This window comes from Monodon monoceros, unplaced genomic scaffold (assembly GCF_005190385.1).
Source record: "Monodon monoceros isolate NGI ecotype Baffin Bay Population unplaced genomic scaffold, NGI_Narwhal_1 Super_Scaffold_13, whole genome shotgun sequence".
NCBI lineage: Eukaryota > Metazoa > Chordata > Mammalia > Artiodactyla > Monodontidae > Monodon > Monodon monoceros.
The window spans coordinates 70908760-71018971 of NW_021703769.1; the positions used below are offsets into that span (position 1 = coordinate 70908760).

At 48.7% G+C, this 110212-nt stretch overlaps 4 protein-coding genes, 1 long non-coding RNA gene and 1 other non-coding gene across 10 annotated transcripts; 3 read left to right on the forward strand and 3 right to left on the reverse strand.

The window, feature by feature from the left end:
- Nucleotides 1-2876: 2876 nt before the first annotated feature.
- On the reverse strand, nt 2877-9194 carry ZNF629 (zinc finger protein 629). Its single transcript, XM_029219492.1, has 2 exons — nt 9042-9194; nt 2877-8887 (listed from the first exon to the last, which is right to left on the reverse strand). Exons 1-2 carry the CDS (start codon nt 9112-9114, stop codon nt 6354-6356), a joined length of 2607 nt encoding a protein of 868 aa, XP_029075325.1. The 5' UTR covers nt 9115-9194; the 3' UTR covers nt 2877-6353.
- Nucleotides 9195-23028: 13834 nt separating this feature from the next.
- Nucleotides 23029-33280, forward strand: LOC114893771. Of its 2 annotated transcripts, none has more exons than XR_003793010.1 (3): nt 23029-23189; nt 24562-24638; nt 32911-33280. It is a non-coding gene; the product is annotated as an uncharacterized LOC114893771 (long non-coding RNA). The 2 variants fall into 2 exon arrangements; XR_003793009.1 differs by lacking the exon at nt 32911-33280 and adding an exon at nt 25739-26746.
- A 9884-nt stretch (nt 33281-43164) lies between these two features.
- BCL7C (BAF chromatin remodeling complex subunit BCL7C) lies at nt 43165-76824 on the reverse strand. 2 transcript variants are annotated; one of them, XM_029219513.1, is made up of 6 exons: nt 76376-76824; nt 75750-75828; nt 75308-75416; nt 75053-75214; nt 73511-73596; nt 43165-44768 (listed from the first exon to the last, which is right to left on the reverse strand). In XM_029219513.1, exons 1-6 carry the CDS (start codon nt 76465-76467, stop codon nt 44568-44570), a joined length of 729 nt encoding a protein of 242 aa, XP_029075346.1. In that variant the 5' UTR covers nt 76468-76824; the 3' UTR covers nt 43165-44567. The 2 variants fall into 2 exon arrangements, with proteins under 2 accessions (XP_029075346.1, XP_029075345.1); XM_029219512.1 differs by lacking the exon at nt 43165-44768 and adding an exon at nt 72762-72957.
- Nucleotides 59602-59674, forward strand: TRNAK-UUU. Its single transcript has one exon. It is a non-coding gene; the product is annotated as a tRNA-Lys (tRNA).
- Nucleotides 76825-79693: 2869 nt separating the features above from the next.
- Nucleotides 79694-83225, forward strand: CTF1 (cardiotrophin 1). Of its 3 annotated transcripts, XM_029219511.1 has the most exons (3): nt 79694-79761; nt 80943-81061; nt 82709-83225. In XM_029219511.1, exons 1-3 carry the CDS (start codon nt 79737-79739, stop codon nt 83165-83167), a joined length of 603 nt encoding a protein of 200 aa, XP_029075344.1. In that variant the 5' UTR covers nt 79694-79736; the 3' UTR covers nt 83168-83225. The 3 variants fall into 3 exon arrangements, with proteins under 3 accessions (XP_029075344.1, XP_029075342.1, XP_029075343.1); XM_029219509.1 differs by lacking the exon at nt 79694-79761 and having other exon boundaries at nt 79776-81061; nt 82709-83192; XM_029219510.1 differs by lacking the exon at nt 79694-79761 and having other exon boundaries at nt 79776-81061; nt 82715-83192.
- A 1400-nt stretch (nt 83226-84625) lies between these two features.
- LOC114893769 (cardiotrophin-2) lies at nt 84626-87791 on the reverse strand (the record flags this gene model as incomplete). Its single annotated transcript, XM_029219516.1, has 2 exons — nt 84626-85098; nt 87642-87791. Coding segments are annotated over 2 exons (609 nt in total), but the record flags the coding sequence as incomplete, so codon positions are not given.
- Nucleotides 87792-110212: the final 22421 nt, after the last annotated feature.

The following is a 110212-nucleotide window of genomic DNA, read 5'->3' on the forward strand; positions in this document are numbered from 1 at the left end:
TCTAGGCAAGATCCTCGGAGGGGAGAGCCGGGTCCCCGGTTGTGCTGGCCAGAGGCGGGCCTGGACCCAGTCTGTGGGCCGTTTTTCCCCAGTGGCTTCACCCGCCTTTCCCCGTCGGACGGACAAGCAGGACGCCTCAGCAGGTGACTTATTTCATTGCGACCTGCACTGGCCACTGGCCTTGTTCTCGGGAACCGTGTGTCCGGCGGCGCCTGTGGGTTCAATGTGCTGTCGAGTCCGCGGCCAGAGCCTTCACCGAGGCTGCACTGGGGCTCGCGCTTGGGTGGGTGTTGACCGGGCTTGGTGCCGGAGCTGGTGCTGGAGCCATGGCCACGGGAGCGGCCGCCAACTTGTCAGCAGTCACGCCCTTGCGCGAAGCTGCGGCTTTAGCAGAGGTCTCACCTTTGCTGGGGCTCGCGGCCTTGTCCGCCTTCGGGCTCCACATGGTGCCCACGGTTTCGGCGGGGCCGCAGCAGTTGGACCAGGTCGGACCGGAGACGGAGACGCGGGCTACAGTGACTTCCGGCTCAGGGCTGGCGGCAGTGGGCGCGCTCGCCGAGGCGCTCGCCGTGGCGAGGGATGGCATCGGGCCGTCGAGGAGGTGTCCGTGGCTCGCGGCAGTGGTGGCCAAGGTGGGAAAAAATGCAGCACATTGCATCATAGAGATGCCGTCTGGCTCTGAAAGGAGCGCTGCGCCCTGGAGCGGGCCGGGGTCCGCCAATCTTCTGTGAGCACTACCCTCTTTCCCAGGAGTCACCTCCACGTGAGCTCCTTAACAAATGCCAGTGACTGCGACACCTCCCCAAATATCTCTCCTGGGCTAGTCTCCATATCCAGTAGGGCTAAAATCTCTTGAGTCCTCATGCTTAATAAAGTATGCCCAAACCACTTTCTCAAGCTCCAGACCAAGGGAGTGGGATAAAAATCCCAGAATTTGTGGGAGGAGCAAGCACTGATGCTGCAGGAAGAACAGAGTAAACTCACCGTAAACGTTGGTTTGCAATGAGCCTGCCCAGTGCTGGGAGGATCTGCCTTAGGGGCTGGTCAGCCCCTTCCACTCAGGATGTTTGATCCCTTACAACCCCCAGTAACCTCAGTGGCTGTGTGATACCCTGGGCCCTTGGGATGGGCAGGCCAAAGCTCCTCCTGAACCAATCTTGACCCTGGCTGGCCTCGGAGGGTAAGCAGATGTTGGCCTCAGTGGCAAAGTTACGTGTTTTAGCCAGAATTAAGGCTGCTGTCTGTGATTGGCCACAGGGTCCAGGTGAGCATTTAACATTAACCACTCTCTTTAAAACTTCCCTTGGGCCCTGTGGTGCTGCACTCTCCTGCTTTTCCTCATACTTACTATCTTCTCATGGTCCTCCTCCTCTACCTATAAGCTAGACCCTCTCCTTTCTACTCTACTGCTCTCCCTGGGTGTGTTTATCCAGGACCATGGCTACAGCTAGGCTGCTAAGGCCCAACTCCTCCAACCCAGTTCTTTCCTGAGCTCCAGACCTGGTAAATCACCATCATTCGTGGCCAGGGTTGAGTGAGGGGGATAAGATCACATCACTCTCCTTAACCCCCTCTCCCCCAGTGGTGCCCTTATTCCAAAGTTACTCAAACAGGATGCTCTACACTCCAGGCTCTGCTCTCTCCCTTTTCTCAATTTCTACTCCACTATGCTCTAAGCCTACACCTAACTGTTATGCACCTTCTATCCCCCACCACACCCCTGGCCCCTACACTTACTATTTCCTGTTCCTGCAGCCCTCAACCTTCAGGTCACTTCCTCTGCCAGTTTCCTGACCCTCTGCTGTGGCAGGTACCACGTCTGGATACACAGCCCCTTCTGCTAAGTATGAACCAATGTGCTCCAGTGTCTGTTCTTCCCCTGTAGTCCTCTCACTTTGCTGAGGATCCTCCTGTGCTGAGGTACCTCAGTGTCCCCAGGGAATATAGAATAGCCTTCATTACTCGCTTCTACGTGAAACGCAATTCCCTCCTCTCTTTCCCCCTTCCCCACCGTCCCCCACCCCTTGCTTTCCAGATGGAAAAGGGGAAGGAGAGACAATTGAGTCTGCCTTGGGAGTCTGGGTCAGAGAAGCACAGGGAAGGTGGGGAGACAGCTTCCTGGCTGGGGCAGGGGCCCCCGGCATACTGGGGCAGAGGCAGGCAACGGGTTAGAGCAAGTATTGACCTCAAGCAGCCACTCGGGCCATGGCCAGGTCTAGGTTCAGGAGATAGCGCTGAGGCAAGCCTGCAAGGCGGATTCAGCGGAGCAACCCCTGCCTGGCCCAGACAGTGTGGGGCCCAGGCCAGGCCCAGGCAGGCCCAGCGGTGGGGGAGGAGAGGCTTGGTTGGGTGCAGAGCTTGCTCCTGGCCATTCTGGTTTCCCTCGCATCTTAGGCAAATGGCTGCCTCCTGTTAGCCTCAGCCTCTCCACACGTTGGGGGCTCACGGGCTACATCCTGAGAGTGAGATGACAAGCCAGGTCACCACCCACCTCTCCTCGGGGGCTAGGAGGCTCTGGTCCAGAGGAAGAGCTGGGCCAGGGCCAGGACCCAGGCGAACCAGGGGAGGTAGGTGCCGGCTTCTGGAACTAGAATCTTAGGCACTTTGCCTTGTGGCCATCTGGGGAGGGTGCAGGTGTTGGGGCCCAAGAGGCCTCCCTGGGGCAGCACAGCTGGACCCGAGCCAGCGAGTGCCAGTCACCAGGCTGCCACCCAGAAGTCGGCATGTCGTGCTGCTTGGCTCTGCCGCCTTCTCAACACATTTCTGCCCCTGTCTCCCAAGGGGGCAGATTTTAAAATTCCATAAACCCTCAGGCTCCCACCAGCAAGCTCTGGAAGGGGATTTTAGGCCTCTGGGAAGAGGGCTGCAAGGGCGGCCTGGGGCTGGACTGAGCTTTTGAGGTTACACATGGAAGCTGCCCTGGGAGAGGACGGGCTCTCTCAGCTTGCTCTAGGCTTGAAAGAGAAGACAGAAACCACCTGGGAAATCTTATTCCCTTTATTCTCTTCAACTATTCAACATGACCACCAGTGACACAACACTGTTATTGACACACAACACTCAAAAGTGGGGCCTCTCTTCACTCCAGGGGGGACAAGTCAGGTGAGTGGGGCTTCCCTCACGGGGGCACAGGAGTCGGGGCTGCTCACCTGAGGGGCGGGTGCCATGGAACCCACCTCTTGGTTGTGATGGTTTCGAGTTGCCCCACCATTCAGGATTCATGCCCATGCTCCCTTCTGACCTCCATATCCATAGCAGTTTCAAGTTTCAGCCTAAGCTCAGATCAGTTTCTATTCTCCCCTCTGCTTTCACCAATGACGCTGTGACCCTGTGTCGCACTCCTCCACGAGGGCACTTCTTAAGAGTCAGGCTTGCGTGGAGTTGAACGAGAGGGTTTGGCTACGCTCTGCCTTCCAGACCCAGTTCTGGTGGGAAAGTGCCACGACCCCTGGGCCTTGGCCTGAGCTGGTCAGAGGGACTCTGGACACTGCCACCGCCCCCAGCCTGTTCCCTGTTTAGTTCCTCCCAAGATGTAGCTTGCTCTGGGAGGAAAGTACCCAGCTAAAAGAGTTTGGGGAGGTGGGCAACAGAGAACAGGTGATGCCCCAAAGGTCTCTGACTCTGCCCCCTTTCTTGCTATGAAACCCCAGACCCCAACTAATCGTGTCCACATCATCCATTCAGTACCGGAGCCAAGACCTCTGGCCCTCACCCTACAACATGCGAGCACCCTACTACATATGCTACACTCTAGTCCTCAGTTGGCCTTCAGTCGGCCTTTGACCACACTGACCATCTTCCCCTGGACTGACCCTGGAGCCCCAAGGGCTCTCCAGGACCCTTCTGGAGACAGATTCCTCAGACCTGTTTCTGAGAGGATCTGCTTCCAGCTTTACAAGGGGTTTGTCTCTACAACTGAAGTTTCTTTCTGCTGCCATCTTACAGGGAAAAAAACCTGCTTGGAGAATCGTCTCCTCTTCCTCAGTCTCAGAGGGACACCCCCTTGGTCCATGCTGTCAGTAGAGGCAGGCAGCCTTCTTCTCCCCTCTTGGTGGTGCTCTCTGACCTGGCACTTGGGTGGGGCGGGGCTTTATGCAGATGTTAACAAGGGTCTCCCCGTAGTCATCCAAGGCCTGCCTTTTCCTTCTCCCCAGCAGGCCTCGCTTCTTCCTCCTACAGCGTTCTATGACTTCGATCTTTGAATTTGAGGGTCATCCCTTTGGGAACAGGATAGACGAAGGGTGAAGGACTTTCACCTTTTGAACTTTTAGGTAGTGGAATCAGAGGTCTCTTCCACAAGTTTGTAGGAAGCTGGGTCACCCTCTCCAGGGATGTGACTCCTCACCTGGCATCTCAGTCCTCTTACTTCAGGACCACAGTGCGTTACAGGGGCCAGCGTGGGGTCAGTGGGCACTTCCATTGAACCCAGCACTGGACGGAGTCCTCTCCTTCTTTAAGGGTCTCTAGGGTTAGGGGATGGGGTTCTTGTTACAGATGTTTCAAGAGTTTTCTCTCTCCAACCATTTTAGAAGAAAACAGTCTGTTTCCCCTGCCACACACTCCCAGTCATGTGAGCGGGTTTGGCTGGGTTAATGAAAGTATGTCACTGTGTGTGGTGTGTGAGGACTGGAGACAAGCCTGGCCAGGGAGTGCGTTTCTCATCCTTCCATTTCCCTCTGAAGGTTTCTGGCTAAGGAGGAAAGGAGCCAAGTGGGTGGAATCTGTCCCTTTGCAAGCCCACAGTCGGGCTGGGTTGTTAACAACCTCAGAGGGCTCCAGGTACCAGGGTGAGGTGGTCAGGTGGTCAGGTCTCCATATATACTCTTCAGGGACCCACGGTCCAGTCTGTGGGGCGTTTGGACACCCATCACAGTGTGCGGGCTGGCTTGTCCTGCTAGCAGCCTTGCTAACAGCTCAGATGAAAGAGTGAGGTTTAAAATCAGGTTGCTGGCTAATCAAAGCTCTCTATTCTGTCAACTTGCTGTCCCTCGTTGCCACAGAGAGCCCACACATAGCTCTCTTGACTTGGAGAAGTCTGGGGAGGATTTAACCACACACAGGCCTTGAGTCTCTGAAGGGCTTTATTCTTTGGAGGTCGACTAGCAGCGGTTCTCCCTCTCTGACTGAGGACAGAATCTGAGGAAATGGGCTGCCACTGCAGCAGGACTGGTGGCAGTTAGATTTCAGGAGAAGCCTCCTGACAGTGAGACCTGAGAACGTGGCAGGAGGGACCCTCCATCCCTGGAGGCCTCTGAGAGTAGACGTCCCCAGCTGGGCTGGGGAGAGGGGAGTCCTACCTGCTTTGGGGGTGGGGGGAACCCTCATGGCCTGAGCTGGGATCTGCTTGTACTTGTAGTTTAACAAGCTCCTGGAGACGGGAAGACTGGGCAGCCTGGAGTTTGTTGGGTTCCATCGGAACAGTTTCTCCACCTTGGTCTGCTTTCCTCAAAGCACTATAACCAACCCCCTACTCTTCCTCCCTAATTTTTGTGGTCTCCTTATACTTAAAGCTTTTATGCACCCCAAACTTCAGCCTTTAAAAAGGCTGGATTTTTTTTTCCTTCCCCATTTTTGGGTTCTTTCTGATCAGGAATTCCATGGGCCTCTTCCTTTCACACACGCAATCATCTAAGACTGCCCTCGTACCCCAAGAAACCCCCAGTGTCCTGAGCTACACCTTCTTTTCCTAGTTCCTGGGTCATTTCTCCTCTGTGGATCTGAGGGCTCCTCATCACTTATTTTTCTCCTCTGTTTTCTTCCTTTTCTGGTTCCACCCCATTCCCGCGCTCCTCCCCAGACGAGCAGTTTCCTCAGTGTAATTGTCCACGGCTCTGGGAGAGAGGTTCCCTCCCATACTCCAAGGGGAGAGAATGCAAGTTCATGGGAGGAGCAAGTTCATGGGAGGTTCTTCTACACCTTCTAAGGGTCACTCCTCCCAAGTCAACGCCATTGTCATATTCCCTGCACTTCCCTGACCCTATAGTTTCACAAGGATTTCAATACAGTTTTATAGAGTTGTCTAGAGACATATTGGGACCTCTTCCTACAATTAATAGGGCTTTTATCCACTATGGTTTATAGGGTTTTTCTGCTACAGACTTAAAGGGCTTTTTTTTCCTACGTATTTATAGGGTTTCTAACCCAACAGTTTTTCTCTACTGCCTTATAAGTGGTTCCCACCAACAATTTTAAAGGGTTTCTCATCACTGATGTAAAAGCACTTTTTTTACCCACCATTCTTTGTCCTCTGCCTCGCTACAATCTGAAAGAGTTTTCCTCCTTTCCCCACATAATTTTTGGGGAGATCCAGTGTTCCTCTCAGGAGAGAGAGGCCCCTGGTCTCCAGACCCATTTCACAGGGTGACCCCTGGGTGGCAGCTCCTATGGAGGAGGAGGGCTGCGACTTCTGTGAAGCCGTCTCCACACTCGGGGCACAAATAGGGCTTTTCTTCCGAAAGGGTTTTGGGGCTTCCCCCTTCCACGTGGCTGCTGCTCTCTGTGGGGATGGGGGCTTCCTCCTCATTTTCCTGGCCTGTGGACAGGGTGGCTGGCTCTGGGTGGGGGTCCTCAGGTTTGGGGGACTTTTCTTGGGTATGGGTCTCCTGGTGCCGGATGAGGGCTAGGCGATCGAGGAAGGAGGCCCCACAATCTGAGCAGCTGTAGGGTCTGGCCCCCAGTGGGCTCCTGAGGTGCTCCAGGAGGACCGAAGAGCTCTTCCCCAGCTCCGGACTCTTCTGGGGTTTCCCACCGGCGTGGACTTTCTGGTGCAGCAGCAGCTCGGAGCTGAGGCCAAAGCTTTTTTTGCATTCGGGGCATTTAAAGGGCTTTCCACTTAGGAAGGGACTGGGCCCTGCCCCTTCCCCTAGGCCAATCCTATAATCAGGAAAGAGAAAGGGCTTTTCATTGCCGTGGGTGAGCTGATGTTGAAGGAGGACAGCGCGATCCAAAAAGCTTTCTCCACAGTGGGAACAGATGTAGGACTTGGAGGACAGCAGACCCAGCCTTTGGCTGAAGCTCTCCTGCCCATCAGGCATTTTAAAGGGCTGTCCTGGGGGGTCAGCTCTGCCCTCCGCTGCACCTGGATAGGAATTTCCTCCAAAAGGGAGCCTGGGGGGTCGAAACTGAGGCGGCTTGGGGGTGGAGTGTGCAGGGAGGCCATCTGAATTTTTGTAGGGGTTTTCTCCAATATGGATCCTCTGATGCTGCATGAAAATGCCCTCGTCATTGAACCCCTTTCCGCAGACGAGACACTTGTGTGGTTTGGCTCCAGGGGGTGGGGTCAGCAGGGCAGGGTCCCCGAGCCCCAGGAGGCTGTCGCCCTGAGCTCTTCGGGCGGGGGTCTTGCCCCTTTCATGGATCACTCGATGCTGCTCCAGCTCGTGCGCCTCCAAGAAGGCCTTCCCGCAGTCGGAGCACACGAAGAGGTTCTCATCCATGTGGGTGCGCACGTGCGTAATGAGGTTCGAGCTCTGGCTGAAGCTCTTGCCGCACTCGGGGCACTTGTAGGGCTTCTCGCCCGTGTGCGTGCGCCGGTGCTGGATGAGGTGGGAGCTGCGGATGAAGCTCTTGCCGCAATCGGAGCACTTGTAGGGCTTCTCGCCGGTGTGGATGCGCTGGTGGCGGATGAGGGTGGAGCTCATGATGAAGCTCTTGCCGCAGTCGGCACAGATGTAGGGCCGCTCGCCGCGGTGGATGCGCTGGTGATTGATGAGGTTGGAGCTGACGCTGAAGCTCTTGCCGCACTCGGGGCACTTGTAGGGCCGCTCGCCCGTGTGTGTGCGCTGGTGCCGCAGCAGCGTGGCGCTCAGCGTGAAGGTCTTGCCGCACACCGGGCACTTGAACGGGTCCTCGCGCAGGTGAGTCCGCTGGTGCTTGATGAGGGTGGAGCTGTGGCCGAAGCTCTTGCCGCACTCCAGGCACTCGTAGGGCTTCTCTCCGGTGTGCGTGCGCTGGTGCTGGGTCAGCTCCGAGCTCTGGATGAAGCTCTTGCCGCACTCGGTGCAGCGGTACGGCTTCTCGCCGGCGTGGATCTTCTGGTGCTTGAGGAGGTTGTGGTTCTGGCCGAAGCGCTTGCCGCACTCGGGGCACTTGTAGGGCTTCTCGCCCGTGTGGGTGGCCTGGTGCTGGATGAGGTCCGAGCTGCGGTAGAAAGCCCGCCGGCACTCGCCGCACTTGTACGGCTTCTCGCCCGTGTGAGAGCGCTGGTGCTTGATGAGGTTGGTGCTCTGGGTGAAGGCCTTCTCACACTCGGTGCACTTGTAGGGCTTCTCGCCCGTGTGCGTGCGCTGGTGCTGCACCAGGTTGGAGCTCCAGCTGAAGCACTTGCCGCAGTCGGGGCACTTGTAGGGCTTCTCGCCCGTGTGCGTGCGCTGGTGCTGCACCAGGTGTGAGCTCTGCGTGAAGCTCTTGCCGCACTCGGAGCAGGTGTTGGGCCGCTCGCCTGTGTGGATGCGCTGGTGCCGCAGCAGCTTGGACCACTGGCTGAAGCTCTTGCCGCACTCGTTGCAGATGTAGGGCTTCTCGGCCCCGGAAGGGCGGCCTTGCACCAGCTCCCGCAGGCTGGGCTCGTTGGCCGGGACCACCGGGGGGCTGTTCCAGGTGGTCAGAGTCCCCCACTGCCAACTGGCCTCACAGGCCTTGGTCCAGTCAGACGGGGTCGGGACTACCTCGGGGGTTGGGGGGTCCAGAGGGGTCTGGTGGTCTGAGGGGCTGGAGTGACCCAGCGGGGCCGGGGGGTCCTGTGGGACTGAGGGATCCTGGGAGGGTGTCTCCAGGGGCATCTCTGGTGGGTCCTTGAATTCTGGACTCTGAGTTGGATCTCCCAAGATGACCTCCTCCCCAGAACTTTCCTGCTGAGGGCTCTCCTCTTCGTTCCCACTGTCGGCACCTACAGAGAGAAAGGGAGTCTCCAGCCCCCATTTCCTTTCAGAACACGGGCCGAGCATCACTTCCCTCCCCTGGGTTTCCCCCAGAGTCTGCGCCCCTCCCTGAACTGGGGCTACTGTCTTGTCAGGACCGCAGTCCCTTCTTGTGTCCCTCACCTCGATGAGCATCGTCGGGGCTCAGCTCAGGACCCTGCAGATCAGGGCCCCACAGCGCTGCCTCGGGCTCCATCCCAGAACTCAGGACTGCCCAGTGCTCCAGGGACCCTGGGGAGGGGAGGGGAGGGGAGAGAGCACACCATGGGAGCTGACCTCCTGCCTTCCTTTACTCCCCCAGCCCCACTCCCCCACCTGCCCACCCCCCAGCCCCTATTTCTCCTGATCTGAACTGCAGTCTCCTACCTCCCCATTTTTCTGGGCATCAGTTCTCACCGCGCCCACCCCCCTCCCCCCAACCCGCCCCCGCAGGCCAGATTCCTGCTCCAGATCTTAAGATCACAACTAAGCAAGTAGGTGAATTTAAGAGTGTAATTAAAAGCTCATCAGTCATAACCCTTTGAACCCACACTGGGGGCTGGAGAGGTATTATCTGACACCCACAGGGGAAGCAGGCTCTCACCCTACCCCTCTGATGCCCAGAGGCTGGGAAACCTGTTATTTTGCTAATCAGAGGAAGTTCATTAAAGACTCTAATTTTCCTCCTTAATGGGGCTGCTAATTGGGACCAATAAACTTTCCTTATGAACCCCATAGACAACCAAGACTGCCTGGAACACTTAAAGAGTTAAAAAAAGAAAGTAACCACCCTGATTTCCCTGAGGGGACAGGGCCCTCCAAAAGACTGGGGCACTTTCCCCTTATCCAAGCACAGAAAGACGGTCGAAGCTCGGGCCAGAGGTAGGGAGAGGGGGCAGTTTAAAGCCATCGGGGGCTTCTGCAGGAACTACCTTGGAGGGAATTGGAAAGGAAAAGAGAGGCGGGATGAGTGTGTGGAGATCACCTGGCAGCTGACAGCTAGCTGACACAGTGCCCGCTGTGCTGTCCTCATTGTCGCACCCCATCCTCCCCACAGTCCTGTGAGGAGACCCAGGAATCAGGCTGTCCATTTTCCAGATTAGGAAATCAATGCCCAGGGAGATTTCTCCAAGGTCACAGGCTGGGAAGTGGCAGAGCTAAGACCAGATATGCAAAGCTCTGTGTCTGGCTTGTCCCAGCCTCTAAGAGAGGGAAGTGACCTTGAAAGTCATGTGAAACTCATAAACGTGGGCAGCTGGGGAAAGAAGCTCAGACAGAGCCTGCTGGCCATGGGAACCGGATGGAGAAATTCCTGGGATCAAGAGGTTTCCCTGGCTGTAAAAGGAGAGGTTGGATCCCGACAATCTGTAGCTGTGAACTCGAAACAGAGTACTCCCCACTGAAGGCTTCCACTACCACTCCCATCCTGGTACCCCTTCCTCTAATCCATCTTCTCTTTCGTTACTGCTGTATCCCATCCCTAACACGTAATAGGTGCTCAATAAATTTTGAATGAACGAAAGATGAATGAATGAGATGCCCCTTGCTCCTAGAAAACCTGTTTGGTCCAATGCCTTTAAAGGGGATGGCAGCAGAGGAGCAGGAGTTCAGAGTAAAACACAGGCAGCTGTCACTCCAGAGACAGTCATATGATTCCATGATGAGGGAACAGGGCCACAGGAGCTAAGTGCTAGGAGGAGAACTCCCAAGAGAGACCCTGGGGAGGGCCTGGGCTTTGAGTGGCCATGTGGGATGACCACTGTGTGTATGGGGGCGGTGGTGCAAGGACTTGTGAGAAGGCAGCAGGGTGGTGACCAAAGTGAAGCAGGAGCTAGCTGAAGCCTGCCAAACAGCAGTAGGAGAGAGAGGACTTTGATGTTAGGAAGTAAATGAACTTCTTCATCTCCGCAGCTCCTTAGGCTATGAGAATCCCCCACCCCCATCTGTAAGTGTCTTTGGGAAGGTGGAAGCAGGGACTTCTGCCAAGCTGGGGGCTGCCTGACTATGTTGAAGAGGCCTGCTGTGTTTGCTGAGGACAGGTAAGAATTTATGTACCATGATCGTCTCTCGAGAAATTCAAACTCAGCGATCCAGGGTAGAAGGGAAGGGGTTAATGACAAGGCCGACATGGAGTATCAAAGTGGGGAGAACGAGGGAGGCAAGAAGTGCTTGGGCCTGCAGCGGCCTCGACCTCAGGCCAGCCCCACTGCGGAGGGAGGGAGGGAGGGAAGGAGAGGAGGAGGCTGCCTCACAGAGAGGTGTGGAGAGCGGCCCAGGGTGACCCTGACATGGAGGCAGCCGCGGGAATACAGCCACCCTGGCCCCGGCCCCCCGACGCCCACACCAGCCCGGACCCTGGACTTCTGCTCCAGCCGGTCCCCACGGCCCTCCTTCTGGCTCCCAACCCCGAGCCTGGCATCCTCCCCTCCTCCGCCCGGGGCACCCAGGATTCCCGGCTCTCCCGCGGCGCCCCGGCCCCCGGCCCGGCCCGCCAGGCCGAATTCCCTCTTCCCAGAATGCTCACGCCCTCCCCTCCCCCACAGCCAGACCCTCGCGCTCTTCCCAGAATCCTCGGCCCTCACGGCCCCTTCCCGGCCCCCACCCCTAACCCGGGCGGCCCGGGGGCGGGGGAGGGGGCTCAGTCCCGCGCCCGGCCCCTGCCTCTCGCGCCCCATTGTTCCCCGGCGGCCGTCCCGGGCCCTCCGGGCCAACCCCCCGGGAACCCAGGCGCCCCCAACTCACGGCTCTGGGGTCTGGGAAAGGCCGGAAGGCAGAATCCAGCCCCAGGGGACTTAACCCCTTGAATGCCCTGCCTCGGGGGGCGGGCTAGATGCCGAGGACTCTGGGGTCCTTCTCAAGGGGTGATCCCAGGCTGAGGACCCGGGGACCAGTTCAGGGTGACTGGGACGGAGCAGGAAGTGACCCCAGCTTCCCGGGCCCCTCTAGCCTGGAGTCAGAGCATCAGCTCTATGGGATTTAACCCTTTGCCTCCCACAGCCTGGGAGAAAAAGAGGACGGGAAGCAGGGAGGTGGCTGAGACGACGCCCCTCTCTCCGTCTCCAGTGGAAGCCAGTTCTCGGGGGAACCCAGATACCAGTGAGGGCCTCCGGATTTATGGCCACCCTCCATTTCACAGGGGCTCCGCCTGCCGCTCCCAGAAAGCCCTATCTCAGATTTGTTGGCTGCTGGTCTCCGGGGCCTGCCTTTGTTGGGACTCAGACCCAGGCATGGGTCCTGGATGCCTGGATTGTGGGGTGGGAGCCAGGGCTGGCAGGACAGACCTGGAGACGGAACATCCTACAGACCAAAAATGGCTTAGGTGAAATAAGTAGTCACAGCAACAAGCATTTGGGCTGAGGGGACCAGCGCAGCCACGAGAGATTTGTGGCAGCCTGTGTCCCTAGCCCCAGCCTCACTGGGAAGTGTGTGCTGGCCCCTCTTCCCCAGTTAGCTCCCCTCAGAGGAGGAAACTGAGGCCCCGTGGTGGCAGGAGGGAGGAGGGCAAGAATGTTTCCCAGTAGCTCCAGGGGCACCCAACTCAGAGCAAGAGAAAAACCCTGGTGGCCTCAAGTCCAGGTTATCTAGGCCCCCAATTTTTATAGCCTTTTTCTCTTTTCCTCCTCATCACAATCAGTGATTATCCCCATTTTACAGGAGAGGAAACTAAGGTGTGAGAAGTGAGGGAACGTGCTTAAGCCATGCCATTATTTCAGTTTAACACATTGGTATATGAAAGCCTATTATTTCTGGGCACTGTGGGGAACATAACGGCAGGGAGACCTCGGAGCTGAACAAAAATTGGGCTTTCTACCCTCAAGAACTCAAGAGGTTTGATTGTGTGTGTTTGTGTGTGTGTGATAAACACAAAGGAATTACACATCACATTCACAAAGAGAATGTGAAAAGGGCTATCTGTCCAGAGATGTGAGGGAGTGAGGGGAGGAACAAGCTGTCAGAAATTGCTAAGGGGAGGCAACTCCTCTGGGCCTACATATGCGGTTTAGAGAGTGTGACCAGCAGAAGAGGCCCTGCTGGCCCTGCCTCTGCTCCTTATCAGAGCTGTCTCCTTCCACCTTCCCTAGCAGGCATATCTCCATCTTATCCTTGGCTTCTGTCACCTTTGACACCTCAGTCAAGCCTCAGGGCCTTTGCTCCTCCTGGCCCCCCTTCCCCTGCTCTGTTTCTCGAAGCACGCATCACCTCTGGCACTGCCCTCCCCTCCCGCACACACAGGGGTTAAGATCTGCTCCATCAGGGCAGGGGCCTGGCCTCTTGTAATCACTGCTGTCTCCACTGCACCTAGAACAGTAATGGCAGGTAGTAGGTGCTCAGTGTGTGGAATGAAGTCATCCTTCTGCCTCTCCCATCTGTTTCTGGATTAATCCCTAGGCTGGACAGATGGGGTAGAGTTGGGCAGAGCCTCCACTGCACAATCACATTCATTCCCAGACATCCCCACTCTCCCCTTTGCTCTGAGGGACAGGTGAGAAGGAGGCCGACTTGGGATCAGAGAGGCTTGTGGGCAGATCCGGCCCTCAAGGCTCTCTTCTGCCCTCCCAGGGCTGCAAAAGCCTGACCTGGCCGTGGGGCAGTAAGTCGACAGGAAAGCTGTACCCTGGAGGCTCACAGAAGAGTTGAATTTGGCCTACAAGGTTTTGGGGTTTTTTAAAAACTGAATTAATTGCCACATTTAAAAATTGGTACATTTCACATAATTCAAATTTTGGAAAATCCAAAGATGTGGCAACATCACCCAAATTTTCACATGGCAACAACTGGCTGGGCGGTAGCTTCCTTCTTTAGAGGGGCACGGGCTTTCCAGTTTGTCACAATCCTTGTCACTCCTCTTGTATTCCCCAACCGTGAGGCTGAAAGGTGGTTTCAGTATGTTAATCATCTTTCACTGTTGATGCTCCAGCACCCACTTAACTGTAGCTATTGATTCTGTACCCCTTGATCTGTGTCTACCAGGTTCAGAGTAATAAATAGGATGATGTCTGCTGACGTAGTTCCTTTGATTACTCACTACATGCTGGGCACTGTTCCAAGGGTTTACATGTAGTAACTCCATGAACCTTCAAAACAACTCATGAAACCAATATTATTATTATTTGAGGATAGAGTAAGTCACTTGTACACAGCTTACTAGTGACAGAGATGGATTCAAACCCAGGCATGCTGACTTCAGAACCATCAGGGCTCAGGTTGGCTGCGTGTGTGTGTGTGTGTGTGTGTGTGTGTGTGTGTGTGTGTGCGTGTGTTTCTGGGACCACAGGGTAAGCCTCTCAGCCCCGCCATTCTCTCCTCATCTTGCTCCACAAGCTGGAGAGAGGAATTGGGAAGGGCAGGGCACTCCGGATGGGCCAAGCCATTTTCCAGAAAGTTTCCTGTCCTGCTTCTAGGGCGGCAAAGGGCGCTCTGACTATAGACGACAGTGTGCTGTCCTGTTGCCTATAGTCAGCTGGCACAGTGGCCGTGAAAGAGACCCTCCTGGCAGGGGAATTCCTGGAAGGATGAGGATTGGATTGACTCCCTGCCTTTCATGGACAACCCACCGCCATGTTCTTCTTGGTCACAGCTCACGAGCCTCCCACATGGCCCCTTAATACAGGGCCTTGTGCCCCGAGGCCCAGGTTGCTTTGAGAGCAGTGAGGTCCTGGAGGTAGATCCTGATCCAAACCCTGCTCCATCCTCACTGCCAGTATGATCTTGGGCAAGTCACTTTGCCTCTTGGAGATTTAACTTCCTCTTCTTTGGAAAGAGGATGAGCCTTGGTTTCCAAGGGACAGGAGGGTTAAATGAGATGATGCAAGAATTTGGAGCTGACCAACTCTAGCCACGTCTGCCTCAGTCTTCCTCATCAGAGGGCACAGCCCTCAGCCTGGTGGGCAGGAGAGCCAGGAGTCTGGAAATCTGGGTAATGTCCTGAGTAATCTGGGAGGACTTGGGGCCACGACTAGACACTCCAATCCCCCGCTGTATGGATGGGGACGTTCTCAGGGCAGGATGCAAGGACTGGGAAGGTGAAGCTGGAGGAAGCCACTCACCTCACCACCCCAAGCACCTTGTCACCAGGACAGCTGTCTAACCACAGGCAGAAAGGCTGCCAGATGCTGCCACCAGGAACGGATGGGGCCTTCTTCCGCGGAGATGTGCATGCCCACAGGGAACATTGGGAGCTGCTATTCAGGAACGTGGTTCACAAATGCGGGACAAGAGCTGGGTCTGGGGACCTGGAGGTCCCTTCCACCTCTGAGAGTCTGAGATTCCAGACTCAGGAACTGCTCAAGTGCCAACGGTGGCTCCTAAGGCTTTGTCACAACAAGTCCTTCCCTCCTGGTGCCTCCTGACCACCGTGTCCCCTGAGCTCAGAACCAAGTCCTTCCTTTACATTCTCTTCCTCAGAAATCTCCTGTTGCATGTGGTCAGTTCCAAATCCTTAGCTGTTAGCTGCCCAGCTCTGCCCCATCCTCAAAGCCTTAGCTCTTTCTCTCCATCTGCCGAACAGACCCGTCCACTTCGCCCTCATCCCAGATTCACCGGCTCCTTTTCCCTACACGATACCAAGCCTGGGGGGGTCCATCTTCTGTACCCCTTAGCCAGTAGGTCCTCAGGCCTATGGCACCCCTGCTGAGTCCATCCAGCTCTTCCATCCGCCTGCCCCAGGCCACTGCAGCCCCCTGGTTCTCATTCCTGAATTACCACAGTGACTTTCCAGCCAGCTGTCCTGCTTCCAGTGTCCTTTACTTCTCCCCACCCATCTGGTGCCCATGGGTCTCCCCAAAGGCACTGCAGTGTTTGCCCTCAGAATGACTCCATGGTCCTCATCCTCAACAGAGATGGTTTGTTTGTTTTTTTAATTTTTGGAAATTACGGAACTTTTCTATTTTTATAAAGTTAAAATAACTTTGATTAAGCTACTGAAGACCACATATATCATTGTATAAATAAAATTAACTTATATATTAAGTAAATGTGTATATTATATATATATGTGTATATTATATATATATAATACAAATGAAGAGAAATGAAATCTTTGTATACTGTTTTGAAACCAAATATTTGCATTAAGGTATGATCTGAACTAACTCTAGTCGCTAAGCTTTCAGGGCCTCAGTTACCACCTCTGCAAAATGACATGGTCGCTCAGATGTTCTCCAACCGCAAGAGTCCGACTCTGTGAATAACTTTTGTGTATATCTTGACTATTCTGGGGAGTTTGCATAAGTACCTGGAAAGAGTTACTTCTGGGGAGAAGAAGTGAGAATCTGAAGTAAGAGCAAGACTTACCTTTGTAATCTTTTGTTCTGTTTGATGATTTCCAATTTAGAGAAAAAAAAAACCAACCACTTTTTTTTTTTTTCTTTTGTGGTACGCGGGCCTCTCACTGTTGTGGCCTCTCCCGTTGCGGAAGAGCGCAGGCTCCGGACGCGCAGGCCCAGTGGCCATGGCTCACGGGCCCAGCCGCTCCACGGCACGTGAGATCCCCCCGGACCGGGGCACGAACCCGCGTCCCCTGCATCGGCAGGCGGACTCCCAACCACTGCGCCACCAGGGAAGCCCACAGCCACTTTTTAAATGGAAGGTTAGGAGTGGAGATTGCGGGATTAAAAAAAAAGTTGATTTCCTTTTCAGGTTTGTACTAATCCGAGTCAAATTAGGTCGATTCAACTGATTTCCTATCCACATGTGACACATGGACTAACCTTCTGGAGAGGTTCCCATCAGCCCTGGGAACAAATGCTCTACTGGGGCCTAAGCAAGGGAAAGAAGGTTGAAGACAGATGGAGGAGAGTATTATATTGTCACACACATTAAAATTCTTTTTTAAAAATCGGGAAGCTCTCAAAAGTTTGAAGCCTGATTCCACCATTGACATCCCCCAAGGAGCCTAGAACTGTGCCTGTAGAACAGTGAAGTTCAAACCCCCGAAGGGCCTGGCCCTATCTGAACGCAGCCTTTCTGCCTCCCTCACAGGTAATCCCCACCCTCCCACGTACCAAGGGCTCCACCCCACCCATCCCCTGACCGAGTAAGGGCTGTCCTGCTTCTGGGCCTTTCACCAAACCCTGACTCCCTCCCTCTGCTCTAAAGCACTTCCCCTCCTCCTGTCCACGTAGCTGAGTCTGGTCTGTCTGCAGGGTCCTGATCAAATACCAGCCAATGTAAATCTAGGCCCTGACAGTAGCTCACATTGAGTAAGCATTTTACAACTTATACTTTCATTCACATGAAGGCATTTGTTTCTACCTTTGAGAGGCAAGTATTATCATCCTCTTTTTACTCACAAGGGAATGGGACTTCAAACAAGTCAGATAACATGTTGTAGGCCACAGATCAACTGTGAAGTCTTGGATTTCCCAGCTTTAAGACTGGAGCTTCTCTCCTTCGAAATCCAGCTAAATCCTTCCTCTTCCTTCCCTGACTACAGTGTCTCCTAGATAACTGCCCTCACCTTTGTCTGGCGGTCTGACCTCAGGGATTCCTAAGTTCTACTTAACACCTTTGCCACATCTGGGTACCCACTGTACTATTATTTATTTTATATGTTTCCTTCAATTTGACTCATTTTTCTTTTTCTTTTTTTGGCCACAGTGAGCAGCTTGCGGGATCTTAGCTCCCTGACCAGGGTTCAAACCCAGGCCCCCTGCCGTGGAAGCACAGAGTCCTAACCACTGGACCACCAGGGAATTCCCTGACTGATGCCTTCTGACTGCTGAGAGGTTCTTGTTTTGCTTTGTAGGTCTGTTTATTTCCAAATACAGCTTCATAAGCAGAAGTATGAAGTCAGAGATATGCAGCCTTTCTCTAAGATTTATGTCCTCAGATATTAAAACGACCCCTTTAAGTTGGTACCATAAGGGAGATGAGGGAACCTGGCAGTTGTGTTTGTTTCTTTATTTGTACCTTGCTTGGTTTCAACAAAGACTTGAAGCATTGCAACAGGTGCCTGGCATCTAGTAAGCCTCACAGCCGCTAAAACGCTGGCCATAATTACTGACAGTAGCAGTAGTAGGGTATCATGATCAAGATAAAAAATAAAATGGCAAAGGGAAAATAAGGGGTGAAATGATAACATGGATCCAGGGTTGGTATACAATACATATGTATAAAGCTCTGTTTATAACTACTAAAAGCGGGTTACAGATTTGCTGTGCTTTCTAGAGGCTGAAGCAAAGATTGGTTACAAAACTCACGTGAGGTTTGGGAGAAAGTTCTCCGGTGAGTCCTCAACAAGATGACATTTTGAGATGCCGAGGGCCATGTCTTCAACCCATCCCCTAATTCTGGATCCAGTCCAACACAGAGACAGATGGCAAACACAGCTCCGACGGGGCATGATAAGCAGCATGGCTGCCATAAATGCAGCCGGGTTTAAAGACACTATTACAAATTACGCATCCCGCTCATAATCCCAATAAGGGGATTAACTACAACATGCATCTTTGGGCTTTTTTGGGGGGTTGACAGATTAGATACACAGTACCTCTTCCTTGTCGTCTCCAGGGGCCATTCACAAAGAATGAAACATTGGTGGCCCTAGAAATACCCAACTGATAAGAAGATGGTTTTGTTTCAAGCTTTAAGGGGGATAGTATTTGGAGGTTTTGTTTGTCTGGTTTTTCACCCTTGAGATTTGATCACTAGATTTGGACTTCTACTCAGGCTTCAAACTTTTGAGAGCTTCCCGATTTTTTAAAAAGAATTTTAATGTGTGTGACAATATAATACTCTCCTCCATCTGTCTTCAACCTTCTTTCCCTTGCTTAGGCCCCAGTAGAGCATTTGTTCCCAGGGCTGATGGGAACTTTTTACAGGGGCAATCAAGCTGCTCTGGCTTACAGCTGTTCTATCTCCAGATCATCTGTCCAGCTTTCTTCCCCTTTTCTCAGATGTCTAGGGCCTATAACCTCAGAGGGCTCAGGTTTGACCTCCTTCCTTCCACTTTAACTAATATCTTTTTTTTTTTTTTCCAGCCACACTGTGCAGCTTGTGGGATCTTAGTTCCTGGACCAGAGATTGAACCCAGGCCCACGGCAGTGAAAGCCCCAAGTCCTAATCACTGGACCGCCAGGGAACTCCCACTGATATCTTTTGTGCCAAGCATTTTCCATGAGTTATTTTAGTTTTTGCCATAACTCTGGCCCATGGCTATTACTGCCCCTATTTTATGCTGACGAAGTGGAAGTTCAGAGATATATGAAGTAGCTTGCCCAAGGTCACCCTGTTAGGTAAAAGCTGTGATTATTGCAGTCTGATAGGACTCAGTGTCCTTCCTCTTCCCTACACCATGCCATTGTACTCAAAAATCATCTATTTGATGGTCTGGTTTAGAATTCTAGCTGAGTTAAACATCAAGATTCCTGGCCGTTGGTTTGTGTTACTGATATCTTTCCCCTCTTTTGAAAATTGGGATTTCATTTGTCTGTCTTTTGTACCTCTTCTCCAAGGAGTCAGGTGGCTTAGAGCTCATTGGCAAATTTTCTCATTTTCTTCGTCCAAGTCAGATCAGACGTGACTTAGTTCAAAGCAGCATGATGCTTTCTTAAAATCTCACACCTCCGATATCAGGTTTCAATTTTCTCTCACCAGTGTTGGTTATAAAACAAACCTCAGGGACTTTCCTGGTGGCACAGTGGTTAAGAATCCGCCTGCCAATGCAGAGGACATAGGTTCGATCCCTGGTCCGGGAAGATCCTACATGCCACAGAGCAACTAAGCCTGTGAGCCACAACTACTGAGCCTGCGTGCCACAACTACTCAAGCCTGCTCACCTAGAGCCCGTGCTCCGCAACAAGAGAAGCCACCACAATGAGAAGCACGTGCACCGCAACGAAGACTAGACCCCACTCGCCGCAACTAGAGAAAGCCCGCGTGCAGCAACAAAGGCCCAACGCAGCCAGAAATAAATAAATACAATAAATAAATTTATAAAAGAAAAAAACCTCGTAATGCAAATAAAAACAACCATGAAACACTGTTCTTAACCTAAGAAGTTATCAAATGTAAATAGTCTGATTATATACTTTGTGGAGAAACAGACACTCTCAAACATGATTAATAAGAGGATACATCTGCACTGCCTCTTTGGAGGAAGGAGAAATTTGCTACACTGATCAAAATTCAAAATGCCCACACCCTTTGACCCAACAATTCCATTTCTAGATCCTACAGGCTTGGTGACACGTGCACACAAAGACGTATGCACAATCATACGCACTGAAATGTTGTTTTTATAGCAAAAGACTGTGAATAATCTACATGTCCACCAATAGGGGAACTGATTAAATAAATTATGGCATATCCATATAATGCTATACTCAGCAGCTGTGAAAATAAATGAACTAGTTATGTACAAACTGACTCGAAACATTCTCCGAAATATGTTGCTATGTGAGGGCTTCTTGGTGGCGCAGTGGTTGAGAATCCGCCTACCGGTGCAGGGGACACGGGTTTGATCCCTGGTCCAGGAAGATCCCGTATGCTGCAAAGCAGCTAAGCCCATGCGCCACAACTACTGAGCCCATGTGCCATAACTACTGAAGCCCACACGCCTAGAGCCTGTGCTCCGCAACAAGAGAAGCCACCACAATGAGAAGCCCACGAACCGCAACGAAGAGTAGCCCCTACTCGCCACAACCAGAGAAAAAAGCCCGCGCGCAGCAACGAAGACTCAATGCAGCCAGAAACAATAAATAAATAAAATTTTAAAATTTATTTTAAAAAAATGTTGCTATGTGAAAAAAGCCAGGGGAAAAGAAAGTATCTACAGTGTGCTATCATTTTTATGTTTTTCTAAAAGGAGATGCTTGCATATGCGTAAAGTATCTCTAGAAAGATACATAAGAAATTGGTAACACGCTCACCTCAGTAGGTGTTGATAGGGGATGGGGCAGCCAGAGGCAGGAGGCTGGCTGGCTTTGCACTTTTATCTTTTTATACCATTTGAATTTTTTTTTCAAACTATGAAAAGAAGTGAGGGCTTCCCTGGTGGCGCAGTGGTTGACAGTCCGCCTGCCGATGCAGGGGACGCGGGTTCATGCCCCGGTCTGGGAAGATCCCACATGTCACGGAGCAGCTGGGCCCGTGAGCCATGGCCGCTGAGCCTGCGCGTCCGGAGCCTGTGCTCCACAACGGGAGAGGCCATAAGAGTGAGAGGCCCACGTACCGCAAAAAAAAAAAAGAAAAAAAGAAGTGAAAAGGAAAAATTATTAGAAAACATCTCCCCTGTATTGTATGGACATGGTTTTCCTTACTGGAGAAAGTGTGTATGGTCTTTGAACCAGTGTGGCCTCATGCTCCTTTTCCTGCCTTGGGTACATTAAATGAGGTATTCATGTCCTAAGCAGTCCTGACTAAACCATTAACTTGTGGAGTGATCCTGGGAAAGCCCCACTCTTTCTTGCAGAAGCGACAAGATGGACAATGTCTAGCCCTCTCAAAGCTTCAACCAGGCAGAGGGAGCGGCGTGCCTAAGGACATGGGGAGGAGGAGGGGAAGAAAGTTGGTGCCCACCAACTCCAGTTCCTCATCTCCCATTGCCTCTCACCCCTTTCACTCACAGCTTCCAGGCCCACCCTCTCCTGGGCTGCTCTCCTGCATGCCTGTCTAGTTGCTAAATCCCTAGAGAATGAAAGGAAGAAAGAACAGCCGCCCACGTCCTCCAGGCTTCCACACACTCTAAGGACCTTTAGTAGTACTAAGTGCTAGAGCCCAGTGAAAACTGCCCAGAGGGACCCTGAGGAGTTGAAGCAGGAAGAAACGGCCAGTCAAACTGGCCCCTGAGGTTTCCACAGGGTGTGTGAAAGGGCGGGCTGGATGGTAATTGTTTTTGCACATAAAAACATGGTTTTAATTTATCCTTAAAACGTATGCTCAACGCCTTTCTCTCTTTGGACGTCTACAACTTGCTTTTTTTTCCTCCTATTTTTTGGCCGCACCACATGGCATGCGGGATCTTAGTTCCGGCACCAGGAATCGTACCCACTGCAGTGGACCTCCAGGGGAATCTGCGCAACTTGCTCCTTTTTAAGGTCACAAGATCCTTTTCTTTAGGCAAGGATGGTGTCCATCCCGGGGCAGTTCCCTTCATTATTGACTTTTGTCCCGTTGGAGGAATTAGGTGATTTTGCACAGCCTCCTCAGCTCTGGACTAACTAGACATCCATGTCTGTTTTGATGCTTTAGTTTGGAATTCCCAGAAAAAGTTTTCAATATCAGAGACGCAGTGTGGAGGAGAAGAAGAGCATGTGCCCTGGAACCAGAGGGATCTGAGTTCAAATCAGACTCTGACATACACTCAGTTACCTATAAAATGGGACAAAGAATAATACTCCCTTCACAGAATTGCCCTAAGGCCATAGAGATAAGGTCTGTAAGTAACCTAGCAAGAAGGTCCTCAATCAATAGCAGCCCTTACTATTGTCTCTACCGTGTTCCTTATTCTTGTGTCACAAAACTGACCCTCTACCGACAGACCTTTTAAAAAAGACAGCAGTAATAATAGTAATAATAATGACGTTGGCTAGCATTTATTGAGCACTTATTATGTGTCAAGCACACTTTTAAGTGCTTACATGTATTAATTCATTGAATCCTTACAGCAAGCCTTTGAGCTAGCTTGGTTATGTTTGCAGGTAAGAAGCACGTGCCAAGGCTCAGAGAGGTGAAATGACCTCAGCCGAGCTGGGAGAGAAACCGAGGCAGTTGGGCTTCGCCCTCCTGATCTAGGCACCAGAATCATCAAAACGTCCCCCGGAGTGAGCACCAGGCAACTCAACCCTTCTCAGGGAGCAAGTGTACCAATTCCTCCAGAAGCCGATTTCACTTGCCGGGGCCGAAGGGGTTATTCCCACTGAGAAGCCGGCACCCCGGGTTCCTAGAGCGGCCGCGCTGGGGGCGGGAGGAAAATGCGCTTCCGGCCGTGTCGGGACTCGGGAATCAGGCGGGCTGGCTGCGGGCTGCGGCGCTCGGACCCCGCCTCGGCCTGGGCCTCCCCGCGGGGTGGATGAGCTGCGGACGGGAGGAGGGGCAGGGCTCCAGAAAACGGGGACTGAGCTGCGGAGGGGAGGGCCGGCCCGCGCAGACCAGGGGCCCACCGGGGTGCGGGGAGTGGGGGGTGGTGCCACTGAACTTGGCCGCCCCGGAGGCTTGTGGTCTTTCCACCGCAGGCTGGTCCGGGGAGGCGCGGGGCGGGCGGCTGTTTCTCCTGCAAGGGCCAGCAGCCCGGTCGCCCGCCGGGGCCCTCGCCGGCCCCTCCCCGAAACCTCGAACGTTCCAGAGCCCGGGGTAAGACTGCGCTCGCTCGTTCCTCCCCGCTCCCAATTGCGGCCCCGTCCGCCTCCTGCTTAACGCCCACAACCTACCTGAGAAGCCGGCGGCATCACCCCCATTTTGTAGGCAACTGATTTATAAAGTCAATTTATAAACGGGCTTGTCCCAGACCCTCAGGGGGCCAGGAGCGGAGCCAGGACCGCGCCGCGGTGCTCTGGCCCGCGGACTCATTACCGGCTCAGCATTCGGGTGGTGGGTTAGCATCAGGCTAACTTCTTTCAACTCAGCAGGCCTGAAACCAAGCTGGTTGGCCTTTTCTCTTTGCGAGAGAGCTGGTTCATTCCAAGTCGAGTTGGAACTCCCAGTTATCTTTTCTCCTGCCACCCCCTCTGCTTCCCCCATCTTTTCCTTATCATCTTGTTAGTCTTTGTCTTTTTTTTTCCCCCAACCTATCTTTCCAGTCCCACTGCCACCATCTTTCAGCTTTCATTGCTGCAGACCTGCGTTGTTGCAGTAACCTTCAATCCTGACTGCTTCCCCTGTTATTTCATATGCCACACCTCCCCACTTTACTCCAGTTGCCCCCAGACCCTTGCATCAAGCCACTCCCCTGTTCAAACAACCCTTTTAGTCTATCAAACTGAAGTTGTCTATAGGCTCAAGTCAGACCTCTCTAAGCATGGCATTCAAGGCCATTTGAAACTTCACTTCAGCCCATCTTTCTAACCTCATCTCTCTTGGTTCCCTAAATAGAGGTTATAGACTGATAGCTACAGTTGGAAAATGTGTTTCAATGGTCGCAGAGTTTCTTTTCAAAATTCAAGTTGGGACTTCCCTGGCGGTCCAGTAGTTAAGACTCCGTGCTTCCAATGCAGGGGGCACAGTTTCCATCCCTGGCTGGGGAACTAGGATCCCATGTGCCACGTGGCACGGCCAAAAAAAAATAAAATTAACAAAATTTGAGTTGATATTTAACATTGGGAGATTCCATTAAAGAAAAAACCAAACAGGTTTCCAGCTTTCGATCCATCAAAAGAGCTGGAAACAGCAGGCCGAGGTTCTTGCCTCCAGCATCTAGTTTGAACCGAGCAGTGGCTGCCCCCTTTTAGATAGGGCTGTGTTTCCCAGTTCACCCTAGTCCCGTCCACTCCAGAATCCTCCCTGTCTCTGAGCCTGAGGATCAGCTGTTGTGCTTGCACTGACGTTTTTCCTAGAATAGAGAAGTAGGTTTTGGCTCCTGGGTTTCTATCAAAAGGACTCAAATGGAAAGTAAACCCAGAGGGACCTTTGTGTAAAGACAACAGAGAGTAAGCTCCCAGCATCCTTCATGCTTTTCCTTTTCTTTCTTGGACCCCATTTCCATTTGAATTTTCCACTTGCCCTACAGGAACCCTCACATCAGCTAGATTGCCTCACAGCCTCTCAGATGAACCGGAGGACCATGTCTTTGCAGTATCTTCTCCAGTGAGTAGATTCTATTCAGCAGTGTCCTCGACTTGTTCTCCTATTCTGTGAAAGCTTCCCTGACAACCAAACATCCAACCAACCCCATCCGTCTCATCAGCATTTCTGGAAGCCAGGCACTAGGTTAGATGAGTATGACTAAACCACCATCATTTCTCCCTCCCCTGGATTTCTATGGCCGTGCCTGAATCAATGTCTTATACAGCATCTTGCACATGGTAGGCAGTCAATAAATAATTATCAGCTTGATAAATGGCCCAGTCACACATGTCTTATCCTCGTGGTTGAACTGTAAGATCTTCGAGGATGGGGTCCAAATTGGATCTATCTTTGCACTGCCCTAGCAACCATTACAGTGCCCGGCACATAGCAGACACATGGGAATGGCTAAGGAGATAGGTGCCGTAAGGAGGTGCCCCAGACAAGCAATAAATACCGAGTTTCAGTGCAGTCCCATGGCTGGAAGCAGCACCCCTTGCTCCCCCAAGCCCCAGAGGAATGGAGAGGCAGCCCCGGAGAAGAGAGAGCAGAGGCTTACTCAGTCCTGAAAGCCAGGAGCACGTCACAGACCCCTCAACCTGGAGGCTCTGCTCAGGATTCAGCTAAAGCTACATCTAGGACCGAGCTGTATCCATGTGACCTTGTGAGTGAAACCCAACCTGATTCTGATTCTGAATTCCAAGCTCTAGAATAACAACAATGGTTCACATGTACTGAGGCTCCCTCTGAGCCAAGCACTGCCCCTTGCTACACACCCATGGCCTTCCAGCCTCTCCAGGGCCATGGCGTCAATACTGTGAGTATCTCCTCTTCACAGAGAGAAGGCCGAGAATCTAATGCCTGAGTAACTCACTTAAGGCCACATAGTAACAGGCTGGCCAGGAGCTAAGTCCACGTGGGTTGATTCCAGGGCTTCTGAGCTTAGCACTGTGCTCCTTCCAAACATCTGAGGCTCTATTTAATACCAAAGAACTGCACATTTCAGAATGGTTAAGATGGTAAATTTTAGGTTGTGTGTATTTTAACTCAATTTTTTTTTCTTTCTTTCTTTCTTCTTTTTCTTCTTTTTTTTGGCTGCACCACGGCATGTTGGATCTTAGTTCCCCAACCAGGGATTGAACCCGTGCCCCCTGCATTGGAAGCGTGGAGTCTTAACCACTGGACCGCCAGGGAAGTCCCTTAGCTCAATTTTTTAAAAGAAAAAAAAAAAAAATCTGAGACTGAGGAGGACATTGGGCCAGACCCAGGGACTCAAACAGATTAAAAAAAAGTCCTGCCCTCACAGAGGTTAAATTTTAAGGAAGACAGAAAAGCAAAATAACAAATTGGGAAGGGGGCTAGGAAGTGTCAGGGTCAGGGAAGTTGTTGTAGTTTTGGAGGAGGCTGGGCGGGGACTTCTTTAAGAAGGTGAGCTCTCATGTGAAAGACTGACAGGAAGCAGATGTGTAACAACTGCCTGTCTGCTGCTTCCTTCAAGAACTCGAGAAAGAAGACAACCTAGACCAAGGAAAGCAATTCAGGTGCCATCTGCTATCCTTGAAGTATTCCAGGAAGGGGAAAAGAAAACACAAAAAGTGAAGTTGATTCTTTTCCTTCTCAACATTCCCTTTCGTTTCTTCTCATTTTGCCCTAGATCGTTTCTCACTTCTCCAATCTCCTGCAAGACTCACCTCTATTCTGCCTTGTCTGTCCTTCCTTTCTTTAGCCCAGCGCCATCCAGAGTGGCCAAGAAATGAGGTGGCAGAGGAGGGGGTGAGCAGGCGGGCAGGGGAACTAGCATGCTTCCTTCTATTACGTGGAGCCTTGCAGAATGTGAAGGGGTGGCAAGAGCAGGAGGCAGGCAACCCTGGAGGTGACACATTTTGGAGATTCAGGAAACATCTGCAGGGCCAGATGGCCCAGATCCCCTAAGAGTGAGGATTAAACACGCAGAACCTAGGGAAGAAGCAAAGGCACACGTTGGTTGGTTTTAGTTTTGCTTTTTGTATGCCCCTTTTGTTTTAACAGCTTAGTTGAGGTAGAATTCACACACTGTATATACTTAAAGGGGACAATTCTGGGAATTTTAGTCCAATCACAGGGTTGTGCAACCATCGCCATAATTTTAGAACATTTCATCACTCCCCAAATAAACATCCTATCTATCGGGAGTCACTTCTTGTCCGCCCCCTTCCCAATCTCCCCCCTGCCCTTTCACTCCCACCCCTCCCACCTCCCACCCCCTCCACTCTAGGCAACCACTAATGTACTTTCTGTCTCTGTAGATTTGCCTAGGCTGGACATTCTGTATAAATGGCCCACTTTGGTTTTGGTTTTAGTTGGCTTTTTTTTTTTTCCCCCTTGTTTTTGGAAGGGGGGTGGGTGACCACTGAAGAGTCTTACAAAGGTGGGTTTGGAACATTAGAAGTTGAGAAGCTCTTCCAAGGAGACAAAGGTGACAGGAAAAGCAGAAGAGGGAAATAACTTGCTTCTGTTTTATTGCTCTATTTCTTCTTTGTTAGTCACCCCAAATGTCAGGAGGAGAGGAATCCTAAGTAAATGGAAGTGGGAAGTGCTCCAGATTACATTGTCTGCTTTTATTTCTGTGAACAATTTTTTAAACCTGTTTTAACACAGTTATGCCTTCTCTTTGCCAGCACTGTAAAGTGTAAAGGGACCGATCATGGAGTCAATTCAGGAAACCCGGTTCTTCCCCTTAGCAGCCTGACTCAGCTCTTCTCAAAGCTTTTTCCTCCTGGGCTTCCCTGGTGGCGCAGTGGTTGGGAGTCCGCCTGCTAGATGCTAGGGGATGCGGGTTCGTGTCCCGATCTGGGAGGATTCCGATATGCCGCGTGAGCGGCTGGGCCTGTGAGCCATGGCCGCTGAGCCTGCACGTCTGGATGACTGTGCTCTGCAACTGGAGAGGCCACAACGGTGAGAGGCCCGCGTACCGCAAAAAAAAAAAAAAAAAAAAAGTTTTTTCTTCTGTAAAATGAGGGGGTTAAAGATTATTCCACCTCCTCTCCAGCATCATCTCCTGAGTGGCAGGCAGTCAGCCTTTTCCGTATCTGTTGACAGTCCGTATTTCATTTTTAGGTGCCACCCTAGACTCTTTCTCCGTTCCTGGAACTCCTGGGTACAGAAAGTAAGGAGGATGAGAAGATAGCGTCGTAAATTGCTTACAATTTATATAACGGGTCAAATATTTATGAAGAACTTTTATACATGTTACCTGGGCTGTTTCATAGCTAGGAAGGAATAACTAGAAGGGACCTTGGGGAACATCTAGTCCAGTCCCTTCATGCCAGGATGAGGAAATAGGCCCAGAAATAGGATATAACTTGTCTAAGGCCAAACAGCAAGTGAGTGCCATAGCGGGGCACTATTCATTTACACTTGAGGAAGCCGGAGCCCAGAGACTTCCATGAAGAATAGGGCCTGTCAGTCGGGGAAGGCTCCTTGGAGGTCATCTAGAATCCAAAACCTCTTTTAACAGCGGTTTAGAAGAGGTGTCGGCCCCGGCCAGGTTTCTCGGAATTTACTGGACCTGGATCCAGACCTACGGTCTCGCACTGTAGCATGAATGAATGTGATCTTAGGGGTCCCTGCCGGCAGAGGCACCTCTACTTGCGTCGGGCCGGAGCGATTACTCGGGGCGGGGTTCAGGTGTCCTGGCTTTTGAAGTCCCCTTCCCAGGGAGGAGCCTTCAGGATCTCCTCGTAACCCGGCCCGGAGCAGCGGACCGCTTGGGGCGCGGCGCGAGGCCGGGTTGGGGGCGTGGCCCGCAAGCTGCGAACCAATACCAAGCCAGATCGTGAATAATGGTGGGGTGTACTCGCTCCGCCCATTTTTCCTCAGCTTCCGGAAAGCCGGGCGGTGACCTAGGCAACCGCCCTAGAGTAAAACCTCCCCTTGCCAAAATTGCTTCGTCCTGTCCCTCTTGGCACAACCAATCGGAAAGTGAAGTCATTTACTGGGGCAAGAGAAAAAAAAGAACGGCGATTTTTGATTGGTTGGTTGATGAGTCGGGTACAATCACTGGCGTGACCCTGGGGCTGGGGAGTGGGACCTCGCCCAGGTTGGAAACCGTGAGCCTGGGACATACACTTTCGAGAAGCTGAGCAGAGAAAGAGCTTTGGTGAACTGAAAATTCCGTGTTTCCAATTCCAAGTAGCTGCTCTTCTAGGTGTGGGCGAAGGTAGTGGGAGACCAAAAACCACCCGATATTGTTATACTTCTCGGTGGTAGTAGTATTGCGAGGAATACAAGCATTTAATGTTTAAATTGAACATTTATTGAGCGCCTGCTGGGTGCCAGACACTGGTCTAGGTGCTTGGGCTCAGTGAGCAAACCTGATTATTGCCTTCTTGGAGGTTGTATTCTAACGAGGGGAGATCATACCTTACGTAGTGTGTTAGAAGATGGGACAAGGCTGTGGGGAAAAAAAAATGTAGAGCAAGGGGGGGACTTCCCTGGCGGTCTAGTGGTTAATAAGACTCCGCGCTGCCAACACAGAGGGTGCGGGTTTGATCCCTGGTCGGGGAACTAAGATCCCACGTGCTGCCCGGCCAAAAAAAAAAAATTTTTTTTTTAAAAAAGTGAAAAGACAGCCTACAGAATGGGATAAAATGTTTGGAACTCATATATCTGAAGGGACTTGGAGTCAATAATGAACTCTTACAATTTAACAATAAAAAGATGAATAACACCCCCCCCCCCAAAAAAAAAAAAAAAAAAAGGTAGAGCAAGGTAAGGTGGAGCAGGTTGCATCATTAACGAGGTGGCCAGGTTGGACACCAGTGCAAAAGTGAGATCTGAACAAAGAACTGAAGGAGGCAAGACGGTTTGCCAGTGGGCTATCTGGGAGAGTATCCAAGGCAAGAGGGAACATCTGACTGGTATTAGTGAAAAACGGCGAGGAGAAAACTGTGGCTGGAGCGTGTGAGTGAAGGGAGAGTGGTGGGAAACGACTGAGGGGACAGGGAGTACAGATCTTACAGGGTCTTGTATGCTTGGCTTTTGCTTTGAAATAGGGAGCCATTGCAGGGTTTCTGGCAGAAGAGTGACATTATGTGACATATTTAAAATAACCCTTCTGGCTGCTGTGTTGGTAATCAATCAAACATGCAAGGATGGAAGCAAGGAAGTCTGCTAAAAGGTAATTGCAATAATGCATGTTAGGGAATTTCCTGGTGGTCCAGTTGTTAGGACTCCACACTCCTCGGGCTGCCAGGGGCCCAGGTTCATCCCTGGTCAGGGGAAATAAGATCCTGCGAGCTGAGCGGCATGGCCAAAAATAAAATAAGGGAATTCCCTGGTGGTCCAGTGGTTAAGACTCCGTGCTCCCAATGCAGGGGGCTAGGTTCCATCCCTGGTCAGGGAACTAGATCCTGCATGCCGCAACTAAAGATCCTGCATGCTGCACCTAAGACCCTGTGCAGCCAAATAAATAGATAGACATTAAAATAAAATAAAAGCAGCTTGGTTAAAAAAAAAAAAAGCGTGCTAGTGTATAAGAGATGAGGGTAGTTTGGACCAGGGTGGTGGCGGTGTAAGTGGTGAAAAGTGGTCAGATTCTGGATACATTTTGAAGGTAGAGCCCAAAAGGTTTCCCCCCAAATTGGAAATGGGATATGAAATAAAGATAGGAATTAAGAATCACTCTAAGGATTGTGGCCTGAACAACGGAAGGAATCGCCATCAATTGACATAGAAAAGGCGGGGGGTGGACCAGACTTGGGGTCTTGGGAAAATCAATATTTACAGGTGGAGTTTTTCAATCAGAGAAACACAGGGGTGACCAGAGCACATAACAGGGTTCAGTTAACTTAGTTGAGAGTCAAGAAAGCTTCCTCTCACCTATGTAAGCTACCCCAGTGATTCTCTAATTAATGATGAGGTCATATCAGAATCGCTTGGGAAATCTTTTCAATCTAAACCACGGAGGCAATCTTCATTCCCCCAAATCTTGATTATGGTGAGGGGCGGGGGAAGGAGTGGTGCGAGCAGTGGTGTGTGCATTCACTCCAGCAAGGAAGACTGAGGCTGATAAAACAGAGGGAGGGAAGGGTATCTACTCTCTAGTAAAGGGCTCATCTTGTGGAACAACTATTTCCTTCCCCCAAGTTGAAATTTAGCCATCAGATGACAGGACCAGAGAGAAGCATCCCGTCCAACCTCTAGAATTTTATTATTTTATTTGCAAAAATGATATAACAATGACGTTAATGGGAGACTTCTGGTTAAATATGGTGGTCTGTAAGCACTTTATCTCTGACTTTTCTTAAAACCCCTTTAAAATGAAAGTAAAGACCTTTTCAACAGGTTGAAGTACACAAGACAAAGAGAACTAGAGAGGAAATGAAAGAAGATAAGAGATAAACAATATTTTTTGAAGCTTGAAAGCATAGAACGCTTTCTGGTAAATATGGCAGGCTATTCAGAGCAATCTATTCACTGAAAACGATAAAAATGTGGAATAATAATAATAAATTTTCTTAAAAGTACTGAAGGACAAAGAAGGAATTATCAGACTAAAATTTAGCTGAAAGTGTGAACCCACAGAGGAACTTGAACACAAACTGCTTTTACCCTGAAAGCATTTGCCAAACTAGATGAACTTTAGCATGCTTCACGGAACAGAAATTCAAGCCCTGCGTCTGCCCAGTGCTTACGGAGAGACACCCCCTGCCGTGATCGAACAGGAGTAAACCAGGAGCTGGGAGAAGAAACTACTTCTGAGAAGTTGTGATGACAAGCCAGCCCTGGGGTGGATATGTAGCTCCAAATCACCTCACTTGTGTGGTCAAAAGCAAAAACATCAAGCTATAAATTTAAATTGGCTGTCGATTGCCTGTGTTTGGGCACTGGCAGAAGCAAATACAAATTCCCCCAAATAAGTTTTCAAGGAGAATATACAGATAGAAATATCCAGGGATACAGAGAAATAACCAGAAGAAGAAACCAACCTGCAAACATTTCCTATATTGGAATTATCACACCCAAATTATAAAATACCTCTGATTATTATGTTTAAAGAAATAAAACATAGACTTAAAATATCTGCCAGGGAGCAGGAAATAACGCCACCAAATGACCAAGCAGACTTGAAAAGAATCAAATAGAACTTTTAAAAATTAAAAGTACAATAACTGAAATTAAAAACTCTTAACCACTTCCCTGGTGGCACAGTGGTTAAGAATCTGCCTGCCAATTCAGGGGACATGGGTTCGAGCCCTGGTCCGGGAAGATCCCATAGGCTGCAGAGCAACTAAGCCCGTGCGCCACAACTACTGAGCCCTTGCGCCACAACTACTGAAGCCCGTGTGCCGCAACTACTGAACCCACGTGCCACAACTACTGAAGCCCGTGCCTAGAGCCCATGCTCCGCAACAAGAGAAGCCACGACAGTGAGAAGCCCACACACTGCAATGAAGAGTGGCCCCCACTCGCTGCAACTAGAGAAAGCCCGTGCACAGCAATGAAGACCCAACGCAGCCAAAAATAAATAAACATAAATAAGTAAATAAATACCCTGTTTTAAAAAAACATTAATATATAATGTCCTTATTTGTCTCTTATTACCTTTTTTTGATTTAAAGTCTATGTTTTCTAATAATAATACAGCAAATCCAGCGCTGTTTTGGTTACTACTTGCATGGAATATCTTTTTTTCCATTCTTTTACTTTCATCTAAAGTGAGTCCTTATTTCTAAAGGACTCTGTGTTCTTATATCTAAAGTGAGTCTCTTGTAGAGAGCATATAGATGGATCCTTAGGGGGTTTTGTTTGTTTGTTTGTTTGTTTAACCCAAGCTACTGATCTGTATTTATTTATACATTTATTTATTTATCTTTGGCTGCGTTGGGTCTTCGTTGCTGAGCGCGGGCTTTCTCTAGTTGCCGTGAGCAGGGGCTACTCTTGATTGCGGTGCGCCGGCTTCTCATTGCGGTGGCTTCTCTTGTTGTGGAGCATGGGCTTTTGGCGTGTGGGCTTCAGTAGTTGCGGCACGTGGGCTCAGTAGTTGTGGCTCACGGGCTCTAGAGCACAAGGCTCAGTAGTTGTGGTGTACGGGCTTCGTTGCTTCGTGGCATGTGGGATCTTCCCGGACCAGGGCTCGAATCTGTGTCCCCTGCATTGGCAGGCAGATGCCACTGCGCCACCAGGGAAGTCCTGATCTGTGTTTTAATAGAAGGGTTTACATTTAGTGTGATTGCTGGTAAAGAATTTACTTCTGTTATTTAGCTATTTGTTTTATGTGTGTCATATATTTTTTGTTCCTTGATTCTTCCAGAGTCGGACTGGAACTTACACCATCAGCTCTCCTGGGTCTGGACTCCTCAGCCTCTATAACTGCACGAGCCAATTCCATATAATAAGTCTCTTTATATATATCTCTATCCTACTGGTTCAGTTTCTGGAGAACCCTGCCTAACACCTCATTTTAACCCTTTTGAAGTGCACAATTCATTAGCATGAAATATATTCACACAATCTTTTGCAACCATCACCGCTATCCATTTTGAAACTTCTTTTTTATCACCCCAAACAGAAATTCTGTCCTCATTAAACAATAACTCCCTATGCCCCTTCCCACTATCCCCTGGTAACCTTTATTCTACTTTTTACCTCTATGAATTTGCCTATTCTAGGTACTTCATATAAATGGAATCATAACAAATATTTGTCCTTTTGTGTCTCACTTCATTAGCCTAATGTTTTCAAGGTTCTTTCATGTTGTAGCATGTATCAGAATTTCCTTCCTTTTTAAGGCTGAATAATATTCCATTGTATGTATATACAACATTTTGTTTATTCATTCATCTGTTGATGGACATTTGAGTTGTTTTCACCTTTTGGTTTGTGACTAGTGCTGCTGTGAACATGGGTATACAAGTAAGCCATGCATTTTTAACTTCATTCTTCATCAAAAGAACTGTGTGGTGGGCATCTAGTTTTTTGGTTTTGTTTTTTGTCCAGCACCCCTCCTTCCTTCTGGTCACAGCCCCTCTTTCACTAGGAATAGAAGAGATTCATGGGGACTAGGTGACTCCTTATCCCCAATTGTGGCCGTTTGGTACCATGCTGGACAAACCAGGGGCAGAGCTGAGGAAAGTGAGGTGGAGATGCTCTTTGCAGCCTCATTTCCAGCTATTTGGAACTACAACTCTCAGGGAATAAAGCAGACATGAGTAAAAGCATAAGTAAAGTTGGAGAAAGGGGAATTTCCTGGTCCAGTGGTTAGGGCTCCACACTTTCACTGCTAAGGGCACGGGTTCAATCCCTGGTCAGGGAACTAAGTTTCCGCAGGCCACGTGGCGTGGCCAAAAAGAAAAAATATGTTGGGTAGAGAGTGTCCTGATTCCAGATGCTTCTAATGGCCCAGGTGTACTCATTTCCTCCTTGTGATTACTTAAGATATCCCAGCATCCTTCTAACCACTCCCCCTTTTTTCTAAGCTAGTACCTTTGGGGTTTATGTCCCTTGCAACCAAAGGGACAAAAACTGACTACTATATTCTCTCCACATCTGAATTCCTCCTGTTAGGAGGGAGCAAAGCAGTTTATCTAAGGTTAGATTCTCCCGGAAGCTTAACCTGGGCCAAGGATTAAAGTACAAGTGATGGGGGCTTCCCTGGTGGTGCAGTCGTTGAGAATCTGCTTGCCAGTGCAGGGAACATGGGTTCGATCCCTGGTCTGGGACGATCCCCCATGCAGCGGAGCAACTAGGCCCGTGCACCACAACTACTGAGCCTGTGCTCTAGAGCCCGTGAGCCACAGCTACTGAGCCCATGTGCCACAAGTACTGAGCCCACATACCACAAGTACTGAAGCCCACGTACCTAGAGCCCATGCTGCGCTACAAGAGAAGCCACCACAATGAGAAGCCTGCACACCGCAGCAAAGTGTAGCCCCCACTCGATGCAACTAAAGAAAGCCCGCGTGCAGCAACGAAGACCCAACGCAGCCAACATAAATAAATAAAGTACAAGTGATGTATTAAGGAAGTGTTCCCAGGAAAAACCAGTAAGGGAGTGAGGTAGGCAGGTTAGCAAGTGTGTTAGCAGCTCTGGGATATAAATAACACCTTAGAGTTTGTCCTACTTCAGGCCAAGGAGCTGGGCTTTTGTACTTCACACCAGTCTTTGGCTATAAGCCCCCTTGGGGGAGGGAGGGCATGGTGACATGCAAGTTCCCATGGGGAAAGTGGCTCCAGCATTGAGGGCAAGCATCTGAAGGTTGCAGGTGGAAGCTATTGACAGGAATCCTACAGCGTTCTGGCTCACAGCACTGGTGGAAGGGATGTGAGGCTCTGAGGGCTGGACAGTAGTGTTCAATACAATATCCAGGGAAGGCTGGGTCCTCCCCCTCTTCTCCCGTCCTACCTGCCCTCCCCACCCCCACATTAGTGGCAGCAGCCCACTGACACTCACCCAGTGATCCCACCATCAAAGCCAAAGTGTGTCACTGCATTTGCATGCTGGGAAGTTGTCAGCTTTTTTTTTTTCTTCCTGTTTTCCACAATGCCTCCCGGCTGCATGGCACAGCTTGCAGGATCTTAGTTTCCCCCACCAGGGATTGAATACTCGCCCCTTGGCAGTGAAAGCGTGGAGTCATAACCACTGGACCGCCAGGGAACTCCCCACAATGTCTTCTAAAGTTCTGCACGAAGAAGCATTCTGTTTACCAAATGTTTACTGGATGGAGAAAAAGAGGTTCCTAGAGACCTTTTCTCCACAACAGAGGCCTCGAATGCCAGGAATGGTCAGCCAGGCAACATAACAGTGATTGTAGCAGTGAATTCTGGCTTTATTGAGCACTTACCTTGTGCCAAGCAGCATTCTAAATGCTTTCTATTCATCATCTCATTTAATCCAACAACTATACAAGGGACAAGGGAAATACCTTTTTTTTTTAAATTGCAGGGCCAAGCAAAGAGAAGAGACAGCTTGTGCTTAAAAAACCCAAACTTGGAAATACCATTACTAGCTCCATTTTGCAGATAAGGAATCTAAGCTGAGAGATGGTGGAGCTGGGGTGTGAGTCCAGGCTGTCTTGAGTGCAGAATGCGAGCTCTTGACCTCACTCTCTAAAGGTATACTTGCACAACATTGTAACTCAACTGTACTTCAATAAAAAGTAAAATCAAATTAAAAAAATAAAAGGTATACTTCACAGTGAAGGGGTTTAATTCTTATGTGTTAAATAACAACAAAGATCCATGCAATCAAATACTTCATAATACAAGAAGAAACATGAGAAACACTTTTATTGGAAATATCCTAACACGTTTTCCAAACAAATAATCAAAAAATAAATAACGACATAAAAGATATGAACATATAAATTTTTGACCCTGAAAACAGTGTACCTTCATTTCAAGTTTCATGGACAGTGATAAAATTCAATAAATATTAAGCTACAGAGAATATTTTGGTAAATTTTGAAAAGTGGGAATTCTAGAAGTCAGTCTCGGATCAAAATGCAGTAGAACTAACAATAACATAAAACACACCACTCAGAAATTGAAAAACATAAATAACATCTCAAAGTACCCTTAGGACAAGAAGTAAATCAAGGATAAAAAGCAACCTATTTAGAAAATAATAATAATTTTTAAAAAAGGATACAGTCAGAGCTATCTGCAGAGGCATAATTAATAGCATTAAATACTTTTAGTGTCAAAAAGAGAAAAATAAAACAAATGAATTAAGCATGCAAGTTGAGATTTTGGAAAAGAGTATAAAACACTCCCCCACCCCCAAAATGGGAAAGGAAATATTTGAAATAGAAAACAGAAAAAATGAATATGCCCAGAAGCCTGAGTAGGAGAGATGTGCCTCCTGACCTGTGGACAGAGAAGTATGTTGCTGTGCTCCACGTGAACTTGGTCCTCTGACGTGTGTCCTCAGACCTCCCCTGCTTCTCGCTGTCCCACTCTGCCTGATATACTCATCTGCTCCCGAGGCCTCAGCTCCCTTCAGCCCCTTTCTCTGTGTCAGCACGCTTCTTGTACGCGCTGTGCCTCTACGGCAGCATCTACCCGTTCCCTACAATAAATTTTCTCCACTTGTGGCTCCCTTTCTAGCAGAGGTGACGTCTTCAGAACAGGAACCATGTCCTCCTCATCGTCGTCGTAGCCTCGGGCCTGGGATGTGGTGGGTCTTGCTGAATGGAAGAATGAGTGGGTGGGCTCAAGCACTGATTCCTGAGTTGCATTTGGTCCCAAGTTGCTTCTGTCCCCAGTGCCCAGCCCCAAGCCCCAAGCCAATGTCACGAGGCCTGGTATGAATTATTCCAACAGTCAGAGAACTAACAACGGAGGATCTGCCTAACAGGATGTTTATGCAACCAATAACGACTGTGTTGACAATGTCAATAAAATATGAGGACGCAGGTCTTTGATTTTTTTTTATTTCCTCTTTTCCACAGACTAATCCTCTACACTCAAGGCCTGATTCAAATGCCACCTTCTCAGGGGACCTTTCCTGATTTCTCCAACTAGAAACAATCTTGCCTTTCCTGGGCTTCCAGAGCATCTGCCGCTCCCTCTGGCCTCTTAAAATGTCCACTTTTGGTTGTTTGTGTCTCCATCCAAACAGGTGCCAACACCCTTTGGGCAGAACTGCAGGTCCCCTGCACAGCACCACCCCTGCTAAGGAGAGGATGCACTGAGATGTTCTTTCAGACGCGACCCACCTCCCCCTGCATGTGTGGGTGTGGGGAGGGGACGACATACAGGTTTAAATGGGCAGTTGCCCGGGGGACAGAGACCACGCTAAACTCAAAGCAGGCCGGGTCAGAGGATCACGGTCCCTAAACAGACTCTCACAAACCTCAGAGACCATCACCTGCACACCTACACTTTGCCTGGCTCAAAAGGTTCAAACCCCCCGCCCCCCCCCAAAATAGCCTCCAGCCAAAATGAGGCAAGGAGATGGGGGTTTGCTTCACATTACCTGGGACTGATACGTGCAGCTGGGACAGATGTTCGGTTCATCTTTTTTTGTGCCCAGATGGACAAGGAGAGGGCATTTAGGTGCAGGTGGCCATCTGAGCAAGTTCCAGTGGCAAAAGAGAAACCGATTTATTTTAGAAAGAATCGTAGCATTAGCTACTGTAATGACCTTCCAAATCATCCCCGCTTGGCTCTCAGAACGATCTTTCTAAAACTCAAATCATTCCCTGTCACTCACTTCCCTACTCAGAACCCTTCAATGCTTTCCCAGAGCCTTCAGGATTTGGCCTGACATTCCAGGCTCCATGGGATCTGACCCCACAGACCCGTCCATTGCCATCTCCTGCCGCGCACCTCCAGACCTCTAAACTCCCTCAGGATTCCCCTGCCTGATCCCTCTCTCTCCTCTACACTTCCCTCTCACAGCATTTCATCCAGGACCATGGATTCAGAAATCATCCATCTGTGGCAGTCCTAAATTTTCTTCTGGTTAGGACTTCTCTCATCAGCTCCAGAACAATATATCCAATTGTCTACTTGACTCCTTCGCTCAGATGTCAAAGACATCTCAAACTCAACTGTCTAAAATACCCATCCCACCCGACCCCCTCACTCTGCTTGTCTTTCCCACGTCAGTAAACGACTCCACCATCCCTGCAGCCACTTCGGTCACTCCTGACTTCTCCCTCTCTGACTTCTCACACGTCCACCCCCCATCTGCACCCACTAAGTCCTGCTGATTCTACCACCAAAGTTCCTCCAGCGTCCATCCATTCTCTCCATCCAATATGTCACCGCCCCAGTCTAAGCCACGTTTCCCTCCTGAACTACACAAGAGCTTCCCATCAGGTCTCTCTACGTCTGTGCCCCTGCGACACACTGTCACACAATAAAAGGTGGTCATATTTGCAAACAGAATCATGCTACTCCACTGAAGTGGGGATAAAAACCAGGCTTCTAGTTTTAAGGGGCTCCCATTGCCCAAATCTGGAGCAATTTGAGCACCAAAATAAGTACGGTTAATAACTATAAAACTATTGGAAAATAATATAAATCTCAAAGTCCCTACTAATAATAAATATTAAATAAGTAGGCAGAAGAATGTCAAGTGGAGGGAGTCCTGGAGTTGAAGTCATCATTTTGTAACCATCGTAATAAAGACTGATCTGATTCAGGCAAGAATCATGAAGAGATAGTCAATCTCATCTACTTAATAATCTATGGAATAGGGTAGCTGCATGGTTGTAATGTATCTCCCTGACGGCTTATCAGTTATGAGGGAAAAATTTTAACTAGAGATTGGAGAAATCAGAGAAAATCACTAAGGAGTAGACAGACATTGTGTGCCTCTTGCTGTCACACTGAGAAGGATATGACAACATTTATGCAGTCTTCCGGCCGGGAATTCTTAACCCATATATGATAATGAAGAAACAGTAGACAAAGCTCAAATGAGGAACATTCTATTAAAGGGGAAGACGGCATTTTTCTACGATGTCAATGTCATAAAAGACAAAGGCTAACTATTCCAGATTAAAGGAGACTAAAGAGAAATGACAATTTAATGCAATACATCGTTTCTAGCCTGGATTCTGGACTAGAGGGGAAAATACTACATCAAGGATATTATTGAGACAATTGACAAAGTGAATGGTAAATTAGGTACCATATTGCATCAATGTTAAATTTAGTGAAGTGGATAACTGTACTGCACTGGGGCAGGAAATTCTAAGAATTTAAGGGTAAGAGAACAAGATGTATGCAGCTTATTCTCAAATAGGTCAGAATAAAAGTCACATGTATATACTACATATAGAGGGAGAACAAGTAATTTTTAACAGATGAGTTTGGAGTAGAGGACATACGGATGCCCTTCGTATTTTTCTGTAACTTCAAAATTATTTCCAAATAAAAAGTTAAACCAAAAAAATCCAGGCTCCTTACCATGGCCCACAAGGCACCTGCCACCGTCCCCAGCCAACCAGGCCAGTCTTGTCTTGCCCACATGCCCCAGCATACTCAGAGCCATAGACACGAGTTGCCTTTCAGTTTTCCCAACACACCGCATTCTTGTCCACCTCTGGGTCTTTGTGTGTGTACCTACGGTTGCTTCTATGTGGAATTCTCTTCCCTCAACTCAGTTCTCAGGAATATAGTAATTGTCACTTTCTCCAAATGGTCTTTGACCCCCTCCCCCCACCCAATATAGATTTACCACGTTCTTTCATAGCACCTTGAACGTTTCCTTCATGATACTTGTCACAGTTTGTAAGAGCTGGTATTTGGGGAGGATTGCTTGAGGTCCGTCTTCTCTAGTGGCCTGAAAGCTCCCTGAAGCCAGGGATCCTGTCTGTTTCATTCATGATTGTGTCCTCCACCCCTGCTATTAGACCAGGCCCGCTGCCGGGCACTTAGCAGACAGCTGATTAAACGATGCATTCTACCCTCCAAGTTCACCGCCAAACCCATGGCAGCTCTCAAAGCACACACCCCACAGTCCCTCTCCAGCCCCAAGAACTGACTCAAGAGGCTTTATCTAGGAAGACTTCTAGGGTTCCTCACCACTACACCAGTATTTGAAACTAGGAGGCCATGGTAAGGAGGAAGGGGAACTCAGGAGGCGAGGCATGTTAAGGGGGAGAGGATGAATTTGGTTGGGAGGCTGGAACGTCAGAGGGGATGTCAAGGAGGCAGTTGGCTGGATTGAGCTGGTGCTCAGAGGGGCAGTCTGGATTAGAAGGAGAGACGGGGAATTCCCTGGCGGTCCAGTGGTTAGGACTCTGCGCTTTCACTGCCGAGGGCCCAGGTTCGATCCCTGGTCAGGGAACTAAGATCCCACAAATCGCATGATGCAGCCAAAGAATTAAAAAAATATAATAAAAAAATAAAAAATAGGAGAGATGACTGGCAGCTGAAACTGTGGACATAAAGATCTCTCATAGTCCTGTACAAAAGAAAAGAGTCCAAGGATGGAGCCCAGAAAACCTGGACTTAAGGGCTAAGCAGAGAAAAACATCCCTGGAAGCAAAGAAACAGTGTCCAGAAAAGTAGGCATAGTATGGGGAGAGAGAGTTGTTACAGAAGGCAAGAGAGGAGGCCACTTGAGGCACTAAATCCTATACGTCTGTGTTTCCTTCTTCCTTGTTCAAGCTCAGCATCTGGCACCCGCTGAGTTGAGGAAGCCTGGCGGAGGCTAAGGGTTTGGACTTGGTCTGAATCTTGACTCCACAACATATAGGCTACGTGACTTTGGGCGATGGACTTAACTTTCCCAGACTCCAAGCCCTCAGCTACAGAACGGGAGTAATGCTAGTATTTACTTTATGGGGCTGCTGTCAGGATTACACAAGATCATCTCTGGAGAGCCCTTTGATTCATGTTTTGTCCACAGTCTAAGAATGAATGAGCATCATAAGTGCACACATGGCAGGAGCAGGATGCACTGGTTCCGGCTTATAGAATTGTTTCCTAAGTTCAGCCAATAAGAGGGCTTCAGACAACAGTCAAACAGCCCCTCACCACCTTCTATTACACGCCCCCTTCTCTTGATTTGATCCCTATTAAACAAACCTATGGTGGGCAGGCTCTGTTAAATATTGTTCTTTCTCCAAAGCTTCCTTCTGAAAACTGGCTTTCCCCAAAGTGTGCCCACAGTCAGGTGATGCTGGAGTTTGCCTACCTGATTGCAATTAAACCTTCTTTCCCAGGTAACCATGGTGACACTGCCTCCTCAACACAGCTACCTTCTGTGGGTACAGGTAGGTATTCTTGGGCTCCTTACTGGGAGAAACCACCGATGTCTGCCAGGAGCTTCTGGCCATCTCATCTCTGAAGGAAAGGGAAGTGTGTGGATGACCATTTCACAGCTTAGAAAGCACTTCCACAATATAACCTCCCTTTCATCCTCACAACTGCCCTGTGAGGTAGTAGATACAGCAGATAATAGCTATACTGGTCCACACGCATCAAGGATTCACAATGTACCATGCTCTGTGTTAAGTGTTTTTATAGGTGATCTCATTTGAACTCACCAAAATCCTATGAAATGGGTTCAATCAGTTTTTCCATTTTACAGAAGAGAAAAAAATGGGGCTCAGAGTGGTTAGACCTTGCCCCAGATCAAAGAGGTAGTAAGCAGTGGATTCAAACCTCAGACTGTCTGACTCCAAAGCCACACTTTTAACCCTTCTTCAGTACCGCCTCACAAAGCAAGCATGTTATTTCGCAGGTAGCATTCTATCCATTAGATTGAAGCTCAGAGAGGTAAAGTGACTTGCCCAAGGTCTCACAACCAGGAACTGGCAGAGCTGGAATCCATAATTGGATCTTCTGACTCTGAGGTTCCTGAAACCATGAAACTTCAGTGACTGGGCTTTATGCTATACAGGAGAATTATTTCTGCAGCATATTTGCCTTGCCAACCCTACTCAGCTCAGAAGAGTATTTTGATGCAGGAAGTCCTTCCCGACCATTTTCAGGAAATTTGTGTTTTTTGTTTTTGGCCGCACCACGCAGCATGCAAAACTTCCAGGGAAGTCCTGAAATTTGTGTTTTTCTGAATCCCAAAAACAATCAGTCAAGAAATTGGGGGCTTCTCTGGTGGCGCAGTGGTTGGGAGTCCGCCTGCTGATGCAGGGGACACGGGTTCCTGCCCCGGTCCGGGAAGATCCCACATGCTGCGGAGCGGCGGGGCCCGTGAGCCATGACCGCTGAGCCTGCGCGTCCGGAGCCTGTGCTCCGCAACGGGAGAGGCCACAGCAGTGAGAGGCTCGCGTACCGCAAAAAAAAAAAAAAAAAAAAAAATTGGGAACACAGGAAAAACTATTATAATTCTCCTGTGAGAACGAATGCTTAACAATAAACATCGAGGAATTCCTGGTTTGAAGTAATACACGGATGTCAAGTAAAAAGCACGGCACAAGAATGAAACGCTGACAGAGTCCAAGGTTAAGGTAGACATTTCTGGAACTTGGGACTGAAGTACATAGGAGATAAGTGATCACAACTAATCAGTCATTTTTTTTTGTAGCTGTTGCCATGTAAAAAACGTATTCGTGGGAATTCCCTGGTGGTCCAGTGATTAGGACCCCACGCTTTCACTGCTGAGGGCCTGGGTTCAATCCCTGGTCGGGGAACTAGGATCCCACAAGCCACCACAAACAAACAAAAAAACGTATTCGTGGCCCTACTTGTTGTTAACAGTGAGTCATTCTCACAGATTAAAATATTAACCTGTTTACATGTATTGTATATCTTATACAAATCCTATGAATGATGTTCTGAGAAGTCAAAAGTTTTAGAAACAAGTCCTTAAATTGGCAATTTCAACACATGGCTCTGTGTAGTGTAGTTGATCCTGTTGAAGGTTTAAACATTTTGTTATCCAAATACTACCCAGTAATGTTCTCTGGTATTTTCCTGGTTTTGAATATTTGCTATAGCCTACAGTTCTTTGTAACTACTACTAAATGTTTATTTATTTATTAAAAAAATATAGAAAGTTATGAAAAATACAGAATAACATGACTTCAGGAATTCCTAAGAATTCCAATTTTTCAATCCCCAATCCTAGATTGATATGTGTTGGGAATTTAGAAACCTTAGCCCAGAGAAACTCGATGACCTTCCTAAGCAATTCAGTGGGATGGCAAACTGGGGAGAGGCCATCTTTCTTGGCCTCCAGGAAGGTTCCACACAGAAGCTGGCCCTGCAGCAGAGCTTCCCTGGTCAACATCCCTCCAAAGGCAGAGGTCTGAGAATAGGTCGGTTCAGGGAGTCGGGGGCTGAGCCTGAAGCCTTGACCTTGGCATATGGAATATCTCCGGCGTCTCAAGTTGCATTTCAATCTTGGCACAAATATTCACTTTCATTCCTGGGAGTAGCTGCTCACTTTAGTATAAAAAGTGTTTTATGTAATTATCACGAGAAAAATGAATGCTTCATAAGTAGATGACCTGTCAAACCTGCACCCTTCACTCGTGTACCGGCAGGAGAAGCAGTGCCGTGGGGCGGTCTGTGGAGTCAGGCAGGCAGACCTGGGTCTGAATGCTGGTTCTGCCACATACTGGCTGTGTGACTTTGGGCCGGTCCCTTAACCTCTCTGAGACTTAGTTTCTCCTTCTGTAAAATGCTGATAATGAGAACCCCAATGGCACAGGAGTGTGGTGAGGATTGAATGAGGTCATTCCCATAAATCACAAAGCCTGGCACGGAGTAAGCCCTCAACCAATGGGAGACGTGATTATTTCGTAGTACGACGGGCCCAGCAGTGGAGTGGGCAAGCAAGAACTCGGTGACGTCCACTGGAACCGCGCAAAGGGCTCACTTGCCCCGGGCCTTCTCCAGGTGGGGTCTGCTGGGGGCGGCTCAGAAGCTTCGTGAGCTCCCCGCCAGCCAGCCCAGGCCACTTTCCGCATCCCCACGTGGGCGAGGCGGGCGCCTGGGCGGGAAGGCTTCCGGCCCCGTGGGCTCCCGGGGAACTGGCGAGGCTGGCCCCGCCAGGAGGTCTTGCTGCAGGTCCTCCAGGGATCAGCGGAACCCACCCGCAGGTGGGGCATCCGTAGGCCTTCGGGGAGGCAGTAGGGAGGGGGTGGAGAGATGGGCGTGTGACGCAGGGTCTCTGCGCTTGTGCTGCCTCCCCGGGCCCGGGTGCTTCCCGCGCAGCCCCTCCCGGGGTGGAGGCCGGGCGCGCATCCAGCACTCCGGACCCTCTGGCTGCGATGCGTCCTCAGGCGCTCGATGTGGTACGATTGTGCCCGAAGCCCTTCCCACACTTGGGGTGTCGTCGAACCCGCTCTGAGCCGGTGTCAGTGGCGAGCCAGATGGGTGCTATGGCCTTAGGTTCGGGTCAGGCTGGGGCCACTCGCCCCCGATGATCCCGCGGTGGCTGTGGAGCTGGGAAGCTCTCTGCACCCTCGGGGGGCACGGGTGGGTGGCTGGATCTTGGGGCGGCCAAGGGAAGCCTAAGGGCCTCGCCTTGCCTGGGGAGCCAGCTCACCTCCCCTTCCCCTGCGGGGTCGTCCTCGGTGCCCTCGGGGCCTTGCTTCCTCCCACGGGAGCTCTGGGGTCCTGAGGCACCGCAGAACTGGGCCGGGCGTTTGTCCGGAGGCCCCTCCTGGGAAGGAGCCGCCTGAGGGGCTCTGTTTTCAGGCCTTTCTCGTGGAGGGCTCTCCTGGTCATCCTCACTCCTGAATCCTGCAGTGAAGAAAGAAGAAGCTGTAGTGTTTTCTCTTCTCCTCAACCCAGCCAAGACCAGGAAGACCCTGCCTTGGGAGTTCTAAATGGGGCAACTTGGTGGAAAGTCTTTGTAAACGATGTATTTCTGACAGCGGGCAGAGGGGGAGGCTGGGCCCTGTGGGAGCTCAGTTTCTGAGATTTAATAGAGCCAGGCAGCTCTACACTTATTTGCAGTGTGATTTCAGGCAAGTTACATAACCTCTTACAAAGTCTTAGTTTGTTCAGCTATCGGGTGGGGATAATAGTAAGGGCAGCATCATGGTAGCTACAGACTGTCAGGAAGGCAGGGCATAGCAGCAATATGTTAAATTGGAAAGATCAATATAAACCTGTAATGGGGACTTCCCTGGCGGTCCAGTGACTAGCACTCCACACTTTCACTGCCGAAGGCCCCGGTTAGTCCTTGGTTGGGGAACTAAGATCCCACAAGCTGCCCCGCACAGCAAAAAACAAAAAACAAAACAAACAAAAACCAAAAAACCTGTACCTGAAAGAACACTTCTTTCTACCAGGTGAGGTCCAGTACCCCGCTACTAACTCTCATGTATACCCCTAATGCCCAGATGTTGGTGTCATATTATTTACCATGAAAATAACCAGGAGTCCTAGGAGGGTAGTGGATTCCATTTCTTGATACAAGAAAAATCAGGATGGGTCTACAAGCAACCTGTTGAGGCCAGAAAGCAAGGATGTTTTCAAGGATGTCAGGGGTAGTGTTACAAAGAGAAAGACACTAAGTAAATGGATGGCCATTGTCCAACCTGTAACGATTTGAGCACCCTAAAAAATATGACGATCGTTATGCTTAAGGGAAATATCTGGGAAAGGCTGTGAGACCCTAAGCTACCCCAAAGTATAGTTAATATCAAGTCTTCAAAAATGTAGTTGTACTACCTTTCTTAGATAAAGAAAGGTGATGAGAATAGATATGTATAATCTTGATGCTTTTTATAAGTAGGAGAGTGTTAATATACGGAAATTTTGTTTCTTCTATTCTTCCTCTATTTATAAGGCATAAATATGAACTCATTTCTATCTGTGCAAGGAGAAAAGAATAGACCCAGGGAACTGTGAGTCCAGTGACCCTGGAAGAACAGGGTTACCATGACTGGACAGCACTGATGGATACATATAGTAACCAGGTAGGAAATTTCAACGCTCTATTCCTATAGGATGATATACCCATTTGTCCTGATGAGAACTAACTTAAACACACTGTCTCATTTCCTAAGAGAGGACACGCGAAGGAGCTTTAAAAAATACCGATCTACAGGTCTCATCAAAAAGATCCCTGGATTCTATGATAAGCGATTAACATTCAGGCTATATAAAGAACTCCCACAATATAAAAACAATAAAACAAACAACCCGACTGAAAAATGGGCAAAAAACTTGAAAAGACACTTCTCGAAAGAACATACACAAACTGACCAGCAAGCATATGAAAAGATGCTCAACATCACTAATTATTAGTAAAATGCAAATCAAAACCACGAGATGCCACCTCACACTCATTAGGATGGCTACTATTAAAAAAAAAAACAACAGAAAATAAATGTTGGTGAGGATGTGGAGAAACTGAAACCCTTGTTCACTGTTGGTGGAAATGTAAAATGGTGCCACTGCTATGGAAAATAGTATGGTGGGCCCTCAAAAAAGATCCAGCAATTCCACTGCTACTGGGTATATATCCAAAAGAATTGAAAGCAGAGTCTCAAAAAAAATATTTGAACACCCATGTTTATAGCAGCATTATTCACAATAGTCAAGGGATAGAAACAACAGATGGATGGATAAACAAAATGTGGTATATACATGCAGTGGAATATAATTCAGCCTTGAAAAGGAAGGAAATCTTATCTGACACATGAATTAGCATAGGTCCGTACTTCTGGCCATTTCTCATGCCGGACATAGTCAACAGCCAAAACGCACTGCTCGACGTTCTGTCCACCGTGAGGACTTTTCTTCACCACTGTCCTCCAGGTTCACCCAGCTGGCGGGCGGGGGCTGTAGCTGTCCACTGTCAGGTCATAACGGCCTATCAGCCAGACCCATCTGTAAACAGGCTTGAGTCTTCATCAGTCAGCTGGGTGTAAGGGACACCCCAGAAAGTCATAGCCAGTGATTGAGGGAGAGAAGACCATGCAACAGGAGCCACCTGGTCCTGTAAATGGCTCGCACCTTCTGGACCTTTCCAAGCCTGGTCTCTTATATCAAGTTATGATAGATTGCTGCTGTGCACACCCAACCTCGTGGTTGGGCTGGTCAGACAACACCCCATTCATGATGAGAAGCTCAGGTTGCATGGTCACCTGATGTTACCTCGTTAGGTGGTCGGTTCCTACCAAGTCCCAACAGCAAGCCAGAGACTGTTGCTGAAAAGCAGAAGAGTTATCTATAGAGAAGAGCCTACACTTATCAAAAGTCCTATGAGTCTGTGCTTTGATTCTGCTTTTGGTGCTTGCTGGAGTATCACTGGCTCTGGGGGATCATAAATACCAAGAGATAGGGCAGCTGTAATGCAGCCTGAACATGTCACAGAGCCTCCTCTTGCTCTTGTCCCTACTCAAAACTGGCACCTCCCAGGTGACTCTATCGATGAGATACACTGCCTCCAAAATCCAAATAGGCCTACCAAGCACTGGGCCTCTTTTAGGGGGAGTAGGTTGTATGAGGAGCAACTTGTCTTTCACCTTGGAGGAGATACCTTTTCATACTCTAGGCCACTGCATCTCCAGAAACTTCACGGAATCTTTAGTGGGGCTTATCTCCCACTTTCTAGTTTGCATATGTCTTATTAGGGCAATTAAAGTACTTGTTACTTGCTGCCCATCAGATCCAGTAATGTTGTCAATATAGTGGACCAGTGTGGTGTTTTGTGGGATGTTAATGATTAAGATCTTTGCAGACTCTATTACGGCAGAGCCCTGAGGCCACCTGAAGTTACATGGTGGCCTTGCCAGCTAAAAACGAAACTGCTCTGGTGGACCTTGCATACTGGTATGGAAGAAAAACCAAGTTGATAGCTGCATACCAAATACCAAGGGAAAGGTACTAAATTTGGGACAGCAGCTGCAATTGGAAGTGTCACCTCATTAAGTTCATAAAGGTCCACCGTCATTTTCCATCTGACTCCTGCACAGGAGAGACTGGTGGGTTAAATGGGTATGTGATAGGTCTCACTACCCCTGCTTCTTTCAATTCTTTGGCATGAATCTCTGCACTTCTCCCAGGGATGTGGTATTTTTACTGGTTTGCTGTCTTTGTAGGAAGTGGGACTTTCATTTAGCCCTCCTTGCCATATTGGTCCCCAGTCTGTGGGTCAGAGACCCTATGTGGGGATTCTGCCACTAAGACGGTTTTCAATTTATTGCCTCTCAGCTCCAAATTCAGGCTCTAGTATCTGCTCTGAGATACTGGACTGGACTGTTTATGCGTTTCTCCTGGCAGTTAAGCTTTGTCAGTAGAGGGCGCTAGAGGGACATTGAAAGAGGAAGGGGATGCTTTTCCTGGCTCTGGTCCTGTCGAGGTTTGGTTTTTTTCTTGCGCTTGCTGCAGAGTTTTGCAGGGGCACATCCAGTGGTTCCCTGGCTTAGATGTGTGTGAGTGAGGAGTCCTTTGAGGAGCTCGCAGCCCCCAACTTGCAACCACCTTGCCGCACCCTCTCTACTCCCACGTGGTCACCACAGACCCCAGACCACAAGCTGACTTTGCAGTGAGTGGACTCTTGACGCTTCAGACTTCTTTTGCACCTCACGAGGCTTTCTCTAGCACTGATCTCCGGCAGAGCAAGCTTTCTCCAGCACTTGACTTTGGTAGCAGTCTGGTTTTCTCCAGCACTCTGCTCTTACCGAGTGCACCTTCTCTAACGACAACAGTGCTTGATTCTTGGTGCGGCTTTCTCCAGCACTGGGCTCTCCCTGATTATACATCTGGCTCTTGACTGCACAATGGTATGACTTTATACAGTGCTTGATCCCTGTACTGGCAAAGCTCTCTCCAGCACTGGGTTCCTGTACAGAACACTTCCTACAATCTTGGTTCCAGCAGTGCTGGAACCCCATGAGGGCAAATTTCATGCATGACATGAAATTTCATGCATGACACCCCAGAGGGCAAATTTCCAGGAAGTCCCATTGGTGAGGCAGTCAGCGACTTCTCTGCCATGCCCTTTCAAGTGAAGTCTGGATCTCAGCCTGGTGGGAGAGGACTCTTCCTTGGGCTCTCTATCTCAGTCCTAGAGAGAGTAGCTGATCTTAACACCTCTGTTTCTGTATTCTTTAGAATTGTCTTTAGCTCTAATTAGCCAATTCCCTATTATTCCAATCCCCTGTTAATAATTGTTTATGTTAAACTTTCCCATTGTGGCTTCTCTCTCCTGGTTAGACCTTGATTGATATAATATTTGGTACTGGGATGGTCCCAGGAGAAAGACTCACAAAGATGGGATTTTGCAATGATATGGTCATACCCTTGAGTTTGAGCACAGTGCTGAGCTCCTAACCGATGGGAAATGGGATGCTAGCAATCCACGGTATGCAGTGGCATCACAGTTAATCAAACTGTTGCCTGTGGTTGATTGTGATGAGATGCCAACTGAAGCTCATGCCTTGGGAGCCCAACTGGCTGCTGCCCTTGACTCCTACAGCAGTAGTAATGACTCAGACCTGTGGTGTAAGATGGATTCTTTGCAGTGCACTTGGGTGATTACAGAGAGAAAATGACAAACTCGGGTCTCTTCACTTCCAGCACAAGTCACAATCTGAGAACCAGGATACTTACATGACAGTCCTAAAACTATCTTTCAATTATGTAGACCCGGGGCTGATATTGCTAAAAGTCAAACACAGAATTTAATTGTGTAAGTTGATGATTTATAAGGACAGTTGAATTCACACTCTTATCAAATCTGTCATGGGAAAACTAGGGTATCAATCAGGAAAGAACAAGGTCCAGAAATTCGCAAGGGTGCATCTGGCTGGAATCAGGTGAAGCAGACAATATTGAACTCCCAAGTCATTCTGAGTCTCCTCTGCCGGTGGAAGTAGCTTGCTCTGCTGTGTCTGATGAGACTAGCTGTTCTCTGTCTGAAAACCCTGTGAAAACCTCACCTGGGGCAAATGCCTTGAAAGGGGGTGCTCATTCCACTCAAAATTCACCACAACTACCCTGTTGCCTCTAAGCCTTTAACAAGGGTCAAGTCTCAACACATTTCAGGAAGACAGGTACACACCATGATCCAGGAAGAAACAGCTTACACATCAAAAGAATAGCAATACATTGGCAGAAACCTAAGGGGTGTGTGAGAATGGATTCTAAGGGTGTTAGACCAATGAGGGTAGAATATAACACTAGATAGGGCCACATTCACTTATATGGGTGTATTTACTAAAGATCCCAGATTATTTAATGTGCTAGCTCACACACCTGAAGTTGGCACTGAGAAGTTATTTGGTTAGCTGACTGAAATTTAGTGAAGTTGAGATACTAGAGTTCTCCTGGCATCACATAGAAGAGAGAATCCAAAGGCTTGGGTGATAGACTGATTTATCATGTGTAATCTGTCCACTGTAGTCAGTGAGAGGACCCAGAGACAATTCCTTTGCTAAAACACTGAAGGGAGCATCTCCATGCTTGAAAAGCTCTCTGGTTATTCTTCTTTGTAGGCCAGGTATGACTGTAGGGGGTGTCACCATTTATTTGGACTCCCTGCTATCGGTGGGTATCATGGGATCCAGATAAGGTGGACACATTAACTGTAAAGGGCAGCAGGGACCACCAGGCAATCTGATTTCTTGGCTAGCAGAGATCTTTGGCAATGGTATTTGTTCACTGTCCCTAGCAATGAAATAAATGGGAAACCTACTCCACAATTGTTGGATTTATTTCCTTCTTGCCCTTCTATCCAGTTATTTCATCCATTATTGAAAGTACAGTATTAAAGTCTCCAACTATTATTGTTGAATTGTCTATTTCTCCCCTCAATTATGTCAGGTTTTGTTTCATGTATTTTGGGGTTCTGTTTTTAGGTACTTATATGTTTATAATTATTATGTCTTCCTGAGGGATCAACCTTTTTATCATTATAAAATGTCTTTTGTCTCTAGTAACAAGTTTTGTTTTAAATTCTGTTTTGTCTGGTAATTAGTATAGCCACTCCACATCTCTTATAGTTGCTTTTGCATAGCATATCTTTTTTTATCCTTTTACTTTCAACCTATTGATGTCATTGATTATAAAGACAGCATATAGTTGGATCATGTTGGGTTTTTAAAATCTGTTCTGCCAATCTCTATCTTTTGACTGCAGTGTTTAGTCCATTTACATTTAATGCAATTGCTAATAGATAGGATTTATATCTGTCATTTGGCTATTTGTTATTTATAATTCTTTTCTTTTTTGTTCCTTTGTTTCTCCACTACCACTTTCTTTTTGTGTTAAATATTTTCTAGTATTCCATTTTAATTCCCTTGTTGTTTTATTCTGTTCTTTTGAGTTATTTTTTAGTGGTTTCCCTGGGAATTACAATTAACATCTTTACTTAAAACAACCTAGTTGGGCTTCTCTGGTGGTGCAGTGGTTAGGAATCCGCCTGCCAATGCAGGGGACACAGGTTTGAGCCCTGGTCTGGGAGGATCCCACATGCCGCAGAGCAACTAAGCCCACACACTACAACTACTGAGCCTGTGCTCTAGAGCCTGCGAGCCACAACTACTGAGCCCACGTGCCACAACTACTGAAGCCCATGTGCCTAGAGCCCACGCTCTGCAACAAGAGAAGCCACCGTGATGAGAAGACTGCACGCCACAATGAAGAGTAGTCCCCACTCACTGCAACTAGAGAAAGCCCACACGCAGCAACGAAGACCCAATGCAGCCAAAAATAAATAAATAAAATAAATTTATTAAAAAGGAAACAATCTAGTTCATGTTAATGCCAACTTAATTTCAGTAGTATATAAAAACTTGCTCCTATATAGCTCCCTTCTCTCACTCTTCCTTTGTGCTATTATTTTTACTTTTAAATTTATTTATTTATTTATCTTTGGCTGCTTTAGGTCTTCATTGCTGAGCGTGGGCTTTCTCTAGTTGCGGTGAGCAGGGGTTACTCTTCGTTGTGGTGCGTGGGCTTCTCATTGTGTTGACTTCTCTTGTTGCGGAGCATGGGCTCTCAGTGCGCGGGCTTCTGTAGTTGTGGCTCACAGGCCTCTGTAGTTCTGGCTCGCAGGCTCTAGAGCACAGACTCAGTAGCTGTGACGAACGGGCTTAGTTGCTGTGCAGCATGTGGGATCTTCCCGGACCAGGGGTCACACTCGTGACCCCTGCATTGGCAAGCGGATTCTTAACCACTGCACCACTAGGGAAGTCCCCTTTGTGCTATTATTGTCATACACGTTACATCTTTATTTATTATAAGCCCATAAACACAGTTTTACAATTATTGCTTTTTGCAGTTGTCTTTTTTTTTAATTACCTTTTTTTTTATTTTATTGGGGTATATTGTTTTACAATGTTTGCAGTTGTCTTTAAAATATAAAAATTATAAACAAAATATATTTATACTGTCTTTTCTATGTACTTATATAGTTTCCGTTATTGATGTTCTTTATTTCCTCATGTGGATTTGAGTTACTGTCTAGTCCTTTCATTTCAGCCTGAAGGAGTCCCTCTGAATTTCTTGTAAGGTAGGAACAAATTTGCTAGGAACAAATTCTCTCCATTTTTGTTTCTCTGGGAATGTCTTAATTTCTCCTTTATTTTTTTGAAGGATTGTTTTGCTGGGTATAGATTTCTTGGTTGACAGTTTTGTTCTTTCAGCACTTTGCATATGTTATCTCACTGTCTTCTGGCCTCCATAGCTTCTGATAAGAAGTTAGCTGTTGATCTTATGGAAGATCCCTTGTACATGACGATTTGTTTTTTCTCTTGCTGCTTTCAGTATTCTCTCTGTCTTTCAACAGTTTGATTATGATATGTCTAGATGTGAATCTCTCAGTTTATCCTACTTTGAGCTTCTTGGCTGTGTAGATTAATTTTTTAATTAATTAATTTAATTTATTTATTTTTGGCTGTGTTGGGTCTTTGTTGCTGCGCATGGGTTTTCTCTAGTTGTGGCAAGCGGGGGCTACTCTTTGTTGCGGTACACGGGCTTCTCATTGCAGTGGCTTCTCTTGTTGTGGAGCATGGGCTCTAGATGTGCAGGCTTCAGTAGTTATGTCGTGTGAGCTCAGTAGTTGTGGCTCGTGGGCTGTAGAGCGCAGGCTCAGCAGTTGTGGTGCACAGCTTAGTTGCTCTGTGGCATGTGGGATCTTCCCGACCAGGGCTTGAACCTGCGTCCCCTAGGTTGGCAGGTGGATTCTTAACCACTGCACCACCAGGGAAGCCCCGATTAATTTTTTAAAAAATCAAATTGAGGGAAATTATTTCTTCAAATACTTTTTTTCTTTTGGCTGCGTTTGGGTCTTGGTTGCTGCATGTGGGCTTTCTCTAGTTGCAGTGAGCAGGGGCTACTCGTAGTTGTGGTGCGTGGGCTTCTCATTGTGGTGGCTTCTCATTGCAGAGCATGGGCTCTAGGTGCGAGGACTTCAGTAGTTGCAGCACGTGGGCTCAGGAGTTGCAGCACGCGGGCCCTAGAGCGCACAAGCTTCAGTAGTTGTGGCTTGTGGGCTCTGAGCGCAGGCTCAGTAGTTGTGGTGTGCAGGCTTAGTTGTTCCGTGGCATATGGGATCTCCCTGGGGCAGGGCTCAAACCCGTGTCCCCTGCATTGGCAGGCAGATTCTTAACCACTGCACCACCAGGGAAGTCCCCAAATACTCTTTCTGCCCCTTTCTCTTCTCTCCATCTGGGACTCTCATTATATGTATATTAGTACATCTGATGGTATCCCACAGGTGTCTGGGGGCTCCATTCCTTTTTCTTCATTCTTTTTTCTTTCTATTCCTCAGACTGAGTAATCGCAATTGACCTGTCTTCAAGTGTGTTGATTCTTTCTTCTGCCAAGTCAAATCCTCTATTGAGCCCTGTTAGTGAATCTTTCAATTGTACTTTTGTACTGTTGAGCTCCAGAATTTCTATTTCTATTTGAGATATATATATATGTATGCATGTGTATACACATACATACCTGCACATTTTTAATATAAATATAATCTTTCTATATGCTTATTAATAGTCTCTGTTTGGTGAGACATCATTCCCGCACTTCCTTTTGATTCTTTAGGCATGGTTTCCTTTAGTTCTTTGAATATATTTATAATAGCTGATTTAAAGACTTTGTCTGATAACTTCCTCAGGGACAGTTTCTTTTGACTCCTTTTTTTCCTTTGTATGGGCCATACTTTCCTGTTTCTTTGCATGTCTCGTAATTTTTTTTATTGACAGTGACATCTTAAATATTATAAGGTGGCAACTCCAAAAATCTGATTCCACCCCTCCTCAGGCTTTGTTGTTGTTGTTGCTGCTGTTTACGAACTTGCCTAGATGAATTCTGTAAAGACTGCATTCTTTGTGCATGGCGACTGAAGCCTGTGCTCGATTAGCTTGCTTAGTGGTCAGCTAACGATTGGACAGAGATTTCCTCTAATGCCTTCAACCAATAAATTTCCTAGCCTTTTCTGAGGGGCTCTGTGTGTGTGTGTGTGCGCACAACACTGCTTTAACTTCCACTTCCTGCTTGCACAGAGCATCAAGGTCAGCGAGAGGTAAGAGCTTAGGGTCTTCTCAGGTCTTTCCTGAGTGCATACAGCCCTACTCATGCTTGTGACCTTATAGGGATTCCCAGGAATGTGTCACGGCTTTTCAAAGCCCTCTATGGATATTTCATTCCCTAGTTTTTCCTTTTAAGTTTTTTTGTGTTTTTTTTGGTCCAGCCTTTTTTTTTTTTTTTTTTTTTAATTTTTTTTTTTTTAGTTGGTTGCACCGGGTCTTAGTTGCAGTAGGTAGGCTCCTTAGGGAGTTGCGGCATGTGGGCTCCTTAGTTGTGGCACACGAACTCTTAGTTGCAGCATGCACGTGGGATCTAGTTCCCTGACCAGGGATGGAACCTGGGCCCCCTGCATTGGGAACGCAGAGCCTTAACCACTGTGCCACCAGGGAAGTCACTAGTCTCTTTTTTTTTTTAAGTTTTTATTTTTTAATTTTTTGGCTGTGCTGCACAGTTTGTGGGATCTTAGTTCCCCAACCAGGGATTGAGGTCCAGCCTCTCGTTACCCCAAAACTGGTATCACCATCTCAGGCTGCTGTGATATTAAACAGTGGCCACTGATTGTTTTAAACTAGGGATGTTTCAACATATCCCTAGGGATATGGCTGTAGCACAGGGAGAGTTCTGAGTCGGGTCAAATAAAGACAAACTCTGAGAATAGAGCTTTTCAGAGAGCTACCAAACAGAGATACTTCTCTGGGAATGGAGCTGTTATGAAGATTCAAACCTGTTCCCCCTCCTGTGGCTACTAAGCACTGGTTTTCACAATTCCTTTAGTTGTGAGGCTTTTAGTTTTCAAGGTTTCTGTGAACCTGTGAAGAGGAGAATGGGACTAAGGCAAGTTAAAACTGCACAAAGTTCACTGTTCTCACTAGGGCACAGCTGTTTTTCTGGAGTAAATGCTCCTTGGGTTGTAGCTAGGCTTTGGTTAATTTTCAGAGTTCTGAAAAAGCTTATTTTGACCATTTTAGCCAGAGTTCTTCTTGTCTTTGTGAAGGAGTGAATTTTCAGAGGTCCTCACTCCACCATTCTGGAAGTGTTTCTCTTCTGCTTGATCTACAGGAGAAACCCTAGGTCTGGTAGCCAAAGTTCTGATTTGAGTTGTCACAGTGGAGAATCATAGCCTGTCACTAGTTCGCAGACCCAAGTCAATCACAGACCTAGAGCCGCTTATCTGAGGGTGGTGCTAAGTCTCCTTGAGGAAGGACCTTGTACCATCGCTGCAAGTATTCATCGTAAGTCTTTCCCTAAGCCTTCCCCAAAGGGACCTGTGGCCGTTTTACTAGGGTGTGCACTGGGTAAAAGGAACTATCCAGACCCTTCATGGGTTATTAGACATTGGCTCTAATGGACACATTCCTAGGGACCCAAAATGCCACTGTGATCCACCAGTCAAAGTAAATGCTTACAGCAGCCAGGCGATAGATGGAATCTTAACTCCAGGCCAATTCAGTGGGCCTAGGTGGCCCATAGACCCATTCTGTGGTTATTTCTTCAATGCCTGAATTTATCATTAAAATAGACATACTTGGTAATTGGCACAGTCAGTAATGAGAGACTCAAAGATACTGGAAGAAATCTTACAACACATCAAAAATACAAGGGAAAAGAAATCATACCATTAAATGTAAATTTGAAGGACAGATCCAGAAGACTTAACACACAAATAATAGGAGTCCCCAAAGGAGAGAAAAGTAACAGGTGGAGAGGGAAATGTGAGTCTGAAGATTAAAGGGCTGACATGAATGAAGATAAACATCTAGACATATCCTGATGAAATTCCTAAATTCCAGAGGTAGAAAACAACAACAACAACCACTACAATTTGCAAGCTTCCAGATAGAAAGACTAGGTTACTTATAACCTAGTCAGACTAGTTTAAGACCACCCATCTGCAATCCTATGAGCTAGGAGACAGTAGAATACAGACTGCTAAGAGAAAAGGAATGTAACCCAAAAATCAAAGCAAGTCATCGTGTCACTTCTCAACCAGGGCAAAAGAAAGACATCTGCTAGCCTACAAGATTCAGTGCATGGATCATGTGCATGCCTATCTGAGGGAAGTGCTCAAGAAATTCTCTCAAGAGTGATTGAGAGCTCATGATAATGCAAGAGGAAGAGATGGGGTAGCAGAGGTGAGCAACGAACCTTGCGATATATATAGTTCGGTTTAAATGGTAGGAGATAGACTGGGAATTTGTGCTTTAGGTGTTAAGTAAGGATTCTTTTGCAGAAGTCATGAACTTTAATGGAAAACCTAATAATAGATTAGAACAAAAAAAAAAAAACCCTGTAAACTATCTTAGTAAAACTCCAGGAGTAGGGAGAGTGGGGAAGTCAACAGCATTCTAAAGGTATCATCTTTCAGGAGATTGTGTGGGAATGGGCAAGTAAAACATTTTGGTGAAGGAGTAGGATTATTACCATGTACTGATACAACAATTTAAGAATAATTGTGATTGCTAGGAAAGAAAAGATAAACACTAGCGGCTTAATAAAGGGCAGGGTGGATGGCAATAAATAGAAACTTGACCAAGTCAACAAAAGTTAAAAAAAAAAAGCAAACAGGAAAACATTAATGAAAAATAAATAGTAAATGTAAAATAAGGTAGAAAGAAAAAAGTATATTGTTTATTACAATAAATATGAACAGACTGATTAACCTATTATAAGGCAGAAACTAAATGACTTTAAAATCTAGCTATAAGCAATTTATAGGAAACACATAAAGTGACAAAAATGTTTCAGATAAATGGACAAAAATTTTCAGGCAAATGCAACCAAAACAACAAGATTGAGGGAAGAGTTCTTGCCAAGATTCTGGCAATGTTTATTTCTGGTTCTGGGTGGTGGTTATGAGGGTATTTTGTTCTATAATATCATGTTAAGCTATTTCTCTATGAATGTCTATTTATGATATTTCATAACTGTGATAGGGAGAATAATGGCCTTTGTCTAATGTCCTAAAATGTCCACATCCTAATCCCCAGAACCTCTGAATCTGTTACTTTACATGGCAGAAGGGACTCTGCAGATGTGATTAAACTGAAGTCCTTGAGACAGGGACATTATCCGGGATAATCCAGGTGGCCAGTGTAATCATACGAGTCCTTAAAATTGGAAAACCTTTTCTGGTTATGGTCAGAGGGAGACGTAACTGTGGAAGAATGGTCAGAGAGATGCAACATTGCTGCTCTGAAGAAGGGGGAAGGGGACCACAAGCCAAGGACTATGGAGTTCCTCCGGAAGCAGGAAAAGGTGAGGAAACGGATCCTCCTCTAGAGCCTTGGAAGGAACACAGCACTCCCTACCCCTTGATTTTAGCCCAGTGAGACCCATGTTGGACTTCTGACCTCCAACACTGTAAGATAATAAATCTATGTTATTTTAAGCCACCAAATATGTGGTAATTTGCTACAACAATAGAATACTGATACAACAACAAAAAAAAAGCCTTAAGATGTTTGCCTTCCTGTTATGACCTCTACTTCATCTTCCTTTTCTTTTCAGCTTCACTCTTTTTAAAATTTTATCTTATATATATTTTTGGCCACATTGCGTGCCTTGCGTGGTTCTTAGTTCCCGGACCAGAGATTGAACCCAGGCCCTCGGCACTGAAAGTGCAGAGTCCTAACTACTGGATTGCCAGGGAATTCCCCCAGCTTCACTCTTAAGCCAAACTTCCTCCTTGCCCATAGCTTTGTGAGTCAACAGTCATGGGGAGAGAACGAATGGAAAGAGCACTGAGCTTCAAGATAAGGAAGCAAAGTTGTAGTTCTAGCTTTGCACTAACTTGCTGTGTGACTCTAAGCCAATTGCTTTCCCTCTCTGAGCCTATAACGTTAATTATTTTAATTAACAAAAATTATATATTGAACAAAATATTTAGCTAGGTGTTGTTCAGGGGTATAATACTTCCCCAGTCACAAAGTCTACTTATCCAAACACTTAAATATGTGAATTTACTTCTTTCTGTTCAACTTATAGGCAACTCTGAGGATTTCAGATCCAGTTCATACAAATTTCAAATCATTCCTTGTTATGACCTCGGGAACTGGAGCTGTAAAAATTAAAAAGGCAACAAACATTCCATAGAAGAATATCCCTCTCAGAGGGCATGCTACCTATCCCAAAATAACCCACAGAAAGAATGAATCCTAAAACATTTCAAGAAAATAAGGAAGGGTATATAGAATATCCATTAATAGAGGAAGTAGTTTAAAAATATTTAAAATGCCACTCTATGCCTATTCAATAACTTTCAGTAAAAGAAAAAAATGTGTAGGATTTTTCATAGGTTTATATATCCCATGTAGCTGCTGAGCATTTATGGTGGAGCCTCACAGACACCTGGGACATTGGTCATGCCCTTTGAGACCCACGGAAGTCATGGGGTCCCTGGAACGTCCTTGTTCCTTAGAAGTGGCACATTCACTCCCAGCACAGTGACCCCACCAGACTCCTGGTATGGGCTCTCATGGCCCCTGCTGTTTCAGTTCACTGTTTCTGGGTCTGGCTTTCAAACTTCCCAAGAGGTTACATCTGATCAGCTGGGTAGGCATGATCCAGTCGGGCAGTATTTCCAGGCCCAAACACCCCCCAGGCCACCAGGCCAGCCTACAGGAGTCCACTGGCGTTCTGGGCATGACCTTTGCTGTGGACGCTGCCTGGTGAGTTACAGGATGACCACTGTCCCTCGGCCCTGCTAACTGCATGCCTGTAGCGGCCTCAGAAATTATGACAATCAAATCTGCCCTATGCTTTTCTGAATGCTCAGGCCCCACTGAGAATCACTGTTATGGAAAATTGGGTTCAGATGCCAATTCCTGGGCCCATTGGGGATTTGAGAGGAGGAAAGTGAAGTGTCATGACATTTGCTCAGATGGGATTGCAGCTGCAGCTGCCATGTGAATTAGGAGGACACCTCTCTAGTACAAGGTCTTGAATTCCTTAACTGGAATTTCTCCCACCATGGGGTTTTGAGGTGTGTAATCATTTAAACTGGAGAAAGAGTACGGTACATGTAGGGGCATAATGGGGGGGGAACTTATTTTTATTTTATTATGAAAAAGAAAATACAGGGAATTCCCTGGTGGTCCAGTGGTTAGGACTCTGCACTTTTACTGCCGAGGGCCCAGGTTCGATCCCTGGTCAGGGAACTAAGATCCCACAAGCCACACGGCATGGCCAAGAAAGAAAGAAAGAAAGTACAGAAATACAGATAAGAAAAAATAAGAGTAACACTATATTCCTACCACCCAGAGATTCCTATTGCTAACACCTTGAATTGTTCTTTTCTGTCTTTCCTAAGAGCTCAGCATGGGGCCCAGCATAGAACAGAACTTCCATGGCTGTTGAGGAATGAACCGAAATGATTCCTCACCTATAAATTAGGAGGTATGAAGTGATCTCTAAAAAAACTCCCCTCTAAAAATCTAGAAGTGTAGAGTAGGGCGGTGGATAAAAACTTGACCTCTAGTGTGTGTCTCATGTAAACATACACATTACATATACCCATCTATCTAGCACTTAACCTAGGGCCTGGCATGTTAGGAAGACCCAGTCAATGGGAGCCACTGTTATCATCATGTCCTTGCTCCCCACAAGGTTCAAGGATCCCCATCTCCTTTCCCCCAAACTCCAAGCCCCTCAGCCCACTTGCTGCTCTGAAAGCCGTGGCAGAAAATGTCTCCTTAGAGCAGACTGTGAGACTCCTTTCTTTACAGGAACACTCTCTTTACAGTGGTCTTTGAGTTTAATTTTGAAATTGAAAAAAAAAAGGAAAAAAAAAAAAAAACCAGCCTGCTTTCGTACTTCCCTGGTGGCGCAGTGGTTAAAAATCCACCTGCCAGTGCAGGGGTCGTGGGTTCGAGCCCTGGTCTGGGAAGATCCCACATGCTGCGGAGCAACTACGCCCATGCGCCACAACTACTGAGCCCGCGTGCCACAACTACTGAAGCCTGCGCGCCTAGAGCCCGTGCTCTGCAACAAGAGAAGCCACCGCAGTGAGAATCCCGTGCACTGCAACCAAGAGTAGCCCCCGCTCACCGCAACTAGAGAAAGCCCGTGCAAAGCAACGAAGACCCAACGCAGCCAAAAATAAATAAAGAAAAATTAAAAAAAGGAAAAAGCCTGCTTTCATTAGAAAGTTGCGAAGAATAGGGAACACTAAAATTTTGCTGTAGATGATGGAGGAAATAGTCTGACTTCAGAGTCTGTGCTCTGTGTTCAAGATCACACGCTCTCCAATCAGACTACATGGACTCACATCTGCCTCTACTATTTACTGACTGGGGGACCTTAGACAAGTGACTTAACTTCTCCGTGCCTCAGTTTTCCCATCTGTAAAATGGACACAATAATAATACTTATCTCACAGAGTTGTTGAAATGATTTTTGTGAGGTTATGCATGTAGTTTCTTAGAGTATTACCTGGCTCAGGGTTAGCTATTTGGTTCTATATGGCCCCAAATTATTCTTAGATCTAAACTGCTTGGAGTGAGGGTTGAGATTCTCACTCAAGTTGAGTAACAATGGACCCTAATTGCCTTTGAAGGAGGATAGGTGTGATTAACTTCAAGTTTGGGTCCAAGCTGAATTGCACAGCTATGTGAGGGGAGGACCAAGTATGTTTGTCTTCTGTATGCTACATTTTTAAAGTTAAGATTTAAAAATTAAGCTCCCTCCTTTCTTTGCCCTCGAGGAAAAGAAAACTAGTTTAAATGGAAATGGGCTCTGAGTTTAATGTGCTATTAAAGCCAACAGTGAAAGAATATGAAGTGTATTAAGAAGGGTAGGAGGGTGGGAGGCAGAGGGTCTTGGGGGAGGTGATGACAAGGGATGGAAAAGTCCCCAGGCCTGGAAGGGGAGAGAGGGAGTCCTGGCACATGCCCCAAGGCTGTGCTCCATGAAACTAGCCAGTCCTAGGAGTAGGTGGCTGCCTGATATTCCAGGAATCATGGGATCCTACATACAAGGAGCCTCAGGCAGCCCTAGATTCCGGTGCCTTGCATGTGGTATGGGGCAGAAGCCATGGACTTTAAAGGACCACTGTCCCTTGGACAGCGATGCCAACAGCAGCCAAGATGAACAAGGGATTAGACCCTCCCTGGCACCAACACACACACACATACACACACCCCTAGTTATCCAGGCAACACTTCTTGGATTCTGGTGTGCCCTTGAGAGAGGAAGAAAGCCCCAACAGTGCCTGAGATGGAATCTCTGCTTAGAGTCACAAATTGCATTGTTTTTAAAAAAAATATTTGATTATTTGTTTGAAGGGATACCCAAAACAACCAGCCTGGTTCCCACATGTTTTGGTCAAACTTGGTTAATAGGTAGTCTTTGGAATTAAAGAGACCTTAGGTTAAGTCTAGGTTCCGTCACTAGCTGTGTGACCTTGGACAAGTTACCATAGTTAACTTTTCTATACCTGTTCCTTTTTCTTTTTTTTTTTTAAATTTATTTGGTTGCGCTGGGTCTTAGTTGCGGCAGGTGGCCTCCTTAGTTGCAGCTCACAGGGTCCTTAGTTGTGACTTGAGGGATCCTTAGTTGTGGCATGTGGGCTCCTTATAGTTGCAGCAGGTGGGCTCCTCAGTTGCGGCTCGCAGGATCCTTAGTTGTGGCTCGCTGGCTCCTTAGTTGCAGTACGCAGGCTTCTTAGTTGTGGTATGCGAACTCTTAGTTGCAGCATGCATGTGGAATCTAGTTCCCTGACCATGGATTGAACCCAGGGCCCCTGCATTGGGAGTGCAGAGTCTTAACCACTGCACCACCAGCAAAGTCCCTATACCTGTGTCTTCATCAGTAAAATGATGCACTTCCTCTTACGAACTGTTAGGAGATTGAATTGGAATAATAGGGTGGTTTTCCAACTATGTCCTGTAAAGCCTCAAATCAGACAACCTAGTGTTTTCAAAACTTCATTCACATCCCATGTTCCCAGCCTTCAGACACCTGTACACCATCTCTACTATTTGCTTAATCTTGTCCTTTAAAAATATCAACTTTTAAAATGGAAAAACATTTATTCAAGAAGGAAACTTTATATCACTACCATAAACAGGAAGTACCTATCACTTACCCTAGAATGGTAAAAAATAAATACAACAAAATCAAAACGATGGTATTCAATTCTCGCTTGCGACGGTTATAGGCCAAAGCTCTGAGCTCAAGGCCTGGACTTTGTTTAAAAGAGATTATCTCAGTCATAAAAGGCCACTTATGGCTGTATATGAAATGTCCAGAATAGGCAAGTCTACAGAGACAGAAAGTAGATTAGTGATAGTCTAGGGCTGGAGGAGAATGGGGATGACTGCTAATGGGTATGGTTTGAGGGTGATGAAAATGTTCTAAAGTTGACTGTGGTGATAGCTGCACAACTCTTTGAATATACTTAAAGAACCACTAGATTGTACACGTTAAATGGGTGAATTGTACGGTATATGAATGATCTCTCAATAAAAGTTGTTAGTAAAAAGAGAAAACGGTTAAATCTTATTTTTTTTCTCCTTGAGGTAAATGAAAGGATGCAAAGATACCTGAACCAGGACCACTATTATTTAACTTAACCAGGTCGGTGAGCATCCCCCGCTCCCCATCATCTCCCTGTGGTAAGCTTTTGCCCCCTTATGAAAGGATTCAGTCATAAGCACTCAATGTTAGCTAATATTCCCCCAAGCAGACCTGCCAGTCAAGTCGCACAAACCTGGTTTGTAACCCTCGCTACTCACCCACTGTCCTGCATCATGACTGTGGAGAAAATCGCCCTGAACCTCACTTTTCTTACTTGCAAAATGTGGACATCTCCCGAGGTATGTATGCACCACTCCTGACACAGAGTAAGCTCTCAATAGTGGCTCTCATCATAAATGTCCTTAAACTCTCGGAGCAGCAGCGCTAGGAATCAAGGGATGTGGTTTTGAACTGTGCCTCTGTCCGGACTAGATACACTGGTGGGAAAGCTTGTCTTTGCCATTCCAAAGTCACATTCTCTTGCTGGGCCTCGGTTTCCTGGACTGTATAATGGGGAGACAGTGGATTCCCAGGGGCAAGTAAATAAAAGAAGCCGACTGTGATCGGCTAGTCCCGGGATCCTCACGCCGGCATTACAGCCGGGGAGACAAAGGCCCAGAGGGTCCAGATGCTGCCCACGGTCAAAAATGCTGGTCAGGAACTCGGGGGAAGGGGACACGTCCGCAGGTCCCGGCCTAGGTGACCCTGATCTGCTGCTGTAGAGCAAACACAACCTCGGCGGCACAACCCCCTGCTCGCGCCCCGCAGCCCTGGGAAAAATCTTGTCCGGAGCGCCCGCACCGGAAGTCCGCCGCGGCCTCTCTAGGACCCGAGCTGGGCGCTCGGTGCCCTTAACGCTTGATTCGCCGCGGGACGCCCTCCCCGCGCTCGGCCGTTTCCGAGGCGCACTGCCCTCCTTTGTTTCCAGGAACCTTCACCAAAGGCAGGAAGGGGAGCCGGGTCTGTGGGTCCAATTTTACAGACAAGGTGACTGAAGTCACACGGCAGCTGAAACAGAGCCCTGGCGCCCCATTTAGGGCTGTTTTCATTGATCCCAACCGACCCTCTCTGGCTCCCTCACAATATCTTACAATAGATACAGTAAAACCTCAGCTGGGGTTATAATCGATTACAACAGACTTTTACTTTCGTTTCTTTAGCACTGCATTTCCCAGAGTGCCTGTAGTCCTACCGGTGATTTTAAAAATTAAAGATTGGAAGTATTCGCTTCACAAAAATTTGGTTTACATACAGCTTCTCCGTGCGTGATCTGCACTTGGTTCACTCTGCTCCTGACACGGGTCAAAGATAGATGAGGAAAAGATTTAAAATATATATATATATATATCCCCTAAATACAAACCAGTTCCATTCCGAGAGCATGTTCCTAAGTCCAATTTGTTCCTATGTCCAACAAAGCTAGCCTAGGTACCCCAACTAACACAATTGGCTATATAGTACTGTACTGTAATAGGTTAATAATACTTTTCACACAAATAATACATAACAAACAAACACAAAAAATAAAACAATTTTACAGTACAGTACCTTGAAAAGTACAGCAGTGCACTACAACAGCTGGCATACAGGGGCTGGTATCAAGTGAACAGGCAAGAAGAGATACTGACTGGAGGAGGGAGAAGAGGTGGGAGATGGTAGAGCTGAAGGATCGTCAGCAATAGGAGATGGAGGGCAAGCTTCAATTTCACTCACGCCTAATGTTGATGGCACAGGTTCTGGTTCCTTGCTGGATTCAATTATATCAACCCTCTTGAAAAAACGATCCAGGGATGTCTGGGTAGTAGCTCTTTTTTCCTTGTTGTAGATGACATGGTAGCACTGGATTGCATGCTGAACGGCTGCTGCAACCTTCGTGTACTGTTCTACGTTCAGGTCCTGTGCCTCAAAAACTAACAGTGCCTCCTCAAATAAAGAAAATCCCCTTGCCATCTCCTGCATCGTGAATCTCTTCGGTTCTTCAGTTATCTCTTCTTCCTCTTGTCTCTCTTCGTCCTTCCTCTGGGCCTCCAATTCCATCAGGTCTTCATTAGTACAGTACGTGCCTTCATCAATGATTGCTTGAAGTGTTTCAGGAAACTCCCGGGCAGCTACCGTATCTGCACTCGCTGCCTCACCACTTCCTTTTACGTTTTGAAGGTTGGCTCTAGCCTGGAACCGATGAAGCCAGCCGGCATTAAACAATGCACCCTCTGATTCTTCGCTGTGTTTCTTCTTTGAGTCTTCATAAAGGGTTTTAGCTTTCTCTTGAATCAGCATTAAGCTGAGCGGGACTCGACGCTGATGCTGATTCTGCACCCACACTCTGAGAAGTTTCTCCATCTCCTCCATCACTTTTCCACGCTTCTTCGATACTATTGTCGACATCTTCGGCACAGCAGACTTCACATGTTCCGTGATCTTGTCCTTGTTCTTTAGAATTGTGCTGATGGTTGAACGATTCATGCTATAAGAACGAGTGACATCTACCATCTTTTCACCTCGCTTCACTCTCTCAATTTTTTTTTTTTTTTGCAGTACGCGGGCCTCTCACTGCTGTGGCCTCGCCCTTTGCGGAGCACAGGCTCCGGACGCGCAGGCTCAGCGGCCATGGCTCACGGGCCCGGCCGCTCCGCGGCATGTGGGATCTTCCCGGACCGGGGCACGAACCCGTGTCCCCTGCATCGGCAGGCGGACTCTCAACCACTGCGCCACCAGGGAAGCCCTATTTTCACTTTTGTTTCCATCATTATAGCTTGGCGCTTCTTAGCAGTACCAGCTACAACACCACTGCTTTTACACTTGCTTCCAGACATCCTGGGCTTGAAATAAAGATACTGTACCCTATACAATACTGTACAGTAAAGTGCACAAAAACACAACCACTTGTAGAGGATGCACACAGGTGACAATGTACGCCAGACACGTGAACTAATTTACGTGACTGGACGTGCGAACGCAATTCGCATCTTTGAAAGTTCACAACTTGAAGGTTCATATGTAGGAGACTTACTGTATATGGAAAAGATAATATTGGCTTCATGTTTCAGATGAGGCAACTAAGGTCTAGACAGGGAAATGACTTTCCCAAGATCACACAGTTAGTACAAATCAATTGAATCTGGAATACCTCCATTCCTATTCTGCATCCTGACCCCTCACTACACCACAGTTGCACCCCAGAGCTGACTGGAGGAACAAAGGAGGGGACAGGCAGAAGAGCCATTGCCAACAGACGAATATAAGGGAATGGAAAGTAAGTTATTGTGCTCTGCCCTTTCACTTGCCCTGTGTGGGGACCTGGGGGTCACCAACCAGTCACAGCCCTGGCTTCAACGGATGTGGGGAGTTTACCCGTTGCTGAGTATGCCTATTCCAGATACACCTTCTGAAACTGGACAAACACCACAGGATGGGTTTGGGGACCCACTCAGCCCACTGTGAGAAGGACCTGAGCTAAAACTCAGTGGATCACCTGACCTCAGTGAGGTTTTGGGTCTCCAGGAGAACAGAGAGCTGAATGCTATAGTAGAAATGTAACAGGAAAAGGAGTAGGATTTGCCAGTGGAGAAAGGGAGGTGGTCTTTCATTCATTTATCACTAACAAACGCCTACTACTTACCAGTCACTACAGGAGGCCCTGCAACAGAGATGAACAACGTGGCCTTACTCTAGCAGGGGAAATTGACACGTCAAGTGAAAGAGGAAGTACGGTGACTAACCCAGAACGTGACCTAGTTTGAGGATCACGGGACCTTCCTGAAGGAGGTGAGATCTAAGCCAAGGCCTGAAAGATGAGTAGGCATCAGCCAGGAAGAAAGAGGAAGGGAGGAAGGGAAGGGTTTCCCAGGCAGACGGAGCAGCAAGGGCTAAGATGGAAACTAGCTTTGGCCAGCTTTGGTGTGTTTGAAGTTCCATGGGTTAGATGGTAGAGAGCTCGGGGGGAGGAGGGAGAGAGGAGGGCAGAGGCCAAGCTGAGCAACTGAGCAGGGCCTGGTCTGCCATGATAAGGAGTTTGGCGCAAGAACCGCATGGGCAAAGGCAGGTGGGAAAGGGCACCGTGAGGCCCATGTGGCAGGAAGGCAGGAAGCGAGGCGAGCATCCTGGAAGAAGAGGCTGAGGAGGTGAGCGGGGACCAGGCTGGAGAGCTCAGACATTAGCCTGCAGGCCATGCAAATGAACATGAACGAGAAGAGCAAGACGTGGAGGGGTGGTGGGGACTCTAGGGACTGGAGAGCACATGCTCCATCTCCAAGGGCAGCCAGCGCCCACACCCCTAGGTAATGACCATGCTTCGTAGCAGACTCAATGTCTCAGAACTTCTGCTTTGTCAAAGGTAGCCGGGAGGCCAGATTTTTGTATGAAATCACTTAATTTTAAGTATTGGCAACACATTCAACACCAGGTAAGCCAATCAAATCATACCCATAGGCCAGTGAGTCCCAAACTTTGCAGGATATGAGCGTCACCTGTGGAGCCAATGCCCCAGTCGCATCCTATACCAATGAAAATGTCTGGGGGTAGAAGCCAGACATCAAAATTTCCCAGGTGGTTCCAATATGCAGCAAAGTTTGAGAACCACTGCCATAGGCTGAGTATATCCTTTGGGTTGCCAGGCAAAGCCATGGGGAGCCATGGGAAGTTTTAGAGCAAGGGAGGAGCAGACCAGTTTGGAGTTTAAGGAAAATCAATTCTTAGAAGGAAGGAAGTGTAGTCTGGAGTGAGAAAGGGCCTGAGAGCCTAGGGGCAGTGGTGGGATCCCAGTTTGCCGAGAACTGAGGGATTCCCGGGAATGGAACTTGAAGGGCTAACATGGGGAAAGTCCTGGGCAAACCAGAATGCTTGGTCACCCTAGATCCTACCTCTGATATCGTTCTGTCTCCCCAGATTTCTGGGGGACCGATGCGAGGAGAGGAGAGAAGACCACAACAGGAAGCTGAGGTTTGAAAGGTCCCTGAGAAAAGGCTATCCATCTCCCTGGGATGTACTCATCCAGGGCTCTGAGCCCCAGGCCTGACAGGCTTGTGTGGGGAAACAGAAACAGGCAGAGAACTTGGACCCATCTGCTCTCCACCCAGCAGAGCAATCCTAGTCAAAGACAAGTCTATGGCATCTAACCCAGCGATAGAAAGGAACAAACTACTGATCCAAGCAACAGTGTGGATGACTCTCAGAAACATGCTGAGTGAAAGGACATGGATGCAAAGGAGCACATACATTCCATGCATGCGAAGTTTAACAACAGGTTAACCTAATCAAAACCAAAATCAGAACAGCACTGTCTCTAGGGAGCTGGGGACAGGGAAGGGGCAACAGGAGACTTTCCGGGGGGGGGATAGTGATATAGTTGATAAGGGCTTGCATCATGCAAATTATATATTTGTTGAAACTCACTGGATCACAGTTAACACCTGTGCATTTTGCTATATGAATAGTTTTGCTATATGAATACTATATGAATAGTTTTTCTTTTTACAGGAAAAGAAAAACCTATAAATAAATACTGGACTCTAGTGAAAAATGTGCATGCCGAAGTGTAGAGAGGGAAGTATACCACCGTCTGCAACTTATTTTGAAGTGTATCAAGAAAATAAGAAAGGTTGTTAGATGGATGGATAGGGCTATGTGATAAAGCAAACAGTAAAATGTTATATAGAATCTAGGTGGTAGGTACATCAGTGTTACCTGTACAATTCTTCCAATTTTGCTGTAAACTTTAAAACTATAATAAAATATTAAGGGAAAAAACCCTCTAAGTCTGATCATGTTACTCCTCTGCTCAGACCCCTTCAATAGCTCTTCATCTCACCCAGAACAAAAGCCGAAGTCCTGACAATGGCCTCCAAGCAGGATAACCTTACATCCTGGTTATCCCGTTTCACCTGTTATCTGGGGATAATTACTAATACATCCTCTTTTATCCTCAAGGTTTGAATGACAGGTTATGTGCCTGTCCTGCCGCTGAGGCCCTTGCTGACCTGACCTCACTTCCCACCACTCTCTCCCTCCTCCCTCTGCTCCAGAGGCACTGATCTCATTTCCAGGCATGTGCCCCCTCAGGGCCTTTGCACTGGCTGTTCCCTCTTCCTGGAATGCATTTCCCCCAGATATGTGCAAGGCTTTCTCCCTCACTTCCTTCAACCTTTTCCTCAAATGTCTCCTCAGTCAGGCCTCCCCTGACCTCCCTATTTGAAATTGCAATCTGCTTTTTCCCCACTTCCCTTACTCTATTTTTTCCACAGTACTTATAACTTTCTACATATAATCTGATTTACTGAAGCTAAGTTCCGTGAAGGCAAGGATATTTTTCCATCTTGTCTATGCTGTATCCCCAGGGCCTACAACAGTACCCGGCAAACAGTAAGTGCACAATAAATACACGTTGTTATGAATACAGGAATTCCCCTGCCTTCGTGGAGCTTGCAGTCTGGTGCTGGAGACCGAAGGCAACATCGACCATCACAAGAGAATTCCTGATGCTCTGGAAACGGCAGAAGAGGGGACAGGGGGCACGAGGAGAGGAGAGAAGACCACACCAGGAAGGTGAGGTTTGAAACACAAGAAGCCATCTCCCAGATGAAGAGGGACGAGAAGGGCACTCCTGGCCGAGCAAACAGCATGAGCAAAGCCGCAGAGGTGAGGAAAAAAGCAAAGTGTCTGGGGGTGATTATAGGCAGTTCCAAGGGTAGCTGTGCAGGGATGGGAGGAAGAGGCGGAGTGTGGTGCCATCCTGCAGGTAATGAGGGGACTGGAGGGTTCTAACCCCGGGCAGCATCATGGGCAGATTCGGGCTTCTGAGACCGCCCAGCTGCTGGGTGGACAATGCATTGCTGATGGGCCAGAGCGAAGCAGGGAAACTCACTGGTGCCTACCAGCAAAACAGTGGGGCCCTAAAGAAAGGGGCAAGTGGGAGGGTTATTTAGGACAAGGACTTAACGGGACAGGGTGACTCATGGGATGTTGACTCTGACTTCTGGGTGCTCCCATCTTAGCCAACTCCTGGGATTGTGGTCCATTTCTGGGGAATCCCAGAGGGGATGCTGGGAACAGGTGGGGAGAAGGGCTAGGCTGAGGATCTGTGGGACGTCTCGGTGGAGATGTCGTGAGGCATTTGGCTCTCTGAGCCTGGAGGTAGGAGGCAGAACTGGGAGGCAGAGACTTGGGAACCATTAATTCAAGGAGTAGGTGGGACCTAGCAGGGAAAGTGTTCATGAAAAGAGCTAGGCCAGAGCGAGAGATATTTAAGGGATCGGGAAAAGGAGAGAGTGACATAGGGGAAGAGAGCACTGGAGGCTAGGGCCTGAGAGCCAAGGGTGAAGAATTTCCAAAAAGAGAGTGTGGATGTGGGGAGCGGAAGGGGATGGCATGGCAAGGTGATGGTCAGGGATATGGCTATGGAAGAGGTGGCTTTTAAACCAGGTTACAGAGTAGGCTACAGAAAAGGTGAGGGCAGGCTTGGGCTAAGGGACAGCTGCCTGGGGACTGGGGCCTTGGGCTAGGAGAGGGATAGGAATGGGGAAGACTCAAACTTCAGCCTTTCAAGCCTACTCAGAAATGACTCTTCCTCCCCAGTCTCACTGGCAGGTGAGTCTCTGGCCTCTACCCCTACCCCCTAATATCCTCATCTGTAAAATGGGGTAATAGGAAAAACAGCTGCCATTTGTTGAGCACTTACTATGTACCAAGCCAAGGACTCTCTCTCCATGTATTGCCTTATTTAATCCTCACAATAATCTCACCAGGCTGATGTTACTATTATCCCCATTGTACAGATGAGAAAACTGAGGCACAGAGAGGTTAAGTCACTTGCTCAAGGTCACACAGTGAATGAATGGTGACGCTGAGATTCTAACCCAGAGCCTGAATTCTGGGCCTTAACACTGTACTAATCCATACAAAGCACTTTACATTTTACGGAGCACTCTCATCACCGCATGAGGTGATTCAGGGGAATAACGAGATGACCCACACACCCTAGAAATGGCTGAGATTTTTACCACATGTGCTGAGGCTGAATAATGGCCCTCCAAAGATGTCCAGGCCTTATCCCCAGAACCTGTGAATATGTTACTTTACATGGCAAATAAGATTCTGCCGATGTGATGAAATTAACAATCTTGAGCTGGGAAGATTAGCCTAGATTATGCAGGTGGGTCCAATGTAATCACAAGTCTTTAATAGAGGGAGGCAGGAGAGTCAGAGAAGCAGATGTGACAATGGAAGCAGAGACAGAAAGGGAGTTTGGACGATGCTATGCTGCTGGATCTGAAGATGGAGGGAGGGGCCGTAAGGGATGCAGGTGGTCTGCAGAAGCTGGAAACAGCAGGCAAACAGATTCTTCCCTACAGTCTCTGGAAGGAACCAGCCCTGTCGACATTTTTACTTTAACCGACTGAGAGTAATTTTGGACTTCTAACCTCCAGAATGCTAAGATAATACATTTGCATTGTTTTAAGCCACTAAAATTGTGGTAATTTGTTAGGCAGCAACAAGAAATGAATGTACCACATCACTGCACACCTGGCTCCCCTGGCCAGCCTGGATCAAATATTACTACTGAAGCTGCTGGAAACACCCTGAATATTTTAAAAAGTTCTTTAAAGCTTCAATTTGGTCTTCTCTGAACCTCAGTCTCTTCCTTTGTTAAAAATAAAAATAGGGAAAAAAAATAAAAATAAAAATAGGGCTAATACACCTGACTCTTGCTCTCTTGCAGGCACAGAGTGAAGGTACCCTTATATTATTTGAAGTTTCCCACTGCAGCAGATCAGGCCTAGTTATTGTCCCCATTGCTCAGATGAACAAACTAAGGCTCAGAGAGGGGAAACAGCCAGCATAGAGCCACACAGCTAGTGAGTAACAGAGCCAGGACTTTAACCAGGACTTCTGACTTCAGATCTACCACACTGAGGTACATGTCTCAGAGTCATGCTTGTGTGCCACCTACTCAGAGAAGCCTTCCTGGAGAGCCTCAGCCCGTTCATTAATTCATTCATTCACCAAACAATTGCTATGACTGCTCTATGCCTAGTGTGCTGCTAGGCAAGGCTGGGACCAAGCTCTGCTCTCAGGAGCCCACAGCCTAGTGGATGAGATAGACACACAAACCAACCATCCCCAAACAGCCTGATAAATGCTGAGACAAAGGGAAAGGAGCACACGGGGTTGTAGGAGCCCGAAGGGGAGAAACTCACTGAGCCTGGGGAAGGCTTCCTGGAGAAGGTAGTGACTGAGCTGAAGACAAGCAAGGTTCAACCAGAAGTGTGGGCAGGGGCTCCAGTGGAGGAATGGCTAAGCAGAGGCAGGGAGGAACGATGCTTTGGTTCCTGAGGGCAGGGAATGGGTTGGGTCATCCCAGGCCCCAAAGTCCCTCTGGGCTTCTGTGTTCCTGTGTGTGAATGGGAATCACGGGCCTAGCTGCCCAGAGCTTTGGTAATTGCTGGGCCCAGGGTAGGGCTGAGCAGGAAGAAAAGGGGTCCTGGGATTCCCAGAGCAGGAGGGCTGAAGGAAAGGTAAGGGCTGAAGTCAAAGGTAAGGGGGACAGCACAGGGTGGAGGGAGTGCTGGGGAGGCAGGGTCCTGGCTCAAACCCCTCTTCCATGTCTGACTCAGGGTGTGACTACAGGCAGGTCCTCTCAGAGCCTCAGTGACCCCATCTGAGAAATGGAGCGTGAGACAAAACTGTCTCCAAAGACCCTCCCCAGCCCTGACGGGGAAATGACATGACACAAAATTACAAAAGGGTCTTTATTTGTAAAAAGCCAAAGGGACCCCTGGGGCGACAGGACAGGCAGGCCGGCTTCTCAGGGGTCAGGGGCATTTGGGCAGATGCGCTTGAGTGGGGGGGCGCCCTCCGAGTCCTCTGTATCACCCTGGGCTGCCTCGGGGACAGGTGGCACTGGCTCAAAGACGGGGTAAGCTTCAGGGGCCTGGAGAGGAAGGGTGGACAGGCATGAGCTCCACCCAAACCCAGGAGTGCAGCCTCCTAGCCTATGCCTTCTCGAAAGCCTCCACTCCACTCCCCTCCCGGACCCGGGAGTCTAGCCCAGGGCCAGGGCCCCAGGACGCAGATGAAGTAGGGCGCCGGAAACAACAACAACACCGTTTGGGGGAAAGAAGTTGATATTTGATATTTCTCGAAAACGTATCACGGTAGTCCTTGTGGGAAACGTCAGAAGTTTGTGGGGGACTTTCTTAAGCTAATTACATTCTTAGGATTAAAAAAAAAAAATACTTGGAGGTGCACCATGATCTTTTCAGGCTTTTAATGGTCTCAAATCAGCCCCAATCCAGCCCGCAGGATTTTGTTTCTAAAACACCCTTTTCTTTTCAGTCCCAAGAACCCAGCCTTATAGCCTTTAGCTGTGTCCAAGGTCTACATTTCCCACCCAGACCTCAAGAGTGCAGCCCCCAAGGCTTTGGCTACCCCAGAGCCCCCATTCCCTCCAAGACCTGGGAGTCCAGCCTCCTGGCCACTCTCACCTCAGCCTCCAGCAATTCCGGAACAGGCTCCTCCTTGGTCAGCATTGGAGGTTCATCGGTGCCGCCCGCAGTTATGCCCCCAGGATCTGGAACATGAAATTAACAGGTGTTCCCTGAACAGCTGCTCTGTACCACAGCACAGACCAAGAGGGAAACACACCAATCACATAAGCCCGCGGGCTGTGGGAGCACTGAGTGGGGAGCCAGTCACCTGGCTGCAACCCAGGAAGAAAACACAGGAAGGACATTTAGGTGGGATCTTGACGGGTGAGTAGATTTGATCAGATAGACAAATGGGGAGCTGGAGTACATTTCAGGCAGAGGGAACAGAAGCTTGGCAAGCCCAGATTCTGGGGTTGGACTGCCTGGGTTCGAATCCTGACCCTGGGCAAGCGGCTTAATCGCTCTAAGCCTGTTTTCCCACCTGTAAAATGGAGATGATTACGGCAATTACCACGTGAGACTGTTGTAAGAATTAAATGAGATAACACAGGAAAAGCCATTAGTACAGGGCCCCGCACACAGGAAGCGCTCGATAAATGCCAATTATTGTTTCTTTATTAGTAAAGGTACACAAGAGTGTGGTATGATCTAGACAACACAGAACACAGGCCCAAGCTATGGTGTTCTTGGAAGGGAACAATGAGGTCAGCAGGGGACAGTTCACGAAGGGCCCGGAGTGCCAGGCTGAGAAGTCAAAGGTCACAGGCAGCCATTGAAGGCTTTGAAGCAGGAAAATGACCTCGTCAACCTTGTGCTCTGGTAGCTGTGTGGGTCCAACTGGAAGACAGGAGACCCAGGAGGCTGGAGCTGGGTGCGGGTGAGAGAGATGACAGAGCCTGGGAAGGCAGACACATTGGGGAGGTGAATCTGACCAGATAGGGGATTGACTCTATGGGAAGAAAGAGGAGCTGAGGAGGACTCATACCCCAGATCCTGGCTCACTGGCTGTGTGAGCTTGGGCAACTTACTGAACCTCTCTGGGTTTCAGTTTCTCATCTATAAATGGAGATCATAACCCTCACAGGGTTGTTGTAAGGATTAAATGAGATAAAACATGGAAAGTGCTTAGAAGGGTGCCTGGCACACAGTAAGAGCTCAATAAGTATTAGCTGTTATTATCACTTATTATTAATCACTCTTACGATTATCACGATTACTTATTCCTTAGCAAATATTTATTAAGCACCTACTATGTGTTCCATGGTGTTCTGAGGATACAGCGGTGAACAAGATTGATATGGGCCCAACATTCAGGAAGTGACATGAGGTGGGAGTGGCAGAGAAAGATACTTAACTAGTAAAAAGCTAAATTTACATGAAAACCTCAGACAGTGCTAAGTTATCCACAGATGCCAAGAAGCCACGGGAAGGAGATAGATAGTCCCTAGAGGAAGGGCGGTGACTTTCCACAGGACTCAGGGAAGGCCTCCCAAGGAGGCAACACAGGAGAGGGAGCAGGTCGAGGGGTAAGCTGGTGGCTTCGACCTTGGAGAGAACAAGATTCAGAAGAGAGGGCTCCTGGGAGGCACCTGGTCCTACCTCTCTCCTGGCCCAGCTGTGGGGGCTGAGCATCCTCCGGGACCCCTTCTGGTGGTCCAGCAGGTGACACAGGGCGGCTGGGCTGGGGGGTGCCCCCAGGGCTGGGATCAGTGCCCTTTTGCAGGGAGCCTTCCGAATGGAAACTCTGGTTACTGTTCTCATCTGTGGGAGCAAAAGCCAAAAGGGTTGGGCCTGAGGCCTCCAGCCCCCTCCCTCAATCCACACAGCCCCCCACATCTCAGCATCCCTACATACCATTGAGATCGAGCAGAATGAGAGGGCCACCCGCTCGGGGACTGGCGCCCCTGCCCCTCCGCTCCCGGCCTCGGGATCTCTCTGCCCCGCCACCTGCCCTCCGTCGCTCCTGGGGGTTAGAGGGCTAAGGGTCAGAGTCAGCTTTCTAGTTAGCACTTGCAAAGCCCCCACTGTACAAATAAGGAAACTGAGGCACAGAGAAGCAGAAGGCCCTGCATGAGGGGACAGGCTGTGCACACTGGGTTAGGTCTTGAACTGGGGTGGGGTGAGCGGGGTCTGGTGTGGGGAGAGGGGGAAGAGGCGGAGTTGCTACTAATTGTTAACATCTGTCCAGGCTCCTGCATTTGAGGTCTGAGTGGGGACTGGAGGTGGAGGCCAGGGTGGGGAGGGGCTTGCCTGAGGCTGCACAGAGGAAGGGCCTGGTGTGGGAGAACTTGCTCACCTCCTCCTGGGGGTCCACCACTGGCACCCACTTGAAGATACGAAGGGAAGTGTCGCCCACAGTCACCCAGCGCTTCTCCCTGTGGGACGGTGGGGGGACTGGGTCAGAGAGGCCTGAGGAGAGAGCCACCCCAGAAGCTGGACACATCTGGGGATACCTGTAGAGGTGGTGGTGGTGCCGGAGGGAAGGGGCAGTTTTGCTAATGGGACATAGAGAGAGAAACCCTGCAGACCCGAGGGTATAGATGGGGGGTGCCTCTAGAGAGAGAGTGTGACTTGGGGTCATGGCTCTGCAGACCCCTGGGGTATATACGTGGAGAGCGCGACTATGGGCCGGGCTGGGGACCAAAGCAATGAAGATCACTCTGCATACTTGCAAAAGGAGTGTCAAAGCTTCAGGGGGCGGGGCATAAATGGGGGCTCCAGCCTCGGGAGGGCAGGGCTGGGGAACACGCTTTGTAGACCCCAGGGTGTAGCCAGGAGAAGGAAGATAGAGCCCTGCAGATCCAGGGCGCAGCTGGGAGGCACACCTAACACCTGGGGTCCACAGCTGGCGAAGGGGGGTAGACGTATCTGGGGGAGGAGTGGCCCATCGTGTCCCGTCCCTGGCCCCGGGGCAGCGCTCACCATCTCCGGACCTTCTCGATGGTCGCCATCACCTTCTTGATGTCATCCTTGGCCCGGCTCCGGGTCTCGGCCCGCACGGTCCGACCGGCCATGCTGGCGGGGCTGGGGCCGAGGCCGAGCCCGCGGTTGGGCCGCCTCCCGTCCGGCTGGCTCAGGCTCGGCGCCAGGCCGGGGCGCCGCTCTCTCGGCCTGTCTTCTCTCCGGGAGTTGGCCGCGCCCTCCCTCGCTCCCCAAGGTTTCCGCGAGTCCCCGCCCCGCTTCCTGCCGCCGCGCCCCGCCCCGGCCCGTCCCCGGAGCGGCCGGGCGGCGCGGGAGGCCAGAGCCCAGGCCTGGAAGCCGGCCGACCCCTCCCCGACCGGGCCCGCCCCCTCGGGGCACCCGGACGAGCAGCGCCCCCTGCCCGCCGCCGAGAGGCAGGTTGGGGGCCGCTGGGCGACTGGACGCGCGCGGTGGGGCTGCGGCCTTGCGTTCAGACCACGTGGGCGCCAGGGGGCGCGAGAGGTTGTGTGTCCTGTGTGCTACCGCTGCGCGTGGGGTCGTCCCTGGAACGGGGTGTGTGTGTGCGCGTGTGCGCGTGCGTGGGTGTGTGTCCCCCTCGCCAGGCTCTCTGGTTCTACAGTGTTCAACTACCCATTCATTCAACAGTCTACTGACTGAGTGCCAGTTACGTGCCAGACACTGCAAATATGACTGACGCTCCACCCACCAGAATGGCTAAAGTGAGAATGACGGACCTTACCAAGTGGAGGCGAAGAAGTAGAGCAACTGGATCCCTCATATTTCTGGGGGAGTGTAAGTTGGTAGAGACACTTCGGAAAGCTGGCGGGTTTTCGAGTGAAACTCTATGATCCAGCAGTTCCACTCCTAGGTCGTTAACACCCAACAGAAATGCGTGGGTATCAGAACCAAGGGGCCTGTACTGGAATGTTCATAGCTCTATTCATAATAGCCTCAGACTGGAAACAACCCATCAACAGGGGAGTGCAAAATGATTGTAGTCTGTTCAAACCATGGAGGACACAGCAAGGAGAGTGATGTCCTGCTACCCCCAACAACTGGGACAAGTCTCATGAAAGAAGTCAGATACAGCACTACACACTGTATGATTCCATTTATATAAAGTTCAAAGCAGGCAAAACCGGGCTTCCCTGGTGGCGCAGTGGTTAAGAATCCGCCTGTCAATTCAGGGGACACGGGTTCGAGCCCTGGTCGGGGAAGGTCCCACATGCTGTGGAGCAACTGAGCCTGTGTGCCACAACTGCTGAGCCTGCGCTATAGAGCCCAAGAGCCACAACTACTCAAGCCTGTGCCCCTGGAGCCGGTGCTTCGAAACGGAGAAGCCACCGCAATGAGAAGCCTGCACACCGCAACAAAGAGTAGCCCCCGCTCATCGCAACTAAAGAAAGCCCGTGGCGCAGCAATGAAGACCAAACGCAGCCAAAAATTTTAAAAAATTTTAAAATTTAAAAAAACAGACGAAACCGATTAATGTTGTGAGAAATCAGAATAGTGGTCAGCCTTGGTACTGGGAGGGGCTAAGAGGGGGCTCTGGGAACTGGTCATGTTCTGTTTCTTAATCTGGTGCTGGTTCCCAGGGCATATTTACTCTTGGAAAATTCGTCAGGCTGTACCCTTATGATGTGTGTACTTTTCCCTTTGTATATTTTACTTCAATGGAAAGTTTACTTAAAATGAGTGTGTCTTGGTTGATTTTGTTTGAGGCTGTGTTTGTCAGCAGATGCCACCTTCTAAATTTCTGTTGTTACGTGTGCATGTGTTTCAAGGGTGTGGCTATTGTGTCTGTGTGTTTTGGTGTTACTATGTTCAAAGGGGTTAAGGTATAGAAAGGTGGTTATGACAGCATTTCTGGATCCAAACTGCTGGGGTAAAATCCCAGCTCTTCTTGTCCAGTGACCTTAGACAAGTCACTTATTTCTAATTCCTCAGCTATAACATGGGAGTGAGTTAATACCTGTATAACTTAGAACAGTGCCTTGCACATAGTAAATACCCAACAACAGTTTCTGTTAAAAAAATGTGTGATGGTGACTTCCCTGGTGGCGGAGTGGTTAAGAATCTGCCTGCCAATGCAGGGGACACGGGTTCGAGCCCTGGTCTGGGAAACTCCCACATGCAGCGGAGCAACTAATACCATGCGCCACAACTATTGAGCCTGCATTCTAGAGCCCACGTGCTGCAACTACTGAAGCCCGTGCGCCTAGAGCCTGTGCTCCGCAGCAAGAGACGCCACCGCAATGAGAAGCCCGCGTACCGCAACGAAGAGTAGCCCCTGCTCACCGCAACTAGAGAAAGCCCGCGCACAGCAACGAAGACCCAATGCAGCCCCCCTCCAAAAAAAAAAAGTGTGTGATGGCCCCACCTGCTGTGCCCTCTGCCAGTTCATCTCTTTCTTCCTTTATTCTGACAGTTGTCTGCACATGGCAATGTACTCACAGACACACAGGTCTCCTTCCCAGTTTCTTCATTCACAAACCCCATAACAAGCTGTTGTCTATCATTTCCCCATCAGACTGTGAGCTCCTCAGGGGGCTAGAGACCAAGAATGGATCATCTCTGGGTCCCAGAGCTCAGGAGAGTGTGGGTGCCTGGGAACCATTTGTGGGGATAAGTAAGTGTGTACAGACCGTTCAGCATTTGTCTGCATCAGGTTAGTGGTTTGACGTGTGGGTATGACTCCCTGTACCTGTCTCTTAAGTTTGTTCCTGTGTGAAAACCCTTCAGTAGATGCGGGTGTGTCAGAAGAATTCTCTTACTGGGTCTGGTAAGGTGAGGTGAGGTGGCCCCCTAGTAGGTGTGACTGTGAAAGCAAGGGCAGGAGACATCTGAGACAGGCCGGGAGGTGTATGTCCAGGCAGGTGTGGCCTAAGCCTGAGGGCCCCCACCTTGGCCTCTCACGCACCCCGCTCTCCCCTCCCCCAGTCAAGAGGAAGGGCAGCACATTCCTGTCCTGCCAGCTGCTCCCTCTCCACCTCCCACCCCTCCCCAGCTTTCTCCGAAAAGCAGCCCGGGCGCCAAGCCTTCCCTCAAGTCGGAGCCTGAGCCTTCTCCTCCCATCTGACTCAGGGTTGTCTCCCAGGCCCCGGCAACCCAAGCCTGCAGGTCCCGAGTCCACTCTGCAGACAACCTGCCGCCCCCTTCCCGACTAGGCCGTGCATGCAGGGAGCTGAGCTCAGGGCCAAGGAATCCTGCCTGGGGCGGCGGAGGTGGGGTGGAAGGGGGTGTAGATTGTTGGGGTCTGAGCCCTGATTGGCTACGGCCGGGCCACGCCCCCACCCTTTTCCCCCTTCTCCCCTCCTCGGTAGGGGGGCGTGGAGGCAACCGGGATCAGCCTGGGGCCAGCATGAGCCGGAGGGAGGGAAGTCTGGGTAAGGGGCTGAAGGGCCGGATCCCGAGCGCCGAGGGGAGCAGGGGTCAGAAGGGCTGGAAGCTGGGGTCTGGGGCCCCGCCACCCCTAGGTCCGGGAAGGGAGCGGCCTGAGCGGGGGAGAGCAGGGCCCCGGTGTCAGGTAACGAGCGGGTGAGTTGTGCGTCAGCTGTGGGAAGGGGCAAGCGCCAGAGTTTAGAGGAGGCCTGGGGCTGTGACTTCAGGGACTTGGGCTCAGGAGGTAGATTACCGGTTCGAGTACACCCTGGGGGAGAATTGGGGTCGTGGCAGGGGCAGGACGCCGGGACCCTATCTGAGTACCGGGAAAGAAGCAGAGCTGGGAGCCAGAAGGAGGGGTAAAGTTAGGGGCGGAAGTCTTTGGGCCACAGGGGCTGGTAAGTGACAACAGGAGACGAAAGTCGAGGCTGCTAAGGATAGGGACCCGCGGGGCAAACTCTAGCGAGGGGCGGGTCGGGAGTTGCCGGGCTAGGACTACAGTCCCCAGCATGCCCTGGGCACGCGCGCTAGGCGTCTCGGGAAATGTACTCTTCTTCCCGGGACACCACCCTCTAACTTGTGCTGGTTAAGGCCGGTTGCTGATTCATTGAAACTGTACGTTGCCCAGCCCACGGTTTTGCATAGAAGGACCATCAGGGAAGAAATGGCACTTCAGTATCCCAATCTGTAAAATGGGCTTAAAGGCTTGTTTCAATTTTAAGTTCTGTGCTTCGATGATGCTGAATTCCACCAGCAATCACTGAGGTACAGAGATACGTGAGCCCTGCCCTCAAAGGGCTCCCATGCTGAGGCAGATTCTCACAGATAAGAGAGATATTAAAAGAACCGCCTTGGAAGTATGAACAAATGGCCTTAAGTAGAAGGAAGAAGTTAATTTAAAGGAGGGGTGAATCTGGAGGCTGCACTGAGGAGGCAGTATTTGAATTTGGCTTTAATAGGATTTCAACCATGATTTGGGGACAGGGAACACATTTCAGGAGAACAACCGTTTGGCAAATGTCTGGTGCCCTATTTTCCCTCAGTTGGAATGGGACAGAACCTGCCTGGCTTAAAAGGTGGAGAATTCAGAGTGGAGCTTCCGGGTTCAGGAAGAGCCAGCCTGGAAGAAGTGGTCAAGAAGCAAGGGGTTGGGGTGCCCTCATTCCTCCCCCCCTTTTCCCACCAGAGGACCCCCAGGCTGACTCCTCAATCTCACCCCTTCCCCACTTGGAGTCCAAGATCCAACAGACACACAGCCTTGCCCGCCTCCTCACCAAATATGCTGAGCAGCTGCTCCAGGAATATGTGAGTGGGGTTCGGGGTGTGGGTACCAGGGGCCTGGGGAATGGGGAAGTACATACAGATCAAGGGGTCCTTGACCACCCATTTTCTCAATCTCACTTCACAGCTGCAGAAATTGGGGCTCCCAAGAGGGGTTAGTAACTGGCCCCTGGCCACACAGCAAATTGGAGGAGGACTGTCTGTGCCCCAAATGCCCCTCCGTTAGCCTCAGCATGGAGGCTCCCTCCTTGGTACTTTAAGACAGAAGCAACCTGAGAGAGTGAAGAGAACTCTGGTCTGGGAGTCATGAAACCTATGTTCTTAGGCTCTGTGTGATCTTGTCATTTCACCTCCATGAGCTTGGGACTCCCCAGTTGTAAAAGGAGGCAGTTAAGGGAATTCCCTGGAGGTCCAGTGATTAGGATTTGGGCGCTTTCACTGCCAGAGCCTGCGTTCAATCCCTGGTCGGGGAACTAAGATCCCGGCAGGACCAAAAAAAATAAAAAAGGAGGCAGTTGAATAAGATGAGCTGTGAACTCTTCTACCTGTGTTATGCAGAGAAGCTAAGAAGGGGTTTCAATCTAGGGGTAAAAATGCCATCCCAAGAGGACACTTTTACAGAGGAGAAGGATCTGCCAAAATCTTTGGTTGGCCAGAGGACACTGACAAAGGAAACTAGATAGTTCCCCAAAATACTCTGATGTAGTGGAGGGAGGGTATAGTTTTGAATCAGATAGACTGTAGCCCTGCCAACTTGTTGTGACCATGGGCAGTACTAATAACATTAAACATAATGATTTAATAATTATGACAGCAATAGTAAGATAATAAAGCTAGCTTTGTAGTCCTACCAACTTTGGTTCAAATTCCAGCTTCTGCCCCTTCCTAGATGGATGACCTAGGATAAGTCAGTCCCAATATCCTCATTTACAAGACCATGATCATTATCATCACACCTATTATTGGGAAGATTAGAAATAGTGTGTTTAAAGCAGCACAGTGCCTGAACCAGAAGCAAAATGTTAGGAAAGGATAAATGGTATTGTTATAGCATCTTTACAAATTACAAATCACCTTTATCTTTTCATTTGTTCATTCAATTCACATGACAGTTATTCATTGAGCCCCTGGCTGTGTGTCAAGCAGGTGCAGAAGTGGGGAAGAATGGGGGGAGGGAGTGAAACAAACTCGGTCCCTGCACTATCTTCCGTGATTCTCAAGAGGTCCGTGGTAGGAAGGCAGGACAGGGAACTGTTCCCCCATCTTACAGAGGAGACCGCTGAGGCTCAGAGAAGGAAACGGTTTTGCACTGAATGGCACAGCTAGTAAGTGGTGGAGACAGGATTTGAAGCTGGGTCTGTCAGATAGCATTAATAAAAGAGCTAACATTTTTTGTGCCCTTCCAATGAGTCAGGACCTGCCTTAAGCATTTTAACAGGCTCATAACTACCTTATGAAGTTGATATGGTTATTATCTCCATTGAGGAGATGAGGAAACAAAGCCGTGGTGAAAAGCGCACGGTGGTTTTTGTTGTTTTGTATTATCTCAAACACAGCCTCTCTGTTGGCAGGAGTGTGTCGTTTACGAGATGGGGACACTGAGGACCCAGGAGAGGGGTGGAGGGCTGAGTCTCGGGCGGAGGAGCCGCCCTGACTGCCGCGTCTCCGCAGGTGCAGCACCAGGGAGACCCCTTCGGGCTGCCTGGCTTCTCGCCCCCGCGGCTGCCGGTGGCCGATCTGAGCGCCCCGGCCCCGGGCCACGCGGGCCTGCCAGTGCCCGAGCGCCTGCGGCTGGACGAGGCGGCGCTAGCCGCGCTGCCACCGCTGCTGGACGTCGTGCGCCGCCGCCAGGCCGAGCTGAACCCGCGCGCGCTGCGCCTGCTGCGGCGCCTGGAGGACGCGGCGCGCCAGGCGCGGGCCCTGGGCGCCGCCGTGGAGGCCGTGCTGGCCGCGCTGGGCGCCGAGACCCGCGGGCCCCGACCGGAGCCCGCCGCCATTGCCGCGGCCACTGTCACCGCGGGCGTCTTCCCGGCCAAGGTGCTGGGGCTCCGCGTGTGCGGCCTCTACCGCGAGTGGGTGAGCCGCACCGAGGCCGACCTAGGCCAGCTGGCGCCCGGGGGCCCGGCCTAAGAGCGGGGCACGCGCCGCAGCTCGCGGTCCCCTCCTGGGCCGTCTCCCCCTCTCCATCCCTCTCCATCTCCAGCAGCGTCTCTGTGTTCTCCGACCGTCTCCATCTCTCTATTTGCTTTGTACACTCTCGATCTCTTTTTCTCCCTGGGGCCTCCTTGTCTCCGTCTATGACTTCCCATGTCTATCACTTCCTTGCTTTCCCCCTCTTCTTCTCCATCGCTTGGGCCTGCCTCGCTGAGGATCTCTGTCTCCCCTTCTCCCCATCTCTTGCCTCCTCTTGGCCCCATGTGAGCATGTGTACATCTGCGCCTCATCTCAAGGGGACACCTGGCACTCTGTTTCCCTCTGTCCTTCTCTCTGTCCTTTCCTGGCCAGGGACATGTCTGCTGACCCTGTAGTGGGTGGGCTCCTCCAGACAAATTTCAGCCACCTTCCCCCAGGGTCACTCCACCTGCTGCTCTCCCCCTCCCACATCCCACCCTTTGCGGCCCTGCCTCCTCTGCCTTTGATGTCCTTTCCCTTCTTCCCCTCCCTCTGCCCTATCCCTGTACCTTCCCTTCCCCCCAAGTTAGGTCTACTGGAGAGAAAAAAAAATCACCCCTTAAAAAGAGTTTTATTTACGAGAATAAATTAATTTTTTGTAAATAAAATGTTTAAAAATAAAAAGAACACTAAAGTTACCAGTATATATAGTTGTTGAAAATGGGGAGACACCTTTAAGGAGAATGAGGTCCTTGGGTTACAAACTGGTTCCCCCAGACATCCGCAAAAGCCACAGTATAAATAGGAGATTCATGAGAGCCCCAGGCCAGGGATGCCATCTCTCAGCCCAGAACAGGAAGTGGATGTGTCCTGAGCAGGAAACAGATGTGACACAAATCCTTAGTTTTTCAAGAATCGGACGTCCATTGAATAAGAAGTGAAGCCCCTTAAGATGGGAAGTTGGAACAGTGGCCATAGTCGGAGAGGTAGACTAGGGGAGGAAATGAGCTCCAGCAAGAAGGGAGGCCTAGTTGCTCAGAAAGTCCATATCTTCATACAGGAAGTGAGGTAGACAGAGACAAGAAGGCAGCCCCTGGACCTCCCCGAAATTACAGGAGGGAGAAGGTCTCAGGGAGAGCCCAGGAAGGAGACCAACTGTACTGCCCCGTAGAGTGGGAAGTGAAGCCACTTCAAAGAGATACTTTTTTCCACCCAGGAGGCGAGCAACCGGCACCACTGGACTGGTAATCCATAAAATGATATCCATAGAGTCCCACCCAGATCTGGAAGGGAGGCCATAGGACCTAGGCAGGAAGGCCCAGGCAGTGGCGACTTGAGGCCTGGTTACCAGGAAATTTTCCCAAATACATGGTACACAAGCCCTGTCTCCTAGACAAGATGTGTCTCCTTTCTAGCCAAGAAGCAAGGCAGAAAAGAGTCCGTTGTGAAAGGGGAAGTATTGCAGCCTCTGACGGGAAGTTCCACCTCCTCTACCCAGGGTATTTGGCCTTGAGCAGAGCCAAGTCCCTCACAGCTCGGTCAGTCCAATGGCCATATTCCCAGGTTACTACATAACCTCGACATTTCCTCTCGAAGGCCGAGGCCCCGAAGGGGACAAGCCCGAGAGTGTCCTCTTCTGGGGGGATAGGCAGGCCCAGGGCAGTCATGATGGCAGCCATGTTGCCCAGCAGGCCTTGGGCCCTGAGTGTTGCAGCCCCTAGCTGAGCCAGAAGGATGGGACTGCCAGGGTTCAGGTCACTCTGGTCATCCCCCACGAGCTGGAGGTGCTGGGTCAAGGCCAGGAAGGCCCCCTGGGCACAGCTCAGACGCTCCCTATCATTCAGCGCATGCCAGGTCTTGAAGGAGACGGCGGCAGGAGGCAGGCTGCTGAGCTGGAGCTCTGGCGCTGAGAAGCCAGGATCACTAAAGGGGCTGCCTTGGCACTGGAGCTGCATGAGGGACAGAGACGGGAGTGAGGAGGCCAAAAGGCTGCCCTGGGTCTCCCCTGACTTCACATCTGCCTTCCATGAGACTGGCATCTTCCCAGCGGGAGTTGACATTCCCGGCCTCTCAGGGAGTTGGTGAAATGTTCTAGCACAGAGCCCGGGCTCTGTTAGGTTCCAGTTTGTCCTCCTTCACATACAGGTTGTGCAACTTTGAATCACAGCTTCAGTAATTCCCATGTGGCACTATTATGGTGAAGATAAGTAATATATTGGGCTGGCCAGAAAGTTAGTTCGGTTAATGAATACATTGTTCAATAAAGTTCTTGGTGAAAATGAAAGATGTGTCTTTTCTTTTTTCTTTTTTTTGCAGTACACGGGCCTCTCACTGTTGTGGCCCAAAAGATGTGTCTTTTATTTTTACTCAAAACTGAACAAACTATGGGGCTTCCCTGGTGGCGCAGTGGTTGAGAGTCGGCCTGCCGATGCAGGGGACACGGGTTCGTGCCCCGGTCCGGGAGGATCCCACGTGCCGCGGAGCGGCTGGGCCCGTGAGCCATGGCCGCTGAGCCTGCGCGTCCGGAGCCTGTGCTCCGCAACGGGAGAGACCACAACAGTGAGAGGCCCGCGTACCGCAAAAACAAACAAACAAACAAACAAAAAACAACTGAACGAACTAGTTGGCCAACGCAACGTATAAAGCACTTAGCACAGCATCTGGCATACAATAAGGGCATTAATATTGTTCACGAACTATATATTTATATTAGAATCATGAACACTAGGACTATGTTACTTATTGCAATATTTTCAATATAAATATATTATTGACAATGTATAATAGTTACAGCCCTATTTCCTTTTTATTCACAGCATTTAGTGGTTTATGTTTGTTCATTTTATTATAATCATTAATAAATAATTATTAATATTATTAAATTTAGCTGAGTGACTTCTCCATTAAAGTTCTCGCCTCCACAAACCTAGGTCCACAGAATTTTAATGCACACTGATAAATCCCCTAATTGATAGATCATCTGGTCCTACATCCCCATCTTACAAGTGGGGAAACTGAGGCTCAGGTTGCCCAAAGCTACCCAGGGTTTGGTGGATATGAGACTAGAAACTAGATTAAGTGACTTCACATGGACCTAGAATATAACACAGCAGAAGAGTTACAAACCCCAGGGCCTCCAGGGGCCAGGCAGATCATGTCACTTGGGGAAGAGGGCAGGACTAAGAGGGGGGTGGGGGTGGCAGGAGGCCAATAGGATCCCTGTGCCTGTTTTTGACAGGTACTCATACACAGAATCTGAACAAGCATTGCATGGCCTAAACAAAACATCTGTGGGTCAGACCCAATCAGGAGGCTGCCAGTTTGAACTTCTAGACCTGAGATTTTGTGACCTCAGGCAAATTTTTCCCCCTCTCTAAAACTCAGTATTCCTTATCTGTAAAATGGGTTGTAAATCCACCTCTCAGAACTATTTGAGGAGTCAATAAGACAGTGAGGCTAAGGACTTCCCCAGTGGTGCAGTGGTTGAGAATCCGCCTGCCAGTGCTGGGAACGTGGGTTCAAGCCCTGGTCCGGGAAGATCCCACATGCCGTGGAGCAACTAAGCCCATGTACCACAACTACTGAGCCCGCGTGCCACAACTACTGAAGCCCATGCGTCTAGAGCCCATGCTCCGCAGCAAGAGGAGCCACCTCAATGAGAAGCCTATGCACTGCAACGAAGAGTAGCCCCTGCTCGCTGCAACTAGAGAAAGCCCGCGTGCAGCAACGAAGACCCAACGCAGCCAAAAATAAATAAATAAATAAATAAATAAATTTTTAAAAAAGATAATAAGGCTAGACTTCCCAGCATGGCTTAGGCTCAAGCAAGCACGGGGCAGGCTTTCCTGGTGATGTAGTGGTTAAGAACCCACCTGCCAATGCAGGGGACACGGGCTCGAGCCCTGGTCCAGGAAGATCTCACATGCTGTGGAGCAACTAAGCCCGTGAGCCACAGCTACTGAACCTGAGCTCTAGAGCCTGTGCTCTGCAACAAGAGAAGCCACCGCAATGAGAAGCCCGCGCACCGCAACAGAGAGCAGCCCCCAATTGCCACAACTAGAGAAAGCCCGTGCACAGCAACGAAGACCCAACGCAGCCAAAAATAAATAAATAAATATATCAAAAAAAAGGAAAAAAAGAAAGCACGGGGCATGAGGTAGTTGTGGAAAGAATCATGATTCCCCTAAAGCCTTTCCCTCTATGTGCTTCCTTTGAATCTTCTAACAGTCCTGAGAGGTCAGCCAAGGCAGGATCACCAGCCCATTTGGCGGATGAGGAAGCTAAGACTGGGAGAGAAGGAATGGCTTGCCCAAGGTCAGCCAGCCATCAGTGACAACGTTCCTGGGAGTATGTCTCTAGAAGGCAGAGTCCCTATACCCTTGGACCCGTGGAGGAGCCTTCCTCTGGCCTTGCTCTGCTTCCCCTACCCAGAGCTGGGCCGGGAGGGTGGCGCCCTTCTCCCCTCATTCCCTGCTCGTGCTGTATCACTCACATAAGTCTGCAGCAGTGTTGAAGTATTCTTCTGCATGTAGAGTGCCAGGCTGTAGGCTTGACTGATGGGCTCAGCTGGGGAGATAGGGGCTCCCAGACTGAGGGGTGGCAGCAGCAGGGTCAGCAGGCAGAGGGCGGCTGGCAGGAGAAATCAGAGGTCAGCACCTCGCCTGCCAATTCATTCATTCATCATAACAGCTCCTCACGTGGGTACAGCCCTTGTGGCCTACAATGATCTTGTGTATCCAAGTCAGGGCAGAACCATCCTTTAAGCCCATTATTTCCAGCCCAGAATATCCCCCTGAACTCCAGACTCATGTGTTCAACTTCCCGCTTGACATTTTCCCTTGGATATTAATAAGCTTCTCAAAGTCAAAATATCCAATGCTCAAAAAAAAAAAAATCCAATGCTCAGCTCAAGATGCCCTCTTCCCCTTCCTCTCCCAGCCTTCCCCACTCAGGGAAGAGCACGTCCATTCTCCCAGGTGCTCAGGTCAAAACCATGGGGTCCTTTTAGATGCCTCATTCTCTCCTTCTCTTATGTTCAACCCACAGTAAATCCTGTTGGCTCTGTCCTTAAAAGGTGGCCAAGAGTTCTGTTGTTGTTTTTTTTTCTGGCCAGACTGTGCAGCCTGCGGGATCTCAGTTTCCCAACCAGGGATCGAACCTGGGCTACGGAGTGAAAGCCTGAAATCCTAACCACTAGGCCACCAGGGAACTCCCTCAGTCTGTCTGTGTTTCTTGATCTGAGCACTTATGACAAGGATACCTTGACTTTGTGAAAATTCATTGAGCTGTATACTTAGGACTTGTGCACATTTCCCTGTACGTATTCGTTATTTTCAATAAAAAATTTTAAAAGATGAAAAGAAGTATCTAGAAGCGAGCTACCTCTCTCTCTGCTAGTGCCTCTGTCTCCACCCTTGCCTCCCTCCGCCACCCCGCAACTCTCCAACTCCAGCTAGATCCCTCCTCTGCCCAAACCTTCCCGTGGCTCCCACCTAACACAGTGAAAGCCAGAGTCCTCCGTGTGGGCTACAGGCCTGGCCCCTCTTTTCTGCAGCGCCCCGTGAACGCTTTGCCTTGCTGGGTCCTGCCGTGAGCACCCCACAACCCTACCCAAGGCTGCTCCTTCTCGTCCTTCAGGCCTCAAGTCAAAAGCCCCTCTGTCTCCCTGATGTGTAGTCTTCAGAGACTTCTGCTGTTTACAGACCCCTCATTGATTTATTTGTCTACTTGCTTGTTGCTGTCTCTCCCCCTGGAATGTTGGCTCTAGGAAAGAAGAAACCTCACCTGCTTCATTCACTGCTGGTTCCCCAGCACCTAGTGCAGAGCTTGATAAATATATATATATTTTTTAAATAAATTTATTCATTTTATTTATTTATCTTTGGCTGTGTTGGATCTTCATTGCTACGCGTGGGCTTTTTCTCTAGTTGCGGCGAGTGGGGGGCTACTCTTCTTTGCAGTGTGCAGGTTTCTCATTGCGGTGGCTTCTCTTGTTGGGGAGCACCGACTCTAGGCGTGTGGGCTTCAGTAGTTGTGGCACGCGGACTCCGTAGTTGTGGCTCACGGGCTGTAGAGCGCAGGCTCAGTAGTTGTGGCGCACGGGCTCAGTTGCTCCGCGGCATGTGGGATCTTCCCAGACCAGGGCTCGAACCCGTGTCCCCTGCATTCGCAGGCAGATTCTTAACCACTGTGCCACCAAGGAAGCCCCCATAAATATTTTTTGAATGAATGGATGCTGCCGTGAACATCCTTATCCTAGCCTCTTGGGGAACTGCTGAAAGTGGAAATATCTGGATTGGAGGGTGTATTTATTTTAAATTTGAGTAAATCCTGCCAAATTGGCTTCTCAAGGGTCGGGCCCAGTTGTCCCCACCAACAGTGTGAGGATCAGAGAGGAGGTCAATTCCCTAAGGTCACCAGCTATGATGGAGACGAGAGACAAACCAGGGTGGCCTCCTTGGCTTCCCTGTCTACATTCCTGAATTCCCAGAAATCCAGAACTTAAGGGAAGGCCTGAAGGTGAAGGCCCATTCATTCATTCATTCATTCAACAAACTTTTTGCCTGTTTCTTTACTGTTGTGTCCCCAAATGCTTAGAATACTACCTAGCGCCTAACAAGCACTTGGTAAATATTTCTTGAATGAATGAATGACGAATGAAGTCCTCTGTGTTTAAGGATTTGGAGGTTCGCAACAGATGTAAACTAGCCAGGCACCTGAGTCAGACGGGCCAGAGGGCCGGGCGGTACCGCTCCCGTCCTGGCCTCGGGACCTTGGCGCCCTCCTCACTCACACGGCACATGATAGCTCATGCTCTCTCCTTGGCTCCTTCGTCTCTGCAGTCTCCGGCTGGTTCTGGGGCATATTTCCTCCCGCCCTTCAGGTGGCTTTATACCTGGGGCTGAGCCCTAGGGCCGCCCACGAGGGAGGGAAGGAGTCAGAAGCCCCGGGCACAGGGAATATGTAGGGAAGGGGACACTGAGGTGACACCCTCGTCCCCTACAGCCCCCAAACTCGACCTTAAACTCTGGTTGCTGGGAGAAAGGGGGCCAGGCGGGGAGGGGATTATCGGGGGACAAAGGGGCTGCCCTGCTCCCTGCTGCCTTGCACGTCCAGGGATCCAGTTTCCTGTGAGGAGGAGGCCCCTGCTCCGCCCCACGGGGACCCAGGCATTGGGCCCTGGCTGCTGAGGAGTTTGGAAAAGGGACAGGAGGTTGACATGTCAGCAACATCACCCACACCCAGGTGCACCTTTAGACACAGGAGCATGTGCACGTCTACACACGGGTTGGCAAGTGGGCACACACTAGACATGTGCACACACTTTCATACGTTTTTTCAGTCAAGGATGTATTGACCGCAACTGTGTGCTTGTCCCTGTTCCAGATGCTGGGATAGAGCAGGGAGCAAGCCAGACACAAATCCCTTCCCTCTGGAGCTGACACTCTAGTGGACATGCCTACACCCGTGTTAGACCACATACCCTGCCAGGGAGAGCCAGACACAGGACTGCGCACGCGTCCACACAGACGCCTATGAACACACAACCGTACCCAGACACCCCACCAGAGGCACATGCTTGGAGCAGACACATATACATATGGCGTGTACACACACCATGGCCACGCGTATGCACACACACACACGTGTGCAGCTGGAGGTCAGGAGTCCTGAGATTTAGCCGTGTCTCAGCCTCTGCTATCCTGGGAGATCTTGGGTCAGTGGCTGCCCTCTTCCCAGGTAAAGCACACAGGGACACACAGACATATACCTGAGGCCCTCCCCTCCCCCACCCCACCCCCGCCCGGGGAAGCCTTGTGGCAGAGAGGGAGGGCAGAGAGACAGGTCCGGGGTTCTGGTCCTTCTCCAGAGCTTTCCCAGTCTCTCCATAAAGGAGATTCACTTCTCAGCCTCTGTCTACCCGCCGAGTCAGAAGATGGTGGGTCAGACGCCCACCCTGCTTCCACCCAGTTTCAGGGCTGAAATACTGCTCTACCTTTCTCCCCCATTGGGGCTGGTGTGGAGGGAGAAGGTCCATATGCTTCCTGCTAAGGCAGGAGCTACATCTGTTCATTCATTCACCCACGTATACATTCAGTCAGCAGTTATCGATGGAGCCCCTGCTATGTGCTGGCACCTGGGTGAATAATAAGGGGCACACAGTCCAGTGGTCCCCTGACAACGAACATGTGAACTCATAAACAAACAAAATTTCCTAAAGCTACAAGGTGCTGAGAGGAAGCCAAAACAGGTTGACGTGATTAGCTGGGGGTAGAGGAGACTTAGATAAGGAGCCTGAGGCCCAGAGAGGGGCAGCTACTTACCTGGAGTCACACAGCAAGACCAGGACAGATTCTAGACACCTGCCCCCCAGCTTGGGATTGGATCTGGGGTATCCCCAATCGGAACTGTGAGCTGAAGGAGGGAAGAGGTTGAGGGAAAGATGGGTTCTGAGGTGGGGGATCCTAAATTGTGTCTCTGAGCCTGGGGGCTGCCAAGGCCGCCAGGCAGGGCCTGTGCTGGGCAGGCGGTGATGTCAAGGGATTAGACTAGGCCCATTGAGTGGGTGCAGTGAGGCATGGGCCAGGCCAGGTAGTGGAGGAGGGAGGAGGGGAAGAGGGAGGCAGACACCCGATCTGGTGCTATGCACAGGTGGGCAGTGTACGTGGGGCCGAATTTCACCCCAGAGGGCAGGCTCACCCTCATCCAACCACCCCCCACCTCCTATTCCTCTTGGGGACTTCACTTTCTCTCTCTCTGGACATCCAGGGCACCCAGGTGCCCTTCACAGCTGGAGGAATTGGCCCCCATCCCAGGCCCAGCTCCATTTGTCCAAGGCATTTGTCTTGGCAGATGTCATTAGCTCTGCCACCCTGTCCTGCCCCACCTCCCAGCCCACGTGTCTCCATCTCCGTTTTGGTCTCACCAGAAGCTGATGCCTGGGAAATCCTAGCAAATTAAGAGTCAGCAGACTTGGGTGCAAATCCTCCCTTTGTCCATCACTAGCTTGGGCAAGTTACTTAAACTCACTGAGCTTCAGTTTGTTTCCTCATCTGGAAACTGGAAAAATCATTCCCACCTCCCAGGCTCTCACTGACTCAAGTGCCTTGACCCCTGCTATGAGGCCCCTCCCAGTCCCCTCAAGGGTTGCCCCAATGGTACATAATGCCTCCAACCAATGACAAAAGCCTCAATGTCCCACCATCCCATGCTTAGAGCCCAGTCCCCACCAGCCACACTAATGCTCCCAAGAGATCTGTCCCTTCCATCTGCCAGGACACTCAAGCATGACCCCAATGTCATCCAGCAGGTCCCATAGTGAGGCCCATTCAGAACACACGAACATGAACTCCAAGCCAGATCCTCACCCAGACCCCAATATTAGGCCCAACCCCATTCCCACCCCTAACTGCAAATCTTCACCCCCTACATCTCCAGGCAAAGAGAGAAGCAAGTGCAAAGGCCCTGAGGTTGGGAACATGCTTGGCAGGTTTCAGAAACAAGCATGGCTAGTAGACAGAGCAAAGAGATTGGTTGTTGTTGAGACATGAAACAATGGGGAAGAGCAAGGGTTGCCTTGTCCCGCCTTGCCACCCCCATACCTTTCCTTGACTCTCCAGTGCTCTCAGGATATAGTCCCAGCTCTGTAGCCTGGCCTTCAAGGCCATTAATCCCCCAGTCCCTGTGCAGCCTTGCACCTCACTTCTTGCTTTTTCCCACTTTCTATGCCAGCCGCGTATCCTGCTTCTCACGCCTGCTCAGCACCAGCCCCTCCTGTCATTCCCCCTGTGTAGAAAGTACTCCTCCTTCACCTGACACAATCCTTCTCATATTTTAACCTTCAACTTGGGTTTCACCTCCTCTGGCAAGCTTTTGCTGTCTCCTCTGCCCCTTCAGAGCTCCCACTGCCCCCAAGCTCCACCCCCTGTCCACTTACTGACCACCCTGCATTGTCATTCTCAGTCTCCTCATTTCTCTATGTACACGACAGGAGGCGGGGTCATCTCCACAGCCTCAGCACCAGGCCACCCACAAGGAAGACACCTCCGTGAGTGATGGGTGAAGGAAGGCAGGAGCATACTGGTTCCAGCTGGGGGCTCTGCAAAGCCAGGCCAAGGAGTCTGATCTGCACCTGATCTCTGGGAATGCCATGTCAGTGCCTTGTCTTGATGGGGTGGCGGGCCAACTGGGCAGTGAGGGCACATGGTCCCAATGCAGGGACCATCAGGACGAGCAGCACAGCCTACTCCATTCATTGATTCCATGAGCCTTTGCGGTACTGTTCCAGAGACTGGGATGGGAGTGAACAGGACCGAGGGGCATCCTGCCCTCCTGGAAGGTACAACCTTGCAGCTCAGTTGTCTTCGTCGTCATCACTAACATTTCTTGAGCACTGACTAAGGGCCTGGTGATGTTGTAAGCTCTTTCTGTATAATAATTCCTTCCTTTACAAAACCCCATGGAATGGATAGTACTGTTTCCCCATTTCACAGATGAGGAAATTAAGGCACAACAAGGTTAAGTGATTAGTTCAGGGTCACACAGCTAGTAGGAGGCATGGCTAGAGTTTGAACACAGGCTCCAAAGCCCAGTCTATGAACCCTTTCTACAGCCTTTGTCCCCCTGGGTTCCCTTCAGGAAACTGACGAGGTACTGTCATCCCCATTTTGCAGATGAAATTCAGGGAAAAGACAAGAATCATATTTTTTAGCCTTTATTAGTCACTTTATACATAGACATTATCTCATTTAATCCTTGTAATGACCCTGGGAAGTAAGTTTTATGGTTATTATTCCCACTTTTACAGATGAGGTTCTTGTCAAGATCACACAGAACGGGGACTTCCCTGGTGGTCCAGTGGTTAAGAATCCGCCTTCCAATGCAGGGGACTCAGGTTCGATCCCTGGCCAGGGAACTAAGATCCCACATGCCGGGGCAACTAAGCCCGTGCGCTGCAACTACTGAGCACTCACGCTCTAGAGCCCGTGTACCACAACTAAGACCTGAGGAGACCGGCCCCAATGTCTGGGCTGGTTCCTGTTATCCCATAGTCCAGTATCTGTACCACCATCTGTCTGCATTCAGAGGACACATGGTTGGACACCATGGTGACCAAATGGGAGGCACAGAGCCAGCAGTGCTTTGTGTCTATGTCTTAACCTAGTCTCATCTTGGTCCTTGGCACCTTCTGGGATCCACCCAAGCTTTGCCTCTGCTTCCTGAGCATCCCTGGGCTTGATGAGGAGGCCCAGAGGAAGAGGAAGAGCACAGATGGGAGATTGAGGTGTTGGCTTTAAAATTGGGAGAAAGTGGGAGTCCCCTGGTGGCCTAGCGGTTGGGATTCTGGGCTTTCATTACTGTGGCCTGGTTCAATCCCTGTCCCTGGTCAGGGAACTGAGATCCCTCAAGCCCTTCGGCACAGCATGTAATGAAAGTGAAAAAGAGCCAGCACGGCTGCCCTCCATTCACAGTTACATACTGAATTCCCACTGTGTAACCCAAGCTTCCCAAAGAAGTGACATATGAACAGACTCTAATCAGATGAGTAGACCCTACCAAATAGCAAAAACGACCCTAAAACTATACTAACCACTGCATGCCAGAGATGCAGAACTGGGCAAGTAGGTCGGTGGAAAAGAATAGAAAGACCAGGAGTAGACCCATGTATACATAGGAATTAAGGATGTGATAAAAGGGACACTTCATATGAGGGAGGATAAGGATAAACTATTAAGATAAAAGAGGGAATTCCCTGGTGGTCCAGTGGTTAGGACTCGGTGCTTTCACTGCTGTGCCCAGGTTCCATCCCTGGTCGGGGAACTAAGATCCGGCAAGTTATGTGGCACAGCCAATAATAATAATAATAATAATAAAAATAATTAAAGATATTGGAACCATTGGAAAACTACATGGAAAAGTTTAAATTAGATCATGTAGTGAACGCAGCTGGTGTTCCACCCAAATCCCCTTTACTGGCAGCGTACCCATCTCAAGCTGGTGTGAGTGTTGGCTGCAAATGACTCACAGCTGCATCCTTCTCCCTGGGACGGAGGCACCCACATGACAACAATGGAAGCACAGTGGTGGACACACTGCCATTTGGTGCACTACCCAGAAGCTGATGGCCCCTTAGGATGATGGAACCACTTCTGGAAGGCCCAGCTGAGGTGCCAGTGTGGAGAGGATACAGAACCATCCTTCGGAATAAGGTGTACACCTTAAAACAATGGCTATTTTATGGTGCTGTGACCCAGAACATAGGTACATGAGCCTGGGAATTAAGGAGTAGAAGCAAGCGTGGCCCCGCTTAGTATTGCTCCCAGTGACCTCCTTGGGGAATTTGTGCTTGCAGCCCCCTAACTTTAGGCCCTGTGGGTCTAGAGATCCTAATTTCCAGATTGGGGATGGACATTTCTACCAGGGGGCATGGCAAGAGTCCCATTAAATTTTGAGCTACACCCAACCCCTGGTCACTTTGGTCTCCTTCTGCCAATAGACCAGCAGGCAAAGAAAGAACATGCCATATGGGCAGGGGTAATAGACCATGGTCATCACCAGGAAGTAGGACCACCTCTGTGTAATGGGGGTGACAGGAATACGCTTAGCATTCAGGTGATCCATTGAGACATCTCCACATCCCCATGCTGAGTTTTATTTGTAAGTGGGCAAGTACCATCACCATGGGCTCATAGGGCATGCTAACTAGGGACTCAGACCCTTCAGGGGTGAGGGCCAGGGTTAACCCACCACACAAACTGTCGAGACCAGCAGAAATACTAGCTGAAGCCAGAAGCAGAAGGGAAGGGGAGGGCTAGAATGAGTGGATGGCAGAGGAAAGAGGTGATAAATATCAGTTAAGTCTCAGGAGCTAATCCTCCTTTTCTACGTTTACCCAGAAATTATGATCAGTCAGAATCCTGGGGAAGCTGCACCTGGATGGAGAGAACTTAATGGGAGAAGCAAGTAGATTTGAACAGTGCAAAGGTGAACTGTAGTGCACACTGTTTGTGCCCCAGCCAGGTCCCTTTACCAACTGTACACCCATCCCCCACCTGCCCCACCTCCAGAGAATTGCCCAGCACCTCTCCTCCTGGAAAAACTTGGCCAATGACAGACTAGCACCAGATTGATAAAAAGGTAGATCCCTTGCCTCCAGGTGAAACTAACTTGGTGATACAATTTGGGCTCCAGAACTTTCTCTATCCAAAGCTAGTCACCAGGTGAGACCACATTCTTGTTCAGCTTTTTGTCACTGCCCTATTCTGATGACCCCATTCTCCTGAGAATACTTCCCCAGTCATTTGGTCAAGAATTTCCATCTTGGGCTATATTAAACTCAAAAGCTTCTACACAGCAAAAAAAAAAAAAAAACAATTAACAAAATTAAAAGACAACCTATAGAATGGGAGAAAAATTTTGCAAACCATATATCAGTAAGTGTTGGTGGGTTTTTTTTGGCTGCACAAGGTCTTAGTTGTGGCACATGGGATCTTTAGTTGTGGCATGTGGACTTCTTAGTTGTGGCATGCATGCGGGATCTAGTATCCCAACCAGGGATCAAACCTGGGCCCCCTGCATTGGGAGTGCAGAGTCTTACCCACTAAACCACCAGGGAAGTCCCTCAATAAGGGGTTAATATCCAAAATATGTAAAGAGCCGTCAGCTTAATAACAAACAAACTAAAAGACAAGAACCAAACAAACAGCCACGAAAATAAAGAAAAAAAGGTAACAAAAAAGGAAAAAAACCCAAAAATTCCAATTAAAAAATGGGCAGAAGAACTGAACAGACATTATTCCAAAGAGGACATCAGGACATCAAAATGGCCAACAGGCACATGAAAAGATGCTTAACATCACTAACCATCAGGGAAATGCAAATCAAAACCACAATGAGCTACCATCTCGCACCTGTTAGAAAGTCTATCATGAAGAAGACAAGAGACAACAGGTTCTGGCAAGAATGTGGTGAAAAGTAAACCCTTATACATTGTTCGTGGGAGTGTAAATAAGTCCAACTACTATGGAAAACAATAAAGAGGTTTCTCAAAAAATTAAAAGTAGATCTACCTTACCATCCAGCAATTCCACTTCTGGGTGTGTACCCAAAGGAAATAAATATAGGATTTCAACAAGATATATGCGTTTCCATGTTTATCACAACATTATTCACAACAGCCAAGATATGGAAACAACCCAAGAGCCCATCAATAGATGTAGCACATATACAGAATGAAATATTATTCAGTTGTGAGAAAGGAGGATATGGACGAACCTTGAGCACATTATGCTAAGTGAGATAAGTCAGAGAAAGACAAGTGCTGTATGATGTCTCTTATATGTGTAATTTAAGAAAGTTAAACCTGTAAAAAACCAGAGAATAAAATGGTCTTTACCAGAGGATGGGGCGGAGGGGATAAGAGTGACAGTGTTTAAAGGTACAAACTTGTAATGAGTAGTAAATAAGTCACAGAGATCTAATACACAGCATAATGAATATAGACAATAATATTTTACTATAATTATATAATGTGATAGATATCACTACATTGACAATCATATTACAATATACAAACGTGTCAAAGTAAGTATACATTAAACTTATACAATGTTACACATCAAATTTATTGAGTTAAAAAAAAAAAAAAGAATCCCCATCTTGGGCTCTGTTTCTCAGGAAACTGACCCAAGGCAGATCCCTTTCTAACACCATTAAAAAAAATAAATTATAACTATATAGCACAGGGAACTATATTCAATATCTTATAATAACTATAATGGAAAAGAATCTGAAAAAAAATATGTATAACGGAATCACTTTGCTGTGCAACTGAAACTAACACAATATTGTAAATCAACTATATTTCAATAAAAAATAAATATAGGTTAAAGGCAAATGTGAAAGAGATCTCTAAACTTACTAAACAAAAATATCTTTCTTTCTTCTAAAGAAAGTCACAAAACAAAACATACATTAAGTGAAAAGTAAAATGTTGATAAATATAAGTACAGCTCTAGTTTTGTTTTTTTTTTACCGTAAGTGTACCCAAATATTGCTCTTGATTACTCACGTGCACTCTCTCACAGTACAGACCACGAATATGTCATGCTTTCACTGATATTTTCATTAGTATCATGATGATTTTAAAATATGTGCCCACATTTTTTGACGTGCCTCCCTTCAAAGGGAGCAGGCTGATTCCCCTTCCCTTGAATACAGGCTGGTTCTAGTGACTTGCTAGTAACAACTAGAATGTGACAGAAGTGATCTTGTGTGACTTCTGAGGCTAGGGCATAAGAAGTGTCGCTCTGGACACTTGCCCTTGGAACCTAGGTGCCATGCTGTGAGGAAGCCCAGGCGACATGAGAGGCCGTGTGGTAGGTGTTCTGGCTGTGAGCCCCGAGCTCAGCCCTCATCCATAGTCACACATATGAGTGAATGAGCCTTCAGATGATTCCAAGTCCCCCCAACCCCGGCCCCAGCTTTCAAGTCTTATAGTTGACACCCCCAAACACGGTAGAGCAGAGACAAGCCATCCCTACTGATGCCTGACTGAATTCCTGATACACAGAAACCATGAGAGATCATAAATGACTGTTATTGTTTTAAGCCACTAAATTTAGGAAGCAACAGATAAACTAACACAGGGGCCCTGTGAAATATATGGCACAAAAATGAAGAGCAATTGAATTACATAGACTCAGTAACAATTTGCAGAAAGAATCCAGACAGTTCACAGCACAGAGTGAGATAAAAGTGCGTTTAACATTTCAGACTCCTTAGAATTTCTTAAATCTTCAACATTTCATATGCAGTTGAGCTGACTGTCCCATAAACATAGTTTGTTGTCTTAGATATATGAAAATTGTCATGCAGAAGAAACTTCTGTTTGGCAAACTGAAAAACCAAGTTGGTGCTCCCATGCAAGGACTTGAGGTGTACGTGCTTCCCAGTAACACTGAATGTGTGTGAGGGTACATGTGGGTCCATCCCTAGGCCCAATTCCCCCTCACTCCACCTACAGCCTACTCATTCCCTTTCTCTCTCGCAAAAGAGAGAGAGAATCCATGAATCAAGAGAGAGGGAGGGACTTCCCTGGTGGTCCAGTGGGTAAGACTCCACGCTCTCAGTGCAGGGGGCCCGGGTTTGATCCCTGGTTGGGGAACTAGATCCTGCATGCATGCTGCAACTAAGAGTTCCAATGACACAACTAAGAAAAAAAAAAAATCCCACAGGCCACAACGAAGATCCCGCGGACTGCAACTAAGACCAGCGCAGGGCTTCCTTGGTGGAGCAGTTGTTAATAATCCGCCTGCCAATGCAGAGGACACGGGTTTGAGCCCTGGTCCGGGCAGATCCCACATGCCGTGGAGCAACTAAGCCTCTGTGCCACAACTACTGAGCCTGCGCTCTAGAGTCCCTGAGCCACAACTACTGAGCCCGTGTGCCACAACTACTGAAGTCCGAGCTCATACTCCGCAACAAGAGAAACTGCTACAATGAGAAACCCGCACACTGCAACAAAGAGTAAGCCCTGCTCGCTGCAACTAGAGAAAGCCCGCATGCAGCAATGAAGACCCAACACGGCCAAAAGTAAATAAATAAAATTTAAAAATTTTTAAAGAAGTTTATGTATTAAAAAAAAAAAAGACCTGGGGCAGCCAAAATAAATAAATAAATAAATATTTAAAAAACAAAAAAGAGAGTGAGAAAGGGAGCAGCTAGGCACAACATCCTACAAAGTAAATGCTATGAGAATCATACCTTACAGATGAGAAAACTGTGGTTCAGAGAGGTGAGGTCACACACTGCCCCACAGCTAGAGGTAAGGCCAGGTCTCCCAACTGAGTCTATGTGTTTCTAGACTTCAGTGGAAAAAAGAATCCCCTGGGATACTCTTACAAATACAGATTCCTGGTCCCCACCCAGACATTCAATTGATCCCAAGGAGCCTGGGCATTTGCATTTTTAGTATGGGGGCCACCACACCCCATCTCCAAGGGGACTCTGGGTCCTGCTTTGAGGGACACTGAATAACACACACACCTCTGTCTTCTATACAGAACCAACCCTGGTGAGAGAGATACACAAGAGGTCAGGGGACCGTTGTGGATTAAGAGATTCTGGAGCCATAACAGCAGGATTCGTTATCATTGCTGTGTAAAAACTTATCCCCAAAACTAGCAGTTTAAAATAACAACATTTATGATTTCAGTTTCTGTGGGTCAGGGGTCTGGGCTGAGAGGCTCTCACAGGCTGCAATCAAGGTCAGGGCTACGGTCATCTCAAGGGGCAGGAGAATCTGCTTCCAAGTTCACTCACGTGGCTTTGGCAGAATTCAGTTCCCTGAGGATTGTTGGTCTCAGGGCCTCATCCTTCCCTCCCCTGGCTGTTAGCTGGAGGCTGCCCTCAGTTCCTTGCCGTGGTTTTTTTTTTTTTTTTTTTTGGCCCCGTGGCTTGTGGGATCTTAGCTCCCCGGCCAGGGATGGAACCCAGGCCCCAGCAGGGAATTCCCAGTTCCTGACCATGTGGATCTCTCCATGGGGCAGTTCACAACGTGGCATCTTGCTTTATTAACGAAGCCGAGAAGATCCAGAGAGAGGGCTCAGAAGATGGAAGTGACAGTCTTTCATAGCCTATCTTGAAAATGACATCCCATCACTTTTACTGATTCTGTTCATTATAGAAGCAAGTCACTAGGTCCAGACTACACCAAGGGGAGGGGAATACTAGGAGGCAGGGATCATTTGGAGCCATGTCAGAAGCTGCCTACTTCAACAACCAAATGTGATGTGTGGACCTGGGTTGGGTTCTGATTTCAATAAACCAACTGTAGAGACATTTATGAGATAAGCCAGGAAATTTGAACATGGACTATGTATCGGATGATACTAAGGAATTACCATTATTTATTTAGATGTGACAAATACCTGTGGTTATGTTTTTTAAAAATTCCTTATATCTTAGATAAAGCCTAAAGAATATTACAAATGAAATGTTATGGACTTCTTTGGTTGCACAGTGGTTAAGAATCCGCCTGCCAAAAACAAATACTGTATGCTAACACATACGTATGGAATCTAAAAAAAAAAAAAGAAAAATGGTTCTGTAGAACCTAGGGACAGGACAGGAATAAAGATGCAGACGTAGAGAATGGACTTGAGGACACGGGGAGGGGGAAGGGTAAGCTGGGACAAAGTGAGAGAGTGGCATGGACATACATAAACTACCAAATGTAAAATAGCTAGTGGGAAGCAGCCACATAGCACAGGGAGATCAGCTCGGTGCTTTGTGTCCACCTAGAGGGGTGGGATAGAGAGGATGGTAGGGAAGGAGTTGCAAGAGGGAAGAGATATGGGGATATATGTTTATGTATAGCTGATTCACTGTGTTATAAAGCAGAAACTAACACACCATTGTAAAGCGATTATACGCCAATAAAGGTGTTAAAAAAAAAAAAGAATCTGCCTGCCAATGCACGGGACACGGGTTCGAGCCCTGGTCCAGGAAGATCCCACATACCGCGGAGCAACTAAGCCCGAATGCCACAACTACTGAGCCTGTGCTCTAGAGCCCACGAGCCACAACTACCGAGCCCACGTGCCATAACTACTGAAGCCCACGCTCCTAGAGCTTGTGCTCCACAACAAGAGAAGCCACCGCAATGAGAAGCCTGCGCACCGCAACAAGAGTAGCTCCCGCTCGTCACAACTAGAGAAAGCCGGCACGCAGCAACGAAGACCCAAACGGCCAAAAATAAATAAATTAATTAATTAATTAATTTAAAAAAATGAAATGTTATGATGTCTGGGATTTGCTTTAAAATAATATAATGGGGGAGGGGAAGATGGGAGGAATGGAGGTATAGGTGAAACTAGATTTGTCACATGTAACAAATGTTGGAAGTGTGTTATGTTTAGAAGGATGCGAGGGTTCATTATACTTTTCTACTTTTATATGTGTTTGAAATTTTCCATAATAGTTAAAAGAGCAAATTGAAGCTAAAAAATCATACATTGATAGTTGAGGGACTTCCTTGGTGGTCCAGTGGGTAAGACTCCATTCTCCCAACGCAGGGGACCTGGGTTCGATCCCTGGTGGGGGAACTAGATCCCGCATGCATGCCGCACCTAAGGAGTCCGCGTGCCGCAACTAAAACCTGGTTCAGCCTAAATAAATAAATAAATATTTTAAAAAGGAAAGCTAAAAGAATATACAAATTCTAAAGTTGTTGCAGATTGACTGTATTTTAATGGTTAGAAAAGACAATAACAAGAGGGAAAAAAAACATTTCAGATGGGGAAAGAGAACCATAAATATGAAAAAGAAAGAAAAGGAAGGAAGGGAGGGAGGGAGGAAGGAAGGGAAGAAGGAAGGAGGGGAAGGGAAGGAGGGAGGAAGGATAGAATCAAGCATGGGAGGCAGCTGACCCCTGACCCTTGCTTAACCAAAGCAAGTGGAATTCAGGTCAATCTAGTGGAAGAGAGCTTTGGGCAGCAGAAATCTAAGCCCTCAGGGTTTCCTAATATCTGTGTAGGACTGGCTGGAATTTAGGGCTTGGCCTGCGCCTAGAGGGGTGGTGAAGCTGGGCCCATTTCAGAAAGGGAATGAAGGCAGGAGGCCTAGTAGCAGCTGGTGGAAGTATTACACGAGGATTCAGGTCTCTCCACAGAGCTTTGGAAGAATGCAGTATTGTGCAGGAGGCCACAGACTTACAGATCCTAGATTATGAGGAGACTAAATCTCAAACCCTCATCTCTAAATGAACAAAGGCCTGAGGCTCCCTCCTCATTCTGGATTAGGTCAGGAATTTTGCATCATAGCTGCCTAGCATGGGGCATGGCACACCAGAGATGCTTAATACCCATTTATTCCATTTAGTGGTAGTGGTCCTCAACCAAGCAGATGTGCATATCAGAATTTTCCAGAAAGCTTTTAACATCATTTTTTAATAATTGTGTGCAATTTTTTGCCAAGGTAGTGCAGTCATTTTTCTGGTTCAATATTCAAAAGGGCCAAAAAGGCATCTGTTCAGTGAAAGGCTTTCCTCCCACCTCTCTTCCCCAGCCTCCCAGTTCCCCTCCCTGGAGGGAACCGTGGATACTTGCTTCTTCTGAATACTTTCAGGACATTTTATGTATATGTCATGAAATATGTATGTTTGGCGTTTGCCTTTTTAAAACAAACAGTAGCAAACCACACACACTGTTCTGCATCTTGCTTTTTAAATTTCACAGTGTTGCTCATAATCATTCCATACCAGTTGTTTGTTTTTAAACCACAATTATATCTATATATTCTATCTTTATAAGAAAGTGGAGGTCTTCCCTGGTGGAGCAGTGGTTAAGAATCCGCCTGGTAATGCAGGAGACACGCCAGAGCCCTGGTCGGGGAAGATGCCACATGCCCCCAAGCAACTAAGCGGGGGAGCCACAACTACTGAGCCTGCGCTCTAGAGCCCGTGAGCCATTACTGAAGCCCGAGTGCCTACAGCCCGTGCTCTGCAAGAAGAGAAACCACCACGATGAGAAGCCTGCGCATCGCAACGATGAGTAGACCCCGCTCGCCACAACTAGAGAAAGCCCGTGCGCAGCAACAAAGACCCAACGCAGACAAAATAAGCAAATAAATTTAATTTTAAAAAAGAGAGAAATTACTGACTGAGACATTGAAATACTAGCCGGTTTCAGTTCTCAGATGCGGGCGTTAATGCACAAGGGCTCCCTTCTCCTTCAACTTTGCTTTAAAAAACTTAAAAAAAGAAAGTGGCAAGTTACTGGAATATAAATTTTAAAAATTTCTAGGTAATATTTTGAGTTCATTGCATAAATAAAACCCGTATCTTCTATATCCATTCTAAACTAGAAAACCTGTTGCCTTTACATTCTTCTCCCCGCCCCTTACAGTATAGTGGTTTGTTGTGGTAAATATACATAACACAAAATTTACCATTTGAACAATTTTTAAGTGCAGTTAAGTGGCATTAAGTACATTCACAATGTTATACAATCATCACCACTATCAATCTCCAGAACTTTTTCAACTTCCCAAATTGAAACTCTGTACCGATTAAGCACTAAGTCCCCATTCCCCCTCCCCTGGGCCCTCGTAAACATCATTCCACTTTCTGTCTCTATGATTTGGCTATTCTAGGGACCTCATATCAGTGGAATCATACAGTATTTGTCCTTTAGTGTCTGGTTTGCTTCACTTAGCATACTGTTTTCAAGATTCATCCATGTTGTAGCATGTATTAGAATTTATTCCTTATTAAGGTTGAATGATATCCCCTTGTGATATTCATATATGCCACATTTTATTTATCCAATCATTCATCAATGGACACTTAAGCTTGCTTCTACCTTTTAGCTATCGTGAATATGCTGCTATGAACCTGGGTGTACAAATATCTGTTTAAGTCTCTGCTTTCAATTCCCAGAATTGGAATTGCTAGACCATATAGTAATTCTAATTTTTTTTTTTTTTTTTTTATTGGCTGTGCCATTTTTTTTGGCATGTGGGATCTTAGTTCCCCGACCAGGGATCAAACCCATGTCCCCTGTATTGGGAACCCAGAGTCTTAACCACTAGACCACCGGGAAAGTCCCTAGTAATTCTACGTTTGATTAATTAATTAAACATTAATGTTTAATTAATTAATTTTTATTAATTATTATTAATTAAACATTAATGTTTAATTAATTAATGTTTAATTTTTTGAGGGCCCACCATACTGTCATCCACAGTGGCTGGACTATTTTACATTTCCACCAGCAATGCACAGGATTCTAATTTCTCCCCACCTTTGTCAACACTTATTTTCTGTTTGTTTTTATTTTTATTATTATTTTTTTCGGCTATGCCGCGTGGCATGAGGGATCTTAGTTCCCTGACCAGGGATCGAACTGTGCCCCAGTCTTAACCACTGGACCGCCAGGGAAGTCCCTGTTTGTTTTTAAATAATAGCCATCCTAAGGGGTGTGAAGTGGTATCTCATTGTGGTTTTGATCTGCATTTCCCAAATGACTAATGATGTTGAACATCTTGCCATGTGCTGCTGGCCATTTGTATATCTTTTCTGGAGAAATGTCAAGTCTGCCACTTACATTCTTTAAAGTATATATTTAGGGCTTCCCTGGTGGTGCAGTGGTTAAGCATCCGCCTGCCAGAGCAGGGGACACAGGTTCGAGCCCTGGTCTGGGAAGATCCCACATGCCACAGAGCGACTAAGTCCATATGCGCCACAACTACTGAGCCCGCACACCTAGAGACTGTGCTCTGCAACAAAAGAAGCCACCACAATAAGAAGCCCGTGCACAGCAACGAAGACCCAACGCAGCCAAAAATAAATTAATTTAAAATATATACATTTAAAAGACTAATGACTTTATCATTTTTGTTAAAATGATACCTGTTCATTATAAAAATTGAAGCAAACCAGAAAAGAACAAAGAAGAAACCAACAAGCTACCCTAGTTCACCATCCAGAAATAGTCATTACTGCATTAACATTTGGAGAACATCACTCTAGATATTTCATAAGTAAATAAAGAAAAAATTATAACAATTCATACAATATGTCCTATTTCAAAACAAAAACATTGTATTTAACTTTATTTGAATTTAACAGAAAAAAAGGAAATGGAAACGGAACTGAAAGGATGATGGAACTTCAGAGAAATGTTTCCTCACTACAAATGACATTTATTTTTAAACATTTTAAAAATTTTTATTAAAAAGTTTAAAGTGAAGTATAGTTGGTTTACAATATCGTGTTAGATTCTGGTGTGCAGCACAAATGACATTTTTTTCATATAATATTTCTCTAAGGTTAAGAAAAAATGATTTTGAAAAACATGAAAGATGCACTCATCTATTAATCACATATTTTAAAAGTAGATGCTGGGACTTCCCTGGTGGCGCAGTGGTTAAGAATCTGTCTGACAATGCAGGGGACACGGGTTCGATCCCAGGTCCAGGAAGACCCTACGTGCCGCGGAGCAACTAAGCCCGTACGCCACAACTACTGAGCCTGCGCTCTAGAGCCCGTGAACCACAACTACTGAGCCCGCGTGCCACAACTACTGAAGCCCAGAAGCCTGGAGCCAGTGCTCCACAACAAGAGAAGCCACCGCTTCAATGAAATGAAGAGTAGCTCCCAGTTGCCGCAACTAGAGAAAGCCCACACGCAGCAACGAAGACCCAACACAGTCAAAAATAGATAAATAAATAAATTAATTTAAAAAAAAAAGAAGACAAACCTTATTTTTGTACAAATGAAAAGGGGCTCTTGGGTGCTAATACCTTGAGTTTGTTTATGTCTGAGAAGGTCTGAAGTCATTATATTTTAATGTCAACATGGCTGGATTAGAGTATTTTCAACTCATGTTTTAAGTATATATAAATAATATCTGCTCATGGTAAAAATGTCAAACTGCAGAGTAAATTACAAAGTGAAAAGTAAAAGTTTTCCTGTATCTCTGTATGCAGTCTCACTCAGCCATCTCCCTACCCAGCCAGCTGGGGGTGTAGGCCCAGGGCCTGGCACTGAGGTGCTCTACACAGCGTAAAAAATGGTCTTGACCTTCAGTGCGCTTATGTTCGTGTCTCAGTTAAGGAAGTGGGGCCAATAGTGCTTACGTTAGGACTGAAGCAAGCTGGATGGGGACTGTGTTGATCTTGTGAGTACATGTCTTATCCAAAATGGGCAGCCAACTGTTCAGCTCCAGCTGATTCTTTACTTTTAAAATACATTTATTTATTTATTTATTTTTGGCTGCACTGGGTCTTCGTTGCTGTGTGCGGGCTTATCTCTACTTGCGGCGAGCTGGAGCTACTCTTCATTTCATTGAAGCGGTGGCTTCTTTTGTTGCAGAGCACGGGCTCTAGGTACGCGGGCTTCAGTAGTTGTGGCTCGCGGGCTCTAGACTGCAGGCTCAGTAGTTGTGGCTCATGGGCTTAGTTGCTCCGCGGCATGTGGGATCTTCCTGGACCAGGACTCGAACCCGTGTGCCCTACATTGGCAGGTGGATTCTTAACCACTGCGCCACCAGGGAAGCCCCTCCAGCTGATTCTTGTTCAAGGAATGCAGACTCAGTGCTGCTGGATTTCAAGTGAAAGGAGAAATTTGTGGTTGCTCTGCCAAACTTAACACACAAAGGGGCTGCATTTGATCAGTTGGCGGATGCTGCAGTTGCTCTGAAGATGGGCTCTGGAGTCTTGGGTTTGAATCCTAGCTCTATCTATCACACATCCATTCCCAGTTTCCTCATCTATAAAATGGGATTCTACCTCATAGGATTCTTATGAGGATAAAATGAGATGCTGAAAGCACATATGAGATGGGCTCTTCATAAAGCTTATAATCTAGGGGAAGAGTCAAATGAACCTCATCTGGGAATTCCACACATGAAGGTTTCACTGGGACAGAGACCAGAAGGATGAACAGTTAACTGGGTGCAGCAGTGGGAAGGGTGGAGGGGAAGGGCCTAACAGGCAGAGGGACCACCTCCAGAGAAAGCCCTGAGGCAATCATGCAAACCCAAACTAGAGCAGTGAGGACGCAGAGGACATAATCTTCTGGGAGCCAAGGACTTCCTAACTGATAAAGTGTGAGCTAGAAGGAGTCTCAGTTCAGCGTGAGGCCAGTCCCTGAAAATTTAGGATTTCACTCACACTGGCCTGTGTTAACTTTCCTGACAGAAAAACCACACCCACCAAGTCTTCCGCAGGGCCCTCTAACCCTCTTCTCTGAAACACAGAAGAGAGGGGGAAGCACAGGGATCAAAAGTGAGTTGTTTTCCAGGCAGAGGAGGAATATCAAGAAGGCAGGTAAGAAGGCACAGAGGTAGGAAGCAGTTCCATTTGCTTTGTCAGCTGAGGTGTCTGGGTGAGGGCAGGTGCCTCCAAGACTGGCTGGGCGATTTGCAGCGCCTACAACTTCAGGTTGAGGAATCTGGTCAGTTTGTAAGACCTCAGTCAAATGGAGAATGGGCGCCCCCTGGGAGCAGTACTCGGTACTGGACACAGGAGGACCCAGATGAGCGGTGGGGGAGGAGGGGGTGCGGCTCAAGATGGGGTAGACTGCCTGCCACAGTTTTCTTCTCACAGGAGCTAACTCCTTCCGGCATGATGGATTCCTGGGATCCCAGAACAAGTGGGCTGGAAGGGACCTCGAAAAAGGAACTACCAACACGTGCCCCGTGTCAGGCCCTGAGCTGGGCATTTTCGTGAACATTATCTTAACACTCCTAGCTCTGCTTCGAGGTAGGTATCGTTATCCCCATTTTTCAGATGAGAAAAACCGAGGTTTGGTGACTTCCCAAGAAGGGGCGGGGATTTTGTATGACTCCAGAGCCTTTCCCCTGGAGCTCTCACAACTTGGAAGCTACCGACTCTCTGAGGTTTGGGGGAACAAGCATCGGGTGTGAGGCGCCGAAGCTTTCCAAGGGACAACAGCGTAACGGTACTTTCGGCAAGAACCACGCCCCCCTTGTCCCGACAACACTGATTTCTGTTTCTTTCCTTTAAGAGCCTTCCCCCGAAAGATGAAGTCCTCGCCACACGGGGAGGCGGATATTATATATTCCTGGATCGCCCGGACGTCTTTCTCCCTCACCCGCATTGATCCCCACTGGTGACATAAATTCTCCCCAGCTACTAGCGAGTGAAGGCATGAGACTACATTTCCCGGCAGGTCGTTCAGAAGCGGGTGGCGGGGATTGAAGGAAAGAGACCCTCTGTTTCCGTCCGCTCTCAATTTAGCGTGTCGGCCGTGATGCATATTTCAACAGCCCACGTCCTTTCTCTGTAGAGCTAAGGAAGGGACTACGTCCCCCAGCAGGCACTGGCGCAGAGGGCGAGTGATAGGCCGCCATCTTATTGTAGTCCTTTCCCCTGTTTCCGTAGGGAGTAGTCTTAGCGCATGGACTACAAATCCCAGGTCGCCGTCTCCCCTTTCCATCGGCCGCCACCTTCGCTGGTAGCCCCCGCCCCTTTCCCCTTCCATTGTCTCGACCGAAGATAATAGAGGGGAGCAGGGAAGACTGCAACTCCCGTCAGGCTCTGCGCCAACGGGATGGGGATTTCGGTATTACAGGCGGGCGAGATGGCCAAGGTGGTAGAATGAGGCGATGGGGAGAGGCTAGGTAGCCTGCCATCTTTATGGTAGTCTCCTTATCCTCCTGGATCCGCCATTCTTAAGGAACGCTAGAAGGCCAAGAAACTACTATTCCCATCGCACCTCATAAGATCGACTACTAGTCAGGTGTCCGCCCCTCTTCCGCCATCTTGCTTGTAGTCCTCGTTCCTTTTCACCTTTCCATTGTTCCTGACGAGTAGAAATGGCAACGGGAAGGCAGCAGATGGACTGCGACTCCCGTCAGGTACCACAGACGCGGAGGGTTGTGGACAGGAGGGCGTGTGAGTGCCTGGGAAGGAGGTCGGGCCGGGGAAGAAGGCCATGTTGTTTGTAGTCATCGTTCCCGCTGCCTTATGCTCTGCAACGGGGAGCCTCGGGGCAACCGGACTATAACTCCCGGCACCCTCGGCTCCCGGTTTGGCACGTCCTCCACCATCTTGTTTGTAGTCCCCGCTGGCCCCAACATCCCATTGTTCCCACGGTGGCACCAGCGTCCGCAGGACCACGAGTTCCGTCGTGCCCTGCGCGTGTTAGTCCTGGAAAGTGGAGGTGGTGGGGGACGGAGGGGGCAGGGGGCGGGGTTCTTCTGGGAGAAGGAGGGAGTAAAGAGGAGGAGGAGGAGGGAAGGAGGAGAGAGGGGAGGGGGAAGAGAGGAGGAAGGAGGAAGGAGCTCAGGAGGGATGAGAGAGGCGGCCAGGGCCCCGGGCCGAGGCAGCGCGGGGCCGGGGGACCAGGGGGGCTGAGACACCCCAATTGCCCCCTCCCCCTTTTCCTGCCCCCTTCCATCCTTTCCTTCCAGCCTCCTGCTTGAGGAAGGGGATTTATTCAAATTTTATTTAAATCCCTATCTCCGGAGGGTCGCGCGCTGGGGGGAGGGGGAGAGGGCGGGGGCGCGCGCAGGCTGGGGGGGCGGGGCCGAGCAG

Excerpts from the sequence above, each read along its gene's own strand:
- ZNF629 (XM_029219492.1), bottom strand. The coding sequence starts at position 9,114 with ATGGAGCCCGAGGCAGCGCTGTGGGGCCCTGATCTGCAGGGTCCTGAG. Across the intron at positions 8,888-9,041 it reads CCCCGACGATGCTCATCGAG|GTGCCGACAGTGGGAACGAA; the intron begins GTGAGGGACACA and ends TTCTCTCTGTAG.
- BCL7C (XM_029219513.1), bottom strand. The coding sequence starts at position 76,467 with ATGGCCGGTCGGACCGTGCGGGCCGAGACCCGGAGCCGGGCCAAGGAT. Across the intron at positions 75,215-75,307 it reads CATTCTGCTCGATCTCAATG|ATGAGAACAGTAACCAGAGT; the intron begins GTATGTAGGGAT and ends TTGCTCCCACAG. Across the intron at positions 73,597-75,052 it reads ACAGCTGGGCCAGGAGAGAG|ATCCTGGGGGCATAACTGCG; the intron begins GTAGGACCAGGT and ends TTCATGTTCCAG.
- CTF1 (XM_029219509.1), top strand. The coding sequence starts at position 80,726 with ATGATTTGGGGACAGGGAACACATTTCAGGAGAACAACCGTTTGGCAA. Across the intron at positions 81,062-82,708 it reads AGCAGCTGCTCCAGGAATAT|GTGCAGCACCAGGGAGACCC; the intron begins GTGAGTGGGGTT and ends GCGTCTCCGCAG.